Raw genomic sequence first — 144,179 nt, 5'->3', positions numbered from 1 at the left:
TAAGTGTGGTTTGGGTCGGGAGTACAGCAATTAATGTATTCCAGTAAGGCCCTACCACTCTCATTATCAAATATAACATAACACACCTATGTTAATCTGCTAGTAATTCGTTTTTAGTCACCGCCGTGTATCAGTTTTAGATGTTCCCCATTTACAGCTATTTATCATGTTTAAGTGTGTCTCCATTTGCTGTTGAACCTCAAATTTAGGTGCTTTCTCTCTCTGCTCTAGCATCTCCAATATAGGTGTTTCCCCCACTGTATAAGTGTGCCAAATTTAGTTGAGCCTCCATTTTCTGTTGAATCTGACATTTAGGTGTTTTCTTCCACTGCTTGAGCATCACAAATTTAGGTGTGTCTCTATTTGCTCCTGAATCTCAAATGTAGGCGTTTTCTCCGTCTGCTCTAGCATCTCAAATCTAGGTGTTTCCCCCACTGTACAAGTGTCCCAAATGTAGCGGTGTCTCCATTTGCTGTTTAATCTCAAATGTAGGCACTTTCTCCCACTGATCTAGCATCTAAAATGTAGGTGTGTCTCCATTTGTTGTTGAATCTCCATTTAGGAGTTTTTGCCTCTGTTCTGGCATCCCAAAGTTAGGTCTGTATTCATTTGCTGTTGAATCTCAAATGTAGGCATTTTGTCCCTCTGCTCTAGCATCTCAAATGTAGGTGTTTTCCCCACTGTACAATTGTCCCAAATTTAGATGTGTCTCCATTCGCTGTTGAATCTCAAATGTAGCAATTTTCTCCCATTGCTCTAGCATCTCAAATTTAGGTGTGTCTCCATTTGCTGTTGAATCGCAAATGTAGGTGTTTTCCTCCCACTGGTGTTTTCCCCACTATACAAGTGTCTCTTATTCAAGTGTGTCTCCATTTGCTGTTTAATCTCAAATGTAGGCATTTTCTCCCATTGCTCTAGCATCAAACACTTAAATCGTGGGGGGCTGTACAGCTGTGGCAAGGTTATTTGTTGAGTGTATCCATTTATGTGTCAGAGTCGTTTCTGACTTTTTGCATTGCTGTTGCCAGGGTTGTATCTAGGCCTTTTCTCTTTTACTTACATAATTGAATCTGGGTGTTTATACAGTAGGAGTCCCTTGCTCTGCCACAGTTAAATATGGCTGTTACCAGGGTAGTGCCAAAGTTGATTTATAAATGTGCCCATTGCTGTGCTGAAGTAAATTCTTTGGATTGTCTGTTATTGCCGCTAAAGTACAGCACTATAGTCTATTACTGGTTAATCTACCTCCTGCCCGCCGGGCCATGCTAGCACATGACATACCACTCCCAGCGCCCCTCTCCCCGTTCCTCAACCCAGTCCTCTCATCTCCCTTAGCACCTCCCTCACAGCCGACATATCTCCACTCTAAAGTCCACTCTGGCAGCCCACTAGCATGCCACTCATCACAACCCCCTCATTACCCACCTAGACCTTCCTCCTGTACCCCTACCTAACTGTCCAAACCCTACCCTGACCAACCCTTGCCCACCCCACCCTCCCGCACAGAAATAAGACAGCTTGGGCAGCTCTCTGGCATGCAAACACCTCTAACCCCATCTTTACAGCCCACCATGCACCTCGTATTATAAACCTCCCACCCCAGCGAACCCCCTCAACACCACCCATGGCAAATTTGCACCACCCCTCAACTTCCAACTCACTGCCCCACCCCAACAGACACCTAACTCACACTTCCCCTCCCTCAGTGCAGCACACGCCAACCTGGCCAACACTATGCCGTCTACAAACCCACCTACCCTCTGGCACACCCGCGTGCCCCTCAAACACAATGCAATCTGCTCAGACTGGACTGTGAGCAAACTGCCAGATACACACTACTCTCCCCTTCTCCTCCCCAGGTCAGATCCTGCACACCGACTCTACTTCCTGAAGCCTTGCTCTCCCAATCCCAACCCTATCATAGCTCTTTTCACATCTCCCCAAAACACACTTGCCTGATCAATATCATACTAAACTTCTCCCTTCTGAAACTCACACAACACACTCAGATAACAATCCTCCTCTCACCCATATGCACAACAAGCTCCCTCCCCTGATACTTACCTCACAGCAAAACCCTCTTCTTCTTTCCTGTATACTCATCAACGCCATATCGGTCACTAAAAATAAACACAACATTTTTGACCTCATATTGACTGAAAACCCAAACTTCCTATTCATAGCTGAAACTTGGCTCTACGATTATTTCAAACCCATCGCACAAAAAGCGTTTCCTCCTGGCTACTCCCTGTTCATACACAACAAGACCAGCAGAGGGGGGTCCTAGCCATCCTCCATAAACCTCTTGTCAATAATTTCCACTGAGAGCCTTCCATGTGAAACCAAATCCGAATCCTTTCTCGCTAGCTCTTCAGTAACCCAGAGCTTCCTTCTCCTAAGTAGGCCACCAGGCTACGACCAACACTTTGCTGATTCTCTCTGTGACACTCTCTTACCCACACTGATCCAGCACCCTGCACTCACTATGTTAGGAGATTTCAACATCTGGTTTGATGTCTCTGCCAACCCCATGACCCACTTCCTCACTGACAATCTGGAAGCCCTCGGCCTGTCACAATTGATCTCACACCTGACCCACATTGCAGGCAACACTGAAGATGCACTTCTGGCCAAGTTTCCCCACTCACACCTCACCCACTCATCTGGACTGATCACCATGCTGTGCCTTTCTCACTTCATTTCCTTCCACCATCCCCACCACTTCGACCAATCAATCCCTCAACTACCCCAGCCACCCTCACTCTTTGGAATAAAATCATAACCGATCCAGACCTGGCCAATTCCCTACTCCATTCACTTCCAGATCTCTCCCACAAGGTTTGACACCCCTCCAACAATCTCTTTGACCTATGGCTTTGCAAAGCTATGACCACCCTCACACCATCCTGCCAGCCCTCCTGATGATCAACCCCACACCAAAAGTGGCACCCCCCTCCCTCAAAGCACTCAAAACACTCAATCATCACGTAGAGCCTACCTCGAGGACCACCCTACTCCTTCTAACAAAATGGCCCTCGCAAGACTAAACATGGCATACTTGTACAAAATCAAGAAAGCAACAAAAAAAAATTATGGCAACAGAATCGCCAACTCCAAAAATCTATGCAGGGAAATCCACAAAATCCTAGGTGAATTCAATTCCCCCCAGCTGCCTACCTCCCCATCTCTGAACTCTCTGCGATGAACTTCCAACCACTTTCATATCATTGTGCTTGAAAGACACCATACCATAACCACAAAACGGGCTCTGATCGCACCATCTATTATCAGACCCTCAACAAACCCTAACCCTTACTCACCCTCTTTACCCACTTTCACTTCTTTCACCCCTCTTTTCCAGGCTGATTTCAGCAACCTACTGGCACTTAGCTGACCCAGGGGCTCACCTGGAGACCCGTGCCCACCACCCCTCCTAAAAAGATCCTCACCTCAACCTGTGCTGGCAAGGTAGCCCGCTCCATTGTAAATAACTCACTTGCATCAGGAATTTTCCCAGAGGACTTGAAAACCTCTCCTCCTATAAGATTGCTTCTAAAAAAAAACAGCGTCGACACACTCCCTCATCAAGCTATTATCTTTAATGCCTGCTTCATTGCCAAACAAACTGACCATGCAGCATATAAGCAACTTGGCCTTTTCACAGAAGCCAACAGCCTCCACAACCCAGCCAAATCAGGGTTCTGGCCCCTCTGTGGAACAGAAACGGAATCCTCCCTAGCCTCCATCTGGGATGACCTAAAAAGAACTGCTGACTTAGAGGTGTGTGCCGTACTCATCCTTCTGGATCTATCCACAACTTTTGATACAATCTTCCACACAATACAGAAGAATAGGCTCCTCACCCTAGGCATCCAAGACTCTGCCCTGAATTGGATAACCTCCTTTATTCCCAATCACTCACAAATTGTTCTCCTTCCCCCTTTCTCCTCTGCTTCCCACCCAGTCAAAAAAGGGGTGCAGCAAAGAGCATCTCTCTAACTACTCCCATTCAACCTCTACCTAAGCCCACTGTCAGCTCTCATCCCCTCATACAAACGTACCTGCTTCAACCAAGCCGATGATACACAGATCATTTTCAAAATTCCCAAGATCCAAGACTCACCACCTCCCAACCTCACCTCTTGTCTCTCGGACATCAACCAATGGATGACTAAAAACCACATGATCCTCAACCCGATCAATCTGAGATCCTAATATTTGACAAAACTGATCTGATCCCCCACCCTTTCCTGTGGCTGGCTTTCCTTGGAGCCCCACCTGCCCCCTCCACCTCCATCAAAAATTGTGTATGCACCATGGACGTAGTCCTCTCCCTCTCCAAGCATCTCAGCTCTGTATCCAGAACCGGCCATTATCATTTCCCTCCTGGACTACGCCAACTCCCTCTATCTCAGTGTAACTGCACGCCAGCTAAGGAAACTTCAACATACACAAAATGCAGCAGCCAGACTACTCCTTGCCCTTTCACCCCCACTCTCAAAATTCTGCACTGGCTCCCTGTTAACCTAAGAGCAACTTTCAAAGCCATGTGAATCAGACACCAAGCACACCGTAATACAGAACCTGAGTTCCGTCAGAGCAATTACATCCACTACCAGCCTTTCAGAAACTTCAGATCAGGCCCAGCTCTCCTCCTGGCTATTCTGTTGCACCACTCCACCACAGTTGGCAGCCTGGATTTCTCTATTCTAGTGCCCACCACCTGGAACACTCTTCCTCTGTACATCTACCACACCGAAAACTACCCATTCTTCAAAAAAAGCCTCAAAACTTGGCTTTTTACTGCACTATCCTGAAAACCTCATGAATTCCGAATATTTGAACTGTCTCCTCAGGCGGTGCCAGCTGTGAGCATGGTGTCACCGACTTGTCCCAAATACCTGATGGTGCCAGCTGTGTTTGCAGTGGCCCAGACCACACACACCCTCATACACCCATCATGACCCTGCCTTCCCTCAAGCGCCACTAGCTGTTTCACAACACTTACATATGTAATGTCACAGGATTGATGAATGGCTGCACTAGGCATGGAGGGAAATCAGTTAAATCACAACAATAGTAGTAGAAGCACAGTGGTGTGATAGAACCAACACCACTACAACCGCAATCGTACACCCAACCCACCTAGAAGAATCTTGAGTCACAACTCGTGCCCCATGTGGCCATAGGTTTCAGCATAAACTGTTGTTGTGGTTTACTGCTTTTATCACAGCTGCAAAAACCAACAGAAAATGACAAAATACCTGAGTGGGCGCCCTAACATCAAAGGGCAACCAATGTTGCAAGGTACATATAATACACCACTCTACTGCAGGCATGGCTAGCCACACTCATCAGTATACAGCAAGTACAACAACACAAATTCAGCTGTGCTGTTCACATACATCCTTTGCCTACTTACACCTGACTATGCCTCAACACCTCTGACAGCAGGATGCAGCGCAGTCCTACGACAAATTTGGGCATGCTGAACACATAACAAGTCTTTAGCAGTAACTCCACCCATACTCTTCTCAGCACCCATCCACATGCCTGACCACATGGGTTGCTTCTATCTACTGGAACCTGGCCAGCCCTGTTAAGCCTTTGTCGGCAAAATGAACACACGCATCATAATCGTGCTCCAGAACCTCCAACACTATGGACTTTGGTCCACCGAGCGCGTTCCCACGAACAGCGCATTGAGACTATAATAATGGTAAATTTGGCACTATACAAATGACAAGTAAAATAAAATACAAAATATCTAATACACATCAATAACTCAGAGCTTGACTTGCTTTCCCAATTTCAGTACTATCTAGAGCAGCTCGAGTCAGTATTTATGCAGGTTCTCTTACTCCCAATGGGACTTTCAATAACGTATTAGCAAAGTCAGCCCAAATAAGGGTCAATATAATTCGGCTGCTTGGCAAAAGCGAGTGTCGTTCATTTGCACATTAATTCAGACTTCCTATGTATTTTTCTGCTGTTTAATGGCAAAGGGCATATGTCCTGCTGTTTCGCACCATGCATATCAGAGCATCTGCTGACATGCTTTGACTCAAGTACATCTTTTAATAGTAGCCCATATGAACCACAGGGCCACCAGGTCATGAGTCTATTCCTTATGAGTGAAGGCCACACTATTCTAGGTAAACTTAGTTGGCTGTTGAGCTACTGTAAAAGCTATCCGAGGACAGTATCCTATGGGAGCTTTGTGCGATTAAGCAGGCCATGGTTGACAGTGTTTCCTTTATGGTCATGATTAATGAGAGGAAGCCCAAGTTACGTTCAGCCCTTGCAGCTATTGGCAGATGCTGGAACTTGTGATGCTGAGCTCCGGAGTGAAATAAGGTGAAGTGATTTAGCTCTAGCTTTGCCTTCTTCTTAAGTCTCCGCTTAGGCAGGAAGAGATGAAAACCGAATATAACAATACATGGGGGAATAGTACTGTATAGGGCATTGAACTGTGCCCCTATGAATAGCTCACAAGGTGATCCTTTGCCTCAGACATGTGGTCAGCAAGTATAAACCCCGTGCCACAGCCCACTCAGCCCTTCATGATTTTTACTTTAATACATTCAGTAACATTATTTGGGCACTAATTACTATTGCTAAAGTGTTTAGAAATAAGAACATACATTAATATTTAGTTTAAAGCTGACACTGATCACTCAGAGTTTCACCTGTCCATTTTCAGGATCCTGCCCTGGACTGGGTCTTTGGATTGCTTAATGTAGGCCTTCTCGGCAGCTTAAGCACGGCTTGCGAATCTTGGCGAGGTTTTCTTGCATACGTGCATGGTGTTTGGAGTTGCCAGGGTTCTAGCCTTTAAGTTTGTTTCTGAGATATTTTGAAATCATGTGGGGAGTACATTTCAGATGACGAAGAGCACCTTAATTCACATGCACTCACACTATAATTGTTGTGGGACTCCCTCACCACCATAAATATATGGTTTAAAGGGTGTTCTACCACTCTAAGGGGCAATTTTAGACCTTTTGAAGTAGGAAATAGAATGCTTTGCCAGTCTACATAAAAAGGCATTGGGCCTCATTCCGAGTATGGCGGTAAGGGATAGCGGTAACGAGACCGGTGGCGGTGATCCCTTACCGCCATACTCCGAGTTCCCTTTGCGCCCTCGCCCTTAACGCCTGCTTAAAGTCGAGGGCGGAAAGGGGCCTCCAAGCCAATAACGGTGACCGTAATGAACGGTCACCGTTATTTGCATCTTCTCCATTCCCATTGAGCCCTATGGGGGCTCATTTGGGAATGGGGAAGAGCCTTGGTGAATGGGGAATTACCGCCCCGCCAACCTTGGAATGGGGCGGTAATTCCGCCATCCACCAAGGCGCTGCCGGTCCGGGTACGGCGTCAACCAAGGCGTTAATAGCGCCATTGGTTAGCGCCGTACTCGGAATGAGGCCCATTGTGTTAGCTGAGGTGGGCAATGAAAGTTATTCCTACAAATAACAATTGTACTCTTTTTGGTACCAGGCACTAAGAAGTGATTTCATCTATTAAATAATTTGTAGACCAGAGTGAAGTGTGGGACCTTAACAAGGGCCAAGGGATGTTACCACCTGGGTTATCACCTACTAATGTCCCAAGGGGGGGGGCATTGTTGCTACTAGACCATTATATCCAATGTGGGTAAAATGTTCTGTTTTAAATAAGGAATGACAAAGGAGAAGCATTACAATGTTGAAACAGAAGATTTATGCCAGCCATTAACACCCTGGGAGGGGGCACTGGCCAATCAAAATGCTCGGAACATAGGCTGTATTGTATGGTACAAGCCCATGTTCCAAGCAGCCCGGATAGCCAGCACCCCCTTTGCCTCCCTTCCCAACTCTCTGTACCCTCAAACCTCTTAGCAACCATGTAGTTTCCTACGTGGGTGCTAAAAGTGTGTTTTTTTTTAAAGACAGAAACGTACTTTTGTTGTGTGTCCTGGTGACAACAGTCATCAACAATGAAAACAGACTTTGGGGGTAACAGCACTGTGCGGTGCCGGGCCTCACAGCAAAGTTAAATTGCTTTAAAAAAGTCAACATTAGCACCCGTATAAGTAACTACATGGGTGCTTATAGCAATATTATCCTTGGCATAAGGGCCGACCCTGTTGATAATGGCACTGCCGCCCGTGTTAAGGGAACCTCGCTTTGTTGGGCATTCAACTTGGGCGGCGGGCGGTTACCGACACGGTCGGCCTGCCACCTCATTTAATGTGGCCTCATTATTGGACTCTGCCACTGGATTGTCTGCAATGGAACTTCAAAGACTCCAATGTTCTATTTTTTTTTTTAAAGCGTGATGCGGTGAAATTGCATCCACACACTCTCAACTGATTAGGGTGCGAAAAAGGGCATCACTTTGTGTTTGAATCATAAAAGCTATGAGGTAAAGGGGTTTGGGTCAGAAAAAAACAGCCCACCCTCATCTTGTAGTTAGTAAGGTAGATTGTTATTGTGATTAAATATTCATAAGACATTATAACATTTGTTGCAAAAACACAATACGCACTTTGCCCAACACATTAGGACTGACACAAATATAAAAGTGAAAACAACTCGTAAAATACATATGAATTGTTAAAGGATACATATATGAAATTTACGTTAATTTACACAATCGATTAGCTGCATCAATTTAGCAGTTCTTTTCCTCATTGCTATTGGAAGAAATCATTTCACACTCCAAAACATTCGAAAATCATCGGCCATCATTACTTTCCCCCGCTTGCTCTACAAAGCCTAAAGCACTCTGAGACAAATTCTTTGTCAGTGTGGTTGTTTTGCAAAATGTTGATTTGGTGTGTTCCAAACCTTCTCTTGACTCTTAAATAGAAGTACCAATATTGTTATTGCATCTAGTGGTGTAACAATATTTGGGGAATGAGATGTATGTCCTTAATATCTGTGTGCATCCTGTCCCTAGATGCCCCTTCCTGTATAAATCCAAGCTATGAAGTATGGATTATTTGTTCCATAAGCAATCTTCATTTAGTAGCAACGATTTTGGCTATTTTATATTAGCATTTATGGTTGATATTGGATAGACCTTTTCACCTTGCGAAGGAGTAATGATGGGATAGAACATAATGATGTCTGTGATTAATTATTGATTTATTTTGGGGGTATAGTTAATTTAACCTCAGTTTTTCAAAATTCATAATGCAATAATGAGATTTGGCGAAAAATGTCATATGTCATAAATGTTGGGAGTTAATCATTTCTAAGCTCTTTCTCTCTTAGTATCTCCTTTGATGTTTGTTTTTAGTTGGTGAAATAGTGTGAGTAGCTTTTATAGTTTTCATGAAAGACGTTTGGTAGTTTCATCCTTTGCTGAAAACGTTATTGTATGTATAATCCTGCAGTATATCCGATTAGTATAAACATTTAAAATAGGTAATCCTACATATTTCAGTCAGTTTTGTAAATGAGCATCCATTGGTTAATGTAGCAGTGGGAGTCCCTTGTAACTTCCACCATTTTTTTAGGAGTTCAGTGTGAATTCTCCTGTTGTATTATTATTATTGTTACATGCTTTTGGTGACTCTGCCAAGTTTCCAGTTGTGTTTCTAGATAATTACTATTTCTCACTACTATCTTTTTCTATTTTTAGAGTCAGCATGCAAGAACCTTCCTTTGAAGTAGGCTTATCCAGTGGCCCAGGATATTATTTGGTGTTCAGGAATTCCCTTTTAACTGTGTTTTTACACAAAGATTTACTTGATTAGAAATAGTCTCTGTCCCCATTGTACAAAACCTGGACATCTCACACTACTTTACATTTTATATTACAGGTTTGAGTATTTCATTGGGTTTCTTGTAGTGGGGCACCAATTGGATTACAGATTAAAGGCAATGAAGGACATTGTTATAGTTTGTAAAATAGCTACTGCCGTTAACAACCATAGCAAATATTTTCAAAAAGCCATAATGTATTAATTGATGTGTATTAGTGCAGTTTCTGATGAATACTTTTGTTGATTCTGCTATGCTTCTTGTTAGGCAGAATCACCTGCAGTACCCTTTGGGAACACTACAGGCAATTAGGACTACAAGTGTAAGCACAATTGCACCTTTGGTACAAGCCTGTACTACACAGTAAAATGGTAGCGATGGCTGAGCAGCCAGACTTATCTCAAGAGTTTAAAGTGAGCAGTAGAACAAGTTACACAAAAGACCAACCAATACAGTGATTCTAACAAACACTGATTCAAGGTTTCTTGGTAAAAGAATATACATTCATTTACTCAGTCAGTTAGAAAACATTATACTAGCATAAGCAGCTCAATATCACACACGAATACACCACAAAAATCCAACTGGTAAGTAAATGAACAGGTTTAGCTCCAAAATTAAGTGGGAGGAAAATGGCACTTCAGATATTTAATAAAGGTGGGAAAAGACAAGGTTATAAGAATAGACAGCCCAAATACATTCATAGGCAGGCTAACGGGTTTCAGTTAAATACAACCAGCAATTCTTCTCAATAGGCCTGGGCCAAAGTCAGTGGTTCAGAGTCTTTTGTATAGGATAGCACAGTTCTGGTATATAACGGTTAAGTCTTGCCACAGATTTTTAAATGATTTGGCTAGGCAAAAAGTTTGACTAATGTTAACGGAAGGACAAGCCTTCGTAGTTGAGGAACGTTTCACACACTTTCTCGATGGGCGAAAAGATTTCTGTACCGCGTTTGCACTGTACCTTGTCACTGAAGAAAGCTTTAGCTCAGGCAGTTATTCCTGGCAGTTCGAGCAGACCTTGCTGTTCCTGAGCCTCAGCCATGGGGACAAGAAGGAGGACGTCAGGAGGTTCCTGCACTGCCCAAGAAAGAGGCCAAAAGCTCTAGCAAGACATTGGTTTAAGGTGTGAGTGCCTTAAAGTCCACAAGCTGTTTTCCTTCCCTCAGGCTATCCGGTTTTCAACAGCACTCTGTTGAAAATTCGACCAGATGGGAACGGTGTCCAGGTGGCTTGCGAGTTGGTTGTTCCCACCAAACACAAGGGAAGAAGTTAACCTTGAAGGGCTTCTCTGTCGTTGGAGTTTCAGGCAATTCGGACCTGCAGCAGGGCTTCACCGGTTGTCCAGGAGTTGCAGCAGTCCTCTTCCTTCCTATACTCTTTGGTTCTTTTGTTCCAGTGGTCGACTCTGCTTTTCAAGTCCCAGAGACCTGCTTTTAAACAGTTTTCCCCCATTCATTCAGCCTGGCTGTCACTCACCCAGCAGGGTGGCTGTCCTTGCCGGACAGTCAGCCAGCCAATCACACCAGAGTGCATTCAGGTCTCCTAGGAGGCTAAGCACAGGGAGTTTCGGACACCTCCCTCACATCCTGGCCTCCTCACACACTCAGGCGCCAGAGGAGGGCTTCATCACTGAAGCCCACCAAAGACCAATGAACAAAGGGACCAAACCTGGTTTTGCGTGCAGAGAAAAACACAAAATGGTGAAAAAAGATGACCGGAGTCTGTTTTTACCGATAGGTCTTGGGCGCCATATTGAAAAACATGGCTGACCCGATTTTTAGCGACCGTTGTTAGTGGTCGGAAAAAATCATGGTAGTTTGATCTAAACCACTGCCACCAGCCATTTAAAGTAGGAAAGGGTAAATATTACTGCTACATGAGTGTTCTGACTCAGGGGAAGCTAGGCAACCCCTCTAGCACTCTATAGGAAGATATTGTGTGCTGGGTCAGTAAATTTAAAGAGACTAGTACAGTCTATTTAACTTAACATGCTCTGGGAGACGGTAGTCAGTGCTAGAGAAGGTATTTAAACCTTGGGAAGCCTGAAAGACAACCCTGTACCACTGCACTGAAGGTGCTGTGTGACACACAGAAAATGATCATGCCTATGGAGTTGTTTTAAAACTCCATAACCAAAGAACACAAAAGTGAAACACACATCAAAATACATGAAAGAGTGGGGGAAAAAGGCTCACACTCTTTCCAAGTAAAAAATCAAATCCTAGAAATCCAGCAAAGTTGCTGGGGGTCTAAAAAGGTAAGGGAAATTAGCACATTTTGAGAATTCTACCTAACACTTCTCTTCACCTGCCCCACAGTGTTGTAGTTGGACACTGCTTGGAGTGATCGAACTATTGCGTTATGAAAATTCAATAAATGTTGGACATGCATTAGCAGTGTGACTCTTATTATGGTAGCACAGCTCTGTTCTTCTCTTGCACATTTTGTATAATTCTCTGATCCAGATGCCTGTTGAAACCCCTTAAAAAGTTAATGTTAATTGGAAGCAATCTCCTGAAATAAAATTCCACTAATTCTATTCATTGTTAAGATAGTGTATTTTGATTCTATCAGCAGTTCCTCATAAAGAGTGCTTGATTTGTATTTTGTTTCTATTACTAGTTCCTTATATAGAGTGCTTGGTTTGTAAAGAATTTGTTTTGAAAACACTGGGTCTTTTCACAATATTTGATGTTCATAACTATCTCTTCAAAGGATTCTTCACAATCCTGCTTTGCAGTCCTATACATCGGGTCTCAACCCCATGATAAAACTGCCCTCATTCCTATGATGTTGTCTGCACTCGGTGAATTTTGGGTTTTAACTTCCCATCTCTTCAAGAGTCTATCAGAATGTTTCAGAATCCTGTAAACTAACACTAAGATGAAAAACTGCGTAAGTGTAGTTATTCATCCTTTGTGAGTAAATTCTCCTCATGCAAAACACCAGACCAAATAAAAGCAATATCCAAGTTGGTAGTACTCCTGTTTTGTCTCTTTAGAGTTAAATATGTTAATTTCTCAAATCTTTATTCAATGGAAGTAGTCATAGTGCTTCATTCCAGTCCCTTTTTAATTTACTTTCTTGTAAGGGGTATATTCTCATCTCGATCCAGTAGTACAGTTTTTTTTAAGAGAGTCACAGGGTCTATCCCAAACCAATATAAATCTTGCAGTGTTTTCATTCATAGCAAACAACCTAATGTAAAGTAACAAATCCCATGCATGCCAGAAATGCAATCAACATTTGGTACTTTGTAATTTGTCCAGGCATCCTGGAATGTGAAACAGTGCTGGCAAGGCCAAATTAATAAGAAATAATCATTCCAAATTGATATTTGCCACACATTTCTTTTAAAGGAAACATGGTAATGGTTCAAATGATAACCATTACCAATAGTGTGCACATAGAGGCAGACATTGCCACAGAGACATGGTTTCTGAATTCTTACTTTGTAGAAAGAATTACTGAAGGATCTCAATAAGTATTGACAAGGGAGTTGCAATAGGGATGAGATATCGGAATGGTTTAATGGCAACAAAGGAATCATGATGCTCGCTGCAGTTCAAAAGTACAAGTAATGGACAAGAGGTCTTTTGCATCATTATAATGATTATGATTATTATTTATTATTTGTAATAAGCACTGCACTCCTGTGGGCCTCATAGAGCCAACAGAGAACAAATAAAACAAACAACAAGACAGAAAAAAGAAGGACATGAGAGATCAGAGAAGAGAGAGACAAGCAAGCAAGCAAGAGAGGACCAATCAGAAGAGAACTTAAACAAATAGGTTTCAAGATTATTTGTAAAAGAAAGGTATTATTATTATTAATTTATGGTGGTTTCAGATAAAGGAAAATGCTCCAAACAGTTACCAATCTCTAAAGAAGATATGTGGTTAATGGTGTCTTTGTCAACATGATTGACATCATTCTTCAAATGCATCCCTAAAAACCTACTCACACTAAGCTGCTATATAAAAATCAATTTTACAAAACAGATGTTGCTATAGCCAGCACCAAAAAAGTATCCCACTGAACTCAGAGAAGAATATGACTCCAGAGCAAATTAAAAAAGGTTCTTCAAAGCTACTGAAAGAAGTCTGTCTAACTTGCTTCACTTTTAAGAAATGTTAAGGGCGCCAGGAGAGACAATTCCAAATAGACATCAAAGATTTGCTAATAACATGTGGATTGATCCAATGTGGTCCATTGGCTACTGGCAGAAGGGGTTGCTCTGTGACGCATGAAGAGCTACATTTAATTAGAGTGAGATTAAATCTTATTGGAAAATGTGTGATCAATTCATGAAGAAGGGGCCGATAAATCTCCACAGTGAACTGAGAATTGACAAAATAATTGGAATCATACTCGCAGTATTCCACATCACTGCAGGATTGTAAATATACCTTAAAAGAGATATCTTTGAGCAGAAAAAAGGTTCTAGAAATATCTTAAACAATACTTGATATAATATTGATTGTTTTACACTTAAGCCTTATTCTCTTCACACACTCAGTACTACTATGAACTGGTTCTAGAAATACAAGAAGTAGTTGCCACAACATACATCAATTTTGGGAATGTTATTCCTTTATAGTGCTGCTATCCCACAAAAAGTGGTGTGGTTTTGCGTCGCGTTCAGAGAGGAACATCCTAGTCATTGGAGCATTTTGATGATAGGCACCAATTAACTGATTGTAAAGTTGTATCACATTTTACATCACACAGAAGGTGCTTCCGTTTGAAACATTATTCAGGGATAGTGTTGGCGCAGCAAATAGGTGGCCATTTTCTTTAGAATATGTCTTCTGCCAAGAAGTCGTCACTTGATTGAACTGGCTCTTTGGTTCACTCTTTGAAAAGGTACATGATGAAAATGTATAATCCATTGTTGTGTTAACTTCAAACAAGTTCTAACTTTGATTTCATGAGTATGCTAAAGAAGAGACTGTATACACTTCAATAATAGTGTACGTTTTTGTGTTGGCTGTGGGAATGTGAGCTACCTTTACTAAAGTCCAGCAGTCTCTTTCTAGCATTCTTCCTGAGATGTACTAAATGTCTTCTCTCTGGGGTTTTATTTCTGTATGCTTGTCTTCTGGTGTATTTTTGTTAACATTTTCAAAAATGTTCTTGATATATGCAATGCACATCAGGGCTATCTCTAGAGTCGTTTCCTTGCTTTCCATGGTGAATCAAGTTTCCTTTCTCTGTATTTCATTTATAGAACTTTAATTTTAACTTGTGTGGACCTGTTTTGAGAATTTAAGTGCATATGAACTATTTAACTGCACTAGTGGTTTAGTTGGTATATACTTAATCTGTGTGTCCTGTATCTCATTTTCAATAATGTTTGCTACAACACTGTTAAATCGTATTAATAAAAGAGTCAAATTATAAAGACACGGATCATCATATTAACCAATATTTGCACTGGCTTGCTAGTACAAACGTTTCTGAACAAATTGCTCTCCATAATAACCCTAGTACAGGTATAAAATCACTCAGAACGTGTGAAAATATCTCTGGTACAAGTTCCACTTTTCATAATCTGTCTCTTTAATAATTTGTTTCAAGATGAGCAACTAAATTTAATGAACTTCCATGTATGTCTTCTTAATAAAATATGTTGGTTTTATTGTGCATGATATAATTATGCTTTGGTTTATAATACCCTGTGGCTACTTCTAAATCACAATCCTGTCAGCTATTTTACACAAGTAAGGCCCTAAGTGAATTCTGGCACACTGATGACAAGCAAACCTTAAAAGTCTTTGCTCCATTCACAAGAATGGCAATAACAAGAAAGGCATTTCAAAGAGGTTGTGGTCAGGATGGTAGAAGAATTCATGAGGCTATTAGGCGCTTAAGTCTGTAGTGAGGATTATTTGAACCAAGCAGAACATGATGGTGTGAATTTTAACACCATACATTGACTTCAATAACCATTGCCTGTGCATCATCCCCGTGGAACTTCCACTCAAAATAAACAAGGTGTTGAACTTTGTACTTGTACACTCTAAAAGCTCTCGTGACCCTTACCCACTTCTGTGCAACAACCCACATCAGGGCTATCCATGAGCATTTCTCCCAATTTAAATTCTTTCTTTCTGTGATTACCTCTCTCCTTAGGCTACCTCCCCCATTTGTTTCACAAAAGGTAGCAGGCGCTCCTCTCCAGTGAAAACATGGCATGATAACCTGTTCTGAGGTGAGAGTTTGCAGCACACACTTTTTGCTCACTGTACCTTTCACAGATGGGAAATATCTATTTGCATATCAGTCTTTGTCCCGCCCACATGGGCAGTCCAGCACCGAAATGCTATGGCAATTCCTCTCTGAACAAGAGTACCGACAGCAACCCCATACATGTGTTTCAGCCTTGTTGGGCCTCATCAGTGAGGTTAAGCTGTGCCTCTCTGAGCACACTGAGCTAGGAGACCACGTCTAGTTGCCCCCAGGTAACTTAAGGTGACCAACCCCAAGTTCCTTACACATATTTCACAAAAGGTAGCAGGCGCTCCTCTCCAGAGAGAACATGACATGATAACCTGTTCTGAGGTGAGAGTTTGCAGCACACGCTTTTTGCTCACTGTACCTTTCACAGATGGGAAATATCCATTTGCATATCAGTCTTTGTCCCGCCCACATGGGCAGACCAGCACCAAAATGCTATGGCAATTCCTCTCTGAACAAGAGTACCGACAGCAACCCCATACACGTGTTTCAGCCTTGTTGGGCCTCATCAGTGAGGTGAAGCTGTGCCTCTCTGAGCACAGTGAGCAAGGAGACCACGTCTGGTTGCCCCCAGGTAACTTAGGGTGACCAACCCCAAGTTCCTTACACATATTTCACAAAAGGTAGCAGGCGCTCCTCTCCAGATAGAACATGGCATGATAACCTGTTCTGAGGTGAGAGTTTGCAGCACACGCTTTTTGCTCACTGTACCTTTCACAGATGGGAAATATCCATTTGCATATCAGTCTTTGTCCCGCCCACATGGACAGTCCAGCACCGAAATCACAAAAGGTAGCAGGCGCTCCTCTCCAGAGAGAACATGGCATGATAACCTCCCCCACTTGGTTGAATCTATTTCACGATATTCACTGCCTCACACTCTACTTTAACAAGCTCCCCTCAACCTTACTGTCCCGTGCCTGCTATACTGACTCCTGTTTTTGCTCCTTTGCCATTCCTTCTCCCCACCACTGGAACTCCTGACCACCTAAAATCAATGTCATTCAAAATGAATAGATTATTTATCTTTACAATACAGATTATTTAAAACACTTTCCTTTTTAGAATTCTGTAGCAGTGATACCACAAGGTACCTGAAAATGGTTACTGGGATGGCCAGCATTCTTGCCTGAAAACCTTCACTCTCCAGTGATTTTTTTCCACTTCAGAAAAGGGTAAGGCACCCTACTAACATTTAAACTCTATTTCCCCCATTTACTGGAGAATTAACAACTATTGTTTTGCATCTTTCCTCAGGATTCTTACAGGATTTCCATTAGAAGTCTCTTGCACACACTGAGGCTCATTACACACAATACTATTGAAGGCCATTGACCAGTCTTCAACTGGATATGGCATTATTTCATCATCATTTATTGTTCATAGTTCAAAGCAGTGATTAATCCAGATTGATAAACACTATGGGCCTCATTACGACCCTGGCGCTGACGGAATGAAGGGGGCCGGTGCAGGACCGGCCCCCTTCATTCCGTTAGGGCTGATTATGAGGTTCCCTTTGCAGGACCCAGATCAGACGTCTGTTAAAACCAAACGTCTTTTCTGGGTCCCCCGAGGGGAAGAGGGAGGTAACAACGGGACACTTGTAATGTGCCCGTGTTACCTCCCTCCCCATTCCCATTGAGCCCTATGGGGGCTCGAATGGGAATGGGGAATGGTTCCTGCAAGGAGGACTTACCGGGCTCTCCTATGTCGGAATGACCCGGTAAGTCCCCATTGCAGGAACCCAGTAATGGAGCCCGGTTTGAAGGCAGCCATGGTGCTAATAGCACCATGGCTACCTCCAAACTCGTAAAGAGGCCCTATATATTTTTTGATTTTCTACCAGACATGGAACCTTATCAAACAAACAGGATTTTAGAGGACTCTTTATCAACAGCCAGCACTTTTGAACCATAGAATTAATTATTTGGGTAATCTTTTTTCTTTACTCTAAAATCAAAGAGTGAACATGAATATACATATTCTTTAACATATACCCCCATATCTCTGTAAAGGTTCAGGTGAACAGTCAGAAAATTATGACTAAGTGTTAATCCATTGCCCTTGAATCTGAGATCCTGAATGAACAACTGTCTGTACTAAACAAACTGATCCTTTAAAAAAAAAACTTTTAGTCATCATAACAGATCATAGAGGTCAGTAATACATCGAAATTTAGATCATGATAACTACAGAGTGGTTCGGTAAGGTCTAACATAAGCTCAGTCTTACAATAACGAACAATTATTGGTCAAATTGCGACAATTACACATGATCTAATGGCTATGAGCGTTTATCTGTGATTGAACAAATGTTTAAGTTTAAGAAACATATTGAATGTGGATTTAACAAAAAAAAATTGTGAAATATGATTTCTTTTTCAGAAAAAGTAAGAGATGATTCTCGAAACACGTTGGGCCTTTGAAAATTAAACCATATGTGAAACTTATATTGAACAGTTATTTTGTGTTATCATTGAAGATATTTTGAAAAACAGTTTTTCTGGGAATTGAAAAAATTGAATAATTATTATTGAAAGTGTGAAGGGGACGGGAGTTTCTCTATTAGGAACTTGTTCTTGCCTATACCTGTAGTCAGATTTATGTGTAGTGGTCCCAGAGGGTACTGCATACAAACTTTGCCTAACACACTGCCCTGTGTGTGACCGGCCCGGAGCCTGGTCCTGGAAAAAAACATCTGTCTCCACAAACCTGCCTCTCCACCAGCAGACCCCTTCTAGAGAAATATAGACCTGAAGCCCCCAAACCCCACATTTCTTTGATGTAACAGTTGTAAGACCCCTGCCCATGTGATATACCAGTTCACCCCCATATTGCAAATCCCGTGATGCCATATATTCTTGTTATACTAACAAAAATTAAAACACTCAGGTTTGATCCAACCGTCATTTAACCCATGCATTCTGAAATACTGTGTTAGATAAGGCACCTGGACCCATGTATCTTCGCTCTCCCTGTGGCCCAGGTTAAAAGCCTATGTGATATATATATGCTATGCCTAAGTTTTATGTATTTTACTAAATATTGCATGATTAGAATTGATGAGATGTGCTAGATTAGAGAGAGCAAGAAATATTACTGCATGGACATTGTCTGACCCCGCACCCCTCTCAGATGAGCCCAGCTGACCCGTGAGCTTCAATAAGTTACAAGTCTAGCGCTGACCAATCCTGGAGCAACGCAACTGTATAATATGTATTGACTTGTCCCCTTTGACCAATGAGCAATACTCACTGTATCCCTTATAGTACACGTCATCAATGACGTGTTTTTGTAATATAACGTATATTTTCTGTATCTTGGGCAGAGCGCTCTTGGAGTAGCAGAGTCCTCTGCATGCCCATTTTTACTTTATATAAAGGCTTGTCTTTTACTTCACTCACAATTGGTCCTGGTCTCATTCCCTACTGGGCAGTGTCCATTGGTGTCCCATTATTTGGTTGTTTCATTGTATGAGTGGGGAATGCCAACTTTCATTTGGTGACCCCGACGCAATAGCGTTATTTGGTTCTTTTGGTACGAGACGTCCCCTGGCCACAGCAGCGAGATCCAGGGCGCCCCGTCAAGACCACCCACCTACGGCAAGTCGTACCCTTTAGAAGTACACACATTAGGACAGACGGTTCCATGGGTCCCGGCTTTGCAAATACCCGACTGTACCACTCACCAGAGCCAGGTGTGGCCATTGAGTGTGGGGCGGCACCTTGACAGACCGGGTCCGGAGGCTCTCGGATCAATACGGACACGTTAGTATCAATTGCAAGAGATTCTAAAAGAAGGTGGGGGAAATGGGGAAGGAGTCAGATTAAGGTGTTCAGGGTATATCAGGTGGGGGTAGAAGCGGGGGGTCTTTTTCTTTACTGCTCTTCTTGGCATATGGCCATTAGGGTTTTATAAAGAGGTGATAAGGTGAACATAGATGCAGGAACATAGCTCCACCAGGGGTAGAAGATGGCGTTGTATCGTGCTATCTCGACTAGTGCAAGAGGTTAAATGGTGAAAAAATAAACAAAGTAGGAGTCTTGTATAAGGAGAAGACTCGGAGTAGTATTAGTTTTGCTTTCTTTTCTTGTCTTTTGTTTCTGAGGGAATAAGATCTTTTAGAGGGAGGTCCAGAAGGGACCAGGAAGGGGGGTGGGAGGGAAAGCAGTAAGGCAGGGTTTGTGTCTTAACATTCATGTATCACGTATTGTTTAATGTTGAATGATCTATGTTGTTTATGTCAATTTGTGTGTTAAACGTCAAGTGGCCAATGTCCTGTTTTATTTTGTATTGATGATAATGAAATTTAACGTCACAAGCTGTTTGAAGATTTGAGAAAAAGCATTTCGTAAGAGTGTAGTTATAAAATTGGTGAAAAGCTTCTTGTTGTTTGAAAAACGTTGCACAATAGCTGATTGTCCAAACACGGTCTTAGATTGTTCATACCGGCACGCACACCTCACAGCTCATAATCAGAACACGATGTGGGGCGGGAATGCCACTTATGCATATATGTCAAAGCTTACCAGTGTATAGCGAAAACATTAAAAAGTACCACGAGCAGTGGCAAACAGAAATGAAAGGGGAGGGAATGCCCCAGGTATGGCCAGAAGGCGGGTCATTTGAAAATTAAATATAAAGGTATGCAACTTCAAAACAGGACATTAGTGTTCAATTTGTGGAGATTATTCGTAGAGATACCCCTGAGCAAAAACAAGAGCCAAGGTTCATTACCCCAGGTAATAAGTAACAATGAGCTAGGGGAAGAGAATAAGGAACAGGGAACAGAGCCTACAAAGATATACCCACTACTAACGAAACCCGCAGAGGGATATAGTGACCCCATGTATGTACCAAAGCCAAGTGCACCTCCAAAGCCATCTGCAACAGCCCCTCTCCCTTAAGCACCCCTCCAGTAAGTTTAGAACAATTAACACAGGACTTAGAAACACGATTAACAATGACACAGGCAGAACTGATAAGGCTAAGAGGGATATGTGTACAGAGCACAGCCTTACAGGGGGGTGAGCAAACCCTGCCACCCCGGACACCCAATACCCCAGTAAATATATTGGGGGATGACTGGAAAGTGGGAGACATCCTATTCCTCATTAATAATACCCCCTTCAAAATAATACAAGTAGAGCAAGGAGAGGAGCAGGTGAGCATGGGGCAGTGGAGTATGACATCAGAAAGGGAAGAAGATACTGGAGTGATCTAGACAAAAATGAGGAAGGGGTGGAGCGGGTGAGGTGTCACAACCTAGAGGATCAGCGCCCGGCGAACAGGAGGAAGAGGAAGGGTGGCATCCAGGGAGGTTAAGCAATAGACTGGGGAGGGTGGCAGTAGCATGGAAAAAGGGAACAAAGGTGAGTACGGGAAAAGGGAAGAGCAATTTACAGTTGCCATTAATACACAAGGGAGAAGGGAGACTGCATTATATCCCTTGGGCACAAATGGATAAAGCCAATCTGTTGAAAACATTGCTTCCACTTTCAGGGGAAGTGAGTAAATGGATATATGCCTTTGAGAAAAATACTGCAGGGGTCCCCCTAGCAATTGGTGACATCCAAGGTTTGTTGGTATCTGCAGTAGGTGATCAGGCTAACCGGGTGTGGGTGAAAGTAGGATTTCCTGGAGTCACATTGGATTGTGACCACCATGATGGAGCAACATTTAACACTGTGAGAGCCCAGGTATGGGACGCTCTGATGAATACATTTCCAGACACCCCTGACTTACAATCAGTAATGCAGTGCACCATGGGGGAAGCTGAGGCTGCTGCAAGTTACATTCTCCGGGTGCAGGATATGTGGAGGGCAGAGACGGGCACGGCTTGGGATCAATCCACCTTCCTTTTTTACTTTATAATAAAGAGGGGCCTCCCAAAGGAAGTACAGAAGGCACTCAATAAAAATTCAGGGTTAAAAGCCAAGGGCTGGCCAGAAATACAGAGCGTCATAGTACACCACTGTAGGAGGATCAAAGAAAGGGAAAAAGAGATAGCGCAGAAAAGATTGGCAGATGAAGCAAAGGTTGTACAAACGAAATTGGTGAAGGTTGCAGCAGTAGCTGCTGCCATCCCCACAGAATGGCAGGGAGATGAGGATGAGGGGCCAATAGCAATACAGGCAAGAATGGGAGCAAACTGGGCAGCAAATGGACAGGAACAATGGGCTGGCGAGGAGCAGTATGGAGGGCCACAATGGCAAGGAAGAGCCGGAAGAGGAGGACGAGGTGGGTACAGAGGACCAAGTGGGGGGTATGGAGGTCATAGGCCTAAAGGAGGAGGGCAAAAAGTGTTGGTCAAGTGGTAGGTGGGGGCATTTCTCAAGAGAATGTCGTAGTTTCCCCATGGTACCTTACCAGAGTGAACAGCAGTATGGCCACCCCAACCCAGCAGCCTCTACGGTCTACCAATTGGTGGATTCAGACTTGAAGAACAAATAGACCCCCGGTATGCATACGAGCAAAGAGCACCACTGCAGGGTACACAGTAGCGATTACCACAACAGAATCACATAGTACAAGCACTCAGCAACCCATTTGTCACCGTTTGGAGGAGTAGCAGTGGTGGGAGATAATGTTTTTAACCATCACGAGACAACGAGACATCCTGCATAGGACAGCCCACTGAGAACACTTGTGTGTCCAGTACTGTCAACGACCCTCAGCGCAGACGAGGAACCACTGGTGGGGGTGGGGATAGGAAACAAGCAGTTCATCTTTATGGTGGACTCAGGCGAGGAAAAATTGAGTCTAAAAGAAGGCCGGTTTCCGCTTTTGGACCGGAAAATGGAAACGCAGGGGTTCTCTGGGGCGGTGGTCGAGGTTCCATACATACAGGATTTGGACGTAACAGTGGGGGGAAAAACAGTGCGAGCACCCCCATTGTATTATGAAGACTCGCCAATAAATTTACTGGGAGGGACCTCCTCAGCAAGCTCAATTTGACTATCTCTTTTACGGAGAGAGGAATAGTATGCTCGACACCAGGGATATGTACAATGAGAACAATGTTGCTAATACACACCATGGCCAATGACACAACAGTTCGTGGAGTGCAAATTGACCCAGACATGTTTGTGCAGGGGATACAAGTGTTGGTGAGAGTAGTCCCTGAAATAACACGCCAAGAGCAGCGAGTACCATCGGAATTTGGGTTTCGCCCCATGGTAGCCCCAGAGGTGGTGCCTGGGTCGATAATGTCCATAGATCTACATGGCGTGCAAGTGTCTGCACAGCGAATAGCGGTAATGGGAATGGACACTCATGGGCGTGAGTGGCGGACAGTGTTGTGCATAAATCCCAATCTAGCGCTACGTGACATATCGGATGATGAGCTGTTCACTGACAATGATGGATAAATAATAATGGAGATTTGTATTCCATGCGAGATAATGATCCAACACAGACAGGTCCCAAACCCCCTCATGGCCATTGTCAGTGCACTGCCAACATTTTTCGACAAAGGCATGCAACAGGTACCATCAACAGGTACCATCAATACTATGGACTACTGGTCCCCATGATGTAGGACTCCTGAAAGAAGTGAACCCCATCAAAATAAAGCTCAAACCATGTGCGATACTGGACCGAGTAAAACAGTACCCACTATCAAGAGAAACTGAGGAAGGGATAAAGGAGACGATACATGCCCTACTAGAACAAGGGATCATTGTACCATCAAATTCACCCTGTAATACTTGCATTTATCCAATTAAAAAAGCAAAGGGGGGGCTTGGAAGATGATACAGGATTTGAGACTCCTCAATGACGTCATACAAAAGGAATTTCCACTGGCCCCAAACCCTGCATCCTTTTTGTGTAGCATCCCAAAGTCAGCAACATGCTTCACAGTGGGAGACTTGAAAAACACATTTTTCTCTGTACCACTGGACCCAGAATCACGATATTTGACAGCAGTCACCTTGGGGGGAAAATGATATGAGCATTGTCGGTTGCCCCAGGAATATTGTGAACGCTCAAGTATTTTTGACCAGATTCTACATGAGGACCTTGGGAACATTGAAAAAAAGAACACCAATATTCAGTACGTGCATGACCGACTAATTTGTGGAGAAAATGAGGAAGAGTGTAGAACTGACTCAATCATATTGCTCACTTTTCTAGCCCACAAGGAATAAAAAGTAGACAAACAAAAATGACAGTACTGCTTAACTGAAGTGCTGTACTTGGGACAGCTGATATCAAAAGATGGCAAAAAAATAATACCAGACAGAGCCGCTGCAGTGCGCGCGGCTAGTAAACTCAACACCGTGAAAGAAATGCAGAGATTTCTTGGCGTATGCAATTATTGCCGAGCATGTGAAGAGGGAAAATCGAGACCAAACCCATGCCCCCTCACCCCAGGCGCATATACAGAAGAACAGCAGGAAGAAGAAGGAGCGCACTTATCATTTGAACCAGGCCCCAGCGCACCCAGAGTAGGTAGGGTTTAAAAAGTGGACATGGGGTGGGATAGAGAGAATGGGAGTAATTTGTGAGGGTTGGGTTTGAAAGAAAAGAGGAAATAAATAAATAAATAAATAAATAAATAAATACAAAGAGGGGGGAGAGACAGGTAGCGAATAATTGGTAGCGGATTTCATTAGTACCAGCTTAAAGTGCCTGCAGTTCACTGCGAGGCATGCCCTGAGAAGTGAGAGAGGAGCCATAGAAAAAAAAAAAAGGATTTAAAAACCCTGCGATTATCTTAACTAAGTAACATGGTGCACTTAATTTAGAAACACAGCCACCCTACATGACAAATTTACCACCCTGATGTTTCCCTATTTAGCTTGTCAGTGCCTGATGCCCCACGGGACAAAGGCACGCACTATAAATAGCTTACAACAAAAGCACAGTAAATATAAAGATCCAAAGGCCCATTTGTACACTAGCACCAAAATTGCATATATATGATCCAAGTGTGTAATGAGTATCTTCACATAAATTAAGTGCCTACCCATTTTCTGGGTACATTCCGAATTGTGTAATAATTTACAGGCAGACCGCCATTGAACGCCACCAGGTGGTGACAGGATGGTGCATAGGTGTAGCATTGGCTCCTCCCACTAGGACACTGAATAGTGTGAGAGTAGTGAAGAGAGGTTAGGTCAAGAAATTGAAGAATATGTAAATTCTCAGGTCTCAAGCGCTTCCATTTCATTTCTCGCCAGATATAAGGGACCCAGGGCAGGCCTGAAGACAACGGACAACCAACACCCAATGGCTATGGACTACAGTGGGACATTTTCCCCTCCTGACAGACCTTGTTAGATGTGTGAGGCGTCAAGCCCTACAAAGCGGTGGCCACCCTGGCAACGAGGGAACAACGATCAACAGGGCCAACGCAAGAGATTTTCATGAACTGCAAAATAGCACGAACACTCCCAAGTTAGGGAAACATGGCCATCCTATGGTCCAACGCACACTAGCAACTAGAATAGGGACTGACACACGCATTTCCAAAGTTTAATTGAGTTTTATATTACATTTTGTGCACCTACAGCTGTAACACTGTTTTGTTTCTTCTCTTTTCCCCGCACATGCAGGTTGTTGCGTATGTATGCTGTTAGAAATGAGTAGGAAATGTCCTCTATGTTATCTTCCATTAGAAATTGTGAGGCCTACTGATTAAAACATTGTGAAGCATTCCCCACTCAATTGCCCACCCTATCAAGAACCTCAGACCCCTTAGAGCATGTTTCCCTGAAGTATATTTCCTTGCTTCCATTGAATAAACAGCCCAAGATTTTCCCTACCCATATTGAGAAATTTTGAAAACACGAAATGTCCAGGGGGAGGTTTGATTTTTGCCCTTAGTGATTGTTTAGTTCGCGGAGCTTGAGGTTACTAACAAGTACTAACTATTAACGCCTTTCTTGCGATTTTCAGGCGGGCAACTTTATCATCTCATCAGCTGCAAGGACCCAGCAGCGTAAGTGGTTATGGGCAAGCAAATAAGGACTTTTTCCTTCACGATGGGACTATTAATGATGAACGAAATAATGGGGGTGGTAATTTGAAAATTATTTGTAATAGTGAGCATTACCGCTGTATCCCCTGCTAACATTCCCTAACCTAAGCAGGAAGAGTTACGGCGTCAGTGGGTGAGGAAAAGCTGCTGCTAAAGTAAGGAGAGTTAAGGGCAGACACAAAGGGAGTAAAACATACAGATAACACACATAGCAGAAGTGACCAACAACATGCACACATGTACAAAATTGGTAGGGACACCACTGGAGAGAGCTGTCCTGACTGTTCTTTAACATATGCCGGAAGAGAATTGATTACAACAGAAATTACTACAGCAGAGCACAACGCCCATGTATGACAAGGTGTGAAGAAGATTGCAAGGGAAGACAGCAACATTGAGATTGAAAAAAAAAAAAAAAAAAAGGGGGTAATGCCCTATGGAAGATGATTACATAAAGCAGCTAATTGGAGAACAACTGTATGTGGAAAGTGACCAGAGAGAGAAGAAACAACGAGCAAATGCACAAGTGAGCAAGCTGCAAGAGAAAAAATAAATAAATAAATAATAAAAGAAGAAAGAAAAACAAAAAGAGAAGAAAAAATAAAATAAAAGAGACAAAAATATGATAAGTGCCTAACGGAGTGAGAGAAAAGAGCAAAGATGGTCACTTGGGTGGAGAATGAAGAAGGACGTATACTGTTAAGGTACCAGTGTTATGTTACCAGCACAACAGTGACAAGAAGTGGACAATCATTCTGGATGCGAGAAGGTTCAGAGAAGTTGCGAGATGAGAGCAGGAACATCACTGCTTATGGACTACTATTGAGCACATGCATCCAAAGATCAAGAGAAACTACCACTGAATTGGGGAGGAGAGTGTTCATTGGTGCGCATCAGCATGCCCTTGTTGGTGATGACCAAGGAAGATGTGAAGAGTGACACATTCACCAAGATGGAAACCAACGGAAGAAGAGAAACAGACAGAGAAGTAAAAAGAGGGGGGAATTACTTCTCGAGCGAGACAGAAGAATAATTGGGTGAAGTACCAGCATACTAAAGAATGATCAGCAAAACTGCATCTGAAAAGAGAAAGCAAAGAACTAGCTAGTGCTTGCATGGTAATGGAGGACATCATGACTGCCTGGTTAATTGAAGGTGATAACGGAAGGACTAGTACCAAGCACAGCATCATTGTGCAAGATAGAGATACATTGCAAGAGAACAACAGAAGAAGTTATCAGAATGCAAATAAGAGACATGGTGAAAGGAAGAGCCGGACTAAGATAGCGGTGTGCAACATGGTTCCAACAGTAATAAAGGTGGCCACTCCCTGTGATCAGAGGAAGTACGAAGGGAAGTGAGTGTGGTGGAACACAGAAGGAGAACACTCCTATATGTACTGTTCATCAACAACAATGCAAAAATGATGGACACTTCAAGGAATTGACAAAGATATGCAGACCGGAAGGAGGTGAATGTTGCTTGGTGGTGTGGTCGACAAAGTCGACCAGAGGGGGGACTGAAGAGGGAAAATCGAGACCAAACCCATGCCCCCTCACACCAGGCGCATATACAGAAGAACAGCAGGAAGAACAAGGAGCGCACTTATCATTTGAACCAGGCCCCAGCGCACCCATGGGTGACAAATATGCTGAAACACACCCACTTCACCAACAGTGCAACTTCCATGCTACATTAGAATCAATGCTGCAATATCAGAATCTACAAACACAAAAATCCCTGTTTAAAGGCTTGCAAATGCCTATATGAATTAACATGGTCTAAATGCACAGTGTAAAGCCATGTTTCAGGAAAATTACAGCCAAGTTCATTTCTCTCACTGAACACTGGCTGCAGGAGCCTTCAGTAATGTTCCTCACAAAATCTCCGACCTGCCAAGGCCGCACATTCAAGATAAGATTGCTTTCTGCAGACAGACATTTTTTAATTATCCACAAATGCGAATAAATCACGGCAACCCAGTGTGCTTTTTTTTCTTTCTGGGAAAGAAAGACACTTTCTCAAGGACTCGCACAACATTTGAAACATAAATTGTAACAAGAATGGCGCAGCCCAGCGCCCAGAGCCCAGGTGCGAACTGCTTGTTCAGCTAAGAAGTTATGGGAACAAGGTCATATTGCAACAAGTTAGAATTAGGTAAGGGGGGCAGGAACAGCTAAATCAACCCACTGACGCAAAAAGGTTAATATCCAATTGTCAGTCTCTCTATAAGGGCTACATAGGTAACCTACCACTTAGCAGACAATAGCAGGAGGAGATAGGTTTCTGGGAGCTGATCCAATTTTGTGAGGTCAGCCTGCAGTGTGATTACAAAACTGGCTTGCAAGCCAGCCCCGGGGGAGACGGCGCCTGAACTCTCGATGTGCACGATGCTCTGCGTGTTTTTTTCTTTTTTGCTGCCCAGAAATAAACGCAGTTTGGAACATGCTGCTGCCTGCTTGGGACTCTGTTGCATTTCTGGGGGGCATATGGGAGGTGTTGGGGTCTCCCATAGATGGTGAGGGTATGGCTGCTGGCCCCCACTGCCCAGGTGGGGGTCCAGCTTCTCCCCAACACATGGATACTGGATTATGCAGCATACATAAGGCCCCTTATTGCACGCACTTAAAGAAGCACAAAGAGAAGGCACTACACTAGCATGGACCTCAAAAATCAATGTATCTTTTGACACCATTAATTAATTAATTTCAACAGCGCCAGTTCTAGCTACCCCTGATTATGACTGCGAGTTCTACCTGTTCTCACATTGTGACGGGATACTGATGACAGCAGTACTGACCCAGAAAACGTCACTAGGGATATTAATCAACAAAAGATTAAGAGTTGTGTTAGGTTACAACAAGATACCCTGTGTTCTATAGGTACTTGTACCACCACATAATTACCAGAGGTATTACCCCTGCTGTTGTTTATAGCAGTTTTGGTTGTTTGCTTTTTGCTGTATTAATATTTATGCTTTCCCACTGAAGATATATTGTTTTGCAGATTTTGTTCTGATCAATGTACTGTATGATGTTTGAACATTTGTAAGTTATTTTACATGAAAGGTGTTGATCCTTTAAGAGTGTTGATTTTGTATTATATTTGTTTTTTAGAAATGTGAAAGCATTTTTCTATTAAAATTAGAACATGTGTGTATGGTTATATAGGTTGTGATATTGGTTTATGCAGTGACAGGTTTAATTTTCCATGTACATTGTGCTTGCCTATCAACATCCAAGGTGCAGTATCACCAATATGTCCCATCTCCTTCTCCTAGCAATCGACCTGTCCAAACCCCTTTTTTCTTTTTTTGACAGACTACACTAGCATAGTCCTCAGAAATGAATGTAGCTTTTGACACCCTTAAGGAATTAATTTCAACAGCGCCAGTTCTAGCTACCCCTGATTATGACCGCGAGTTCTAACTGTTATCACATTGTGACGGGATACTGATGACAGCAGTACTGACCCAGAAAATGTCACTAGGACATAAGCCTCTAGCTTACTACAGTGGAACACTTGACGCAGTAATGCAAGGACACTTTGCGTACAAACAGGCTCTTGAAGTCGCCGCGTTCGCCATTGAAAAAAGCGCCACTATTGTAATGGGATGTTCGGTAACATTGTTGAGCATTCACTCTTTGCCATCCTTGAAAGATCAAAATCCACACTAACAACACAGAGAGCCACAGCATATGAAATCACTCTGTCAGGTTCAAACATACACATAGTTCGATGCAAAAAGGTAAACCCAGCAACATTTATTACAGAAGCATGCACTATAGAAGATATGCAAAGCCATGCCTGTGCTACGTACCAAAGGGAAGATGATGCCATGCCCAGAGCAAGTGAAAATCCACTAGAAGAAGGAGAGGTGTATTTTGTAGATGGGTCAGCATCCACAAATCAAGAAACGGGTGAAAAACACGTCGGAACAGCACTGGTGCAATTGGAAGATGGGGAATATGAGGTAATAGTGCAAAAGAGGCTACCCATGCACTTTTCAGCTCAGGCAGCAGAGTTAGTGGCACTAATTGAGGCCTTATCAAAGGTAGGTCGTGCTCGGATTTTTTGTTAATGGCGGGAACGTGTTGCAATCGAGCAGGGATACTTTCAAAGAAAAAAACGAAACACGAACTACCCCTATCTACCGTTTTATATCTTACTCTACATTTTCTTCTGATTCTTTATTCTTGTAACTTTTTGCAGAAAATTAGGTGGACATACACAACCCAAAGATTTAGAAATATATATATATAACATTTATTTGTTTTTTCTCATATTTTCTTCAAAACGTATTGAAAACTATACATTTTAACAAAATAGTTTTAGTGATTTCTGCCAAATAGGTTCCGGTATAAACAGAACTTGAAATAGTCATTTGTGATATATGCCTAACAGTGTGTAATAAGTCGCTGTCTTTGCAAACAAATCTATTCTTGCGAGGAATGTTGGCATAATTGTCAGTGTGACAAGGCAGGATTTTTATGTCAATGCTTTGAGGCCTTACACACAGCGAAAGGGTGTGCAGTAATTATTTACACAGATTCAGCTTACATGACCACAACAGTACACAGAGGACTGTCAAGGTGGGGGAGGAGATAATTCAGAAGGGCAGATGGGTCCCCAGTACAACATGCAGAGTTTTTAAAAGATCTAATAGCAGCATTAACAGAGCCGACAATGGTGGCCCTGGTTAAATTCAAATAACAGTGACGTCATCTCTTTGGGAAATGCGGCAGCAGATGCCGCAGCCAAAGAAGCAGCATATTTGGGAAAAGATGTACAAGGAGAATTCATACTAAAAACACGAATGTGGAAGAGGAAAAGGGTGATGGGTACAATTCAATGGCAATATCGCAAATAATTGACATACAAAAAAGGGCCCCACTTGAGGAACAACAGTTATGGACAAAAAGAGGGTGTACGCTATCATCCACTGATCTCCTTTGGTGACAAAACTGTACTGGAAAAGTAGTAATGCCCATAGAATTATTATAAATAGCATTCCAACAGTTGCATTTCCCCGCGAAGACTGCAAAACAACACATTGCAGCAAATATACAGGAAAACTGGTTCGTACCCGGGCTACAGGAACACATGAAAAATTAACAATAGAATGTACAACGTGGCAGACATACAATTCAGGAATGACATTGAGAACGCTGAGAGGGACATTGCCCTGCCTCATTGGACCATTCCATGAACTGCATATTGATTACGCAGACATGGGAGAGAGATGTAATGGGGCATGGTATCTAATTGTGGTGTTCTGCCCCTTCTCATGCTGGGTGGAAGCAGGAACCTGTGCCCGCCCCGATGCAAAATGCATGGTGAAATTCTTAGTGAAGGAAGTTTTTCCTCAATGGGGAATATGTGATGTCATGCGTTCCGACAATGGGACACATTTTGTAAATGACTTGTTTAAAACAGTGACTACACCTTTGGGCATTAAACATAAACTCTGTTCATTTTACCACCCGCAAGCTAACGGTATTGTGGAAAAAATCAACAGCCTTCTTAAAAGCAGATTGTCAAAATGGTGCCACACCCTAAAGAAAATCTGGGTGTACTGCTTTCCATTGGCACTGTTTGAATTGAGAAACCAGCCTAGCAAATACCACCACTTGTCACCCCATGAGATAGTAACAGGGAGACACATGCTTACCCCCATATCATCCACAAAGAAAGCATCAGATGCACACAGAACAGCTACAATATTGGGTGAGGAGTTCTGGAGTACTTGAGGAAATTGAGTAGAGCCGCAAGGATGATAGCAAAACAAATAGCTCCACCCTTTACATGGGAAAATGAAAGTGACAAAGTAACACTGGCAGGAGACACACCTGGGGAGATTCACAAAAGCGATAAACAAATGTTCCAACTGACAGACCAACAAGAGAAGAAATGCAAACCAATATAGGCAACCTTCTTCTGGCCTTTCCAACTACATGGCTGTCAAACTGCCCTATCCACAAATCCTTGAAACATGTATTGCAACTTGGCCTCTTCCCAACTACCATGTCAACCATGTCACACTCCTTTTTTCATACATGTCTGCCACTCGTTGTAACTGGTTTATCACTATGTGAGCCTTTTGGCCCACAGTTTGTGTAAAAGTTTCCTTGACATCCATACAATAAACATTCTGCTTTGGGCAGCTTCATGACAACCATCAGCTGTAGGCAAGATGGCCAGTGCTAAAAGATAAATGACATGCGGCATAGAACATGGGATAGCAGCTTCCACATTACTTTACTTTAAACCCATTGTCAGAAGGAAAGCAAAATAATATTAAACACTGTGAACTGATACCCCGAACCTTATTAGCTCATCATGTATGAAGCAGAGAAAGAGTAACAGTCATCAGATGACTGGTCTAAAACCGTGAATAGGCAAAATGAAGTATACTTCCAAAATTGAATACCATGTTAAAACGCTGTTGGCTTGTTTAGCTATTCCATTAAAACTGGTGAATGATCACTCACACTTCACAATTTGAACGGCTGGTGCTCATAAATATGAAATACAGTGGTGTATTGATAGAATTGTTTTTAGACTCCAAATCATTTTTAACACTGAATCGTTGTGAAATGTGCCTGTTTGCTATTGGAGTTGGGACAGTCTGTAGTTTAGGAGTGTCACCTAATGCTTGGAATAATGTATACTGCAGCCGCACTAAAGAAACAAAACTCACTTCTCATGTTATAATTATACATGTCTTTTTGCTTAATACTGAAGAGGTTTCTAAGCGCGACCCAGCATTCAAAACTGTGTTGCTCTGCTTCGTCTTGCTTCCAAGATGTGTGAGTTGCCACCAGGGGTGGACTGGCCTACAGAGAACTCTGGAGATTTCCCGGTAGGCCTCTGCATCCTGGGCTCTTTTGTGCGGTATTTGCACATTTTCCCATAGGAAGAGTTGAGCTTGCTGAAAATGTGTAATATGGGGCAACGTTGAACATTATTTCCAGGGCCTCTTTTGGTTCCCATTCGACCTTTGGTTGACACTGAGTTATTCTACCCATCTACACTTAATTTGCCCCACTAAGGACAGACTGTTTCTAACGAGAAAGAATTGTACATCTAATCAAGGAATATTTTACACCACATGAAATTGTGCAGGAGGAAATTGTAAGGGTTTTAGCTTGACCATAACCGACTTTATTAGTATACAAGGCAGAGCATGATTAAAGCAGGCAATCAGCCAGGGTCTTTGATGTAATTCTGACTTATTGGCTACTCAGAGGAAACACGGAGGACGGCTGACTTTTGGATACCGAAGAAATGCCCCCAGCATTTCTGCAAAGAGCAAATCACGCTTTGACTGCTGCAGAAGAATGGGGCATCCCAGTGAGAGTTGTTCTCACTGAATGCTAAAAGTGGACTTGAAAACTACCAACCCAACTGTGGGCCTCATTATAAGCTTGGTGGTATCTCGGCGGTAAATCCGCCGATTTACTGCCAAACAGAATTACTGTTCCCCTTGGACCAAGTGGCGGTAACAGTAATTCTGCCAGTATTAACGCTGGATTACAAGTGGTGGTGGCAGTGTTAGTCCAAAGGTGACGGATTTACCGCAAACTCATAACTGGAGGTGAATCCACCAACATATTGCCAAATTCATAGCTGGGCAGTCGGGTAATGTGGCGGTGCCCACACCACCCAACTTGTAATGAGGCCGTTTATATCACTGGGGTAAGCAAGGCTGACTTTGGTTGTTGACTTGCTGATTATTGAAAGACTCAAATCCTCCATCCAGGGAAATTAAGACAGGGAAAACCAAAAAGGTAGCAAGCCCCTTCCCCTACTGCCAGAGGAATACTAGCAATACCTGCTAGACGAGGTGTGGCTTTGCTGCTGCCGAGTGTCAGTAGCCCAAGAGACGGGATCATCATGAGCCAGGCTCTCCTGGGATCCACGGCGCTGATGCACATTCTGCCCTCGAATTGCACACAGCTGATGCTTGCATGACTGCTCATATTTAAAACAGAGTTCACCATGATGAGCCCCTGCCTCAAGGCCCAGCATGTGCACCTTTTTGAATCTACTTACAGCAAAAGAGGCAGAGTTGACACTGTTTAATCACCCAGCAAACTGGAGAGCTTAGGAGACTGAGAAGTAGACGTCAATCCAGGATACATTGGGTAACCTACCCTCCAACCCTGACCGTAGGCCCAACAGTTTCGGGAGGATAGCTCAGGAGCAACGTGCTCGTCTTGGAAGCCAGACGAAACGCAGCAACACAGGTTTGATCCCGGGGTCTGTGCTTAGAAACCTCTGGGTATTAAGTGTGTTATAAATAACCAATCATAGAGACAGCTAAAGACACAGTACTTCGAGCCCAATATGAAAGATTGCATCGCAAATGTTATGTTTCGATACCCTCTGCATATTTTTGATGTCACTCTGCATTGCAATAATCAGTTATGCGGCCTGTCTATGTTTCTCTTGCAGGTGTGAGTTGCTAGTGTTTTTACTTTCTGCTGCGCTTTAAGTAAAGAGTGCAGTTTTAATTTAGACTTAGCGGACATTCATTTTATTTTGCAATTAGCATAGTGTGATTGTTTTGATGCTTCCTACACTTTCCCATCCCTTAGGAGAATATAGGATGCTCTGGCCACTGGGTCACATGTCTTTCCATCGATTTTTTTGCATCGAGGGATAGTTGCATCGAAACATTTCCATCGAAAAAATGACCAACAAATGCATTTTTTATTTATTTTTTATTTTGTATGGGGGGTCCCCCCAAATACCCGTTTTAAAGACTTAAAAACCTACCCGAAATAAAATGAACACTCTAACCCCCATAAATATGCATTCAATGGATATTTTATTGATGGAAAAAATGTGTTGGATTTTCCTTAGAAGGAAAAGGTTGCATACTGGCGACTGCACCCTAGCAGGAAAGAAGTATGTTTTCTGACATTCTGTTTGCGTCACTGAGGACTCTTAAAATCATTCGGGTACAAGGTGGTAATGGATGGGGGAGCAAACTCGAATGGATGAAATGTACCCAAGTAGGAGAACCGTACCTTTAATTAATTTGAATTTAAGTCGATTGTACTTGAGTCCACGCATAAAAGGTAGATATTTCCAGAGGGATGGGCGTTGATTATGATGATGATGATGGGTTCACCAATTAAGTGTTTAATTTCGGCAAATGATCAGCAGGTATTTGCAAAGCTGGCCTTAGTCTGGCTGGATGGTAAGAATTTGAGAGGTTGCTTGGTGAGGGGACTCATTGGCAGTGTATCTTGATGTCACTGACAACCTACACTTCCAGTCAGTCACTGAGAACCTACACTTCCAGTCAGTGCTGGGTTGGAGCCACTGAGAACCTACACTTCCAGTCAGTGCTTGGTTGGAGTCACTGAGAACCTACACTTCCAGTCAGTGCTGGGTTGGAGTCACTGAGAACCTACACTTCACCATCCCTACCTCCCCTCCCTCTTTCCCCACCACCCTACCCACACTCTCTCTACCTCCACATACCCACCCTACCCCGACTCTCTCTACCTCCACCCACCCATTGTACCACCACTCTCTCTACCCCACCCACTAACCCTACAACCACTCTCTCTACCCCATCCACCCACCCTGCCGCCCTCCTCTTTACCCCCGGCCACACTATCCCCACTCTCTCTACCCTCACCCAAACTAACCTACTCTCTCTACCCCCACCGAACCTACCTTCACTCTCTCTAACCCCACCATCTCTACCCCAGCCCACTCTCTCTACCCCCACCCTATCCCATCTATCCACCCAACACCCACTCCCTCTACCCCCACTTACCCTACCCTCACTCTCTCTACCCCCACCCTACCCGTGCTCTCTCTACCCCACTTACTCTACATCCACTTTCTCTAGCCCTATTCACCCTCACAACCTTCCCTCTCTCTACCCCACCCACCCTGCCCCCACCATGTCTACCCCAACCACCCTTCATGCATCCTCTCTCTCTCTCTACATCATCCACCCACCCTACTTCCACTCTCTCTACCCCATACACCCACTCCATCCCCCACCATCACTACCCCCACCCATCCTACCCCCACCTAAACTAACCCCACTCTCTCTTCCCCCACCCACGATACACCCATTCTCTCTATCCCCACCCACCTGCCCTACCCCCACTCTCTCTAACCACACCCAAATAGACTACATATACCCACCCACCCTAAACCCACACTTCCACCCTACCCACACCCTCTCCCCACACCCACCCTATCCGCACTCTCTCTACACTGACCCACTCTAACCCCACCCTCTCTACCCCATCAACCCTACCCCACTCACTCTAAATGCATCCACCTATCCCAACTGTCTCTAACTCCACCTTACCAACCTACCCCCACTCTCTCTAACCTGACTCTACCACCCTGACCCCATTCTCTCTATGCCCACCCACCATATCCCCACCCTCTCTACCCCGACCAACCATACCTCTACTCTCTCTTCCCCCACCCACCTACCCTACAGCCACACTCTCTTCCCCCACCCACCAACCCTACTACCAGTCTCTCTGCCCCACCCACCCACCCACCTTACCCCAAGTCTCTCTGCCTCCACACACACCCTCCACCTCACTCCCTCTACCCCCAAACACAGACCCAACCCCACTATCTCTACCCCCACCCACCCATTGTACCTCCACTCTCTCCTTACACCATCCATCCGTTAAACGTCCGCTCTCTCTACCTCATCCACCCACCCGACCACACGCTCTCTTCCCCCACCCACTCACCCTAGCCCCACTCTCTCTTACCCCCACTGAAACTACTCCCATTCTCTCTTACCCCACCCAACAAACCCCACTCTCTCCACCCCTACCCACCTGCCCTACCCTCACCCCCTCTACACCCACCCACATAAACTACACCCACCCAGCCATCCTAACCTCACCTGCCCACCCAACCCCCACCCTTTCTACTCCCACCCACCTAAACTACCACCACTCTCTCTACCCACACCCAACTTTCCCCACTCTCTCTACCCCACCCACCTATCCCCACTCTAGCTAACCCCACCCTACCCCCACTATCTCCATGCCCACCCACCTTATGCTAACCCCACTCTCTCTAACCATACCCACCCTACCCCCACTCACTATCTGTAACCCCACCCTTCCACCCTACCCCACTCGCTATACCCACCCACCATATTCCATCCTCTATACCCCCACCCACAATACCCCACTCTCTCTGCCCCACCCACCTCCCTCACCCCACCCTCTCTCCCCCACCCACCCTACCCCGAGTCTCTCTGCAGGCACCCACCCTCCCCACTCCAAGTCTCTCTGCAAACACCCCATGTCTCTCTGCCTCAACACATGCTCCCTACATCCCACTCTCTATACCCCCACCTACCCTATCCCCCTCTCTCTAACCCATCCACCCACCCTACCTCCACTCTCTCTCCCCCATTCACCCACCCTACTGCCACTCTCTCTACCCCGAGCCACACTACACCCACTCTGTCTACCCCAACCCAAACTACCCCACTCTCTCAACCCCAGCCCACCCTACCCTCACTCTCTCTACTCCTGCCCTCTCTACCGCAGCCCACTCTCTCTGCCCCACCCTCTCTACCCCATCCATCCACCCTAACCCCACTCTCTACCACCACCCAACCTACCCCACTCTCTCTACCCCCACCCCACCCCCACTTCTCTACCCCACCCTCTCTACCTCCACTTTCCCTAACCCCACACACCCACATTAACTTCCCTCTCTGTACCCCACCCATCCAACATACCCTCAGTCTCTCTGCCACCACACACACACTGTACATCCCACCCTCTCTGCCCCGACCCACCATACCCCACCATCTCTACCCCACCCACCTACCCTACCCCAACCTGCTCTGCCCAGACCCACCCACCCCACACCCAGTCTTTCTGCCCCCACCCACACACCCTACATCCCACTCTCTCTACCCCTACCCATCATACCCCCTCTCTCTAGCCCTACCCACCCACCCTACCTCCCCTCTCTCTATCCCCACCACCCTACCCACACTCACTCTACCTCCACATACCCACCCTACCACGACTCTCTCTACCTCCACCCACCCATTGTACCGCCACTCTCTCTACCCCACCCACTAACCCTACAACCACTCTCTCTACCCCATCCACCCACCCTACCGCCCTACTCTTTACCCCCAGCCACACTATCCCCACTCTCTCTACCCCACCCAAACTACCCTACTCTCTCTACCCCCACCCAACCTACCCTCACTCTCTCTACCCCCACTCTCTCTACCCCCACCATCTCTACCCCAGCCCCCCACCCTGTCCCATCTATCCACCCAACACCCACTCCCTCTACCCCCACTTACCCTACCCTCACTCGCTCTATCCCCACCCTACCCCACTATCTCTACCCCACTTACTCTACCTCCACTTTCTCTAGCCCTATTCATCCTCACAACCTTCCCTCTCTCTACCCCAACCACCCTGCCCCCACCATGTCTACCCCAACCACCCTTCACGCATCCTCTCTCTCTCTACACCATCCACCCATCCTACTTCCACTCTCTCTACCCCATTCACCCACTCTATCCCCCACCATCACTACCCCCACCCACCCTACCCCCACTCTCTCTACCTCCACTCTCTCTACCCCCACCTAAACTAACCCCACTCTCTCTTCCCCCACCCACGATACACCCATTCTCTCTATCCCCACCCACCTGCCCTACCCCCACTCTCTCTAACCACACCCAAATAGACTACATACACCCACCCACCCTAAACCCACACTTCCACCCTACCCACACCCTCTCCCCACACCCACCCTATCCGCACTCTCTCTACACTGACCCACACTCTAACCCCACCCTCTCTACCCCATCAACCCTACCCCACTCACTCTAAATGCCCCCACCTATCCCAACTGTTTCTAACTCCACCTTATCACCCTACCCCCACTCTCTCTAACCTGACCCTACCACCCTGACCCCATTTTCTCTATGTCCACCCACCATATCCCCACCCTCTCTTCCCCGACCAACCATACCTCCACTCACTTCCCCCACCCACCTACCCTACAGCCACACTCTCTGCCCCCACCCACCTTACCCCAAGTCTCTCTGCCTCCACACACCTTACCCCAAGTCTCTCTACCTCCACACACACCTCCACCCCACTCCCTCTACCCCCACACACAGACCCTACCCCACTATCTCTACACCCACCAACCCATTGTACCTCCACTCACTCTCTACACATCCACCCATTAAACCTCCGCTCTCTCTACCTCATACACCCACTCCACCACACTCTCTCTTCCCCCACCCACTCACCCTAGCCCCACTCTCTCTACCCACACTGAAACTATGTCCATTCTCTCTTACCCCACCCACAAACCCCACTCTCTCCACCCCTACCCACCTGCCCTACCCTCACCCTCTCTACACCCACCCACATAAACTACACCCACCCAGCCACCATAAACCCACCTGCCCACCCAACCCCCACCCTTTCTACTCCCACCCACCTAAACAACCACCACTCACCAACCCACATATCCCCACTCTCTCTAACCCCACCCTACCCCCACTATTTCCATGCTCACCCACCCTATGCTAACCCCACTCTCTCTACGCATACCCAACCTACCCCCACTCACTCTACCTCACCCACCCTACCCTACTCTCTCTAACCCCACCCACCCTATCCCCACTCTCTGTAACCCCACCCTTCCACCCCACCCCACTCGCTATACCCACCCACCATATCCCATCCTCTATACCCCCACCCACCATACCCCACTCTCTTTGCCCCCACCCACCTCCCGCACCCCACCCTCTCTCCCCCACCCACCCTACCCCGAGTCTCTCTGCCCCCACCCACCCTCCCTACTCCAAGTCTCTCTGCAAACACCCCAAGTCTCTCTGCCTCAACACATGCACCCTACATCCCACTCTCTATACCCCTAACTACCCTAACCCCCTCTCTCTAACCCATCCACCCACCCTACCTCCACTCTCTCTCCCCCATTCACCCACCCTACTGCCACCTTCTCTACCCCCAGCCACACTACACCCACTCTCTCTACCTCCAACCAAACACCCCACTCTCTCAACCCCCGGCCACCCTACCCTCACTCTCTCTACTCCTGCCCTCTCTACCCTAGCCCAGTCTCTCTACCCCACCCTCTCTACCCCATCCATCCACCCTAACCCCACTCTCTACCACCACCCACCCTACCCCACTCTCTCTACCCCCACCCCCACTTCTCTACCCCACTCTCTCTACCTCCACTTTACCTAACCCCACACACCCACACTAACTTCCCTCTCTGTACCCCACGCACCCTACCCCAATTGCTCTACCCCAAAATTCCAATCATACCTCCATTTTCTCTCCACACCATCCACCCACCCTACCTCCACTCTCTCTACCCCATCCACCCACCCAACCTCTACTCTCTCTAACCCATCCACCCACCCCATCCCCACTCTCTCTACCACCACCTAAGTCACCCCTAAAGTCAAATGTATTTGATATTGTTACCCAATGTTATTTGTACTATCAATGGCTTGGCCCTGAACTGACTCAATCAAAATTCACAAATGTCTGAATTCCTGTCCTCTATAAATACACATAGTGCACTTTCTCAGAACTCTCCAAGTAAACTACAAAGGTTGTCGGGTCAGGTGCTTCTCAGTGATAGGCCTCCTTCTTCGGAAGACCGCCAATCAGCTACCGATGGAATTGCTGCTGTGCCAGCAACTAACCTCCATAAAATGGTCTGCTAAGCCAATACCCACCCCCTCAATTCAAACTTGCAATTTAACATGCAATTGAGATTGCAGTGCATATTCTACAAGTCAAAAGACATAAACATAAGTTTTGACTTATAATATTAATTATTCAAAAAGTGCAAGGTCCTCAACATGGTTTGGGCGGAGTGCTATAAATGCAGCGGTAAGGTTATTACTGCTGCATTATTGCTTTGCCCAATCCTGAGTTTGGGCGGAAAGTGGGTGGTTACCTCCAGCTTTTTGCTGGAGGTAAAAACCTCCCCTTTCCACCCATTTTCAGCTCTATTAGCACAGTGCTAATTGTGCCAGCGCTAACAGCGCTGTTACCTCCCTATAGAGTCCTATAGACTCTAACAAAAATAGGGAGTAAAAGCCTTACTGCAACTCAGGATCTGGTGCTAATAGCGTCAGACCGAGTTGCGTTAATGCTATTTGCGTTGGTGGCATCCCAGAAGAATTACCGCCGGGATACCGCCATGGCCGTAATTAGGCCTTTGGGCCTTTATGTTTTTAGTGAATTGACATCAGAGATTACAGAGTGCGGGCATATGCTTGCTGTGGAAGTCATGCCGGTTTGGTCACATTACCCTGGTGCTTTGCTCACTACACTGGCTCTGGCTGATAACAGAATCAAGTTGAAAGCATTATGTAGGACATAAAGCCTGTTAATAGCTGGCCCTATATTACTGCTTACTATGTTTCAGAAATGTGTTCCCTCTTAATCTGTAGGGACAGCCTTTGTTTTTATTTTTTGCAATTCCAAAAACACAGTATAAATGTCATGCTGATTGATGACCTTCTCGATCTGCTTAGCCACCATTATGGCATGCAGTGTCTCTGTCATTAAGGAACCTCGAGCGCTAAATGACAGAAAGGTTGATTTCAATGTTCTCGATGCAGTATAACCTGATTGAAAAGTGCCAGGTCATGTGTAATCACTCACAGAACGGGCTCATTATAAGTTGGCCAGTGCTGTAATAACATGCTGGTATTAACGTATACCGGCCCGTTACCGCAACGGCCAACTACAAGTTTGCTGGTAGGGCACCTGAGTTACCTCCTGCTAAGAGCCGGAGGCAAGTCATGTGTCTTTCCGACAAGAATTGCTGGTATGACCAGCGCTCGTAATACCGACAAATACCTGCATGGAGTCCAATGGGTAATATTGCGGGACCGAGTGCCGGTAATGGTAATACAGTTTTCCAATATCCTGGTGGATTTACAGCCAGTATACCAGCCAACTTGTTATGAGGCCAAGTTCGTCTGATCTTAATACATTATTTTCTCACATATTTCATGGCCTGCGGTAGCAAGGGTGTATTTATGGTTAAATTGCTCAACTCATAGGAAGAGCACTTTTTGGCGGCTTATGGCTTTGTTCCCCATGGATGAATCCTCCCCAAACTGCATACAAAGGTAGGAGTGAGGCGCACACTCTAGTTCCCAGATTAGATACCTGTTGCAAGTTACGGTGTTCTTCTCCTCCAATCGCTTTCATGTCTCTCATAATCATCAGGGAGGCAATCTTATCAGGTGTTGCTATTTAGTGTCCATTGTGTTCTCAAATGATTCTGGTAGCTGTAGTTATTCTGGTTAACTGGTTAACATATTCTGGAGAAAAACTGCTCATCCCTACAGCCCAAACCGCTGAATGGATTTTCAGCAAATTTGCGGCAGGATGGGCGGCTTGGTCCTAAAAGCGTGCTTTTGTAAATTTGGTGAAATTCCATCCAGTAGTTTTTTTTAAAAACAGGTAAAATGTAGGTCCAAAAAGATTTGCAATATCTGGCTCTGCTCCGCTGACCCATTTCCCTGTTCAGTCTGTGGACAGTGATCTGATTGGCTCATCGGGCGATGTGAAGTCTGCGGACATCGGGCGGCCCGCTGTTTGGATGGGGGAAAGCGTGAAATGTGTCGGTTTTCTCGAAACAACGCCATGTTGGATTTTCTGACTTTTGCCGGTGTCCACGGACACCGCAGTAGAAAAAAATAAAAAAAACACAACATTGCACTTCCCAAACTCAACAAACACACTATGGGGAGGTGGGGGGTGATGAGGATGGGATGGGATATGGCCATAAGAAGCCAAAAAACAGGTGTTTTTCATCATAAAAGTCTGCAAACGGTCCAGATGTTCACAACTGTGCCTATTCCTTTATAACAGGATTCGTGAAAAGTAGTTCTTTGATGGCTTATAACTTTGGCACCACTCAATGAAACTGCATGACATTTTGGAATTCTATTCTAGGCCTGGTTCCAAAAGGTTTGCCCATTTGATGAATCTACACAAAAGTTGGTGAAATTATTTTCTATCTCGATCTAAATGTGTGTGCAAGGTTTGGTGGGATTCTGTCAAGAGGGGGCAAAATTAGAGGGGGTTCACAAAATATTGTATAGGCTTAGATATGTGCAATTTAACGAATCTACACAAAAGTTTGCAAAAGATCTAGATATAAATGTTTTTGTAAAGTTTGGAGGGATTTTGTCTAGAGGGGGCTAAATTAAAAAGGGGGCCTCAACATTTTTAGATGGCTTATAGCGGTGTTGCTGTTTGACGAAGGTGGACAAATGTTTTCAGAAAGATTATAGATCCAACCTTGTATGTTTGCGTAAAGTCTGAATGGATTTTGTCAAGTGGGGGCTAAGTTATATAACTATTGTATGTGCATACATTTGACACTTTTGAAAAAATACAACATGATTGGGTTTCCAGCAAACACGTGTAAGGAGCATTGGCAAGGACCTTATAGAATGTTTTTGCAAATGTGCCCATGTTTTTTTTTTTGACAAGTGTAGGTACAAAAAATAGTGATATACCTTTGGTGACTGAGGTGTAGTCTGTGGCCATGGGCAGTGGCCAGATTGTCTGGGTCATGGAATAAGGTCATGACCTGGACAATCTGGCTACTGGCAATGACCACGAGGGACAACAAATGGGGTTAAAGTGGCCATGTCCACCTGGAACCGGCTTTGTGGTAAAGTTATTCGAATGTGGGATAGGTTTGAAAGGGAAGAAAAATGTGCTTGTGGTAATATGGTCATAGGGTTCTCTATTTGCCTTCTGCAGGCTGCCATAAAAAGCGTAGAAGGGCCCTGTACGGATCTCCACCTTCCTTTTCCATGGTGGCCATCTTGGGAACCTGGGGTGCTAATGGCCTTCTTGCTCCATTTCCGGGTGCTGCAATGGGGGATAATGGTCCAGAGACCTCATTATCCATCCTCGCTTTCCTTGGGTTGATAGGCTGCCGGTGTGTTATCCACTGTTCCAGTCCCTGGAATGTGGGATGAATGCCACAATATTCCCATTAGCATAACACAAAATGCTAATGGAAATGTTGGAAAATCTTTTTGTACTTTACGGAGAAATGTAATGTAGATGTGTAGATGGAGTCTATGTGTTTTTTTGTTTTAGTTCTATTGTTAAACTGTGAAAGGTGGTTCCTAAAGGAACCTTTCTTTTGTTGTGTTTTGATGTATTTTTATTTTCAGGAGAGCTTAGAACAAAAGGTGGGTAGGGAAATGTGGAAAGAGGCAACAAGCACTAATATGGAGGGCAGGTGGACAGGACAGATGTTGCACGTGTGTCACTTCTAAGATAGGGGCCAGTGTTTCTCATGCTCCTTCATTACAGCTTCAAAAGCACTTCAAAATTGCTTCCCTCTGCAGAATCTTGTGTTCTAGTATATACAGACTGTTGTCTTCGGAAAATATGGATCAGCTGCCTCTTTTATTGCTTGCAAAGTAGCTGGTGGGATTTTGAGTCCCACAGAAGTAGGCTGTGTGGTTACAGTATTGGTTGAGGAAGATGAAGTGGAGGAAGACAGTCTCCTACTTGCTAAGAAAGGAACAACCTTTCTGAGAGCATTGTGGTCATTGGATTTGGTGTGGCAGCACATGGAGGTGGTCCCGTAGGAGTACTGTCCAGGTTGTCCGCGACTGAGCACTCTGTTCATTTCACTTTGGTAGCTTTAGCCTTTGGTACATTCCCAACAGTGGTAAAGAACTGCCACACCCCTGATTCTCTCTGGTTGCTAGAGGTAGGCACTTCCTCTACCTCATCTAATTTGTCATCTTCATTGTCTTTGGAAATTCTGTGCTTTTTTTGTTGTGAAGGTCCTCCAGCTGGTGGTGGCTCTTGGGGAGGAGGGGTGGCAATAACTGATGCCCTTTTTAAGATAAATAGCAGTTTTGCTAAAATTCTTCCAAGTATGTACTGTGTACATGATTGTTAATGGATAATGAGTAAGAATAGGTGTAGGAGCTGTGGAATGGAAGTTTTGAAGTTGAAAGTTCCTTCATCAGTAGAAAGTGCAGTCCCAAACTGTTTTCGAAGCACAGATCCGATTCCGAAGTGCGGGCGCGTTTGCGAACACATCATCATGCCGTGCACGAGCGTATGGTCACGTGGCACTGTCCAGAAGGTCTGCAATGAAGTCAGATGTTCCCGGACATCTATGGATGCAAAATAAGTTGGAAAAGTTGCAAAAAGTGTATAGATGTGTGAAAAATGATGCTAGAAGGTGGGAAATGGCAGAGTTTGTACGGTGAAACTTTGTAAATTGGACAAAAAACTTGATATATTGGGTAAGTATGATATAAATTGTAGGAAAATAGCATGCACTGGCAAAAACCCATAAAATTCACTGAAAAAACGTTCTTAAAGGGACGTTATGGGTAAATTGCACTAATGAAATCCTATGAAATTCAATGAAACAACTTTGTTAAAGGGATGTTATGGTTACAAATAAAACGGAAAACCCCAGAAATTCCCCAATTATAGGTCCCTACAAGGGGTTGTGTTTATATTGTTGGTAACAAGATGTCAGTGGTGATCGGGAGACCTATCAAGAACTACTTAATCTATTAAAGAATGTACTCATCTAAAATCATTGTATTGGAGTGTTGTTAATACAGGAACCTAATCATATATACACATAGGCAATGACTGCAGCATGCACCAGAGAAGTACAATATTTATAATCTTGTAATTTTGGATAGTACAATAATGAATGCTACCCTACCAGAGTTTAGAGCAATGTTAAACATGTAATAACTAGCTAGTCAAGACTTACTACACGTGTGCTAGTACAAACAATACACATGAAGAACTTCAATGCATACAAATCAGAGGCACATACAGGGAAACTTAAGTAAGGAAGAAAGAAACAGCATCATCAGAAAACATTAATAACATTACAGTTTATCTTCATGTACATACATGAATTGTGTGTTTGAGGCCTGCTTATTTTCCTGTGTATATGCACCATGAGCTGAGACCAAACCCTAAGGAAAGTACTTTAAGAACATATGACAAGGTTAACATCTAGTTATATAGCACCTTTTCAATTTTAATATTCTGACTGTCAGTGAACAAAACCACCTGGCCTAGATATGTCAGTGAATAAAAACAAGTGGCTCAGATATGTTATGTCATCAGTGATGTTATCAATGACATTTGTGATGTCATCTTTGATGTCCTGGGTGTTAGTCTTAGTGCACATTGGTGGCGCGAGTTATGATTGCCTAGTTTATCATAAATGGTGAATTTCTGGGGGGTTTTGGTTTTACTTGTGACCATAATGTCCCTTTAACATGTTTTTTCATTGAATTTGGTAGGTTTTTATTAGTGCAATTTAACCACAATGTCCCTTTAACAATGTTTTTTATTGAATTTCATAGGTTTTTATTAGTGCAACTTAACCATAACGTCCCTTTAACAACGTTTTTTCATTGAATTTCATAGGTTTTTATTAGTGTAACTTAAACATAACGTCCCTTTAACAAAGATTTTTCATTGACTATATGATATATATATATATATATATATATATATGTCATTTGTTTTTTGCTATGATTTTAATTAACCCAAGAAAGTAACAACGTTATCAGTTGCTAAATGAAACTATGTATGATTCTTGGAATTCATTTTCAGCGGTAGCATACAAATGTGCTGTTGGTGGGGCATTTCATTATTTTAGTGTTACGCACCCAGGCGGAGTGCAGGCTTGGCTGGTTTCGGGCCCGTATGCCCAAGCCCCGACCCAGGCCATGGTGGGCTCGAGCAAAAGTGTGGGACACCGTGAGAGCTTAGGGCCGTTACTGGTCAATCCAAATCCCCGCTATGGTGTTCAATGCTATTAGCACCCAAGGGCTCTCTTCAGGGTGCTAATTGTGTGAGTGTTTTTCGTAAGCATTCGAGTGCATGATGACAGCACAAACCTAATTCCCTTTGGGAAAAAATATGTCCGCCACACAACGTAGAGAGATGTAAGTCCATGTCTATGTTGCTGGCAATCATTGCAACACAGAGAAGACAGGGAATTAAGGACTGGAGCGGAGGGCTGCGAACAAGTGGGGGAAGGGAAGATGGAGGGGGTGAGGGTAGAGATATTCCCCTTGGGTCAGAGATAAGGAGGAGGAAGCAGAGACTGAGCCTAGAAAGAAAAATGGCCGCACCCGGGCTGTGATGCAGGAGGCTGCACACGAACGCAGGCTTATGCCGTAGGTGCAAGACCACGTTTTAGCCTTCTGATTGCCTGGTGCCACTGCCCTGATTGATACTATGTGGACATCACAGGACTAAGTGCTCGAGGACATGTGTAAAAAAAATGTTTGGATTGTTTCTGCCTGCCGGGTCTTTATCATTACACTTATGTCAAGGCTGGGCCAAAGCATGTCAGGCCATCTTTAAAGTACATCATGGAAATTGCTAGCCGGTAATAATTTATGTTGGCAACATTCTACGGAGTGCACTGTCGAAAGAGCTGTATCCCATACTTCCTGAGGCTTCAGACATTCGTCACTGGAATAATGGTATTTTAAATAAAATAACAGAGGCTGTGCCCATCTTAATTATTGGCCTAAATATCAGGCTACAGCAAACACCTTTTTGCAATAACAGCTGCTTGTTTTAAAACCTTCATAGATTTCCTATGAGGGCTTTTGTAAAGCACACAAAAATGAGTAGAAAACGTATATTACTTTGTACGTAAATCCAGAGACATCTAAATAAGAAGGCAAAAGGGGCCGCTATCTGGCTGCCTGAAACACTGAAATCAGTGCATACCTTTTACATTACATAAATACCACAACCTGTTACTGTGTAGCGCATTGCTATGTTGCCGAGCTTGATCTATGGCTGCTAACAACCAAGGTCTGAAGTGATCAAATAGTTCCTGTAATGACCTCTATGATCACTCTCGTACCTACAGTTCGTGTGCTCAATATAGACTTGTGAATGCGCTCACCCTTCTTTGGGGAATATATTGAGCACGAGAAAAATACAAAGTTGAAATTTATATTGATAAGCTTGAGTGCTGTGATGGTTCACAAGACAGCTCACTGTGTGAATAACTTGTTACCGAGAGATCTTCCTTCATATGCCAGATTACAGTTCCAGATTCCCGGCAAGCCGTGCTGATTATGAGTTTGGCAGTAACAGTAACACATGCCTCATTACGAGGTTGGGGGTAGCCTTGCCGGTAAAACTGGCAAGGCTACCCCCAAACTCGCATCCGGTTCCAGCATCCGCGAATGGTCAATTGCTGTGTTATGCTGACCTTGGCGGACCCGGTAATTGCCCATTGACACGTGCCAGCAATAAGGGACTCCCCATCCCCAGTCGGCCCCATAAGGCTGAATGGGAACGGGGAGCCTGGAGGCACCGGCACCATTCATAACGGTGCCGGTGCATTCGACTTGCTGTGCTCGCGGGACCCGCACTGCCTGACTGGCGGGCTGACAGGCTCCCGCGAGGACAGCTTGTAGTATGGCGGTAAAGTAGCAACAGTGCTGGAAGCACCACTGGTGCTGTTGTTGCTGTACCGCCGTACTTGTAATGATGTAGTATTTGGAAATACTATTAAGCTAAATGATAGGTGATGTACCCACCTGATCAATGTGCTCAAGTTCTCAAATCTTAACTATGTTGCACATGATTTGGGCGTGGTGTGGAAAGATCCCCTAGATTCCATGTAAACTAAGTTAATGAAAGTCGACTCGAATCTTTAATTCGCCAATGCCCAATAGAAATAGTGATTGGTATCAATTGGTAAACAGTTTTTAAATCAAAATCATTTCATTGATAGATCAAGACAAGACAGTTATGTGTTGACACCAAGTGAATTGAATGAGCTGACATGTGTTTCGAGAAAATGTTCTCTTCCTGAGGGCTCTTTGTCTCATTCATCAAACATAATAATTAAAAGATACTATGATTCTTACATAATCATGACACAATTCATGAAAACAAATTGCTTCTGTGATGTTAGTAATGTGATAAAATTATATACACATGTTATTCTCACATTGGTCTAAAGCAGTCTGTTACGGCACATATAAATAGAAATTATTAATAGATAATAATACAAAATACCACGAAAACTGCAATGTGGACCTTTGCCTTTCATCTTTCTGAGGATGATAAATAAGAGCATATAAACTTTATTGATAGTAACACCCATTGTGCTACAAAACAACTTAATTGCACCACAAAACACTAGTTATAAAAAGTAACATAGGATCAGTATGGGTGCATGCTTTGACCTTGATCCCTCCAAACTAGGCCTGTAAAAACTGTGCATCCACCCCACATGAAGAGCATACAGTGTTAATAGGGAGATTGATTAGGTAGCCATATACCATAGCATTTGTATACCATGTTTCTGAACAGATTTACAATGGGCCTCATTATGAGTGTGTTGGTATTCCAGTGGTAAATCTACCAAAATACTGCCAAATAGAATTCCCATTACCACCACTTGGTCCTGTGGATTTACCATGGCAATACAAGTGTTGGTCGGGTGGAGTAAATTGGTAGTAGTTCTGCTGATTTTTGGCAACAAGTTGAAGGATTTAGCTCCAGCTTTTTGCTGGATGTTGATCCTCCACATCACCGCCAAACATAAAATGTTGTGAATGTTTTTCTGTCAAGAGATACTTGGACATGTGTAAAATTAGTGAGTTTTACAGTTATTTTTAGTGCCATCTGTGTTGTATCTTGAAAGCATTAATAGAACATATGGGCCATGTGAATCTATTTATATTGTTGAACAATTTGTCTGAATTATAAAAGGAGCATAACATGACATAATTTGCATTTAGGAGAAGTTGTTGAAATGGAATTGTATCTCAATTTGGTATAGGTATATACATAAATAGTTCATTGGGAATATGGTTTTCAGAAACATGGTTGCAGAGACTGCATTTATGTTTCCAAGTGAATTCAATCTGTAGGAATTTGTTTATAGGGATTTGTTCTCTCTGTATTACTTCTAGTAAATACCTTAGGATTTCTTGTGGATCCACCTGTTTGTTTATGGTGAATATAACAATTCTTGCACAGTGGTCAAATCCCTTTCTGATCCCTGATACACTGTAGATAGTGTCAGAGTTGTAAGTGGCATTTCTGTGCAGGATGGGGAGTTGTAAACAAAGCTCCTCTGAGCCATGTAAATATTTACCACGATTGGTGGCCATTAGAATAGTAGATTGATTGCTACATTTGCTTAGCAATTCACTCCAGTTGTGTTCTTAAATTTAAAAAGACCAGAGGATTGGACCTCTTTTTGATTTAAAGGTGCTGCATTTTTCTTTTTTTTTCGATTGGGAATTATAGTCAGATCTGCAACAGTTTCAGTCTGTACTAGATTTCTTTTTTCAGGTACAGGGCACATTTCCAGATGTGAATTGTACATGGCATGTAGTCTGTTGTATTCTAGGATGCAAGGAATGTCAGCTTTGACTTTGTGTGCATCTACGTTTACTAAGAATAGACCAGTGAGTGTACAAAGATGTGAAAGTGCCACGTAAATCATACTTTCTTTGAAGACTGTGCTGTCAATGTCTACAAGTGCATGGTTGAGAATTCAACCTTCTGACTTGTGTACAGTGACACCATTTGCAAGAGAAAGAGAAGATTGTTTTCTGCATATATACATATCTTTAAAAAGAAGGAAACATGCTGTGGTGTGGGGGATTCTTTTAGTTTGTTCAAGTTTGTCAAACTTGATGATGGCAAACTGGATATTCTTATTGTTTGATATGTCTGAAAGCCAATAAGATTTATCCATTTACAAAACCATGTTCTCTGTTCAGGTTGCTTCTCAGTATCACTCTGCATTTTAGGCAGAACATTCATACTTTTTCCAATCCAGCTTTGTTTTGAGATTGATTTTCCTAACTTATTTAGTTGTTTTGTTGCTTGTTGAAACACAGGGAGTGTCATGCTATGCACTTCAAGTCTGTCTACACAGCTGATGTGAACTATGGGTTGTATATCCTTTTTGAGCATTGTTTCAGTAAATTGGTCACAGTTTGCAAGTGTTGGCATTACACACAGGCATTTTGTTGTGTTCATTTTTTAATCACACCAGAGGCAGATGTGTTTTGTGCATACAGCTCATTTATCAGTCTACTTTTTATGGAGTACTTTGTGTGTTCAGTAAGTACACAATTATAATGCTCTTTAAAATGTGAACATATGTTGGAACTGCATACTGACATATGCTTTGCACAACTTGCCTGTAGCAGAAATGATGCCATAGATTCATGTTGTCTATGCTGCAGAGTGTGGTGCAGCATTCTTTGCGACCTAATGTTTTGAAAATGAGTTGGCCTTTGACTGGTGTTAACTGTAGGGGATCTCCAAAGATATGGGGGCATTACTAAATTGCCAGTCCGGAAATAAAGTTCTGGTAGCAATGTGTACTGCACCTTTTCTGGACCGGCATACTCTGAGTCTGCCGGAAGTGGTAGTGAACTACCGACAGGCATGACTTACCGGTAGTTCAGACTCCTACCGGCAGATAATTCACTGAATCACTGGCACCATTAACACTGGTGCCAGTGAGTCAGTGGTTCCGATCCCATGGAGTGTTTGGACTCCATGAGAATGGGACCTTTCTGTTACTCTGTCATATGTAATATACTGATAATACTGGGATAATGGGTGGCAGAAACAGTAAGCCAAGTTTGCAGGTAAGCCGCTGGTGCTACCAGCGGCTTACCTGCAAACTCATCTTATTTCATCACTAGAGGGACTTTAGTTTGTCACACAATTCTGCATACTTCAGTTGCAGCTCCTGCTCACAATTTGTAATATTCATATTTGTTTTCATGTTCCACTCAGAGGAGTAGTAGTTGGTGTACAGTTACACCTTCTATGTTGTAAGCAGTAGACCTGTGTGGGCTGTTACAACTTTTGAAAGATTGTAATTGTTTTCTCTTTGAATACTTTTCTGATTGTTTTAATTAAAAATATTTTGCCAGAGCCAGCTACACCACTTAGGATCAAGAGCAGAGGTGTGTGATGTTTACAATTGCAAGTTTTTCTTCTATGGTTCAATCCATGTTCCATTTCTTCAGTGACTGATGTGAGCACTGACACATCTTCTTCGTATTGGTTTCATTGATACAAGGTGTTTTCTTCTTCATTCATTGCTATTTCTGCTTCATTTTTCATGAGTGGTTCTCCAAGTGGTTTTCGGCTTTCCTTAAGAGATGGTTGACTCCACTCAGGAGTGTTTTTGTCAAGTTGTTGTTCTATTTCTTCTTCTTGTTGGCATTCAATGTCTAACATTTCTTTTTGTCATTTAAAATTCTCATTTGTTACACTGCTTTCATTTGCTTTGAATTCAGCTTCAAATATGTCATGATCACATACAAATTTGTCTTCTTTTCTCCAAGGTTTGAATGGTTGTAATAGGGCCATGTCTCCATGCTCTATATCTAGAAGGTCATTTCACATGGGTAATTAGACAGTGTTTGGAAAGTCTTACTAGAATTCCTTCACGATTTAATGCTCAATATTTTCCAGCTGGCTCATGTGGCATTGCGTTAATATTGTATGTGTAGTTTTCTGCTATGTGATTCTGAAGCAGTACTTCTGTTTGGATAGTATGTGTCAATCAGAATATTTTTTTCAGATTGCTTGGCTTCTAGGATTTTCTGTAGCAATAGCTTTGCTTTCTTGGTAAGATGAAAGTATTATTTTTATTAGTTTGATTATTAATTGATAAAGCACACGGAACCCTTGAGTATCTGGGTGCATACAAGTACATTTCAGGTTACAGTCATACAGGTAAGTTTCATGGTTACATATAAGGTTACAATCATTATATAGGTTTACAACTTGCAGGAAGGCAATTTAGAGGACATGATTTACGGAAAGTCTAATAGAACATACATAGTAATCTTTACATCAAACCTAATTAGCTTTACATAAATAAATTACATGCATGTAGGCAGAGTTCTGCAGTGAAATGGAGATATAGAATATCCAGCAACACTTAATGAGTCCCTGGTGAAGAGCCAGTTTTTGGTGTTTTTCCTAAAACTGTGAAATGACTGGTCAGTTCTCAAAGCAGTGGGAAGCGAGTTCCACAGTTGGTCGGCCATAATGGGAAAGCTGCTGCCTCCTGCTTTTTTCAGATTTAATCTTGGGACTAAGAGGCAGAAAGAGTTAGCTGACCCTGTTGGGCGTGTAGAAGTTTTTTTGATAAGGTTTTTCATTAAATAGAGTGGGGCTGAGTTATTAAGGCATTTGTAGGGTAGCAAGACAGTTTTTAACTGAATTCTGTCATTAATAGTAAGCAAGTTAATGTTCTGTCTAGCCTCTGAAATATGTTGTCTCCTAGAAATACTGAGGGCAGTTCTAGGGGCATTATTTTTAAGTATTTAGGGACGGATTCGTGGAACAAACGAGCACCGAAAATCCCAGCGCAAGCAGGCGCAAGGAGGCGCAAGCAGAGGAAGGCGCTGTGCTACTTTCCCACTGGTTGTGCGCCAAATCCGTGCATGGTGCACGCTGGCGCTCACGTCTCTAAACAGCGTGCGCTAAGCGCACAGCGAAAGCGCACATAGCGCAGCGCACACAACAAAAGTGGGCAGAACAGTGGGCGTAACACACAGAATGGGTAATAATGTGTGAAAAAGAAGGCGTAACTGGGGAAGTACTGCAGGGAACTACACAGAACGCCCACACGCACACCAACAACCCGTATTCATGGATTTGAATACGGGAAACCCGCGCACAGCAAAAGACGCGCACAGGCGTCAACGCGTCTGCCACACAAAGGCAGGCGGAAGCGTTACCGCGCACAGCATAAAAGTGCACGCAAACAACAAACACATATATACAGCTACGATAAATTCCCCATTTGTCGTAGCACTGATCGTGGGACACCGCAGGAGGAGGAGAATAGCCAGGGCACGCATTTTTTCACCACAGAGAAGCCTTTTTGGGATGCATGATGACCAGGTCTATGGCAGGTATAGGTTTCCACCCCATATCATCCTAGATCTGGTTAGGGAGTGGGAAGTTGACCTAACATCCCCCACCCTCTGCTCCCAAGCATTGAGCCCCTTGGAGAAGGTGCTCAATGTCCTGCATTTTTTGGCCACTGGGTCTTTTCAGTGGACTACTGCCATAGTGGGGGGGGTCTCACAGGCCACGCAGTCACGCTGCCTACACCAGGTATTGGCAATCATGACAGCGCGCCCCTCAGTCCACAGGCACATGCCCAGAACACTTTTACAGGGTGGCAGACTTCCCCAAAGTGCTCGGTGCCATAGATTGCACCCATGTGGCCCTACGTCCACCTAGGGCCACTGAGCACATCTACCGAAACCGCAAGCACTGGCATTCCATCAATGTACAGGTGGTATGCGATGCAAAGGGAATCATCACCTCTGTCTATGCAAATTACCCTGGCTCCACCCATGACAGTTTCATATACAGAATGTCCGCCCTGAGCTGGGCCCTGGAAGCTGGGCAGCATGGCGACACATGGCTCCTAGGTGAGTACAAATGCCTGTGCACATGCATGCATGTCACACACACACACAAATACACAAACCCCAATAAACACAACTATTATCACCTCTCCAGGGGACAGTGCCTACCCTCTGAGCAACCACATGATGACGCCAATCCGGAACCCCACCACACCACCCCAGGTAAGATACAACAGGGCCCATATTGCAACCAGGGCCATAGAGGAGTGCACATTCGGAGTGCTAAAGTCAGGCTTCCGCTCCCTTGCCCGCTCTGGCGGGCAGCTACTCTATGCACCCCCAGTAGTGTGCAGGATCATTGTGGGAGCACGTGTCCGGCACAATGTTGCAACAGGGCAGGGCGTACGGTGGACATGGTGGTGCCCCCACATCCCCAACCACAGGCACAGGCGCTGCCCATGGGAGGGGATAGGGCACGTGGCGAGGAAGCCCGGACCCAGCTTGTGGCCAGATTTTTCACCTAAACTCCCAACCCTGCGGAGTGCACACAGGCCTGGCACATACCAGGTGAAAATCGATGATGACAAAGAGACAGTCAACTGTCACAACCTTACCACCCTGAGATTGTTGTCATGGAATTGCCACATTGTGTGCATCCCTAGCTACTTAAACACAAGCAATCCTGTGTGACCAAAAGGCACACATGCAAGGTGTGAATCACAAAGACCTGCAAAACAGGACATGACTATCACTGGTATGTCACTCAAACCCTCCCAAACCACAACATGACATGGCAAGCAATAGCCATACACCAACACAGTACCAAAAAGGTACACATTGCCATGTGAAAAATGTAAATGGGCATCAGACAATGATGCCTGACATGGAATCAGATGAAATGACTGACCAACAACCTCCCACCCAAATGCATTCCAAAAGTTGTATTTTAAACATGACAATGAATGCCTGTCCACATGCACAATGTGCATTGCAAAATCAACACTGCAGCTACTGTGTGCCTTGTCCACCTCCTGCAACACACTGCTCAGTGCACAGCACAGTGAACAGCCACTGTGTGTGATGCACACCCTGAGCATCACATCTAAGCAACAAACTACATTTAAAAAACAAAATAGGCATGTACAGGATCCACAAATGGTCATAGAACATGTGCTGCAGGGACACAGTGGGCACCAGAAGGCAAACAGAGTGTACATGTGGACATGGAACGGTGGTTGTACATGTAGTGGATCATAGTGCGAGTGTGTGGGTCAGTAGGGACATGCACTCAACATATGGATGTGAAATCAAGTGAACATCAGTGTCCTCTACACATCACATGTGAACATTTACCATGTGTATACCCCAGCATGTCAAATCACAACTATCCCCTCACACCTGAAAGGTAAACACAACACATGAACAGGCACTGATCATCAGAATACATCATGTAAATAGGAAAGCACAATTACAATTTCAGGGTGCCCATCACACTCTAGGGCAAGGCAACATTCAACAACAAAACACCCCCCCTCCCTCACAAATCACCACAACCCACTGAACAACTGCATCTGGGTTATTCATCTGACATCCTTGAATTCCACCTGGCCATAGGATCATCCTTCCCCTTTGTCACCATCTCCCACCTTGTGTGTAAAAAGTTGCCAGCACCCTCAGAGTCCACCTCGATTTGCAAAAGCACAAAATCCAACAGAACTCAAAGCAGGACCACACAGAAGCCAAGCAAATAGCCTGCAGGCATTAAAACAAACCACAACAGCCTCCAGTAGATGACTTGAAGTAGCAGTACGCCACAAAGGCCAAGTACTACCACAATGACGTTAACAACCAAGGTAGCACGGTAAAACAATGTCACAACAGGATCTGAACCATGTCTGGCACATAACATAGAATGACGCACCACAAACGGATGTCTACTGTCACAGCTCCCGTGTACAGGCGCAGGAGTGGCACAAAACAACCACCCCTACTGTGGTCTGGGTGCCTGCAAGGTCTAACTCACACAGGCATCTGAGACCCTGGTGGGGAAGCAGGGTCAGGGATATGCAGTCGGGACAGGCATTGGCATACTGGATAACCAGAATGAGGGGCAGGAGAGGGGAGTAGGATTGACACGTGAAAGTAGGGAATGCACCAAAATGTAGTACACACATTAACACATGCACAATTAGATCAAACTTGTTTACATGCACATAGCACCAAATTACTCAAATGTAAGACAAAGAGAAACTTTGGCCTCCTGCCTGCGCACTCTCAGGTCCGGTAACAGGAGCATTTCAATGCTGCAAACAGAGCCACAGTTAATAATCTGTGCGTGCCCAAAACACACAAACACACCACCAAATATGCCCCAAAGTAACAAAATACACTACAAACAGACAAACTTGTGTGGATGCTTCATACCCATACGTAACATTACCCCTCTGATGGTTCATACACAGTCAATGCAGTAAGTCAGGCACCGGTGGGTGCGTGGCAAATGGAACACCAATGTGTAACGATTCACACAACATGCAATGTTCCCTGTGTAAGCAGACAGATGCATATAGCAAGGTCTCACTTCAGAACAAGTCCTGTACCACCATGACTAAAATAAAGTAGCCAGTGCATGTATCAATTTCTACTTGGAAATGAAATGCACTGCACCTGAGTCTGTCCCTTGCTGTCTGTCCCTGTGAGCTGCTTCATTCCATGTCTCGGAACGCTACATGGCTAATACAAGTGCCTCAATGGACCATGGTGGAGCGGAGGGTATGTGCCACTGCCCCTGCAGATGCCCCAGACAACTTTCACATCAACTAGCCATTAGTCCACTAACACATCTGAGCTGTATTGTGCGCTTCTACACCAATATTTGTCCAAGTTCACCGTCAGTGCTGCTACTAAGCATGCATGTTCAACTGGCCAGGTGGAAGGTTTGCTGTGTTGTGACCCTCTTGTGCTGCTCACCTTGCCTGGAGTCCCTTGAAACACGTCATCGATTTGCAGATGTATGATCGCAATCCCTGTGCCTCTGCCTGCGCACACATGCGCATGTCGTCAGCACCAAACGTGTCCTGATTCCAGCCCTCCAATGGCCCATGTCTGCTGACAAAGGTGGTCTTGAGGCTCATCCCCCTGCAGAAAGCGCATGAAACACATGATTAATGCTTAATATTCATCTGTGTGTGTCTCTTCAGGCATTACATGACTGGACCATGTCAGAGACGTACATCAGAAATCACACCATCAGCCCGTCTTTCACAGCAACAGTGTGGAACACACTATCTACGGCATGATTTGCAACAAGCACATGTTCATTAAAGATAAGAAACATACTACACAATGCATAGCAATGAATGCACACATGAATCATTAAACACCCCATCTAGCAAAAGAAGAACAGTGGACAATTACACCCCAATCATCCCCACTAGGGGTGTTAACACAAGTTCCACAGCAGCAGACATGCCACAGATATGACAGTCCATTGCTCTTGTGTAATAGGCTGTTGCACCGAACCATCCTTGCGAGCCCATGGATAAGGGAAGCAGGAATGGCATATGTGAGTCAAGGACCCCAAGCAGCAAACACATACACAAGACAAGCTTGAAGGGCCCAGCTGGAACAGACAGTGGATGCTTTCAAAAGCCACAAAGCACCACACCGTCACATGAAAGCACAATAGACTAGCAATTTTAAACTATATTAACTAATTACACTAACTATGAAAAACCTACTTTACCTATTTAAACTAACTATCAAACAGAAACTTAACTAACTAAACTAAAAGAAAAATCAAAAATGGCCACATACGACCCAGGGGGGAGGGCACCCAGGAGGGGGGAGGAACAGGGTGCTGCTCAACACCCACATGCGATGATGCTGAGGAAAAAAAAAAACTCCATGGGCTCAACGCCTGCACAGCCCGACCTATGTGGGAGGTAGATTGTCGTCCGAGTCTGGCTCTTCCTGGAAAGGAGGACGTGGCACCGGAGCATGACCACGCCTAGCCGCAGCTTGCCCCTCGTCAGCAGCAGGTCTGCCGGACGGGTGAGCCTGGTTGTGTGTGGTGATGACATGTAGGCCTGCATGCAGAACCTCCCGTGATGCACGTGCTTCCTCTTGCAAGGTAGCACGTGTAACACGGAGTTCCTCCTGCAAGGCCTGGCTTGACAACCGCTGAACCTCCCGGCAAGCATGTAGCTCAGCCGAGATGGTACGCTCAAGCTGTATAAATCTCTCCTCTCCCCGCTCCCTCTGGGACATCCAAAGGACACCCAGAGTGGATTTGAGGAAGCATGCTCCTCCCTCAGGGCCTTCATTTGTGCCCCTACGTGAGCAGCAATTGCTTGACACAGAGAAAACATTTCAGCCTGGCATGCCTTGTCTGAGGCCGCCATGCCCAGGCTGAGCGAGCGGGCCGTGGACCGTGCCGCCTGCTGCTGGAGAAGCACCTGCCTTGTAGGGGGGAGCACAGATTGGGCCACACGCTCCATGCTCTCAGCGATGTTCTCCATTGCTGCCCCCTGCCGTTCAGAATTGGCAGTCATGTCTTGCTCCCACTCAGTATACAGTGGTTGCACGTGGCGACCAAGTTGCTGGGCTTGACCCCTGCGCGACCCAAGGACCGGGTGTCCTTGTTGTGTTGGCAGCGCCCACGGCTGCACGACTACATGCCCCCGTCGACGTGATGTTCCAGACACATCAGTGACTGGTGCGGAGGGTGACCCTGCGTCCCGATCCACCACGGGCAGAGGTTCCAAGACTCCTCAGTGCAGGTGTCGCGGACAGAGGTGTGTCCACATCAGAATCACTCACCCCTGACATATGGACCTGATGCTCATCCAACTCGACGTGGTCGTCAGAGTGCTCTTCAGGGCTGGACTCATAGGCAGCCAGAGACAAGATGGACTGTAGCACTTGGGGGTTTTCGTGGCCTACCACCCCACTACCCCCACTTGTGCTGGGTTGATGTAGTGATAACAACCCTGTGCCTGGCATGACAACACCATCCTCCGGCTCCATTGTGTCATCATCTGAAAAATAGAGAGAAAAAAGGTCACTACACATGTTAGAAGCACACAACACACACACGCACCGACACCAAACACATCAGGCAGACATGTGACACACAAAATAGAACCTGGCATGCATGCTGGGTCAACTTAAAATTGCTTCCGTGATCAGAGCTGTTGAATGGTGGCAGTTTGCATTGAAGTGGGTCGATGCAGTGCAGCAAATATGCATGTCACTCACTACCTACATGTACAAGGACTTCATGGTGTGTGTCAGAAAATGTGAAAGCAGTGCAAGGTCAACTTCAGGCATCACGTGCAATGTGCATTCAATGGGTAGCATATCTACAAGCAAAGCACCCCTCCACCCAAGTGCAAAAGCAGGGATGCCTAGCATGGTATCAAAAGGCTGACCATAGACCTGTGTATTGACAGACAGTTTTGACTAGCATCAACAGCTTCATGTGAGTCAAGTGACAACACTGCAAATGATGATGGGACAGTAAGCAGGACACATGATGAAACCTCTGGAGTCCACCCACGTGTGAAGAAGACACTACACCAGTTTGACAGAGTCATTGTCCATTAAACAGGCTGAGGCCTGTGACCCACACAGATTGTTAGACCATAAACATGTGTGCAACGCAGTATTGAGCCACAGTTGACATGGGAAGGCAGATGAAATGCCATGCATTTTGGGTCATCATGGACTTGTGTAACAGTGATCATCCAATCATGGACACATATGGGCATGCGTGAAATGCACATGGAGCATGAATGGGCACTCATGTCCCTGCGGGGCAACTGACCTCTGCACAGTCCAAGTGAGACACCCTGCATCAAGTACTAAGGATGTACCTCAATGGATATGTCTGGCAGATTGGCCGCTGGATGTTAGAATGTACACAGGAGGCATGACCAGGGAAGTAACCAAGGGCAATGTTGTAGCTGCCTGACTGCCTGCTGCCCACGTGCCCTGCCATTTGCTGCCTGCACGTTAGCCAGGGGTGCAGTTGCTGTGACCACCCATGCTGGAACAGAAGACTCCCGACTGGGATTCCTTCGCTCCACAGCCCAGCCCCAGGACCCAGTTGCCCACTGACTCCTGCCTCTGGGTTGCCATGTCGAGCACAACACCATCTGAGACCCCTGGCAACCCCCAGCAAGAGAGGCAGAGGCCCACCAGCTTCAGTGCCAGGGAAGTTGGTGTCCTGGTGGAGCAAGTCCTGGGGCAGTATGATGCCCTCTTTGGAAGTTTGCGCGCCGACTATGAAGGACAGACCAGGATCTGGATGGACATCGTGACTGCCATCAACACGGAGGGGGTGGCAGTCAGCGACATACATCATGTCAAGAAGCGCTGGGAGGACTTCAGGTCCAGGACCCTCAACAAGGCCCGGCGCCTCTCGAAGGCAGTGGATGCGAAGGGGCGCTGGGGCCAGCTGTCGGACCACCAAATGAGGGTCCTGGAACGCATATGCCCAGCGCTCTAGTTCCAGATCCTTGAGAGGCAGACCCGTCTGGAGTCGAGCGGCAAGTGTACATGCATGGTGATTGGACGCTGTGCGTGTCGTGGTGTGCCAGTAGTGTGCAGGTTGCACATGTGTTTTTGTAGGGCCATGTAGGGATGTGTATGAACATGGGCGTGAGGCTGCCACATGTGAGTCCTCTCAGGTGTGAGACACATTGATGGTGTATGGGTAAGCATGTTGGGCAAATGCAGGTGTGGGAGCACACATGTTTGAATTTCTGTGTATGTACATTGGCATGGTTGTGGCATGGATGGTGGTTCATAATACATGTATCTGCACTGTGTACATGTGCATGTATGTGTATTTGACAAGTGTGCAACTGTGATGCAACATGGATGCATGTGACACTGACATGTGGAATGCTGAATGTCAGATGTGACATGTATGGTGATCTCATCACTGTGACAGTTGGAGGAGATGTGCACATGCATGTCAGTGTGGTGGCGTGTGTACATGTCTAGTGCACTCCCAGTGTTTCATGTGATGTCAGGCTCACCTTTGGCTATACATGCTGTTGTATGTGTATGGATGGTGCTGCCTGGTGCAATATTGCTGTGGAAATGCTCATGTGTGTGAGTTAAAATGACATGTGTGTCGTGGAGTGTGATGCCGTGTCTGAAGTTTGACAATGCCACTCATGTACAACTGTCATGTGTATATCAGTCCAATGTACTGTGCCCTGATGCCTGTGTTTTATCTCTCCCTGTCTGCAGCATCGTCTGATGAAGAGGGCGGAGGGGGTGCTGTGGAGCACAGCGGCAGGGATCGCACTACCAGCCGGAGATGCAAGGCACGGCTCCCCTCCCAGATTGTCATCTCGTCGGGGAGTGAGGAGTCTGGTGCCACGTACCAGGTCGCAGCTGCCAAGGGTAGGTCCAAGAGGCGGAGGTTGGAGGTGGACTCCTCGGCAGCAGAAGGGGCAGCTGAGACCCCACAGGGTCCAACGGAGGGAGATGTCATGGAGTCATCCAGGTTGGTGGGGGGTTTGGTGGAGGAGGAGGGTGTGGAAGGGACACACACACGGGGTCTGGAGGTGGGGATTCCACTGGTGCTAGTAGTGCAGTGCTGGACCAGGGACAGGAGGCGGCACACGGCCGCCGCAGAGGTGCCTGTGTGCAATCCTGTCCCTGATCCTGTCACTGCATCATCTGGCACCAACAGGGACGCCTACGCCAGGCCCGTTTTCAGTGAGGGGATGAGCACACAACTGGCCTTCCTCTCCCTGCGGACGTGGCTATCCAGGACCGTGTTGAGCCTGTCCTGGCCAGGATAGTGTTGCGTCAACGGGGCATGTGAGTTGACGTGCGGTCTTTTCGTGAAGAGACTGCACGTCATCTCGGGTGCCTCTTTGACCGCGTTGACCTGCTGGGACGGGTCACCAGTGCTGGATTCCTCCGTGTGCTGGACCTTCTTGTGACCCCCTCCTCACCTGAACCCCCTAAGCGCCAGTCGTCCTCCATGCCATCTTCCCACCCATGTATCACCTGGGTACCCTGTGGAGCTGCCTCTGACCCTGCGGCCAGGCTGGTGGAGGACACATCCCTGCCACAGTCGGGAGTCGGACGTCCAGCAGGGGTGGCCACCTCAACAACTGCACCCCAGCCGGAGGAGGATGTGTAGGCAGCAAGAGCCAGGGCACAGACAGAGGCACAGCAGGGACTGGAAGTGTCTTCCATGTGGCAGCGGTTAGGCCATGCTATAGATGCGGAGCGGCAGCAGGCAGAAGAGGCACGGCTCACGATGGTCAGGGCGGAGAACCCCATGCGTAGGGCTCTGAGGTGGGCTGAGTGCCTCGAGGCAATTCGCAGGGACCTGGAGGTCCACATGTCATCCTCCCTGCGAACCCTCGGGCCATGGAAGAGGACCGCCTCCGGGACATCGAGCAGGAGTTCGATGATGCCCTCGCCCAGGAAATCAGGAAGTGAGCCGTCGGACTAGCCCGCTGCCATTGTAAATAGTTTTTAGAGTTACGTTTCCTTTTCCTTTTCCTTTTATTTGTGGTCAATGGACAATGCCACACACATTTGTATATAGTTCTATTTTTAGGTAGTTTCTTATGTAGGTTTCATTTGTTTGGTTGGGCTCATGGACCCTTTACATTGTTGGACAATGGATTGATTTGATATGTTTTTTGGATTTTGCACATGGAATTTGTTTTTTTTTTCCTTTTGGACATGAAGCAATGGATTTTCTTTTTTTACATTTCCTTTGGATTTGTGTTGGTGGAGGGAGAGTTTGGACTGTTTTTCTTTCGATTTTTTTTGGATTGGTTATAATTTCCATTCACTGATCTTTTGCACATGCTTTCCATTTCATGTTTGGTATTTTTGTGTGATTTCATTTCATATATTTATTTTTATACATAATACATTTTCATATTTTATTTCCATGTGTGGGATTTGCTCATTAGGTTGATGCATGTGAAAATATGGGTTTACACAATCAATGCCAACCAGTGTACCTGTGTGACGGACATGTGTTGATGTACATAGTTGACTTTTGGTTTGTGTCTTGAAATAGCCATGTCAGTGTGGGGTGGATTGGGAAATCATTGCGTCTCAAGAATGGGGTGGCGTGATGTGGTTTTTTGGTGCAGAAGTGGGCCATGATTGTGCTTCTTTATTTTGTGTAGGGGGGACATGAGTGGGGGCCTGCTGGCAGGTGCCCCTGACTGCTGGGAGGTGGGGGCACAGGGTGACATGAGTGGGGGCCTGCTGGCAGGTGCCCCTGACTGCTGGGGGGTGGGGGCGCAGGGGGACATGAGTGGGACATGAGTGGGGGCCTGCTGGCAGGTGCCTCTGACTGTCGGGGGGTTGGGGTGAGGGGGACATGAGTGGGACACGAGTGGGGGCCTGCTAGCAGGTGCCCCTGACTGCTGGGGGGTGGGGGCGCATGGGGACATGAGTGGGACATGAGTGGGGGCCTGCTGGCAGGTGCCCCTGACTGATGGGGGTGGGGGTGCACCCCACAAGATACACGTACCTGCTCTGACAGCGGAATCGCGTGTGAAAGTTCACGCAAACCCCAGTAATACACATGCCCCACTCGCAAAGGGCCCTTCGCGTGTGAAAATTCCTGCAAACCCCAGTAATACACTCACCCCACTCGCACAGGGCCCTTTCACGTGTAAAACTTCCCGCGAACCCCAGTAATACACGTACCCCACTCGCACAGGGCCCTTCGAGTGTGAAAATTCCTGCGAACCCCAGTAATACATGTACCCCACTCGCACAGGGCCCTTCGCATGTGAAAATTCCCGGGAACACCAGTAATACACGTACCCCACTCGCACAGGGCCCTTTCGCGTGTAAAACTTCCCGCGAACCCCAGTAATATACGTACCCCACTCGCACAAGGACCTTCGCGTGTGAAAATTCCAGCGAACCCCAGAAATACTCATGCCCCACTCGCACAGGGCCAATCGCGTGTAAAACTTCCTGTGAAGTAAAGGTTTAGCGCAGCCCTTTGTGCTGGATTGGGGATTTTGATGGCTTTTCCCTGCGCTAGGGGCGTTCTTGGGGGCATAACTGGCGCTGCTGCAGGGTCGCTGCGCCACTGTGCGCCACGGCTGGTTTTGGTAGCTAAAATCCATGAATATGCTGTGCACGGAAATGGATTTTAGCGCACGCGGCTGGCGCAGACAATCGCACAGGCACACTGTGCGCCAGCCGCTTGCGCCACATGTGCGCTAAATTCTATGAATTACCCCCTTGGAGTTTGTTGATAATGTATTTACTCGCCCATAAGTAAAGGGCATTCCAATAATCGAGTTTGGAGAGAATTTGGAGAGAGTTTTTGGTGATAAAGCTGGACCAAGATTGAGACAGAGAAGGCTTTCACATTTCCCATACAAGGCAGCACCTGTTAAATGATCTAAAGCTTTGTATAACATGCACTCTCTATGTGACTGCATTTTTCTACCAAAGATGTAACATTTTTGAGAACGTTTTGTCATCCCAGATGTCTTTTAGGTGAGTTTTCCAAGCTTTGGTGAAATAGGCTGTGACATATCTTAGAACAGCAGTTGAATTTTCAGCAATGTATTGAATGTCTATGATAGCATTCCGCAAGCGTGCGTTGATAGGATTGTAATCATTGATGTACTTGGATGTTTCATCAATTTTAATGTGATATGTGTTTTTAGTAGATTTGCCTTCACACTTTAACACACCTTTTGAAAGTATTGTTTAAGTTCAAGCTTCTGACCATCTTAATCACTCCTGTCTTCTGCCTATTTTTCTATCTGGTTTCCACCGCATCATTTATACTTTACTATCTGCTTGCTATACTAAGCAGTCTTCTCTTCCTGTCTTAATCAGTCTGTCTGCAGCATTTCATACTGTAGTCCACTCCATTCTTCCCTCCACTCTCTTCCATATTGGCTTTTGTAACTCTGTTCTCGATTGGTTTCATTTTATCTCTATACTCGCACCAATTCAATTTCTTGGGCTAACTCTACTTCCTTCACTTCCCCCTTCAGTGTGGTCCCCTCCTCTTCTCTCTGTAAACTATTCCACTTTCCTCCATGATAATTTCCTTTGGTCTCTCTCATCATTTCTGTGCTGATAAAACATAAATGTTATTTTCATTCTCCTCTGTAACTGATTCTCTCCTTACTTCCCTATCCAGCCACTTGCTTGCCATCCAATCTTGGATGTCAGCCAACTATCTTCATCTTAATCCCACAAAACCGAAGTTCTTTTCTTTCCTTCCTCTTCAATTCCCCCTAGTCCTCCCACGTTATACCCTTTCCTCCTTCTTTGCTATCCCTATCTCAATCAGCTAAACATCTTGGTATTCTCTTTGATTCTTCTGTCGCTTTCTCTTCTCATATCTCTGTCATTGTTTGTTCCTGTCCTATCAACTTTTTCATATCAGGAAAGAACACCACTATCTTTCCTTTCATGCAAGTAAGCTCTTAAATACCTCTCTTGTCTTCTATAGATTAGACTATTGTGCTTCCCTTCTTTTGGGAGTTCCTGCCTATAAGTTTGACCCTTTGCACACTATCCATAATTCTTCTGTCTGTCTGCTTCTTGGTAATTTGATTACTGCTGCTCTGTCCTCATTATTGGCTTCCATTTGAATCTCGTCTTGTATTTCATTTTCTCACACCGTTTTCAAAATGTTACACATACTGGTCCCTACCTATATATCTGCTCTTGTTTCCTTTTATTCTGCCCCTCGTCCACTGTGCTCCCAATTGCAGTTTATTTGTAGGTCCCTTGTCCTCCTTTTGTACATTTAGTTTCAACTCCTTCATCTTTCTTGCACCAAAGCACTGGAACAATCTACCATAATCTAGCAAGTCTATTTCTTCTCTTTCTCTGTTCTGCCGTATATGAAAGACCATTTACTATCTCTTCCTACTACTTTATGTGGCCAGTAACACCATGTATCCATAGTTTTTGTACCGCCTTTTAACTTGTGAAAGTGTTTTGGCAAAAATAAAATGAAATCCAAATACAAATACACTTTGTCTAACATAAGATATGAAACTATTAATTGTACTTTGATACAAACTGGTCTTGGGAATCCAAAACGACAATTGGCAAAGTATTTCCCTTTGTTTCTGAATCAACGTTGGTAGTATTTTCCACATTTATGCTGTTGGAAACATAATATTTGTGTCTGTAGGTCATTATTTATGTCTTCTGAAGGGATGTCAGAGGTAATGTACTTTTCAATGAATTATAAAACAGTGTCATCACCCTCATGGCCAAACCTCGGATCATTTCTTATCCACAAAAGCCTGTGAATGTGTGGCACTCCTCCAGATTGATATTCTTTTCTTCAAAGAAGTGTTCACCTATCCAAGTGATTGACATTTTTCATTACAGATAAGTGTAAAATAGCAGTAAAATGATGGTGAAAGTATCTTAAAACATTTGGAGTACCTGGAGCACTGTGTTTTCCTGTGCTTTTCATGCTTACTCTTTATTTCACTTTGTAGTGCGTAGGTAGTTATGTAAGGCATCACATGCATATTCTGCACATATGAGTCTAACAGACCATGTGAGGGAGCCTAGGTTCCATAGCATGCAGCAAACAGCAGCGTGACATCGGAACCCATATTCTTTTGTACCATGCATATTTGTAATACTTGATTCCAACACGTTCTCTTTTTTTCTTTTATCTTTTGAAGGGTTACAATTTTTAGTGTGTGTGCAACTCCATAACATGGAGTTGCTAGTTAACTTTCAAACAAGAGATGGAAAATGGAATCATATTTTGACAGTAACTTTATCTTTAGAACACATTCTGAGAGAACACTATTCTGAGGCACTGATTTCTATGGTTGTTTCATCATGCCTTCCTCCTTTACCTGTAGGAAAAACTACCGCAAAACAACATGCTTCTAAACTTTGTTCCCATATACTCATTGGAGACCCTTTGGCTTGACGCTTTTGATATGTTTCTTATGCATCTTCTATGGTGTCTCTGGAATTTAGGGTCAACACGTTCAAATTCACCAGTTTCTGGTGGATTTATCTATCGCTATATACATCAAAGGGAAATGTGTGGATATGTGTGTATATCTGCTCGAAATGATCAGCATACTTCCCAACATGCCACAAACCTGAAATTCTGCATGTGAGTAGGTTCCACCGTGTGGACAATGTAAAAAGTATAAAATATAAATGTTTCTAATTTTTGCAGTTTGTAATGCTTGGAAATGTGTGTTATGTTATGTCATGTTGATTTATACCACACAATGCTTCCACCCAGGGGCAGTCTCCAGGCGCTCATGTGGCTCTGCAAGAAAGAGGACAGGGTTGGTTAGTGAGGAAATAGTGATAGGATAGGTCAAGAACCAGGAGATACTGGCGTCTGTGTGTGTTGGCTTGCGGATGGTTGGTTGTGTGCACTGGCCTATTGTGCTCATATAGGTGAGGTCCAATGCCTGGGTTGTTTCTATGTGACTGTGTCTGTATGTTTTATGTGTACATTTTGATGGTATTTCGTGTTGTGTGCACTGGCTTGTTGTATCTCTAGGGGTAAGGTCCAGTGTCCAGGTTTGTTGTTGTAAGCTTGTTTTGGGGGGGTGTTAGTGTATAGGTTGGCTAGCACAGTCAGCATGTATAGTGTTTGGTGGTGTTTTGGAGGGATCAGGAGTGGCATGGTTAGTACATTGACTACTCTCTAAGTTCTTCTATGTGGCTAATCTACACAATTCTATATAGTGGTATGCATGGTTCATTTCACATTCTAAACGTGATGCGTGGCTAATCTTTGCAGATGTAACTAAAAGGGCTGCATGGTTAATCTTCACAGATCTGTCTAGATTTGACACAGGCTAGTCTTCACAGTTTTGTCTAGATGTGACAACATCTGTCTAGATGGGAAGCAGGCTAATATTCACAATTCTGTCGAAATGTGACACAGGCTAATATTCACAATTCTGCCTACATTTGACACAGGCTAATCTTCTATGGTTTGTTTAGAAGTAACAGAGGCTAATCTTTAAAGATTTGTCTAGGTGAGACACAGGCGAATATTCACAAATCTGTCTGGTCTAACTACCGCATTTAGAGACCAGTTCATCTAGATTTGAAAGATCAGTAACAAACAGTACACCTAAGTGTGTTACAAAGCTAGGCAACACAGTTCACCTAGAGTTGGGACGCTAACTCAATGCGTCTATATGAGGGGTGCAGTTGCTATATGAAAGTGGGTACAAGCAGGCTGTCAAAACGTTCAGCATACTTCCAAACATACTACAAAGCTAAAATCAGGCATGTGGGTAGGTTCCATGGTGGAGAAAATGAAAATGGTATACAATATACATTTTTCTAATATTTCTTTTTAATGCTTGGATATGTGTGAAGACAATGTCCAAATTATAGAATGTAGGTTTTTCTAATGTTTTCTTTTTTTTAACCGGTCTGTAATACTTGGATATGTGTGGGTAGGTTCCATAGTGTAGAAAATGTACACATTATAAAATGTACATTTTTGTATTTTTCTTTTTTTAAGTGGTTTGCAATGCTTATGTGTGTGTGTCTGTTCAAAATGTTCATCATACTTCCCAACATGCTACACACCTGATATTTGGCATGTGGGTAAGTTCCATGTTGTAGACAATGTTAAAAGTATAAAATTAAAATGTTTCTATTTTTTTTAAGCATTCTGCAATGCTTACCCCTGCAATATGGCTCTTTGCGCCGTTGTTCTGCCATAGTTCTACATTCATTGTACCTAAAGTTCAGCAGTTCATGAAAACATCAGCAGTTCATTGTCCCTAAACTTTCCACACTATCAACATTCTAGCTGACATTTTTGTAAGTGCATTACGAAACTGCTGTTTTGCTGTGTCCTGCTGGTCGTGCTGCTTGAAAAAAAACAACCTGGGAGATGCCCCGCCCCCTTTACCCAGCAGCCCTCAAATACTGGTGGGTGCACGCATTTGCGCGCGCTTGTTTGCGAAGCTGTGAGTGAAGTTCTGAGCTAACGTCTGAGCAGTTTGCAGTGGAGTCCCCCTGGAAGAAGTGCTATATTATTGAATATTCACCTGGTATGCATGTTCTACACCTTATTTGGACTTTCTTTTGGTACTATGGACTATATGATATGTAACCATATGTATATCTCCTAGATAGCCTATATAAATGTAAACTTATTTTTTAGGGAGAGGCCCCAACCCTTTTACCCAGCAGCCTCAAATACTGGTGGGTACGTGCATTTGTGAAGCTGCTTCGCGATGAGCATATCTGCAGCTGGAGGTGTTGGAGTCTTCGTTTTTCCGATCGCGTGTTACATCTACCTCCTCATATTGATTTTCTTCAGATGCAGTGTAAGTAATTTCTATTAATTTTGTAGTAACAGGTTGCCTGTTTACCTTGTGCCTTCGTTTGGTGGCCCTCTCGAGGTTCGTGCTAGCAGTCTAATAGTTAAATATTTAGTTTGACGTGTATTGGTTAGTTAAGCAAATCACTTCTGTGTGTTGGCCGGATTGAACGCCAGACTTAGGCTGACTGTGTGTAATTAGTATAGTGTCCGTGAAGACAATTGCCACTGTTTGGTGTTTACACGTGTCTCCTGGCACCTCGTTGTAGCACTTTTCTGCTGTCTACCAAATAGCATTTATTTAGGCGGTTAACTTTTAATGCTTGTCTGGCTCGTGTTAATGAACTGGGAGCTGAAGGGCTATAATCACCTTTTCTCGTGTTTATAGTGGTTTTGAGATAGGTGGATGGGTTTACAAGCATTTCTAAAAAGCCTACCTTTTGCCTTGAAACACACCAAGGTTGTGAATTCGGCTGCAAGTTGGTTTCCTCGAACTGTGGTTGTTTGAAACACAGTAGCCCATTTAGGGTGATTTTTCAAGCTATGAGTAATCTATCTAATGCGGAGGCTGAACAGCTGAATGTGCCTCTGGCAGTGCGGGCTTGCTGCAGGGTGTGCACACCTAAGATTATCACCAGAAATTACACATTGCTGAAATCTAAGAAACTCACAACCTTTTTTGCAAAGTCCTCTAAACTGGAGAAAGTTGACGAGGAAATAGCGTCAGAGAACTTGTTTCAGAATTAAGTGAATCTCTGCGCTGTATAGGGTCAAAGTTAATTGATAGAGTGATTACACTACCCCTGTTACTGGGTAATGAAGGGAAGAAGCGAAATGTAGTATCATCCAATCTAACAGATCTGCAGGATGAAATAATAGAGTACTCTACTGAAGTTCAACGAGCTCCACGAGAAGTGCCGCAACGCTCTATTTGTGATTGTGAGATCCTGGTGACAAATGCTGAAGTCCTTTCTTCTCATACCTCGATCATAGTCCATAATAACCTACAGTTGCAGGACTTGATTGAGCTTAATGCATCAAAAAATCGTGATTTAGATTCGAATCTTGATTTAGAAATCGAGTTATCCGATGTAGAGTACATTGGTGACGTTCAAGAGAGCATGTCGACGCCAGGCGTGATGAATATTGAACCTGAAGTATTTTCTGCTGCAAAACAAAATCTAGCAACATTTTGCCTAAAAACTGCGAAATCTAACCCTCTGGATTTTTCAAGTTGCAATGGTTTCAAGTCACTGATTGTTACCAATGACTTTGACATAACGATGAGTAGACCTGTTGATTATGTGTCTGAAACGAGTATGAGTAGTATGGCATCTAATGATATGTTCTGGGCTCTGGATAACCTGTTAACTATGTTGGTGGGTAAATGGGAGAGCCTGGAAAAGAAAATCGATGTCCAGTCAGTATTGCTGATAAAAAGTATTAATCGTACTGACAAAACATTAAAGGATGCTAGTACTGAAACTGAAACCGAATGTAGTAATGAAAATGTATCTATGTTTATTGTTGACGAAGTTGTTGTTTATCATGAAAATGGAAAAATGTCAAATGTCTTGAAGAATTATAAAGGAGTGGAGAGATCTTGTTCTAATGGTAAAAAGAGGAACACTAAAATAATGTTGCAGGCTTTTATGTATGCAAAGATGTTACCTGCACGTAAAGCATTGAATGGTAAGGTGAAATTGGCATACAATACGGGAAAGGATATTGTTCCACCGCCCCTCTGCTCTCTAGGTCTAGGCCCTAATAGTTCTTCTGCACATATACCTAGTATAGATGGGGCAGTTCCAATCGACGTTGCTTTGACTAACGTGCATGCAGTTGGGGCTAACAGCATTTGTTCTTGCCCAAAGTCTGCGATCATTGGCAAATCTTAGGTATTGGAAGGAGTAGGTATACCCGTTAGTACATGCTTGGGTAGTGTTCCATTAAATGGTAAACTTAATCCTTCTAAAACTCGGGCTAATAAACAAAACAATCTCCCGGACATGTGGGCTCTTAATACAGCTAATACCACAATACCTATATCAAACTTGGGACATAAAGTTCAGCAGTCTAACACTATGCATAAAGCACTACAGTTGAAAGCAGTGTTTAGCAAATCAGAGTTAACCCCCTGAATCGTGCAGCTGTCCTGCAGATCTTCGAGTCGATTGTTCCATTGAGAGGAATAAGTACAGTTGATATATGGATTGTAGACCAAATGGAACATACCCCTGAATATATATCAAGTATTTGGTTTACTCTTCCTTCCACTCTAGACTACGTCTTGAGATTTGAAGATAATCTTTTCCGGTTAGGCTATTTATCCGTATTGATTATGCTGCCTTAAGCAAAGATACGCGCTGTAGTTCCTTTTTCAAGAGTAAATGCTAATGCAGCTGTTGCAATGAATGTTCAGAGTGGTACATCTGTATCTAAAGTTGTTCAAAATATAACTAATATTCCGACGCATCAATACGCTATACTAATAGCATCTCTTAGTGTGAATGGTAAACAAAGTAGTAGATATAACAGGAATGATGATTTGAAACAAGATGATACCCTTAATTCAGCAAGATGTGAAGTAAAGAACGCACCATTAGATGGCTATTGACCATGGCTGCCAGCTGCTTTTAAAGTTCATTTTGCATCACAGCCACGATGTTGAGAATGTGATGCTATCTGGGAACACCCGGGTATTCTCCCACATATTTGTGGAAGATGGGCTAACAGTAAATATGGAGTGCTTTATGTTAGTAGCTCTACAAGAGACATGGTTGGTGAAGGCAATTGAATTTGATGGTCGTTGGACCTTACAGCAGGCAGCCTCCAAGGGATTGCGTGGTCGCCTGAAGGGAGGTCTCCTTCTTTCCGCGAAACACCCATGGAAATGAGTAGGCCTCGAGGAGAGTACATCGCACATTCAAGCGGCCTTCCTAACACAAGGAAAATGGAGGCTCCTTGTGATAAACATCTATGATCCTCCGAATAGTTCAGTTACCAAATCGAATATCAAATTGGTAAAGCCATTGATAAAGAGCTATTCAGATATTAGCCCAATGTGGATTATGGGCGACTTTAATGCAAAATAAAAATGAACCACTCCTATTCTGGTGTAAATATTGCATCGGCCCCAGTGAATAAACTGATGAATAATCGTCAGAGTAAACTTTGGTCAATATGGGCTATACGCACAACGTAGGAAAAAGTGCATCTACAATAGACTACTTTTATGCAAATTCAGCTGGCCTACCAATGACAAAGGACATGGGAATTGTCTCTTGGGAAGAGATTGACCACTCTCCCCTGTGTGTCCTAACTATACCATTGTGTCCGGGAACACAATTAGCTAACTATGACAAGAATGGCAGCATTGCCCTTAATACAGCACAAAATCGAATTGTGTGGAACGGCACTAATGTAGAAAGGGAAAGCTTATTGCCCAAAACTTGTTGCCATTATATATAACACAGTTTCAAGGTTCTAATTCTGTGATTCAGGCTTAGACGGTAAGAGATTTTCCTAGTATGTTGAATGAACTTGTTGAGACTTTTCCATCCGAACGCAAGTAAAAACCACCAGGGCAATGTTTTAATCGAGAATTGAACAAAAGATCTAATTATGATAAAAACATTTCCACTGCAAATAAAATTATGCGTCGAGACATAGCTCTGTTACTTTATCGTGTGCTAGGTCTATCTGTAAGTAATGACACCAATTGACAAATAAAATCAATTAAGTATACTTACCGTCATTGGCTGATTGCTTATAAAAGCAGGAGTGAGCTTGAGCAATTTTGTGGAAATATGGCAGGTCATAAGACATTCAAAAGATAGATACCGCCCAATAAATTGTGTTTCTGAACTTGATTTTGAAAAGTACATCCAGTCCACCTCTATAGGCTTATTAGAAGCTAGAGTAGCATTACCGGAGAGTTCTTAGGTGTTTCCAGCAACAATAAATGACATTTATAACATCATTACTTGTCTAAATACCTCTCAAGTAGTGGGATCGGTTGGGGTATGTAATAACCTGCTAAAAGCATCACTGAGGGACTGGGCTTGTGCCTTGATTATTCTCTTTAATGAAATTGGTCGACGAGGTATTCTCCATGAAACTTGGAAGAAAAGCAATATTTTACCTGTCTACAAAAAGGGGGCATGGAATAATCCAGCAAATTATCGTCTTTTAGCAATGCTGGACATACCAGCTAAAACTTTTGCACGTGTCCTCCTAGTGGAATGAAATAATTGGATTCGGAATAGCAAGATTCTCCCGCCAAATCAGACAGGGTTTATACCAAAATATAATACCTCTCATAACATCATGATCTTAACCACCTCAGAAGAATATTCTTGCACACGCCATAAATCTAATCTGTACTGCACGTATATAGACGTCAGTGCAGAATTCATTTTAGAAATAAACTTTGGAGCAAATTTAGCAAATGGAACATTGCCCCCTTCCTCCTTAAAATGTTGATGTTAATATACTGTGCAAATTCGTTTGGATGCCTTGGGTAATCTCTCAAAATCGTTTTCAACACATCTTGGCATCAAACAGGGTTGCATAGTTGCTGCTACATTACTTACAGGCCGATTCATGGAATTAATGTGCGCCGAAAATTCCGGCGCAGAGGTGCCAAAACATGCGATTCGCAGTAAAAGTGTGAAAATCGCAGTGAAACTGGGAAAATCGCAGGGAAACCAGCGCACATCGATTCATGGAAGTCCGTGCGCGAGAAAAATATTGGATGTGCGCTGAAAAAGTGCGCGGCGCATGCCGGCGCACAGGTCATCCAATGGCGTGCGCCACGGCCGCTGCGAAATCGCACATAGCGCAGCGCACATAACAAAAGTAGGCGTAACACGGGGCGTAACACTCGGAATGGGGAACAACGCATGAAAATCTGGGAGTCACGGGGGAAGTACAGGAGGCAAGTGCGTGAAACGCCCACACGCTCGCCCACAACACGTATTCATGGAACCGAATAGGGCAAACCATCGCACGGTCAAAGACGCGCACAGGGCCAAACAAGTCCGCCACAAGAAAGCAGGCGGTAGAGTCCCTGCGCCTGAAATAAATGTGCGCCAAATTGTGCGCTAACAAAAAGCACCTATATACAGCTATGATGAATGATCCATACTGTGGTCCTCTAGGACAAATGAGGTGCAAAGGGGTACTGACAAACACGGACACCCGCTGTGTGAAAAATAGCTTGTGCGTGTATTACAGGGTGCGTGGGAACTTCCACACGCGATTGGCCAGGTTACGTGTATTCCGGGGTGCGCGGGAAGTTTCACACGCGATTTCAGCAGGGTACGTGTATTCCAAGGTGCGTGGGAAGTTTCACACGCAAATTCTCAGGGTACGTGTATTTCGGTGTGCGCGTGAAGTTCCACACGCAATTTCAGCAGGGTACGTGTACTCCGGGTGCGCGTGAAATTCCACACGCGAATCCAGCAGCCTACATGTATTTCGGGGGTGCCGGGGAGTCCTACACGTGACTTGGCCGTGTGGTTCCTCCCAGCTGTCCCCTCTACACCCTCCACGGCCCCTGCAGGCGGCCCACACCACAGGGGACTACCCTGCACCCCTGCACATGTCCCGCAGGCAGCCCATCCACCATGGCCATGCCCCCCAGCCAACCCACATGTCACCTTGCACTACTGCCCACCAACTCATGTCCCCCTGCACCCTCACCCCCCTGCATCCAGGGGCACCCTCCACCAGGCCCCCACTCCTGTCTCCTTGCACCCCCACCCCCCTGCATCCAGGGGCACCCTCCACCAGGACCCACTCATGTCCAACTCATGTCCCCCTGCACACCCACCCCACAGCATCCAGGGGCACCCTCCACCAGGCCCCACTCATGTCCAACTCATGTCCCCCTGCAACCCCACCCCCCAGCACTGTGGGGCACCCTCCACCAGGCCCCCACTCATGTCCAACTCATGTCCCCCTGCACCCCCACCCCACTGCATCCAGGGGCACCCTCCACCAAGCCCCACTCATGTCCAACTCATGTCCCCCTGCACCCCCACCCGCCAGCACTGTGGGTACCCTCCACCAGGCCCCCACTCATGTCCAACTCATGTCCCCCTGCACCCCCACCCCCCTGCATACAGGGGCACCCTCCACCAGGCCCTACTCATGTCCAACTCATGTCTCCCAGCACCCCCACCCGCCACCAGTCAGGGGCACCTGCCAGCAGGCCCCCACTCATGTCCAACTCAATTCTCCCAGCACCCCCACCCCCCACCAGTCAGGGGCACCTGCCAGCAGGCCCCCACTCAGGTCCAATTCATGTCTCCCAGCACCCCCACCCCCCACCAGTCAGGGGCACCTGCCAGCAGACCCCCACTCATGTCCAACTCATGTCACCCTGCACCCCCATCCCCCTGCATCCAGGGGCATCCTCCACCAGGCCCGACTCATGTCCAACAGATATCCCCCTGCACCCCCACCCCCCCAGCACTGTGGGGCACCCCCCACCAGGCCCCCACTCATGTACAACTCATGTCCCCCTGCACCCCCACCCCCCTGCATCCAGGGGCACCCTCCACCAGGCCCCACTCATGTTCAACTCATGTCTCCCAGCACCCCCACCCCCACCAGTCAGGGGCACCTGCCAGCAGGCCCCCAATCATGTCCAACTTATGTCTCCCAGCACCCCCACCCCGCATCAGTCAGGGGCACCTGCCAGCAGGCCCCCACTCATGTCCAACTCATGTCTCCCAGCACCCCCAGCCCCCACCAGTCAGGGGCACCTGCCAGCAGGCCCCCACTCATGTCCAACTCATGTCCCCCTGCACCCCCACCCCCCTGCATCCAGGGGCACCCTCCACCAGGCCCCACTCATGTCCAACTCATGTCCCCCCGCACCCCCACCCCCCAGCACTGTGGGGCACCCTCCATCAGGCCCCCACTCATGTCCAACTCATGTCCCCCTGCACCCCCCACCCCCTGCATCCAAGGGCACCCTCCACCAGGCCCCACTCATGTCCACCTCATGTCTCCCAGCACCCCCACCCCCCACCAGTCAGGGGCACCTGCCAGCAGGCCCCCACTCATGTCCAACAGATGTCTCCCAGCACCCCCACCCCCCACCAGTCAGGGGCACCTGCCAGCAGGCCCCCACTCATGTCCAACTCATGTCTTCCAGCACCCCCACCCCCACCAGTCAGGGGCGCCTGCCAGCAGGCCCCCACTCATGTCCCCCTGCACCCCCACCCCCCTGCATCCAGGGGCACCCTCCACCAGGCCCCCACTCCTGTCCAACTCATGTCCCCCTGCACCCCCACCCCCCAGCATCCAGGGGAACCCTCCACCAGGCCCCCACTCATGTCTCCCTGCACCCCCACACCCCTGCATCCAGAGGCACCCTCCACCAGGCCCCCACTCCTGTCTCCCTGTACCCCCACCCCCCTGCATCCAGGGGCACCCTCCACCAGGCCCCCACTCATGTTTCCCTGCACCCCCACCCCCCTGCATCCAGGGGTACCCTCCACCAGGCCCCCACTCATGTATCCCTGCACCCCCACCCCCCTGCATCCAGGGGCACCCTCCACCAGGCCCCCACTCATGTCCAACTCATGTCCCCCTGCACCCCCACCCCACAGCATCCAGGGGCACCCTCCACCAGGCCCCCACTCCTGTCTCCCTGCACCCCTACCCCCCTGCATCCAGGGGCACCCTCCACCAGGCCCCCACTCATGTATCCCTGCACCCCCACCCCCTAGCATCCAGGGGCACCCTCCACCAGGCCCCCACTCCTGTCTCCCTGCACCCCTACCCCCCTGCATCCAGGGGCACCCTCCACCAGGCCCCACTCATGTCCAACTCATGTCTCCCAGCACCCCCACCCCCCACCAGTCAGGGGCACCTTCCAGCAGGCCCCCACTCATGCCCAACTCATGTCTCCCAGCACCCCCAACCCCCACCAGTCAGGGGCACCTGCCAGCAGGCCCCACTCATGTCCAACTCATGTCTCCCAGCACCCCCACCCCCCACCAGTCAGGGGCACCTGCCAGCAGGCCCCCACTCATGTCCAACTCATGTCCCCCTGCACCCCCACCCCCTGCATCCAGGGGCACCCTCCACCAGGCCCCACTCATGTCCAACTCATGTCCCCCTGAACCCCCACCCCCCAGCACTGTGGGGCACCCTCCACCAGGCCTCCCAGCACCCCCACCCCCCACCAGTCAGGGGCACCTGCCAGCAGGCCCCCACACTTGTCCCCCAGCCAACACGTCATCACAATCTAGATCCCTGGCCCTTATGGGCAGCCTCCACATGCCAAACACCCACCCAAGTATTGCATCCACCCACTTAGAAATGCCAATTACATGATACAACCCCAATGGCAAGTATGTAAATGAAGACATGTCCCTCACATACACACAATGGGTGTCAGTGAATGTCAAAACCCATATCATGACATGCATGAAACCAATGAGATGATACTACACATTGAAGTATGATGAAAAAATATGTATTAAAAGCAACATCAATGGAATCAAAAATAAACAAACGAAAATGGGAATTAAAAACAAAAAGCAGCATGTCCGTAAAATAATGTAAAACCACAAATCATAATCCGGTATTACCCAAATTGTTCGAACACAATTGTTCGAATGACCCAATTGATCGAAAGTCAAGGGTCCGAATTGACCTTTGCACAATTGACCGTATATATATATATATATATATATATATACATATATTACATGGCCACGGTAGTGGCCATGTAGTTATGGTTAAGTTGCTGTTTCGATAGGAAGAGCACTTTTTGGGCGGCTTATAACTTCGCTCTCCCTGGACGGATCCTCACCAAACTTTGCAAAAAAAGTATTTCCGTCACTCTGAATTTTTTTGCAAAGTTTGGTGAGGATTCGTCCAGGGGGGGAAAAGTTATACGGGGGTCCCAAAACTTTTTTTTCCCCATAGACTGAATGGGAAAAAACTTTGTGCACGGCTACAGCCCGAACCGCTGGACGGATTTACACCAAATTTACGGCAGGAGAGACGCCTGGTCCCAAAAGCGTGCTTTTGTAAATTTGGTGTAAATCTGTCCAGTAGTTTTTTAAAAAATGACCAAAATGTAAGGCAAAAAAAATAGTGATATCTGTGTTCGCTTCGCGGACGGACTTCCCTGTTCACTCCGCGGACAGCACCCCGATTGGCCCATGGCCTTGCGTCATGTCCGCGGACATGCAACGTGTTCGCTGATTGGACGGCGAGGGGCGTGGAGTGCGTCAGATTTTCTGTGGCGCCCGCCATCTTGTATTCGCAGTCGACCGCGTACAGCGCAGTGAAACGTGGATAAAAAATTGTATTTAGTGCCGTGTGTTGGTGTGTAAGAGTGTTTGGGGAGGGTGGGGGAGTATGAGATAGGTTCAATGTTTTGATTTTTTATGTGCTAGACGTTTTTGTTGCGTTTGATTTCTCCGCGGAAAACACGGCTGTTCTGACATTTTGTAAATAAACTAAATGGTGGGGTGTTTAGAGGACGGAGTATGTGTCATTTTTGTTCGCAAGGAAGGTAAAAATGAGCTATGAACACTCGCGGTGTACTTAATTGTTCGTAAATACACAAACTGGGGGTGTCCTCAGGACACTGTCCGTATTGTAATCTGTCTAGTTGAATGTGTTCTAAGAACACTTGCAGTGTCCCGAAATGGTTGCAATTACACAAAATGGGGGTGTTCTGAGAACGTTGTTTGTATTGTTCGTTGTCAGGGTGAAAGTGTTTTAAGACCACTCCTTTTGTCCGCTAATAGTACAATTTCCTAGGGGCGTCAACCGACTTTTTGTCCACTAAAGAAACGATAAATCCGGCTGGTGTGCGCCGACATTATGTGATAATCCTATGACTCGCGCTATTGACCTGGCTGACTTGCTTTTGCGACACTAAATCATATCTCCCGCCCCTAAGCCTGACATTATCAAAGCATTCATATTCCCCGCCTCTCTCCGTGACGCACAGGGTGCGTAATCAAACACGCCCAGTTCTCTGCAGTCCTAAGTGACTTTACACAGAACCCGGAAGACAACACATATTATGTCACAATAAAGCACGCCACAATTCGGAATATGAAACAGTGATTTAAAAGCAAACAGCAAGATTGTAAATGTTGTAAAGTACATTTATTTGACATCAAATGTTTAGAGAATATTCAGCAATTTGCATTTGTCTTTGTTGTCGATCCGCAAAAGTTCATGTTGAGGCACGCGATGTTCCTTTGCGGTACAGAGGGTGTTAGATCAGCTTACAACTCAGTGCGCCACAATTCGGAATATGAAACTGTGGTTTAAAAGTAAACAGCAGGATTGTACATTTGGTAAAGTACATTTATTTCACATGAAATGTTTAGTGAATATTCAGCGATTTGCTATTGTCTCTGCTGTCGATCAGCAAAAGTTTATTTGGAGCCACGCGTTGTTCCTTTGCGGTAGATAGGCTGTTGGTTTATGATAAAAGCAGCAAATGGTCGCTCTGATAATCGGAAGGTTGCTCCAACCACGAGCCATTAGACCACCCTATTGGTTCGTATGTTGTTTGTAGCCGCTAGTACTGCGTAAGGGCATATTGGTCCTTGGCGATTGTCCCATAAAATGGTGAGGGTCATGAAGTTGCATATTTGGACCTGCACCTGGCAGTTGAAGACCCCATCCGCTGGAGTCTGTAAATCGTGACATAGGCAAAATGGAGCCACATACCTGTTTTAAAAAACATAAATTAGTCTCACCAGCCGATCTTCATTAAAAATCATCATTTTGTTTATTAGGGCGTGAAACTATTTGCTATCGAAGATAGTGCAACAGAGTATGTTAATAATAAAATAATAATATTTTCCCATTCATATAGCGCTAAGAACCGTGAGGTATCTAAGCGGTGCTTATTATTAACCACGGTGTGTGGTGCTCATTTATCGACCACGGAATGATGAAAGGCTGAGTTTGGCCTTGCCGGGATTCAAACTTGCGTTAGCAAGCTGTGCACGGATGTCAAAGCGAGTGCTGTACTCGCTGTGCCACTTGACAGGCTACAGTGAAGTGGCACATCGAGTAGAGCGCTTGACCGCCTATAGACCGGTTAAATTATTTCTATTAACCCACCCTGTGTCGTCTGCCTTTTTCAGAGCCCTCTAAACGACAGGGGATCAATTCGGCAGTGATAGTGCGCGGTAGAACACATTATGCCACTTTCAATGAACAAGTTCAACTTGAGCGGTCTTTAATGCTACGCTATTGTAATTATATTTGGTATAAAATAATCTAAAGGGTTACTTACAGTACAATTGCAATTTCCATTGTCTACGAGTGGTGCAGTCCCAAAATACGACTCCGCGTGTGCCAACGACCTTTCGCATAGTGATATAATATATAAAAGTGGTTTCGTTTCAGAAATTTCATCTTAATCTTCTCTTACGTTTTAGCAACACTCCTTCAAGAGAAGTCTTTCATCACAATCTCTGTCTGTCAAGGTCAAAACACAATACAACCTTATAGTCCGCTTCGTGAGCCTCTCCGGGGCCCGAGAAAAAAATGGAAGCAGCTGACCTTCACTGTGAACGAGCATAAATTCTTACTTTGCAACATTCTGTGTAAAGCCATCTGTAGAAGTTGTGGAAGCAGCTGACCTTCACTGTGAACGAGCATAAATTCTTACTTTGCAACATTCTGTGTAAAGCCATCTGTAGAAGTTGGTTTTTGCACGCCATGTTTGTATATTGTTTGTGTGATATTAAAAAAAGTTTGTTTAAAGGACGTTATGGTTCTAAGTACAGCCGAAAGATCCCTGAAAATCGCAAGTTATGGTAAGCTATGAAAAATAACTGGCGCCACCACCGTCCACTGCTAAGACTAACACCCAGGACATCAAAGATGACATCGCAAATGTCATTGATGAAATCACTGATGACATCACATGTGTATGTACTTTTCATGGAATTTGTGTACTAGGGATTTTTATTATAATGTTGCGAAAAAAGTGTCAAGGATATTGCAATAAATATCATACCGTTATTAGTGCTTTGAACGATGCATTGATATAAATAGCATTGTATTATGGGATTCTATCTAGTATACTGAGCTACTAATGGAGAAACATAACATTGTGTGCAGAGTACAAGATGAAAGTATAATATTTGTAATGTTAATATGTTGAATAATGAAATAATAATTGTCCTGAAATGTTCGAAAATTCACAAAATGGGGTTGTTCTGAGGACGTTATTCGTATTGTGTGATTGCTTAGCTGTATGCAATGAGAGAATGGCACAGAGAGTAAAGTGGACGCCGTCCGCGGACACCGCGGCTGTTCGTGGACAGGGCGTGCTACATCCGGATTTTTCCAGGAAATCCAACATGGAAAGAAGACTGTACGGATCAGCCAATCAGATGTCGAGGTTGTGGATTTGTGTTGAAAGAGACTGTGTGTGGTGAAGATGGCAGAAGTGGAGAAAGTCAGGGTGTTGGTGCTCGGAGATATGTTTGTGCATGGTTTACAGCAGTACGCTGAATGTAGGCATGTTGCAAAGAACTTTGATGTGAAAGGAGTGGAGGTGGTGTGGAGCAGTGTGCCTGATTGCAATGTACAGGGAATTGTACAAGTTTGTGAGGATATGGCCACGATGAACAGTCTGCATGTGGTAGTTTTGCACTATGGTGCTTTCCATTTGGGCAACGTCAGTGCCCCTACTTTTTTGGCTGATTTGGAACGCTTGGTTCAAGCAGTAATGAAGATCCTTCCAAATGCAAAAGTAATTTTTTCTGGATTACTACCTAGGGCAATATGGGACAATAGTTCAGTTTTTTGTCCTCAGCAAAATATTGCTAGGTGTGTCATGAACCGAGGCATGTGTGCCTTCATGCTTAGAGCTGGTATGTTCTTCTGTAACAATGAGAATATTGATGCCAGTAATGCTGTTAATTTTAAAGAAGATGGCATTTCTTTATCTTTTACGGAAATGCCTTTCTATTTTGGAATGTAAGGGTTGCTTTGGAGAAGGTTATGTGAAGATTTTAGGAGTAAAGTAAGAAAAAAAAACAAGAAAAAAAATACAAAATAACAGGTGTCTGTCAAGCATCTGTAAAAAAAAAAAAACAGCTCTTTTCAGAGCCAACTTCAAAGGGGAAATGGGGCACAATATTTAAATTTACATTCACCACACTCAGATTTTCAATGTGTCCGCGGACATGGCGGTAGTCCGCAGACATGAAAATCACTACGAGGGGGTTAGTATGTTCTATGTTACATGTATATGAAGTCAGGGATATTATGGTTAAGTTGTGCTACTAAAAACCTATGAAATTCAGTGAAAAAACTTTGTTAAAGGGACGTTATGGTTAAGTTGCGCTACTAAAAACCTATGAAATTCAGTAAAAAAAACTTTGTTAAAGGGACGTTATGTTTAAGTTGCGCTACTAAAAACCTATGAAATTCAGTGAAAAAACTTTGTTAAAGGGACGTTATGGCTCAAAGTAAAACCGAAAAACCCCTGAAATTCGGCAGTTATGGTAACATAAGCAACCATAACTCGCGCCACCGTGCACTGCTAACACTAACACCCAGGACATCAAAGATGACATCACAAATGTCATTGAAGACATCACTGATGGCATCACATGGCTGGCTCTCCCTTTTTATCCTTTACTGACATATCGAAGCCACATAGTTTTCTTCAGTAACAGTCAGGAAGTAAAAATTGAAAAGGTACTATATTTGTAGACTTAGGGTCCAGTCACATCATATGAAACATATACATAGCGGAAGATACAGGCTTGAAAGAGAGCAATCCTTTCTGTGCATGAAGATAATCATTATGGTTATCAGCACTTTCTCATAGTTTTATTTTTATTACTCTACCTTCCCTCTATATGCTCATATTTGTATACATTATACTCACTCTCCATAGAGTGAATGGGAAAAAATGTTTGCTCGCGCCTACAGCCCAAACCGCTGGACGGATTTCCATCAAATTTGGACCAGGAGAAGCGGCTTGGTCCCGAAAGAGTGCTTTTGCAAATTTGGTGAAAATCCGTCCAGTAGTTTTTTTTAAAATGACCAAAAAGTAGGTAAAAAAAAATTTGTGATATCTGTGTTCGGTTCGCGGACACACTTCCCTGTTCGCTCCGCAGACAGTGTCCTGATTGGCCAATCGTCTTGCGTGATGTTCGCGGACATGCAATGTGTTCGCTGATTGGACGGCGTGGAGCGTGAAGCGCGTCAGATTTTTCGGTAGCGCCCGCCATCTTGGATTTGCGGACGTCCCCGGACAGCGTGGTGAAACTTTGTTCAAAATGTGTATTTTGTAGAGTGTGTTGGTGTGTAGGAGTGTTTGGGGAGGGTGGGAGTGTATGAGATAGGATGAAAGTTGTGTTTTTTATGTGTTAGACGTTCTTTTTGTGTTCGATTTGTTTGCGGATATCACGGGTGTTCTGAAATGTTCTAAAAAAACTGACTAGGGGGTGTTCTAAGGAGTCAATATGTGTCCGTTTTGTTCGCAAGCAAAGTGAAACTGTTCTAAGAACACTCGCGGTGTCCGGGGAGTGTTCATAGGGGGTGTCCTGAGGACGCTGTCCGTATTGTTCTCTGTCAAGTTGAATGTGTTCTAAGAACACGCGCGGTGTCCTGAAATGTTCGCAAATAAACAAAATGGGGGTGTTCTGAAGACGTTTTTGAGAACACTCCCGTTGTCCTGAAATGTTTGTAGGGGGTGTCCTGAGGACGCTGTCCGTATTGTTCTCTGTCAAGTTGAATGTGTTCTAAGAACACCCGCGGTGTCCTGAAATGTTCGCAAATAAACAAAATGGGGGTGTTCTGAAGACGCTTCTAAGAACACTTGCGTGTCCGGGGAGTGTTCGTAGGGGGTGTCCTGAGGACGCTGTCCGTATTGTTCTCTGTCAAGTTGAATGTGTTCTAAGAACACCCGCGGTGTCCTGAAATGTTTGCAAATAAACAAAATGGGGGTGTTCTGAAGACGCTTCTAAGAACACTTGCGGTGTCCGGGGAGTGTTCGTAGGGGGTGTCTTGAGGACGCTGTCCGTATTGTTCTCTGTCAAGTTGAATGTGTCCTAAGAACACTCGCGGTGTCCTGAAATGTTTGCAAATAAACAAAATGGGGGTGTTCTGAAGACGCTTCTAAGAACACTCGCGGTGTCCAGGGAGTGTTCGTAGGGGGTTTCCTGAGGACGCTGTCCGTATTGTTCTCTGTCAAGTTGAATGTGTCCTAAGAACACTCGCGGTGTACTGAAATGTTCGCAAATAAACAAGATGGTGGTGTTCTGAAGACGCTTCTAAGAACACTCGTGGTGTCCGGGGAGTGTTCGTAGAGGGTGTCCAGCGGACGCTGTCCGTATTGTTCTCTGTCAAGTTGAATGTGTCCTAAGATCACTCGTGGTGTCCTGAAATGTTCGCAAATAAACAAAATGGGGTGTTCTGAAGACGCTTCTAAGAACACTCGCGGTGTCCGGGGAGTGTTCGTAGGGGGTGTCCTGAGGACGCTGTCCGTATTGTTCTTTGTCAAGTTGAATGTGTCCTAAGAACACTCGCGGTGTCCTGAAATGTTCGCAAATAAACAAGATGGTGGTGTTCTGAAGACGCTTCTAAGAACACTCCCGGTGTCCTGGAATGTTCGTAGGGGGTGTCCTGAGGACGCTGTCCGTATTGTTCTCTGTCAAGTTGAATGTGTTCTAAGAACACCCGTGGTGTCCTGAAATGTTCGCAAATAAACAAAATGGGGGTGTTCTGAAGACGCTTCTAAGAACACTTGCGTTGTCCGGGGAGTGTTCGTAGGGGGTGTCCTGAGGACGCTGTCCGTATTGTTCTCTGTCAAGTTGAATGTGTCCTAAGAACACTCGCGGTGTACTGAAATGTTCGCAAATAAACAAGATGGTGGTGTTCTGAAGACGCTTCTAAGAACACTCGTGGTGTCCGGGGAGTGTTCGTAGGGGGTGTCCAGAGGACGCTGTCCGTATTGTTCTCTGTCAAGTTGAATGTGTCCTAAGAACACTCGTCGTGTCCTGAAATGTTCGCAAATAAACAAAATGGGGTGTTCTGAAGACGCTTCTAAGAACACTCGCGGTGTCCGAGGAGTGTTCGTAGGGGGTGTCCTGAGGACGCTGTCCGTATTGTTCTTTGTCAAGTTGAATGTGTCCTAAGAACACTCGCGGTGTCCTGAAATGTTCGCAAATAAACAAGATGGTGGTGTTCTGAAGACGCTTCTAAGAACACTCCCGGTGTCCTGGAATGTTCGTAGGGGGTGTTCTGAGGACGCTGTCCGTATTGTTCTCTGTCAAGTTGAATGTGTTCTAAGAACACCCGTGGTGTCCTGAAATGTTCGCAAATAAACAAAATGGGGGTGTGCTGAAGACGCTTCTAAGAACACTTGCGGTGTCCGGGGAGTGTTCGTAGGGGGTGTCCTGAGGACGCTGTCCGTATTGTTCTCTGTCAAGTTGAATGTGTCCTAAGAACACTCGCGGTGTCCTGAAATGTTCGCAAATAAACAAGATGGTGGTGTTCTGAAGACGCTTCTAAGAACACTCCCGGTGTCCTGGAATGTTCATAGGGGGTGTCCTGAGGACGCTGTCCGTATTGTTCTCTGTCAAGTTGAATGTGTTCTAAGAACACGCGCGGTGTCCTGAAATGTTCACAAATAAACAAAATGGGGGTGTTCTGAAGACGTTTTTGAGAACACTCCCGGTGTCCTGAAATGTTTGTAGGGGGTGTCCTGAGGACGCTGTCCGTATTGTTCTCTGTCAAGTTGAATGTGTTCTAAGAACACCCGTGGTGTCCTGAAATGTTCGCAAATAAACAAAATGGGGGTGTTCTGAAGACGCTTCTAAGAACACTTGCGGTGTCCGGGGAGTGTTCGTAGGGGGTGTCCTGAGGACGCTGTCCGTATTGTTCTCTGTCAAGTTGAATGTGTCCTAAGAACACTCGCCGTGTCCTGAAATGTTCGCAAATAAACAAGATGGTGGTGTTCTGAAGACGCTTCTAAGAACACTCCCGGTGTCCTGGAATGTTCATAGGGGGTGTCCTGAGGACGCTGTCCGTATTGTTCTCTGTCAAGTTGAATGTGTTCTAAGAACACGCGCGGTGTCCTGAAATGTTCGCAAATAAACAAAATGGGGGTGTTCTGAAGACGTTTTTGAGAACACTCCCGGTGTCCTGAAATGTTTGTAGGGGGTGTCCTGAGGACGCTGTCCGTATTGTTCTCTGTCAAGTTGAATGTGTTCTAAGAACACCCGCGGTGTCCTGAAATGTTCGCAAATAAACAAAATGGGGGTGTTCCGAAGACGTTTTTGAGAACACTCCCGGTGTCCTGAAATGTTTGTAGGGGGTGTCCTGAGGACGCTGTCCGTATTGTTCTCTGTCAAGTTGAATGTGTTCTAAGAACACTCGCGGTGTCCTGAAATGTTCACAAATAAACAAAATGGGGGTGTTCTGAAGAGGCTTCTAAGAACACTCGCGGTGTCCGGGGAGCGTTCGTAGGGGGTGTCCTGAGGACGCTGTCCGTATTGTTCTCTGTCAAGTTGAATGTGTCCTAAGAACACTCACGGTGTACTGAAATGTTCGCGAATAAACAAGATGGTGGTGTTCTGAAGACGCTTCTAAGAACACTCGCGGTGTCCGGGGAGTGTTCGTAGGGGGTGTCCTGAGGACGCTGTCCGTATCGTTCTCTGTCAAGTTGAATGTGTCCTAAGAACACTCGTGGTGTCCTGAAATGTTCGCAAATAAACAAAATGGGGGTGTTCTGAAGACGCTTCTAAGAACACTCGCAGTGTCTGGGGAGTGTTCGTAGGGGGTGTCCTGAGGACGCTGTCCGTATTGTTCTTTGTCAAGTTGAATGTGTCCTAAGAACACTTGCGGTGTCCTGAAATGTTTGCAAATAAACAAGATGGTGGTGTTCTGAAGACGCTTCTAAGAACACTCCCGGTGTCCTGGAATGTTCGTAGGGGGTGTCCTGAGGACGCTGTCCGTATTGTTCTCTGTCAAGTTGAATGTGTCCTAAGAACACTCGTGGTGTCCTGAAATGTTCGCAAATAAACAAGATGGTGGTGTTCTGAAGACGCTTTTAAGAACACTCCCGGTGTCCTGGAATGTTCGTAGGGGGTGTCCTGAGGACGCTGTCCGTATTGTTCTCTGACAAGTTAAATGTGTTCTAAGAACACGCGCAGTGTCCTGAAATGTCGCAAATAAACAAGATGGGGGTGTTCTGAAGACGTTTTTGAGAACACTCCCGGTGTCCTGAAATGTTTGTAGGGGGTGTCGTGAGGACGCTGTCCGTATTGTTCTCTGTCAAGTTGAATGTTTTCTAAGAACACCCGCGGTGTCCTGAAATGTTCGCAAATAAACAAAATGGGGGTGTTCTGAAGACGCTTCTAAGAACACTCGCGGTGTCCGGGGAGTGTTCGTAGGGGGTGTCCTGAGGACACTGTCCGTATTGTTCTCTGTCAAGTTGAATGTGTCCTAAGAACACTCGCGGTGTCCTGAAATGTTCGCAAATAAACAAAATGGGGGTGTTCTGAAGACGCTTCTAAGAACACTCGCGGTGTCCGGGGAGTGTTCGTAGGGGGTGTCCTGAGGACGCTGTCCGTATTGTTCTCTGTCAAGTTGAATGTGTCCTAAGAACACTCGCGGTGTACTGAAATGTTCGCAAATAAACAAGATGGTGGTGTTCTGAAGACGCTTCTAAGAACACTCGTGGTGTCAGGGGAGTGTTCGTAGGGGGTGTCCAGAGGACGCTGTCCGTATTGTTCTCTGTCAAGTTGAATGTGTCCTAAGAACACTCGTCGTGTCCTGAAATGTTCGCAAATAAACAAAATGGGGTGTTCTGAAGACGCTTCTAAGAACACTCGCGGTGTCCGGGGAGTGTTCGTAGGGGGTGTCCTGAGGACGCTGTCCGTATTGTTCTTTGTCAAGTTGAATGTGTCCTAAGAACACTCGCGGTGTCCTGAAATGTTCGCAAATAAACAAGATGGTGGTGTTCTGAAGACGCTTCTAAGAACACTCCCGGTGTCCTGGAATGTTCGTAGGGGGTGTCCTGAGGACGCTGTCCGTATTGTTCTCTGTCAAGTTGAATGTGTTCTAAGAACACCCGTGGTGTCCTGAAATGTTCGCAAATAAACAAAATGGGGGTGTGCTGAAGACGCTTCTAAGAACACTTGCGGTGTCCGGGGAGTGTTCGTAGGGGGTGTCCTGAGGACGCTATCCGTATTGTTCTCTGTCAAGTTGAATGTGTCCTAAGAACACTCGCGGTGTCCTGAAATGTTCGCAAATAAACAAGATGGTGGTGTTCTGAAGACGCTTCTAAGAACACTCCCGGTGTCCTGGAATGTTCATAGGGGGTGTCCTGAGGACGCTGTCCGTATTGTTCTCTGTCAAGTTGAATGTGTTCTAAGAACAAGCGCGGTGTCCTGAAATGTTCACAAATAAACAAAATGGGGGTGTTCTGAAGACGTTTTTGAGAACACTCCCGGTGTCCTGAAATGTTTGTAGGGGGTGTCCTGAGGACGCTGTCCGTATTGTTCTCTGTCAAGTTGAATGTGTTCTAAGAACACCCGTGGTGTCCTGAAATGTTCGCAAATAAACAAAATGGGGGTGTTCTGAAGACGCTTCTAAGAACACTTGCGGTGTCCGGGGAGTGTTCGTAGGGGGTGTCCTGAGGACGCTGTCCGTATTGTTCTCTGTCAAGTTGAATGTGTCCTAAGAACACTCGCGGTGTCCTGAAATGTTCGCAAATAAACAAGATGGTGGTGTTCTGAAGACGCTTCTAAGAACACTCCCGGTGTCCTGGAATGTTCATAGGGGGTGTCCTGAGGACGCTGTCCGTATTGTTCTCTGTCAAGTTGAATGTGTTCTAAGAACACGCGCGGTGTCCTGAAATGTTCGCAAATAAACAAAATGGGGGTGTTCTGAAGACGTTTTTGAGAACACTCCCGGTGTCCTGAAATGTTTGTAGGGGGTGTCCTGAGGACGCTGTCCGTATTGTTCTCTGTCAAGTTGAATGTGTTCTAAGAACACCCGCGGTGTCCTGAAATGTTCGCAAATAAACAAAATGGGGGTGTTCTGAAGACGTTTTTGAGAACACTCCCGGTGTCCTGAAATGTTTGTAGGGGGTGTCCTGAGGACGCTGTCCGTATTGTTCTCTGTCAAGTTGAATGTGTTCTAAGAACACTCGCGGTGTCCTGAAATGTTCGCAAATAAACAAAATGGGGGTGTTCTGAAGACGCTTCTAAGAACACTCGCGGTATCCGGGGAGCGTTCGTAGGGGGTGTCCTGAGGACGCTGTCCGTATTGTTCTCTGTCAAGTTGAATGTGTCCTAAGAACACTCACGGTGTACTGAAATGTTCGCGAATAAACAAGATGGTGGTGTTCTGAAGACGCTTCTAAGAACACTCGCGGTGTCCGGGGAGTGTTCGTAGGGGGTGTCCTGAGGACGCTGTCCGTATCGTTCTCTGTCAAGTTGAATGTGTTCTAAGAACACCCGTGGTGTCCTGAAATGTTCGCAAATAAACAAAATGGGGGTGTGCTGAAGACGCTTCTAAGAACACTTGCGGTGTCCGGGGAGTGTTCATAGGGGGTGTCCTGAGGACGCTGTCCGTATTGTTCTCTGTCAAGTTGAATGTGTCCTAAGAACACTCGCGGTGTCCTGAAATGTTCGCAAATAAACCAGATGGTGGTGTTCTGAAGACGCTTCTAAGAACACTCCCGGTGTCCTGGAATGTTCATAGGGGGTGTCCTGTGGACGCTGTCCGTATTGTTCTCTGTCAAGTTGAATGTGTTCTAAGAACAAGCGCGGTGTCCTGAAATGTTCACAAATAAACAAAATGGGGGTGTTCTGAAGACGTTTTTGAGAACACTCCTGGTGTCCTGAAATGTTTGTAGGGGGTGTCCTGAGGACGCTGTCCGTATTGTTCTCTGTCAAGTTGAATGTGTTCTAAGAACACCCGTGGTGTCCTGAAATGTTCGCAAATAAACAAAATGGGGGTGTTCTGAAGACGCTTCTAAGAACACTTGCGGTGTCCGGGGAGTGTTCGTAGGGGGTGTCCTGAGGACGCTGTCCGTATTGTTCTCTGTCAAGTTGAATGTGTCCTAAGAACACTCGCGGTGTCCTGGAATGTTCGCAAATAAACAAGATGGTGGTGTTCTGAAGACGCTTCTAAGAACACTCCCGGTGTCCTGGAATGTTCATAGGGGGTGTCCTGAGGACGCTGTCCGTATTGTTCTCTGTCAAGTTGAATGTGTTCTAAGAACACGCGCGGTGTCCTGAAATGTTCGCAAATAAACAAAATGGGGGTGTTCTGAAGACGTTTTTGAGAACACTCCCGGTGTCCTGAAATGTTTGTAGGGGGTGTCCTGAGGACGCTGTCCGTATTGTTCTCTGTCAAGTTGAATGTGTTCTAAGAACACCCGCGGTATCCTGAAATGTTCGCAAATAAACAAAATGGGGGTGTTCTGAAGACGTTTTTGAGAACACTCCCGGTGTCCTGAAATGTTTGTAGGGGGTGTCCTGAGGACACTGTCCGTATTGTTCTCTGTCAAGTTGAATGTGTTCTAAGAACACTCGCGGTGTCCTGAAATGTTCGCAAATAAACAAAATGGGGGTGTTCTGAAGACGCTTCTAAGAACACTCGCGGTATCCGGGGAGCGTTCGTAGGGGGTGTCCTGAGGACGCTGTCCGTATTGTTCTCTGTCAAGTTGAATGTGTCCTAAGAACACTCACGGTGTACTGAAATGTTCGCGAATAAACAAGATGGTGGTGTTCTGAAGACGCTTCTAAGAACACTCGCGGTGTCCGGGGAGTGTTCGTAGGGGGTGTCCTGAGGACGCTATCCGTATCGTTCTCTGTCAAGTTGAATGTGTCCTAAGAACACTCGTGGTGTCCTGAAATGTTCGCAAATAAACAAAATGGGGGTGTTCTGAAGACGCTTCTAAGAACACTCGCGGTATCCGGGGAGCGTTCGTAGGGGGTGTCCTGAGGACGCTGTCCGTATTGTTCTCTGTCAAGTTGAATGTGTCCTAAGAACACTCACGGTGTACTGAAATGTTCGCGAATAAACAAGATGGTGGTGTTCTGAAGACGCTTCTAAGAACACTCGCGGTGCCCGGGGAGTGTTCGTAGGGGGTGTCCTGAGGACGCTGTCCGTATCGTTCTCTGTCAAGTTGAATGTGTCCTAAGAACACTCGTGGTGTCCTGAAATGTTCGCAAATAAACAAAATGGGGGTGTTCTGAAGACGCTTCTAAGAACACTCGCAGTGTCTGGGGAGTGTTCGTAGGGGGTGTCCTGAGGACGCTGTCCGTATTGTTCTTTGTCAAGTTGAATGTGTCCTAAGAACACTCGCGGTGTCCTGAAATGTTTGCAAATAAACAAGATGGTGGTGTTCTGAAGACGCTTCTAAGAACACTCCCGGTGTCCTGGAATGTTCGTAGGGGGTGTCCTGAAGACGCTGTCCGTATTGTTCTCTGTCAAGTTGAATGTGTTCTAAGAACACCCGTGGTGTCCTGAAATGTTCGCAAATAAACAAAATGGGAGTGTTCTGAAGACGCTTCTAAGAACACTTGCGGTGTCCGGGGAGTGTTCGTAGGGGGTGTCCTGAGGACGCTGTCCGTATTGTTCTCTGTCAAGTTGAATGTGTCCTAAGAACACTCGTGGTGTCCTGAAATGTTCGCAAATAAACAAGATGGTGGTGTTCTGAAGACGCTTTTAAGAACACTCCCGGTGTCCTGGAATGTTCGTAGGGGGTGTCATGAGGACGCTGTCCGTATTGTTCTCTGACAAGTTAAATGTGTTCTAAGAACACGCGCAGTGTCCTGAAATGTCGCAAATAAACAAGATGGGGGTGTTCTGAAGACGTTTTTGAGAACACTCCCGGTGTCCTGAAATGTTTGTAGGGGGTGTCCTGAGGACGCTGTCCGTATTGTTCTCTGTCAAGTTGAATGTTTTCTAAGAACACCCGTGGTGTCCTGAAATGTTCGCAAATAAACAAAATGGGGGTGTTCTGAAGACGCTTCTAAGAACACTTGCGGTGTCCGGGGAGTGTTCGTAGGGGGTGTCCTGAGGACGCTGTCCGTATTGTTCTCTGTCAAGTTGAATGTGTCCTAAGAACACTCGTGGTGTCCTGAAATGTTCGCAAATAAACAAGATGGTGGTGTTCTGAAGACGCTTTTAAGAACACTCCCGGTGTCCTGGAATGTTCGTAGGGGGTGTCCTGAGGACGCTGTCCGTATTGTTCTCTGACAAGTTAAATGTGTTCTAAGAACACGCGCAGTGTCCTAAAATGTCGCAAATAAACAAGATGGGGGTGTTCTGAAGACGTTTTTGAGAACACTCCCGGTGTCCTGAAATGTTTGTAGGGGGTGTCCTGAGGACGCTGTCCGTATTGTTCTCTGTCAAGTTGAATGTTTTCTAAGAACACCCGCGGTGTCCTGAAATGTTCGCAAATAAACAAAATGGGGGTGTTCTGAAGACGCTTCTAAGAACACTCGCGGTGTCCGGGGAGTGTTCGTAGGGGGTGTCCTGAGGACACTGTCCGTATTGTTCTCTGTCAAGTTGAATGTGTCCTAAGAACACTTGCGGTGTCCTGAAATGTTCGCAAATAAACAAAATGGGGGTGTTCTGAAGACGCTTCTAAGAACACTCGCGGTGTCCAGGGAGTGTTCGTAGGGGGTGTCCTGAGGACGCTGTCCGTATTGTTCTCTGTCAAGTTGAATGTGTCCTAAGAACACTCGCGGTGTACTGAAATGTTCGCAAATAAACAAGATGGTGGTGTTCTGAAGACGCTTCTAAGAACACTCCCGGTGTCCTGGAATGTTCATAGGGGGTGTCCTGAGGACGCTGTCCGTATTGTTCTCTGTCAAGTTGAATGTGTTCTAAGAACACGCGCGGTGTCCTGAAATGTTCGCAAATAAACAAAATGGGGGTGTTCTGAAGACGTTTTTGAGAACACTCCCGGTGTCCTGAAATGTTTGTAGGGGGTGTCCTGAGGACGCTGTCCGTATTGTTCTCTGTCAAGTTGAATGTGTTCTAAGAACACCCGCGGTGTCCTGAAATGTTCGCAAATAAACAAAATGGGGGTGTTCTGAAGACGTTTTTGAGAACACTCCCGGTGTCCTGAAATGTTTGTAGGGGGTGTCCTGAGGACGCTGTCCGTATTGTTCTCTGTCAAGTTGAATGTGTTCTAAGAACACTCGCGGTGTCCTGAAATGTTCGCAAATAAACAAAATGGGGGTGTTCTGAAGACGCTTCTAAGAACACTCGCGGTATCCGGGGAGCGTTCGTAGGGGGTGTCCTGAGGACGCTGTCCGTATTGTTCTCTGTCAAGTTGAATGTGTCCTAAGAACACTCACGGTGTACTGAAATGTTCGCGAATAAACAAGATGGTGGTGTTCTGAAGACGCTTCTAAGAACACTCGCGGTGTCCGGGGAGTGTTCGTAGGGGGTGTCCTGAGGACGCTGTCCGTATCGTTCTCTGTCAAGTTGAATGTGTTCTAAGAACACCCGTGGTGTCCTGAAATGTTCGCAAATAAACAAAATGGGGGTGTGCTGAAGACGCTTCTAAGAACACTTGCGGTGTCCGGGGAGTGTTCATAGGGGGTGTCCTGAGGACGCTGTCCGTATTGTTCTCTGTCAAGTTGAATGTGTCCTAAGAACACTCGCGGTGTCCTGAAATGTTCGCAAATAAACCAGATGGTGGTGTTCTGAAGACGCTTCTAAGAACACTCCCGGTGTCCTGGAATGTTCATAGGGGGTGTCCTGTGGACGCTGTCCGTATTGTTCTCTGTCAAGTTGAATGTGTTCTAAGAACAAGCGCGGTGTCCTGAAATGTTCACAAATAAACAAAATGGGGGTGTTCTGAAGACGTTTTTGAGAACACTCCTGGTGTCCTGAAATGTTTGTAGGGGGTGTCCTGAGGACGCTGTCCGTATTGTTCTCTGTCAAGTTGAATGTGTTCTAAGAACACCCGTGGTGTCCTGAAATGTTCGCAAATAAACAAAATGGGGGTGTTCTGAAGACGCTTCTAAGAACACTTGCGGTGTCCGGGGAGTGTTCGTAGGGGGTGTCCTGAGGACGCTGTCCGTATTGTTCTCTGTCAAGTTGAATGTGTCCTAAGAACACTCGCGGTGTCCTGGAATGTTCGCAAATAAACAAGATGGTGGTGTTCTGAAGACGCTTCTAAGAACACTCCCGGTGTCCTGGAATGTTCATAGGGGGTGTCCTGAGGACGCTGTCCGTATTGTTCTCTGTCAAGTTGAATGTGTTCTAAGAACACGCGCGGTGTCCTGAAATGTTCGCAAATAAACAAAATGGGGGTGTTCTGAAGACGTTTTTGAGAACACTCCCGGTGTCCTGAAATGTTTGTAGGGGGTGTCCTGAGGACGCTGTCCGTATTGTTCTCTGTCAAGTTGAATGTGTTCTAAGAACACCCGCGGTATCCTGAAATGTTCGCAAATAAACAAAATGGGGGTGTTCTGAAGACGTTTTTGAGAACACTCCCGGTGTCCTGAAATGTTTGTAGGGGGTGTCCTGAGGACACTGTCCGTATTGTTCTCTGTCAAGTTGAATGTGTTCTAAGAACACTCGCGGTGTCCTGAAATGTTCGCAAATAAACAAAATGGGGGTGTTCTGAAGACGCTTCTAAGAACACTCGCGGTATCCGGGGAGCGTTCGTAGGGGGTGTCCTGAGGACGCTGTCCGTATTGTTCTCTGTCAAGTTGAATGTGTCCTAAGAACACTCACGGTGTACTGAAATGTTCGCGAATAAACAAGATGGTGGTGTTCTGAAGACGCTTCTAAGAACACTCGCGGTGTCCGGGGAGTGTTCGTAGGGGGTGTCCTGAGGACGCTATCCGTATCGTTCTCTGTCAAGTTGAATGTGTCCTAAGAACACTCGTGGTGTCCTGAAATGTTCGCAAATAAACAAAATGGGGGTGTTCTGAAGACGCTTCTAAGAACACTCGCGGTATCCGGGGAGCGTTCGTAGGGGGTGTCCTGAGGACGCTGTCCGTATTGTTCTCTGTCAAGTTGAATGTGTCCTAAGAACACTCACGGTGTACTGAAATGTTCGCGAATAAACAAGATGGTGGTGTTCTGAAGACGCTTCTAAGAACACTCGCGGTGCCCGGGGAGTGTTCGTAGGGGGTGTCCTGAGGACGCTGTCCGTATCGTTCTCTGTCAAGTTGAATGTGTCCTAAGAACACTCGTGGTGTCCTGAAATGTTCGCAAATAAACAAAATGGGGGTGTTCTGAAGACGCTTCTAAGAACACTCGCAGTGTCTGGGGAGTGTTCGTAGGGGGTGTCCTGAGGACGCTGTCCGTATTGTTCTTTGTCAAGTTGAATGTGTCCTAAGAACACTCGCGGTGTCCTGAAATGTTTGCAAATAAACAAGATGGTGGTGTTCTGAAGACGCTTCTAAGAACACTCCCGGTGTCCTGGAATGTTCGTAGGGGGTGTCCTGAAGACGCTGTCCGTATTGTTCTCTGTCAAGTTGAATGTGTTCTAAGAACACCCGTGGTGTCCTGAAATGTTCGCAAATAAACAAAATGGGAGTGTTCTGAAGACGCTTCTAAGAACACTTGCGGTGTCCGGGGAGTGTTCGTAGGGGGTGTCCTGAGGACGCTGTCCGTATTGTTCTCTGTCAAGTTGAATGTGTCCTAAGAACACTCGTGGTGTCCTGAAATGTTCGCAAATAAACAAGATGGTGGTGTTCTGAAGACGCTTTTAAGAACACTCCCGGTGTCCTGGAATGTTCGTAGGGGGTGTCATGAGGACGCTGTCCGTATTGTTCTCTGACAAGTTAAATGTGTTCTAAGAACACGCGCAGTGTCCTGAAATGTCGCAAATAAACAAGATGGGGGTGTTCTGAAGACGTTTTTGAGAACACTCCCGGTGTCCTGAAATGTTTGTAGGGGGTGTCCTGAGGACGCTGTCCGTATTGTTCTCTGTCAAGTTGAATGTTTTCTAAGAACACCCGTGGTGTCCTGAAATGTTCGCAAATAAACAAAATGGGGGTGTTCTGAAGACGCTTCTAAGAACACTTGCGGTGTCCGGGGAGTGTTCGTAGGGGGTGTCCTGAGGACGCTGTCCGTATTGTTCTCTGTCAAGTTGAATGTGTCCTAAGAACACTCGTGGTGTCCTGAAATGTTCGCAAATAAACAAGATGGTGGTGTTCTGAAGACGCTTTTAAGAACACTCCCGGTGTCCTGGAATGTTCGTAGGGGGTGTCCTGAGGACGCTGTCCGTATTGTTCTCTGACAAGTTAAATGTGTTCTAAGAACACGCGCAGTGTCCTAAAATGTCGCAAATAAACAAGATGGGGGTGTTCTGAAGACGTTTTTGAGAACACTCCCGGTGTCCTGAAATGTTTGTAGGGGGTGTCCTGAGGACGCTGTCCGTATTGTTCTCTGTCAAGTTGAATGTTTTCTAAGAACACCCGCGGTGTCCTGAAATGTTCGCAAATAAACAAAATGGGGGTGTTCTGAAGACGCTTCTAAGAACACTCGCGGTGTCCGGGGAGTGTTCGTAGGGGGTGTCCTGAGGACACTGTCCGTATTGTTCTCTGTCAAGTTGAATGTGTCCTAAGAACACTTGCGGTGTCCTGAAATGTTCGCAAATAAACAAAATGGGGGTGTTCTGAAGACGCTTCTAAGAACACTCGCGGTGTCCGGGGAGTGTTCGTAGGGGGTGTCCTGAGGACGCTGTCCGTATTGTTCTCTGTCAAGTTGAATGTGTCCTAAGAACACTCGCGGTGTACTGAAATGTTCTCAAATAAACAAGATGGTGGTGTTCTGAAGACGCTTCTAAGAACACTCGCGGTGTCCGGGGAGTGTTCGTAGGGGGTGTCCTGAGGACGCTGTCCGTATCGTTCTCTGTCAAGTTGAATGTGTCCTAAGAACACTCGTGGTGTCCTGAAATGTTCGCAAATAAACAAAATGGGGGTGTTCTGAAGACGCTTCTAAGAACACTCGCAGTGTCCGGGGAGTGTTCGTAGGGGGTGTCCTGAGGACGCTGTCCGTATTGTTCTTTGTCAAGTTGAATGTGTCCTAAGAACACTCGCGGTGTCCTGAAATGTTCGCAAATTAACAAGATGGTGTTCTTCTGAAGACGCTTCTAAGAACACTCCTGGTGTCCTGGAATGTTCGTAGGGGGTGTCCTGAGGACGCTGTCCGTATTGTTCTCTATCAAGTTGAATGTGTTCTAAGAACACCCGTGGTGTCCTGAAATGTTTGCAAATAAACAAACTGGGGGTGTTCTGAAGATGCTTCTAAGAACACTCGCGGTGTCCGGGGAGTGTTCGTAGGGGGTGTCCCGAGGACGCTGTCCATATTGTTCTCTGTCAAGTTGAATGTGTCCTAAGAACACTTGCGGTGTCCTGAAATGTTCGCAAATAAACAAGATGGTGGTGTTCTGAAGACGCTTCTGAGAACACTTCCGGTGTCCTGGAATGTTCGTAGGGGGTGTCCTGAGGACGCTGTCCGTATTGTTCTCTGTCAAGTTGAATGTGTCCTAAGAACAATCGCGGTGTCCTGAAATGTTCGCAAATAAACAAGATGGGGGTGTTCTGAAGACGTTTTTGAGAACACTCCCGGTGTCCTGGAATTTTCGTAGGGGGTGTCCTTAGGACGCTGTCCGTATTGTTCGTTGTTAAGTTGAAAGTGTTCTAAGAACTATCGCGTTGCTCTGAAATGTTCGTAGGGGGTGTCCTGAAAACGGTGTCCGTATTGTTCGCTGGCAAGTTCAAAGTGTTCTAAGAACACTCACATTGTTCGCGGACATTAAAAGTTTCCCATAGATCATAGTTGAAATGTTTGACTCTATGCATGTGATATGCTGCGGTGGTTGTCACCAGGGTATAGACTCTTGGGTGCATGGCCATTTGGCCATGCAACCAAGACTCTATGCCCTGGCAACAACCGCCGCAGCATATCACATTCATATTTGCTTATAACTTTGGGTGAAAAACAAATGTATAAGGAACAAAGGTATTAGATACTATGGATGTGATATGCTGCTATGGTTGTCCTTATTATTGTATACTTACTGTTTGGTCTAGTAATGGGTGTCCATGTTTTTCTTCTTCATTTCTGTGATAAAAGAAAATAGCATGTTAGTATTAGTATTTTGTAATGACTTATTGCATTGTATAAGCAATATACTTTTATTTTTTTTCGACCCTCATATTTAGTAGAGTACAAATCAGAGTACTGTGCAATTTGCTCAGTTTCTGTATTTGTTGCTAAAATCATTGGGTCTGTGGGAGAAAAAAAATCCATGTTGGATTAAAAAAAAAAACTTTTTCTGTTATGCTACAGTGTATTTGTTTGTTGATTTTCAGTGTTCACTTGTTGTTTCTGGCTAATGCTTTATACTTTGTTTTGTTGTATTTTTTTGGAGCAGTAACAGATTCTTCATTTGTTTTGATATTATAAAATTTTGGAGCAGTTAGATACCAATTGGCGTATTCTAACTGTCTATTCTTTTAATATATTTTAGTGGTTTTGATTTATCTATTTGGATATTGTTAAATTTTGGGACAGTTAGATACCAATTGGCGTATTCTAACTGTGTATTTTTTGGCCTAATTTAGTGGTATTCATTTATCTGATTAGTTGTTGTAGAATCTTTGAGCTGTTAGATAGCTTTTGGAGTATTCTAACAGTTTAGATTATTTTAACACAAATGTATAATTTTGGGACAGTTAGATACCAATTGGCGTATTCTAACTGTGTATTTTTTGGTCTAATTTAGTGGTATTCATTTATCTGATTAGTTGTTGTAGAATCTTTGAGCAGTTAGATAGCTTTTGGAGTATTCTAACAGTTTATATTTTTTTAACACAAATTTATTTAAAGGTTTAAATACAGTTTATTTATCAAATTTTGGTTTTAAGAACATCAAATAAGCGTTTGTAAGATTTGCTGGTAATCTCTGCTTTAGAGTAATGGTACTATCATTACATTCAAACCATCCACATGTGCAGTGTAGTGCCCTGAATTGGTTGTGGCTCCTGCGTGGTAGATTATACCTATTGTTGTGAAGGTTTTCTTACTAAGTGATATTTGACCATGTGTGAATCCAGTCAGTTTGCAGTTGTTTTTGGTACCATCTGCCTTGTGACGTAGAAGCATTAGTATTACGTATTTACTATGTGTTTGTATTACTAACGTGGAGCGATTATCTGAATTGCAGGTAGAGCATAATCTACCATGGTTTGCATTTTGTACAAGTTGCTGAAATGGAATGGATTCACAATTTGGTATTGATATATATATATGAAGCGTTCATTGGGGATTTCCTCTTGTGTCACATTGTTGCAGAGAGTGCATGTATGTTCCACATGTATGAAATCTGAAAGATTTCATTTATAGATATGTTTTTGTTTTCCAGTACTTGTAGTAAGTACATTACAAATTCTTGTGGATCTTCCTGTGAGTTTATAGTGAATTTCACCATTCCAGCACAGTAGTCCAATTGTCGTCTATATGTGTTGTCAGGATTGTTTGCTGCATTTCTGTGAAGTACTAACATTTGCAAACACAATGGGTCTGTACTGTGTAAGTAAATGTTGTCAACAATTGGTGGTAATTGAAATAGAATATTCATTGCTACATTTGCATAGCAACTTACACCAACTATATTTGAGAATTTAAATGGTCCAGGTAGTTCTGTATCTAACTGCTTTTTTTGGAGTTTGTCTTCCTTCTTTAAAGAAGTACCTGGTTTACTTTCTCTAATTGATTCTTTTTTGGTTGTAGTAGTTGATGAAGTATTAGTTTCTTTTACTCTCTTTGGAGGATGTGCAGTGACGTCCTGTTGCATTTCTGTTTGATTTAGTTTTCTTCTACAACGTTTTAGTTTTTGTGGAAAAGAATATGTGTTTAGATGGGGAGTGTATAGTGAGCGACGTCTATTATATTCTAAAATGCAAGGAATATCAGCGTTTACTTTACTTGCATCAAAGTTGATTAGAAATAGACAGTCAAGTGTACGTAAGCGTGATAGTGCTACGTAGCTCATGCCTTCTTTAAAGACTGTGTTACCAATATCTATCATTGCTTTGTCTAGGGTAAGACATTGTGATTTATGAATCGTGACTGCGTATGTAAGAGTTAGAGAAAATTGTTCTCTGCGTACATACATATCTTTGAAGAGAAGGAATCTAGCTGTTGAGCGTCCTATCCGTTTTACTTCTGAAAGTTTGTCAAAGAGTATATTGACAAACTGAATTTTGTTGTCACGTGGGTATGTTTGAAAGCCAACAACTGTACTCAGTGCTCCATTAACTAGTCCTTGGTCCACGTCAAGGTTACGTTTAAGAATTACTCTGCAATTTAAGGATAATTTTAACATCTTTTCTAAGCCTGCTGTGTTTGAGATTGATTTTTCTAAATTATTTAGTCTTGTTGTGGCTTGGTCACACATGGGTAGTGTCATACCATGTACATCTAGTTTGTCTGTGGCGCTAATTTCCATTATTGGTTGCATTTCTTTACTTAACATTATTTCATTGAATTTGAGACAGCTTGCAAGAGTTGGCATTAAGGCCATACAATTGACATTTTTGTGGGCTAATTGTTCCATAACATCTGTAGCACATGCATTATCGCCATAAAGTGCATTAATGTGCCAGGTTTTCAATGTTGCTTCTGCTTCTTTAGAAAGTATACCAACTCTCAACTGAGTGAGATCTGCAGATTGGCGCATGTTTTCTGTTAATTCTCTGTATTGGAAATGTTGCCAAAGGTTGACATTTCCAATGCTGCCAACAGTTTTACGGCAGAGTTTTTGCCCTAATGTTTTAAAAATAGGTTCACCTTTTACTGGTGTTAATTGAAGCAGATCTCCAAAAACAATAATGTGTTTTCCTGCAAAGAGCTCTTCATAGTCTGTTTTGAGTACTTCTTGTAATCTGAGGTGAATCAAAGCTAACATCAGGTTGGAGACCATGCTCATTTAATCTATTAGTAGCATTTTCATTTGTTTCAATACTCTGCGTAATTCCATTGCAGCTTCTGCAGAAAGTTTGTAATAGTCTAATTTGTTCTGGTGTTCTACTGGTAATAGTAGTAATCGGTGTAATGTAACACCACCTATGTTGTAGGCAGCTAAACCTGTGGGGGCAGTGACAACAGCTGACAGTTTGTTGTTTGTCAATTGTTGAAGGAACTTACTAATGATTTTGATAAAGAATGTTTTGCCAGAACCAGCGTCACCACTGACGTACAGTAGTATAGGTTTATAATTAAGGCAGGAACATTCTTTATTTTCATGTTTTACACCATGTGCAATTTGTTTTGTTACTACTTGAAAAATGCTACTTTGCTCATTGTTTAGTTTTGATTGTAGTATAGTTAAGTCTTCCTTATCTTCATACTGACACATGGTGTTTTCTACTTCTATCATAGCTAATTCTGCCTCATTTGTTATTAGTGGTTCTCCCAGTGGTTCTTGGCTTCCTGTTACAGAAGGTTGACTACTGTCAGGAGTATCCTTATCTAGTTGAGCTTGGAGTTCTTCTTCATGTTGCTGTTCATTGTGCAACATTGTTTTGTACTGTGTAAAGTTTACATCAGTTATAGTGCTTTCATTTGCTTTGAAAGCATCCTCATATGAGTCATAGTTAGCTAGTAATTGTTCTTCTTTTCTCCATGGTTTGAAGAGTTGTAGCAGGGACATGTAATATACTTCTTTATGTTGAGGAGTCTTCAATGACAATTTGATATGATTAATTGAATTTGGTTTAGTGAGTTTAACTAAGCTGCCTTCACAGTCTATCACTCTATATTTACCTTTTTTTTTCATCAGGTTTCATATAATTTTTGTAAGCGTAGTTTTGGGCTATTTGGTATAGACACATGTTTTCCAAAGTATTACTTCTGTTTGGGTAGTATGTGTCCAATAAATTGTTTTTTTAAAATGTCTTGGCTGTTGGGATCACGTTTGGCTATTGTTTCTATATCTTCATATGATTTTAGAACTCTTTTTCTAGATTTAGCTGGACCAAGACTTAGCCATACTATATTTTCAGATTTACCATACAATGAAATACCAGTTAAACGATCAGGTGCTTCATAAGATCCACATTCTCTATGGGTGAGCATTTTTATGCCCAAGCTGTATAATTTCTGAGATACTGTTTTATCTGATGACAGGTCATTCCAGAGGTCTTGGAGCTCTGTCTTTTCTGCTTTAGTTAAGTATGCTGTGACATATCGTGCAACTGCAGTAGAATTGTCTGCAATGTACTGCACATCTATGTTTGCATTCAATAAGTGGGCAATGATTGCATTATAATCATTGATATATTTTTCTTCTTCTTTTCTTTTTATGTAATATGTATTTTTAGGTGACTTACCTTTAACACTATGTCTAACTGAAGACATGAGGTTGTTTACTTGACCTGTATTTGTAACTGGTCTGGGGAAACCAAATCGGCATTTGGTGTAGTATTTGCCTTTGTTTTTGTATTTGCGAGGACAATATTTTCCACATTTGTGTCTTTGAAATTGTAAAATTTGTGCACGAAGATCACTATTGGAGGCTTCTGATGAAATTTCACAAGTGACATATTTTTCAATAAATTGTAAAACAGTGGCATCACTGGCTTGACCAAATTTAGGAGCATCTTTAATCCCTAAAAGCATGTGGATATGTGGTGCTCCTCTGGCTTGGTATTCTTTTCTCCAAAAGAAGTGTTGCACTTCTCCAAGGGGAGGAACAGTTTTATTACAAATAAAATGTAGCATAGCAATGAAGCGATGGTAAAAATATCTTGAAACATTAACAGGATCCAAAGAACAAAGTTCTCCAGGTGTTAGAATATCTATGTTTGTTTTGTTTTTATTTGATATGTGTAGGAAATCATGTAAATCTTCCCATGCATATTCTGCACAACTTAATGTAACAAACCAAGTCGGTGGGCCAAGGTTTCTGATCATACAACGTACATCTCCATGACGTCGAAACCAGTACTCTTTAGTACCACGCATATTTGCTAATAGATTTGTAATATTTGATTGTAAAACCTCATACTTTTGTTGCACTTTCTCTAATAATTGTGTAGCTGTCATATTTTGAAAGTGTGATCCTGATTTTAATATGTTTGCTACTCCGTAACATAAAGTTGCTAGTTCACTTTCAAAGAGTAGGTGGAATATGTATTCCACATTTTGTCTAAATCTGGGATCTTCAGAATACATCCGTAATGAGCGATATTTTGAAGCTGATATTTGAATAGGTCTATCATCATACCTTCCTCCTTTGCCAGTAGGAAAGAGTAGAGGAAAAGCATGTGCTTCTATACTTTTTTCCCATATACTGATTGGCGATCCTTTTGTTTGACGCATTTGGTAAGTTTCTAGTACATCTTGTACGGTGTCATTACAGTGCAAAGGATGAATTGTATAATGGTCTAAAGTATTTGATATTTTAGCAGGATCTAGTAGCTCAAATTGACCAGCTTCTTGTGTTTCTTGAATTATTTCAGTTGTATCTTTCAAGTTTTCTTCAATATTAATTTCTTTGTAATATTCATTATTCTCTTTAAGATATTGGAAGGCTTGTCTAACTTTATATAAATCTACCAGCTGTTGCCATATTTTTTTGTCTTTTGTAGGTACTCCATTTACTAATATAATTAAAGATTGCTGCATTGGACGTTGCACTCCTAGAGTATGCACAGTTTCTTTTAGATTGAATGGTAAATAAACTACTTTTCCACGAATGCCTTTTACCAATTCAGAGGGAGGTAATTTTGCTGTTTTTGGTTGAAGGCGTATTATTGCTTGAAATGGGTGTACTGTTTGAATTATGATGCTCTCATATAAATTAAGTTGTTGTAGAGGTTTTGGTACTGGGTATAATTCCAAATTATTTGTGATAGAACGTGAAGGAGTTTGGTTGTTGTCAAGTTTTGTAGTGCAATAACTGCAACGTATTAAGGGCTCAGTTATTTCATATTTGTTTTCTGCTAGAAGGTAGAGAGCTAATTCAAACCATTTAGAATCTTCATTGTCTTCTATTTTGTATGATAGGTCCACAGTTTTTGTGTTACTTTTATTAAAAATTCTACGGCAACATACACATACATGGTTTGGTACTTCAGCTGATGTACTTTTAAACTTTAGTATTTCTTTTTTGTATGTGTTTAGCAAAAGGTTGCCATGTGTAGAATTGTTGCTTAATTGGTTTAAAGCTATTTCATTCTGTAAATGGCTTTCACTTCCAAAATATTTTTTCTGGATATAGTGAATTTCTTCAAGTAGGTCTTTTGCTGTACCATGTAGAAGGATGTTATTTAACTTTGCTAGTGCTAAAGCAGGGCTTTTAGCATAGTACAGTTTATAGACTAGATTTCTTATAGTTGAATGATGTGTTGATATCCTTTTGATATCATGGAAAGTGGTTTTACAAGTAGGTCCTGTAATGCAGGCCAATGAATGTCCTTGTAGTCCTGTGTACTTGCGCACTGGACAGGTATCTATATTTTGCAGTAATTTAATTTTGATTTTGTCTTTGCTTTTTACATATTTATTGAGGATTTGGCGTAAAGATTTGAAACATTGTTTGGGAATGTTACACATTGACGTGCATGGCCATTTGTACACTAGACGTTCTGATTCAGTTGAATGGAGGGGTAATTCTAAGTTTTCAGGGCATATTTTTGTAAGGAGTACTTCTTGTTCCATTATGGTATTATTCACTTTTTCATAACCTCGACCACTGCTATTTATGGCAATTATATTTGTTTGCTTTTGTTTGTACGCTTCTTCATTAAAATATGGTTCTGTGCTCGTAGTGTGATTCCATTCACCTCCGAAGATACTTAAGAAGTTCTTTCTGTTGACATTTCGCTTATTGAGAAGACTTTTTTGTAATTTAGTTATTAGTTTTGTTAGTGGTTTCATTTTGTTTAACAGTAAAATAAATACATTTCTTTTGAGAAGAATTGCACTGTCCATCAATGCTTCTAAGATTAATTCCCTACGATAGGTTTTAAGCTTTGAACCTGATTTCTCTCCTGTTTTTATAAGATTTTGAAGGACTTTGTGACAGTATATTTTGGCTAAAATACTTTTCTTGGTATGCTTACTTTGCACTATATTAAAATTTGAAGAAGTAGTTTTATCTGTACTGATAGCTGATTTTCTGTTAATTGTTTGTTTTACATTTTGATAGAGGAAGCGAAGTTGTTGTACTTGAAACATCTTGTGTTTCACTAAATGATTGTATAAGCTGTTTTGTTTCAACTTTTTTTTACAAATTCTGCTAGAGATGGATGCTTATGTTGGACACCTTTATTTTCATTTGCTCTACTTTTGCGTTGCTTTCTACGGATTTGTCTTTTGGTAGGCATTCTTTAGGGTCTGTTGAAAAAAATAAAGAAGATATGGTTTGGGGTGTTCTGGAATGTATGTGTGCTGTGTGTATGAGTGTTTGAGTAAGATGATAAAGATGTATGTAATGGTGTGTGATTGTGCATTGGGAACTAAAACTAGTAGGGATAGGTATTCTTAAATTTATGTGTTACTAAACTGGGGTTCAGATGACAAAAAAAAGTAAGCTAGTGGTGTGGAAAAGTACAAATAGTAAATCTAATGTATACAATTAAAACAGTTGTTTGTTCTATAATATGAAAATTGTAGTGGTTCAGTTGGCTAATTTGTGTGTCCAAAAATAGAAATTTGTGGGCCATTCTGGCTGTAAATCGCTGTTTAAGACATGGACATTTTTGGACAAAATGGTACAAAATCTCTATTTTAAGAAACCAAAATAGCTTGTATTAATGTTATAGTATATTTGATTAATAATACAAATATTATGGTGATATTTTACTTACTTTTTTTTTAAATTAACAGGTAACTTCTTAGTTTTTCTTTCTTCTTCGAATTCGGCTGCTTCTTTCCAGGAAACTGGTCTTCACTGCAATTGTAAAAGCTTCAAATTAGTAACTTTGTTTGTATATAGCACTGTTATTAATTTAGATATTGATTTTTTTAATTGAAATCCTCAGTGCCTTCTGTAAAACCATTAAACTAATTTATTTACATAAGATACATTGCATCAGTTCAGTACATATGATATGTTCTTAATGAACAAATTGTATTGAATGACTAACTGTAGCAAAAAAATATATCTTTACTATGTCTTGTGAAATTTATAATATATTAGTGAATACCACTATTTCTGTAAGTAAACTGTTCTAGGTAATAGCGCCTCAATGTCATGTCTAATTTAAAGTAATTAAGTAAATAAATAAATAAAAACAAATAATATGAAATTGTATAAGTATTTCTATAACGATTTAAACATAGATTGTGTTTGCATGCAATTTTGTTTGAATATATGTAGTCTATATATTTAATTTAAAAAATGTTAGTTTAACATGATTTGAGTGTGTGTGTATAAAGAAAGTAAAAAGTATAAAGGTTTATAAGTGATAGTTGATTTTAGGAAATTGAAAAAAGTACAGTAAATTCATTTTACAGATTTTACAAGGTAAAAGTCTGTTTGAAAATGTGTTCATCTACTATACAGAAAATATGCATACCTGAAGTTTGTGTTCATGCATATGGATATGCATGGAGCTGCAAGTAGAAATCTTGAAGACTTGTACAGTATTTCTGGTAGATGCTGCTTGCCAATGATATGACACTTGTACTCAGAGAGATTCAGAGTACATTTGCAGTGCTGATCTATGATGATGCAGTTAGATGTAGAGGTCTTGAATGTGATTGGTGCATGGTCATGTGATTTTTGAGGTACATCCAATGAGGGAATGGCAGAGAGAGTGTAGTGGAAATGGTAGAAGGGCTGTTCATGTTACGATATATGTCCGCGGACATGGCGGTAGTTCGCGGACATCGGGAGTTACATCCGGGGATTTTTGGGTTCAGAAGTCATGCAAATGAGAATAAGCACTGAAAGGGATTGGTCAGGAAAGTTTGGTGGGTGTGTTGTGCCAGGAGAGATTTTCTCAGATACTCTTTTTGCTGAGAGAACAAAAGATAGCTATGGCTGTGTGTTTCAGAAAACAGATTGTTTGGATTTTAGGAGATTTGTGGATACATTGGTTGAAGGTGCATGCAGAAAGCTGTGGAGTAGCTGTAGATCTTGGATTTCCACATGTGGAAGTACACTGGCATGGAGTACGTGGAATGAAGTGGTTGGACTTGCTACCTCTCTTTGCTACTTTGGATACAGAGCAACATCCAGACATAATTGTAATTCATTGTGGAGGGAACAGTTTAGGACATGTGACTGGAATTTTTTTGCAATTTGCTATGAAAGAAGGGTTTAGGAAGGTTATGGACATGTTTCCTAATTCTCAAGTGATATTTTCACGGATTGCGCAGAGACAAATGTGGCTTTGTTCTTCTTCATTTGGTCCACAAATGGAAAAAGCAAGGCACAATGTTAATAAGGCTGTTTGTGGCTTTCTAAGAGATTTTGGCATGTCTTCTTTTCACAATGAAAATATTATGTTTTGTAGTACATACATTTTTCGCAGAGATGGAGTCCATCTTACTTATGCTGGCAATCAGATTTTTCTGAGAAATGTACAAAATGCATTGTGACATTTTTTGGAATTACAACAAAGATTTTGAAGTAGATGTTAAGCATTTACAATTTTTGACTTACAAACACCACCCAAAGGCTCTTTTCAGAGCCACCACTTCTTTCCAGAGAAAATTACAATGTTTGTGATGGAGTAGCAACCCAATTTTTTTAATGTTTGCGAACTGTCCGTGGACTTCTAAAAAATACAAAGAGCCCTGCTTCATTTATTTTCACTTCTATTTTTTAACTGGGAAAGGCGGCTCTGAAAAGAGCCTTATTTTTTTTTGATTTTTGTAATTTTGTATTTTTTTTGGCTTTTCAGACACGACACACTAGGAGAGGAGGGTAAGGGAGGGTAAAGGGGGCGACACCAACCACAGGGATAAGAAAGGGCGAGCTGAGAGAGGAAGATGTAGAGAGGGTTTTATTTGGGTAGTGAGCAGGTCTTCTCGTGCTCAGAGACGATAGTCTCAAAAGCACTCTGAAGTCGCTCCCCCCTGCAGAGTACTGTGTCACAGTACATACATACAACTGTGACCCTCGAAAGGTAAGGGTCATCAGCATTCTGTATGGCCTGTGAGGCAGCTTGAGAAAGGCGCTGTCCCACAGAGGTGGTCCTTGTGGTGACAGGATCAGAAACAGAGGATGAAGTAGAGGAAATCAACCTGCTACGTTTGTGATGTCATCTTTGATGTCCTGGGTGTTAGTCTTAGCAATGCACGGTGGTGGCGCGAGTTATGGTTGCTTAGCTTACCATAACTGGGGAATTTCAAGGGTTTTTCGGTTTTACTTGGAACCATAACGTCCCTTTAACAAAGTTTTTTCACTGATTTTCATAGGTTTTTAGTTGCGCAACTTAACCATAACGTCCCTTTAACAAAGTTTTTTTCACTGAATATATATATATATATATATAGGGGGTTGCGGGGGGTTTTCCCCCGCAGATATGTAATAACAATTGACCTTCACAATTCGGTCAATTGTGCAAAGGTCAATTGTGATTCGAACAATTGTAGTTCGAACAATTCGTATACATCCCATAATCCAAAGGAAAGGTGTCCAAAGTCACATTTAACAAAAGTAAATCCAGTGGAAAATTAAAACCAAAAACCATTGCTCCATGGGTAAAATAAAAAAAAATAAAAAAAAATCCAACAGCCAACTATATACAGATAAACAATCCAGGGTCCATGATCCCAACAGAAGAAATGAAACCTATCTAATAACACTACCTAATAAAAAAAACTATATACAAAAATTTGGTCCATTGTCCAAAAGGTCCAAAAAATATAAAAAAGCAAAGGAAACCTAACACTAACTACAGAACTATTTACAAGGGCAGCGGGCCAGTCCGACGGCTCACTTTGGGATGTTCTGGGCCAGGGCATCATCAAACTCCTGCTCGGAGGCTGTCCTCCTCCATGGCCCCGAGGGTCCCAGGGCCAACGACATGTTCACCTCCAACTCCCTGCGGATTGCCTCGAGGCACTCGGCCCGCCTCAGGGCCCTCCGCATGGAGTTCTCCGCCGTGACCATCGTGAGCCGTGCCTCTTCCGCCCGCTGCCGCTCCGCATCTATGGCGTGGGCCAACCGCTGCCACACGGAAGACACTTCCCGTCCTGGGTCCTCCTGCCCTCCGGCCGATGCCTGCCCCTCAGATGTCGAAGGCCCCGAGCTATCATGGCTCCCACCTCGTTGCTGCTGTGCCTGTGCCCGTGCCCTGGCTCCTGCTGCCTGCACATCCTCCACCGGCTGGGGTGCAGTCGTTGATGTGGCCACCCCTGCTGGACGTCCGACTCCCGACTGTGGCAGGGATGCCTCCTCCACCAGCCTGGCCGCACCGTCAGAGGCAGCTCCACAGGGCACCCAGGTGACAAATGGGTGGGAAGATGGCACGGAGGACAACTGGCGCATAGGGTGTTCAGTTGAGGAGGGGGTCGGAGCAAGCTGCAGCAAACGGAGGAATCCGGCCTGGGTGACCTGTCCCAGCAGGCCGACGCGGTCAACGAGCCATTCGAGATGACATGCAGTCTCCTCATGAAAAGACTGCAGGTCACCTCGCATGGCCCGTTGACGCAACGCTACATCAGTCAGGACAGGCTCAACCCGTACCTGGATAGCGACGTCCGCATGCAGAGGAAGGCCAGTTGATGTGAGCTCATCCCCTGCCTGAAAACGGGTCTGGACGTAGGCATCCCTGCTGGTGCAAGATGAAACAGTGACAGGATCAGGGACAGGATTGCACACAGGCACCTCCGCGGCAGCCTGTGCTGCCTCCTGTCCCTGGTCCTGCACTGCACCACTAGCACCAGTGGAATCCCCACCTCCAGACCCCATCTCTGTCGCTTGCACGGCCTCCTCCTCCACCAAACCCCCCACCAACCTGGATGACTCCGTGCCATTTTCCCCCGTTGGGCCCTGTGGGGTCCCAGCTGCCCCTTCTGCTGCCGAGGAGCCCACCTCCAACCTCCGCCTATTGGACCTCCGCCCGGCAGCTGCGGCCTGGGACGCGGCACCGGACTCCTCACTCCCCCACGAGAACACAACCTGGGAGGGGATCCGGGCCTTGCGTCTCCGGCTGGCGGTGCGATCCCCGCCGCTGTGCTCCACAGCACCTTCTCCGCCCTCTTCATCAGTTGACACTGCAGACAGGGAGAAATAAAACACAGGCATCAGGGCACTGTACAATGGACACATACACAGATGACAGTTGTACATGAGTGGCATTGGCAAACCTCAGACATGGCATCACAATCGTCAACACACATGTCATTTCAACTCGCACACATGAGCCATACCACAGCCATATCGCAACAGCCAGAACCATCCATACACATACAACAGCATGAGCAGGCAAAGGTGAGCCAGACATCACATGCAACACAGGGAGTGCACTACACATGCACACACACCACCACACTTGCATGCATGTGTACACCTCTGCCAACTGTCGCAGTGTTCCGATTGGCATCCATGTCACATCTGCCAATCAGGCTTCCACATCCCGCTGTCACATGCATCCATGTTGCATCAATGTTGCACCCTTGTCAAATACACACACATGCACATGTACACAGTGCTGATACATGCAGCTGAAAACAACATCCATACGTGACATCACGAACATGCCTACTTACATACACATTCATCCAAACATGTGTGCCCACACAACTGCATTTGGCATGCAAGCCTACACACACAAGCACCATCCATGCCTCACACATGACAGCCCTCGCATGTGTTAGCCTCACGGCCCTGTACACCCCACCCATACTTGGCCCCATAAAAACACATGTGCAACCTGCACACTACTGGCACATCACCACACGCCCAGCTCACAATCATGATGCATGTACACTTACCGCTCGACTCCAGACGAGTCTGCCTCTCAAGGACCTGGACGTGGAGCGCTGGGGATATGCGTTCCAGGACCCTCATCTGATCGTCCGACAAGTGGCCCCGGCGCCCCTTAGCATCCGCTGCCTTCAAGAGGCCCCGGGCCTTGTTGAGGGTCCTGGACCTCAAGTCCTCCCAGCGCTTCTTGACATGATGGAATAGTCAGACTACCACCCCCTCTGCGCTGATGGCAGTCACGATGTCCGTCCAGATCCGAGTCCGTTCTTCCTTGTCGGCGCGCAAACTTCCGAAGAGGGCATCATACTGCCCCAGGACTTGCTCCACCAGGACACCAACTTCGGTGGCAGTGAAGCTGGTGCCCCTCTGCCTCTCTGGCCGGGGGCTGCCACTGGTGCCAGATGTTGCAGTGCCCGACATCGCAACCCCAGAGGCAGGAGTGTGTGGGCAACTGGGTCCTGGGGCTGGTCTGTGGAGCGATGGAATCCCAGTCGGGAGTCTTCGGTTCCAGCAGGGGTGGTCACAGCAACAGCACCCCTGGCTGATGTGCAGGCAGCAAATGGCAGGGCACGTGGGCAGCAGGCAATCAGGCAGCAGCAGATGGCAGGTGGGAGCGTGCTCGGGGCTCTGGGGGGGCAGTAATTCGGCCTTCTGGGCAGGAGCGTGTCTTCTGTGTGCTTACGCGTGGCCAGCTTGATACGGAGTGATTTGGCACGTGAAAATCCAGCACGTCTGCGTGTAATTCGAGGAAAGGGCCTTAGCACATAAGCGCGTCAGCACACGTATGTGAATTCATTGGCCCAAAGGCCACCAGCGCGTACGCGCATCTGTGTCGTACGTGCGCGGGCGTTTGCCTGTACACGGGTGCATGCTACACGTCCAATGACAGAACGTCAGACTGTTAGCTTGTATGATTGGAGGATGCGGCCTTAGCGCGTACACGCGGAAGTGATGCTGGACGTGTGGGCATGTTTAAAAGGTACGTCTAGAAAGCCATTTCCTTGTACGTGCTTTTCGTAGAGAGCAAGTGGGTGAAATCTGTACTTCTTGTCGGTTCACATGCGATTTACTTCACGGCGTTCCAAGTTCGTACTCCCTGTTACCTCCGACAGCTTTTTATCTTCTTGTCTTTTTCCTCAAACAGCGTTCACTTCTCCTGTTGTCCTGTCTCCTCAGACAGCGTACAATTCTTCTTTTGGGAGGGGTGTTGCCAACGCGTATTTTTCATGCGATATTTCCTGGCAGACGGTGAGTCGTGCATGTATTTGACATCTGTGCTTGCCCCGTGTGTTGCCTACCCCTTCAGAGGTCAGTCTAGGCTACGTGTGACACGCATACGTTCATTTTTGTGTTTCTGGGTGCCACAGCGTAGTGCAGGTTTATTTTTCCACGCACGTGGTCAAGGAGGGGTTGCGTGCACATTATCTCCCTTTTTCGGGGTGCCTCTGCGTTGCGTGACCCGTCATCTTCCCCCAGGGGTCACATACAGCCTTGCTAGAGCACTAGGGTATGAATTCAATCTAGTACCCTACCCCTTTGACCCCCAATTGCCCAGGACAATAGTTTACTGCAACTCCCTTACGCACAACAACATCAGTGCCATGGTTGGGAGGCGAGCATGCGGTAAGGGTGGCAAAGGTGGGCGAGCCACAAGAGGTGGCCGTGGTGGATACGGTAGGGGACGTGGCTGTGACTTGCAGGGTGCCCCTAGCCCCCCATGTGTGGGTGACCAGTCAGGGACACCCATGCCCCCCCCTGGTTGAGGGTAACGTGGCTGACACCATCCCTGCTCAGCCCTTGTTGGACCAGCCCATTGTGGCACCAGACCTGGCACAGGGTGACTCCATGGCTGACTTCCAGGTCAGCAGGTCTAGGCCACATGTGGCGGTGCATGTTGGTGTCACCAGCCCACGTGGATCAGGGGCAGCTATGTCATCTGCTGCCCCGAGTAGGCAGGGTGGGGAGGCTGCAGGGGCAGCTGCGGCTCCATCCACCCCAGCTCTGAGTCTCCCAGCCAGGACAGTGTCGGTCCTAGTCCATCCTGCTGACGTTCCCCCTGACTACATCACACTTCAGCTAATGCCTGCACCAAGTCTCATGGTGAGTGTTCATTCCCACACTCCTAGTCCACAGTCCACCAGGGCTCCTGCCCCTAGTGTCCAGAGCGGCGTAGGACACTCAGTATCACCACCACCTTCCAAGCGGAAGAGGAAGAGTGCTCGTCCAGTACAGGCTGATGCCCCAGACACGGCTACACAGTCCGGCTCACCAAGGAAGCCCAGCTTCAATCAGGCCGAACTTGATGCACTTGTGGAGTATGTGTCCGCACATGACAGCGAAAAGGTGATTACTGCAGGATGAAAGACCACACCGGCACAACATCAGGCACACTGGCAGACCATCGCGGACCTCATAAGTGTCCTTGGATTCGTGAGGCGCACAGCTAATGATTGCTACAAGCGCTGGAATGACCTGAAGCGCAGGGCAAAGAAAAAGCTGGCCTCAAGTCATGCCGCAACTCTAGTGACTGGAGGTGGGTCTACAGCAGAGGACATAGAACTTACTCCACATGAGTATGTTTCTGGGACCTACGTCACGGAGGAACAGATCCAAGGCGTGGGAGACCTGCCAGATTACGAGGCATTGTCCGGTGAGTGCACAGGCATGTGTGTGTCATCCATGTGCATGGTGTGTGTGTGAGTGCTTCTGATTGAGTGCCAGGTGAGGGGGTGTGTGCCTGAGTGGTTTGGGTCACCCATGTGCTTCATCCAATACATTCTGCGCACCAGGATTTGGGTGTTGCAGTATCCCTTCTGGCAACAGTAGACATTCAGCCCAACCTCATGCCAGTTGCCCTTGAAGTGTCATCTTGCCACAACATAGTTGCATATTATTCTGTGTTCATTCAGGCTGATTGTCTGCATTCCACCACTTTCACTAGGCATTTCTCAGTCCTATTGTCACATGTGTGACATGGCTAGGGTACATGCCATCTGTGTGATGGCATGTGTCATGTATGTGTATTGGACATGCCAATCACAGGCCAATGTGTGATGGCACTGCTAGCCAGCATGCAGCAAATGCGTTGGTCTTCCATCTTGGTGTCATCAATGTGTGCCATTTGCCTCCCCTTCATACGCAGTGACAGTGCATGCATGGGAGGGTTATAGTCATGTGGGACATGTGTCAATGAAGTACTGTTTCTGTTGCTTCTCAGCCCTAATTGTGTGCATGGTGCTAATGCCTGTTCCCATTTCTTTTCTTTCATGTCTTTGCAGGGGATGACGCACTTGATACTGCTGGGGTTGTGGAGATGGTGCAGACCCAGGAGGGGTCTCAGGTCCGACTGGGCACCAGTGAGGGACGTGGTGTGGTGGTGGGTGTGAACCCACACTTGCTGCAGACCATCATCTCAAGAGGTGTCTCTGGGTTCACCTCCCCCGAGCTCTATTCAGGTGTCGATTCGGATGATGAGACCTATGTGCCGTCGCAGGTAAGTGTTTCTGGGAGGGATTCTGTACTGTCCAACCCACCTGCACCAGGGGTAGAACACTCAATGGGGATGTCAGTGTTGGTAGGTCCGCCTTTGGTGGTTACGGATGCAGGGTCACACTCCGCTACATCTGATCCTGTTCCTGGGCCAGCAGATCAGAGGGGGAATGCAGTCCTGCAGCCTCAGGCAGTGGCGGCACAGCAAGGCGCAGTTTGCCTTGCCCCAGACAGGTGTGGTGCCCGCCGACTCGGTGGCCGTACGCCACTTGGCAATAACGCATGGGAGCAATCCATATACGGTATGGCAAACCAACAGGCAGCATCAACTGAGATGATGGCTCAGGCCATGGATAGGGTGGCCACTTCCATTGTCCCCCAAGAAAGGCTGATTGAACAACTACAGCAGGCAACAGACTCCATTTGCCAGTCACACAGGGAGGACATGTTGGCGTCCAACAGGGACAGGCGGGCGGCACTGGAAACTCTGCGGGAAGCCATTTCTATTGAGTCCCAAGGCCACAGGGAAGCCCTGAGGGTGGAACTCCGTCAGCTCAGGGTAACTCTGGTTGAGCTTGAGGCTTCAGCTAACAGGAGGACAGAGCAGCAGCTGGAGCGCGTCACACGTACGCTTTCAGCTAAAATGCAGGGAACTAGGGAGGAGGTCCGGGCATCCCGTGAGTTGTTGCATGGGGACCTCCGCACGATTATCCTCCAGAACCAGACCTTCCACACCCGCATGCTTGCTGCCATGGAGGACCATACTAGGGCTTTGCGTGGGCTGCCTCCCATAGGGCCACCACCTCCTGATGCAGCTGCAGAGGGTGAGGAGAGCGACAGCAGCGATTCTCCCACAATAGGGTAGCCGTGCAGGCCATGAGCGCATGGAGGTGTTTTTTTTTAGCAAGATCCACACAGGTGGGTTTTGGTGTGCACCCTGTCCTCGGACCTCCTGGGTGGCCTCCCCCACCCTCCCTGACCCATTCATGGCCATTTTTGATTTTTGATTTTTGATTTTTTGGGCAGTGTGTTGCCTTGTGTGGCTCCCGTGGGCATACGCTGTATTGTGGCTGGGCACATGCAGGCTTGTCCTGAATTTGGGTCAGATGCTTGGGTTTGTGTGACACACACCCCTCCTGCTTCCTGTTTCCATGGGCTTGCAAAGGGTGTGCCCAAGTGACATTGACTTACACAGTGACGTTGGACTCCCATTTGATGTGTGGGCAGTCTGCAGTCAATACTGTGTATACATTCCTAGTGCATATTGTTGTTGTATTGTACACTGCATGGTGTATTGAAATGTGCCTCCTCATCCATCTCATCCTCCTAATTTGCAGGTACGTTTTTCATGTCTTCACAAGGAGGTCTACTTTGGAAATGGAGTCCATGTTGTAAGCAGTGCACCTACACTTTTGCGTGGCGCTAACACTGTACAGTTGGAAGTGTTCCAAGTGCTGGCATTATCAAGTAGTGAGGCTACCAATTTTTAAAGTCCGTACTGTCATGTTTATGGTCGGTTGGAGGTTGTGTAGGTGATTAGTATTATTGGTAAATATTTGGTAATGTGTGTTGTTGGTCCTGCATTACTGTGAGCATTTCATGTGTGGCCAGTTTCCATTAGGGACACTGTAGTTGGTGACACTTGTGTCATGTTATGGGGATTAATTTGTTTGCTCTCACATAGCATGACATGCCATGGTGTGTTGTGTTGTGGTGCCAGGAAGGGGTTGGGTGACATGGCACTGTTCTCATGTTGTATTTTGCAAGTGGGTATTCATTTTTGCAGCAATGAAGTGTGTCTTTTGATTACACTGCATTGGTGGTGTTTGTGTAGGTAGGGATGCACACATTGTGACACTTCCAGGTGAAAAATCTCAGGCTGCTATGGTTCTGACAGTTGACTGTCCCTTAATTCATCAGAATTGTCAGATTGAGTCATCATTGATTGTCAGATGGTATGTGCCAGGGCTGTGTGTACTCCACAGGGGTGTGATTTCTATGTGAAGTAATTAGCCACCAGCTGCATACGGGCTGCCTCACCCCTGCCCTTTCCCCTCCCATGCGCAGCGGGCGTGCATGTGGTTGGGGATGTGGGGGCACCACCATGTCCACAGCCAGGCCCCGGCGTGTGTCAACATTGTGCAGGACACATGCTGCCACTATGATCCTGCACACTACTGGGGGAGCGTATAACAGCTGCCTGCCAGAACGGTCAAGGGAGCGAAAGCGTGAATTGAGCACTCCGAATGTGCGCTTCACTATGCCCCGGGTTGCAATATGGGCTGTGTTGTATCTTACCTCGGGAGGCGTGATGGGGTTCCGAATCGGCGTCATCATGTGGGTGCTCAGAGGGTAGGCACTGTCCCCTGGGGAGGTGGTGATGGGGATCATTAGTAGGGTAGTGACATTACTCTGTATCTGTCATGCATGCATGTGCTGTGGCATTTATACTCACCAAGCAGCCATGCATCGCCATGCCGCCCAGCTTCCATGTCCCGGTTTAAGGTTGACATCCTGTAAATGAAGCTGTCGTGGGTGGACCCTGGATAGTTGGCATATACTGAGGTGATGATTCCCTTGGCATCACATACTACCTGGACGTTGATGGAATGCCAGTGCTTGCGGATCGTAAAGATGTGCTCAGATGCCCTGGGGGGACGTAGAGCCACATGGGTGCACTCAATGGCACCTAGCACTTTGGGGAATTGGGCTACCCTGTAGAAATCCTGGCTGACAGCCTGCCTTTCTGCAGGTGTTCTGGGCAGGTATATGTGCCTGCGGACTGATGGGCGTGCAGTGATGATGGCCAACACCTGGTATAGGCACCGTGATTGCGTGGCCTGTGACACCCCCCCCCCCACTATGGCACTTGTCCGCTGAAATGATCCAGTATCCAAGAAGTGCAGTACATTGAGGACCTTCTCCAGGGGGCTGAGTGCTTGGGAGCACAGGGTAGGTGATGTGAGGTCATCCTCCCACTTACTGACCAGGTCGAGTATTATGTGTGGTGGAAACCTGTACCTCCCATACACCTGGTCATCAGGCATACCAAATAGGCTGTTTCTGGGTGTGAAGATTCTGGCCCTGACTATCCTCCTCCTCCTCCTGCGGTATCCCACGGCCACTGCTGCTAGGAATGGTATATTCATCCTTGCGTCTGAGCTTGTTTGTTGTTTGCGCACTCTTTTATGCTGCGCGGGACGTGCACCGTGTTTCCGGATTGGACCTTTTTTTTGGGTTCGTTGTAGGCGACCGTGTAAATCTTCCCGCCCACCCCAGGAATACACGTGACACGCTCTCCCAGGCCCAGTCGAAAGTAAACATTCCCGCCCACCCCAGGACTACACATACCCCACTCTCACAGGCCCAGTCGCGTGTGGAAGTTCACGCGACACACATAATACACGTACCCTGCTGATATCGCGTGTGGAAGTTCACTCGGACCCATAATACACGTACCCCGATGAAATCGCGTGTAAGACTACCCGTGCACCCCTGAAATACACGTACCCAGGCAAATCGCACTGCTGGTGGGTGGGGGGGTGGGATACATGAGTGGGGGCCTGGTGGAGGGTGCCCCTGGATGCAGGGGGTTGGGGGTGCAGGGGGACATGAGTTGGACATGAGTGGGGCCTGGTGGAGGGTGCCCCTGGATGCTGTGGGGTGGGGGTGCAGGGGGACATGAGTTGGACATGAGCGGGGGCCTGGTGGAGGGTGCCCCTGGATGCAGGGGGGTGGGGGTGCAGGGAGACAGGAGTGGGGGCCTGATGGAGGGTGGCCCTGGATGCAGGGGGGTGAGGGTGCAGGGAGACAGGAGTGGGGGCCTGGTGGAGGGTGCCTCTGAATGCAGGGGGTGGGGGTGCAGGGAGACAGGAGTGGGGGCCTGGTGGAGGGTGCCCCTGGATGCAGGGGGGTGGGGGTGCAGGGAGACAGGAGTGGGGGCCTGGTGGAGGGTGCCCCTGAATGCAGGGGGTGGGGGTGCAGGGAGACAGGAGTGGGGGCCTGGTGGAGGGTGCCCCTGGATGCAGGGGGGTGGGGGTGCAGGGAGACAGGAGTGGGGGCCTGGTGGAGGGTGCCCCTGGATGCAGGGGGTGGGGGTGCATTGATACATGAGTGGGGGCCTGGTGGAGGTTGCCCCTGGATGCAGGGGGGTGGGGGTGCAGGGAGACAGGAGTGGGGGCCTGGTGGAGGGTGCCCCTGGATGCAGGGGGGTGAGGGTGGAGGGAGACAGGAGTGGGGGCCTGGTGGAGGGTGCCCCTGGATGCAGGGGGTGGGGGTGCAGGGAGACAGTAGTGGGGCCTGGTGGAGGGTGCCCCTGAATGCAGGGGGGTGGGGGTGCAGGGACACAGGAGTGGGGGCCTGGTGGAGGGTGCCCCTGGATGCAGGGGGGTGGGGGTGCAGGGAGACAGGAGTGGGGGCCTGGTGGAGAGTGCCCCTGGATGCTGGGGGGTGGGGGTGCAGGGGGACATGAGTTGGACAGGAGTGGGGGCCTGGTGGATGGTGCCCCTGAATGCAGGGGGTGGGGGTGCAGGGAGACAGGATTGGGGGCCTGGTCGAGGGTGCCCCTGGATGCAGGGGGGTGGGGGTGCAGGGAGACAGGAGTGGGGGCCTGGTGAAGGGTGCCCCTGGATGCAGGGGGGTGGGGGTGCATTGATACATGAGTGGGGGCCTGGCGGAGGTTGCCCCTGGATGCAGGGGGTGGGGGTGCAGGGAGACAGGAGTGGGGGCCTGGTGGAGGGTGCCCCTGGATGCAGGGGGGTGAGGGTGGAGGGAGACAGGAGTGGGGGCCTGGTGGAGGGTGCCCCTGGATGCAGGGGGTGGGGGTGCAGGGAGACAGGAGTGGGGCCTGGTGGAGGGTGCCCCTGAATGCAGGGGGGTGGGGGTGCAGGGACACAGGAGTGGGGGCCTGGTGGAGGGTGCCCCTGGATGCAGGGGGGTGCAGGGAGACAGGAGTGGGGGCCTGGTGGAGATTGCCCCTGGATGCTGGGGGGTGGGGGTGCAGGGGGACATGAGTTGGACAGGAGTGGGGGCCTGGTGGAGGGTGCCCCTGGATGCAGGGGGTGGGGGTGCAGGGGGACTTGAGTTGGACATGAGTGGGGGCCTGCTGGCAGGTGCCCCTGACTGGTGGGGGTGGGGGTGCTGGGAGACATGAGTTGGACATGAGTGGTGGCCTGCTGGCAGGTGCCCCTGACTGGTGGGGGGTTGGGGTGCTGGGAGACATGAGTTGGACATGAGTGGAGGCCTGCTGGCAGGTGCCCCTGACTGGTGGGGGTGCTGGGAGACATGAGTTGGACATGAGTGGGGCCTGGTGGAGGGTGTCCCTGGATGCAGGGGGGTGGGGGTGCAGGGGGACATGAGTTTGACATGAGTGGGGGCCTGGTGGAGGGTGCCCCACAGTGCTGGGGGGTGGGGGTGCAGGGGGACATGAGTTGGACATGAGTCGGGCCTTCTGGCAGGTGCCCCTGACTGGTGGGGGGTGGGGGTGCTGGGAGACATGAGTTGGACATGAGTGGGGTCCTGCTGGCAGGTGCCCCTGACTGGTGTTGGTGTGGGGGTGCTGGGAGACATGAGTTGGACATGAGTGGGGGCCTGCTGGCAGGTGCCCCTGACTGGTGGGGGGTGGGGGTGCTGGGAGACATGAGTTGGACATGAGTGGGGCCTGGTGGAGGGTGCCCCTGGATGCAGGGGGGTGGGGGTGCAGGGGGACATGAGTTGGACATGAGTGGGGGCCTGGTGGAGGGTGTCCCACAGTGCTGGGGGTGGGGGTTCAGGGGGACATGAGTTGGACATGAGTGGGGCCTGGTGGAGGATGCCCCTGGATGCAGGGGGATGGGGGTGCAGGGGGACATGAGTTGGACATGAGTAGGGGCCTGCTGGCAGGTGCCCCTGACTGGTGGGGGGTGGGGGTGCTGGGAGACATGAGTTAGACATGAGTGGGGGCTTGCTGGCAGGTGCCCCTGACTGGTGGGGGGTGGGGGTGCTGGGAGAAATGAGTTAGACATGAGTGGGGGCCTGCTGGCAGGTTCCCCTGACTGGTGGGGGGTGGGGGTGCTGGGAGACATGAGTTGGACATGAGTGGGGGCCTGCTGGCAGGTGGCCCTGACGGGTGGGGGGTTGGGGTGCTGGGAGACATGAGTTGGACATGAGTGGGGCCTGGTGGAGGGTGCCTCTGGATGCAGGGGGGTGGGGGTGTGTGGACATGAGTTGGACATGAGTGGGGGCCTGGTGAAGGGTGCCCTACAGTGCTGGGGGGTGGGGGTGCAGGGGGACATGAGTTGGACATGAGTGGGGCCTCGTGGAGGGTGCCCCTGGATGCAGGGGGGTGGGGGTGCAGGGGGACATGAGTTGGACATGAGTGGGGGCCTGGTGGAGGGTACCCCACAGTGCTGGGTGGTGGGGGTGCAGGGGGACATGAGTTGGACATGAGTGGAGCCTGGTGGAGGGTGCCCCTGGATGCAGGGGGGTGGGGGTGCAGGGGGACATGAGTTGGACATGAGTGGGGGCCTGGTGGAGGGTGCCCCACAGTGCTGGGGGGTGGAGGTGCAGGGGGACATGAGTTGGACATGAGTGGGGCCTGTTGGAGGGTGCCCCTGGATGCAGGGGGTTGGGGGTGCAGGGGGACATGAGTTGGACATGAGTCCGGGCCTGGTGGAGGGTGCCCCACATTGCTGGGGGTTGGGGGTGCAGGGGGACATGAGTTGGACATGAGTGGGGGCCTGGTGGAGGGTGCCCCACAGTGCTGGGGGGTGGGGGTGCTGGGAGACATGCGTTGGTGGGCAGTGGTGCACGGTGACATGTGGGTTGGCTGGGGGGCATGGCCATGGTGGATGGGTCCCTGCGGGACATGTGCAGGGTAGTCCCCTGTGGTGTGGGCCGCCTGCAGGGGCCGTGGAGGGTGTAGAGTGAACAGCTGGGAGGACCCACACGGACGATTCACGTGTAGGACTCCCCGGCACCCCCGGAATACACGTAGGCTGCTGGATTCGCGTGTGGAACTTCCCGCGCACCTTGGAATACACGTACCCTGCTGAAATCGCATGTGAAACTTTACGCGCAACCAGAAATACACGCACCATGAACAATCGCGTGTGGAATTTCCCGCGCACCTTGGAATACACGTACCCTGCTGAAATCGCATGTGGAACTTCCCGCGCACCCCGAAATACACGTACACAGGGCAATCGCATGTGGAACTTCCCGCGCACCCCGAAATACACGTACCCAGCGCAATTGCGTGTGGAACTTCCCGCGCACCCCGAAATACATGCAGCCAGGGCAATCGCGTGTGGAACTTCCCGCGCACCCCGAAATACACATACCCAGGGCAATCGCGTGTGGAACTTCCCACGCACCCTGAAATACACGTACCCAGGGCAATCGCGTGTGGAACTTCCCGCGCACCCCGAAATACACATACCCAGGGCAATCGCGTGTGGAACTTCCCACGCACCCTGAAATACACGTACCCCGGGCAATCGCGTGTGGAACTTCCCAAGCAACCCCGAAATACACATACCCAGGGCAATCGCGTGTGGAACTTCCCAAGCAACCCCGAAACACATGTACCCAGGGCAATCGCGTGTGGAACTTCCTGCGAACCCGTAATACATGTACCCTGCTGATATCGCGTGTGGAAGTTCACGCGGACCCATAATACACGTACCCTGATGAATTTGCGTGTCAGACTACACGCGCACCCCTGAAATACACGTACCCAGGCGAATTGCACTGCTGGGGGGTGGGGGGGGAAGTAGACAGGAGTGGGGGCCTGGTGGAGGGTGCCCCTGGATGCTGGGGGGTGAGGGTGCAGGGAGACAGGAGTGGGGGCCTGGTGGAGGGTGCCCCTGGATGCTGGGGGGTGGGGGTGCAGGGGGACATGAGTTGGACATGTGTGGGGGCCTGGTGGAGGGTGGCCCTGAATGCAGGGGGGTGGGGGTGCAGGGGGACATGAGTTGGACATGAGTGGGGCCTGGTGGAGGGTGCCCTGCACTGCAGGGGGTGGGGGTGCTGGGAGACATGAGTGGGGGCCTGGTGGAGGGTGCACCACAGTGCTGGGGGGTGGGGGTGCAGGGGGACATGAGTTGGACATGAGTGGGGCCTGGTGGAGGGTGCCCTGCACTGCAGGGGGGTGGGGGTGCTGGGAGACATGAGTGGGGGCCTGGTGGAGGGTGCCCCACAGTGCTGGGGGGGTGAGGGTGCTGGGAGACATGCGTTGTTGATCAGTGGTGCAAGGTGACATGTGGGTTGGCTGGGGGGCATGCCCATGGTGGATGGGCTGCCTGCGGGACATGAGCGGGGGTGCAGGGTAGTCCCCTGTGGTGTGGGCTGCCTGCAGGGGCCGTGGAGGGTGTAGAGGGAACACCTGGGAGGACCCACACATCCAATTCACGTGTAGTACTCCCCGCGCACCCCCGAAATACACATGCCCTGATGGAATCGCGTGTGATACTTCCCGCGCACCCCGGAAATACACGTACCCTGCTGAATTTGCGTGTGATACTTCCCGCGCACCCCTGGAATACACGTGCCCTGATGGATTTGCGTTTATTAATTCACGCGCACCCCTGATGTACACGTACCCAGGACAATCGCATGTGCAACTTCCCGCGAACCAATGAAATACACGTTCCCCGCTTGGCGTTTGCTGTTTGGCAGCCCTGTGAACTGGTCCAGGGTTAGCGCAGACATTTGCGATGAATTGGGAATTTTGATGACTTTTCCTTGCGCGAGGGCGTTCTTGGGGGCGTAACTGGCACTGCTGCAGGGTCGCTGCGCCACTCTGCGCCACGGCTGGTTTTGGAGGCTAAAATCCATGAATAGCCACTTTTGTGCGAAATTCTATGAATTACCCTGTTAATCTTTATTTAGCAGATCTCCCAGATTATAAGACAAGTTCCATAAACTATCCCGCAAAAGTAGGAGCTTTTACTTTTATTGGCTGGCTTATGCGGATGATTTGCTTTTATTGGACCATACACCACATGGTCTGCAAACATTGTTAAATGCCCTTGGCAATTTTGCTAAAGATAATAATTTAAAGGTAAATAATGACAAAAGCAAACTCATGATGTTTGCTAAGAACTGTACAAAACATCAAAAGAAATATGTTTGGTCTCTCGAGGGTAAGAAACTAGAACAAGGAGAGACTTACAAATATTTAGGGCTGATTGTGGATGCTCGTTTGACTCGGAAATCACATTGGACTGAGCTAAAATGTAAATGCCTATTGGTAACAAGAGCCATTAGTAGTTTTATTGGCAAGACCATGGGTATCTCTATTGAAACAATATTACTTCTATATAATTCCAGAGTCAGATCCATCATACTCTATGGTGTGTGGTGTGTACATTTGGGGTTATAAATATCTTCCCCAATTGCAAATATTAGAAGCAATGATATTGCAGAAACTGTTGTGTCTCCCTCCACAAGTGTCAATAGAATACCTGTTCTTGGAATTTGATCTGAAGAGTATCACTGCTCATGTCAACTTTAGAATCTCAATGAGCTATGAGAAAATGCTACTGCTTGATAATAACACCATTGGAATCCCTTTATTGGCTGCATTTAAGGCCGTGGATAATGCCTATTGGTAAAGTCTGAATAGACAATGTTTATTGTCTGAAGATAGGATGTATGGGAAAGCTGATGGGTTCCCACAAAATATGGAAGGGGAAGTATGTCATCACGAACTCTAGATGTCCCGTAGGAAGTTTTAAAACTTGGTTAAAAAAGCAGAATAATGAAGGCAGCCTTGAAGCGAATATTGTAAAGTTAGCAACTCTTAAATACAGTAGTCTATGAATCGTAAATTCTTACCGTCATGCATCAAAGCCTATCCGGCCCCTGAAGGTATTTATCAGTACCTACTTATGAAATTTAATCGTTGTGAAAATTGGGAGCAAAGAGGTACAATTTATTAAGTTTCAAGATCTATTAGGTGGTGTCGCCTTTGTGGCAATTTGATACCGGAAACTGTGAAGCATTTACTTGTAGAATGTAAGAGCCTGAGTAGACTCAGAGAATCGTATTTAAAATCATATGATAATCAGTTAAACTGCGATGAAACTTCAAAATGTTGGGATCTTTTCATGGAGGGACAGGACATGAATTTTATATACTATTTTACATTATTTTATTGGAAATGTGTAGAGATTTTAAAGCAATTAAGTGAAGGTGCCCTGTAATAAGCATTATCATAATTAGAATGTATTAAGGAACATTTACTGCATTGCTGTCAAATGTGCAATATGGCAGCTCATTGTTTTTATGTTGTTAATGTATGATGTTTTATCCATTTTAACATGCGTTTTAATGATGTGATTGTTTATCTTTTATGTGTAATCTTTTAATTTTCATGATCTAATGTTTGATATTGTATATACAAAACCTATCGGTTACAAGTATATTAAATAAATTAAAAAAAAATAATAAGTGGCACTCACTTTTGAAGTCATGCAGTAGACAGAAAATGGTGCTTTTGTAGTAATGTGGGTGACAGGAAATGGTACATGTCTTGTCAATAGCGTCCCCAATGATATTGGACCTCATTATAAGTTTGCCGGTCCGATAAAAACAATGCCGGTAAGCTACCGGCACCTTTGTTACCAGACCAGCAAACTACGAGGTATGCGGGTGGGCGCCCTCCCGCCCGTCAGGTCTGACCTGGCGGTTGGAACGGCACCCGCCCACAGACACTGACGGTTGCACCAGCACAATTCAGAATGTTGCCAGTGCTACCATCCTCCCCATTCCCATTGAGTCCCATGGGAATGAGACTCAAATGCGAATGGGGAGTAACATATTCTGGCACCCAGCAATGGGGAATTGCCAGGTCTGCCGAGGCTGAAATGCCCCGGTGGATCCCCAATGCCGGGTGCCAGGAAAAAAATGACTTGTTTTTACTGGCACGCCTACCGCCGGACTCATAATGAGGCCCATTGTCCATCACATCGTGGCAAATCGCTCATAATAATTACAGAACTTAATTTCCCACAGAAGATGATGAATGCATGCCACCTCAACAGTACGAAGCTTACATGCTTCAGCCGTACACGTACAGGTGCAGCACTTCAAGCTTACACACTACAACACTAGGAATTACAATGCGAAGCATGGCACCTGCTAGTCTTCATATATTTGAATTGTTTCTTTTAAATTGTCTTCTTTGATATATGTCTTTGACATATTCATTATTTTGTTTGAGATACTCTAGGGCTTTAACTTTCTTTAAGTCAGCTAATTGTTTCCAAATTTGTATGTCTTTTGTTGGAACACTATAAATTATTATGATTAAAGATTGATTTTCATGGTCATCCTACTCCTATTGTTTCAACATGTTCCTTAAGGTTTATGTTTATGTTTATTGAATTTATATAGCGCTTTAAGCCAAAGCCTTTTACAATATAACAACAGATACAAAGTGAGAGAACATATTTACAAACATGAACAGGTCATAAAACAATTAGTAGAACTATTTACAAGGGGGGGGATAGGGTAGAGGAGGGGGTAGGTGAAGGAATGACGGTGTAGGATTTGAGGTACAGGGGGGAGGGAGGAGGGGAGGGGAAGGGAAGGGGGAGTGGTCTGGTGTCCTTGTTGTCTTTAAGTAGTATTTGTTACTAATTTAAGGTTGGAGGGGGAGGAGAGAGGATGGGGGGAGGAGGTTGGCATGGGTAGGAGAGGAGGGGTAGGGAAGGGAAGGGAAGTCAGGGCGGAGTTTAGAAGATGAGCTTTCAGGGAGTGGCGGAAGGATGAGTAAGTAGTGGTGGAGTGGATGGAGAGCGGGAGGGAGTTCACGTGTAGGGGGGCCAAGAGTTGGAAGGAGCGGAAGCGTGAGGAGGCACATGGAGCTGGGGGTACAGTGAGGAGGTAGAGGTTTGCTGAGCGGAGAGAATGGGAGGGGGCGTAAAATGAGAGCAGGGAGGAAAGGTAGGGGGGGCACCAGGTCATGGAGAGATTTAAAGACAAGACAGAGGAATTGAAATTCCAGTTGTGAGAGGAAGGGAAACCAGCCAAGTTGAGAGAGAGAGGAAGAAATAGAGTCTCAAGGGCCGAGGAGGCATAGAGTATGGATAGAGGAGTGGTAGATGGATTTTAGGGGAGTTAGGTGAGAGACAGGGAGTCCAAAGAGGAGAGAGGAGCAGTAGAAGAGGCAGGAGAAAATGAGGGAGGAGATTAGGAGTTTGGAAGCATGGAATGTGAGAGAGGTGCAGATCTTGCGGATGTTATAGAGGTGGTACCGACAAGCTCGAAAGGTTAGAGAGATGCGGTTGGAGAAGGAGAGAGAGGAGTTGAGGTGGAGGCCCAGATTGCGGGCATGGGAAGATATGGGGAGGTTGGAAGGTGGAAAGTGGATTAAGGGAGGGGGAGATGGGGAGAGAGTATTAGGAGGGAAGAAAATCACCTCAGTCTTGTCAGTGTTTAGGGAAAGAAAGTGGGATGACATCCAATCTTTTATGGCCGTGAGGCAGGAAGAAAGAGTGAGGTGGAGGTCAGATGTGAAGGAAGAGAAGGAAAGAAAGAGTTGGGTGTCATCAGCATAGAAGTGGTGGGAAATGCCGAAAGAAGAAATGACTGGAGAGAGAAGGGAGGTATAGAGAGAGAAAAGAAAGGGTCACAACACGGAACCCTGAGGGATGCCATAGTTGAGGGGGAGGCTGGAGGAGGTGCGGCCACCCCAGGAGGCAGTGAAGGATTGTTTGGAGAGGTAAGAGGTGAGCCAGGAGAGAACAGAGTCTTTCAAGCTGAAGGAGGACACAGTGCTAAGAAGTAAGGGGTGATCTACTGTATCAAAAGCTACAGAAGATGAAGGAAGAAGAGAATTGAAGATTGCTTAGCGTAGCGAGCAGTGAGGAGAGAGTTGAGGACATAGGTGAGGGTTGTCTCAGTGGAGTGTTTAGGGCGGAATCCAGATTGAGAGGCAGGGAGGAAGGAGTGGGATGAGATAAAAGCAGAAAGTTGAGAGTAGGCAAGGCACCCAACGAGCTTGGAAATAAAGGGGAGAAGGGAGATTGGCCGGAAGTTGGAGGCAACGAGAGGGTTATCAGAACGTTTCTTCAGGATAGGGATTATGGTAGCATGTTTGAAAGCTGATGGAAAGGTGTAATGGTAAATATACTATCTTGCTTCTTGCTACAAATGCTTTAAGTAATTGTGATGGAAGCAATTTGTATTATAGCTTGGAAACAGTGTACTGTTTGAACTGTAATACGCTCATATAGAGTATTCCTTTGGAGATGATTTGAAAATTGAAATATTTCGAAGTTATTGATAGCTTGAAATGGAAACTGGTCATCATTAAACTTAATCTTGTAGTATGTGCAAAGTATTAAGGGATGTATTAGGTTGTATTTATTCTCTGCTCTTAGATGCACACTAGACAGGAGTCCATGTTTTGTAAAATTTAGATTTTACTTTTGTCTTTCATTTTAATGCATTGCTTGAGAAACTGTATTAAATATTTGAATGACTGTTGATGCCTGTTGCATATTGAGCCACACGTCCATTTGTAGACTGCATGAGATGAGTGGATATGAGGAACAGTTGGTTGAAGATTTATATGGGAAGATTTTTCAATTAGGGTTTCTTTTGTCATAATGCTATCTCCTGCTAGTTCATAGTTTTCTATAAATTGTTTTAGTGGAGGGTGAGTATATAACTTTCCCTTCTTCTACTTGCTTGATCTTTTCTTTGTTTTTTTTTTTAGTACAATTTTCCTGAAGTCCAACTAAGGGCTTTGTAAAACCATTCAACTGAGGCAGTACAAGACTCCACTCCTACTATATGGCTGTACAACCAGAGTTCATTGAAGCATACACAGAGCAGCCAGGCTTATCTTAGGAGGGAGAGAGGGCGTTAGAATCAGTACAAAGGTAATGTAATAAAAATGGTCCAAAGAAAAACTGAAACACTATGTATTGCAAAAATAAATGGTTTATTTAAATACAAGTAGGCACAGAAAAATATTGGTTGGAATAAGTACTATCACATTAGATATAACCCCAATTATAAAAACACAACACTATGCTTAAAGGTGCACATACCAAAGCATATAACCTTATTTGGAACACCTAACAGTAGTTCTAGGGAAGTCAAAATCAATAGTTACTTTTGGATTACTTAGAGTTATACAAGGGTAGTAGACCCTAACAGTTGTACTGTGATGCTCAACAAGAAATCACATAGTAGGTCAACTGGAAAATAACATTTTCAGAATAGTGGAACACTTATTCCAGGAACAGTATAAACCAATAGGTCTGATTCAGAATAACACAGTTATTCTAGGGGAGCTGGATCTTGGGGTGTAATATTCAATTACAGTTACTTTTCAGTTCACAGACTAAGGGAAGCAATAAATCTAATTTATTTTAGGATAACACAGTTATATGCAAGGTAAGTAAACAATGTTGATGGATTATTCAATTACAGTTGCTTTTCAGTTCACAGACTAAGGGGAGCAATAACTTGTTAATGTATGTTTGGATGGCACACAGTTATGCAAGGTAGGTAAAACCTCTATATACTTGTGTAAGAAGCTACCAGCAACCTTAAAGTAAGTATGGCCGAGGCAGACTTATTCTGGGCAGGCTAACAGCAAGTCAGAGGAAGCCAGATCTGATGGGGGACACTCATACAATCATCCTAACAGGAATATTAAAGTGAAGCCAGCAGCATTACTTTTGGGAAGAGGGGAACCCAATTCACAGGTGAGTTAGGTTAACCTTCTATCTGGTGAGTAAGTTAACCTTCTATCTGGTTTCTGTTTCAATGATGAGGAAGTTTCCAAGGAAAGTAAGACTTTGAGAATACTTGTTTGAGAAGGCACCCCACTGATTCAAGGTAAGTAAATCCTATATATGCTTTTCAGAATGGCAGAAAATAAGGTAAGTAATAACTTTTTGTAACTATTCACTCTGAGAGTTTAAAGTTACCAACAAACTGTTTTACAAGTACACTTTTTAAAATATCTAGCCTTTCCCAATTCCAGCACATGAGTTCTCCCAGAGGCAGAAGAGGGACTCTAGTAGTCTAGGAGCCAGCAGTAGGCAGGGTGAGATAGGGCTCAGTTGCAGGCAAAGTCAGAGTTCCTGAGGAAGACTGGGCAAATAAGTAAGTAGTTCACTTTGAAAGTTAGTTATGGTCCAGGGACTTTGGAGAAGACACCCTAAGAGGATTACAGCAGTGGGACTGGGTGAACTGGACAAGAGACCTCCCAATTACAGTAGCACCTCAAGGATACACTGGGATCACAAGAGACTCAATGTAAGCAAATACCCCAGCCAACAGAGTACCTCAGCACAGAAGAAGTGTTGCAGCAGAAAGACTTCAGGATATGCATCCAAATAAATGGTCGATGGATTTCTATTACCCACTTATTATGAGCCCCACCTATTTGGGTCCTCACGTGTCAATTTATATTGTTTGCCATTTGAAACCCTTGTAAGCCTTGCATATCCTTTTTGCTGTGCCCTGTTACCTCCGGGTCCGGTGCGCATTAGAAATTCAAGAAACAAAAAAACAAACAAACAAACAAAAAAACAAACAAACAAACAAACAAACAAACAAACAGGACTTTGGAAATACCTTTTCAGCAGGGATCATGGAAGAAGGTTCCAGGCAAGATTTACCTCATGGCTGGCTGTGGCCTTGTGGATTTGATGCCTTTTTTTAGGAGCCAGGAAGAACACTGAATATTTCTGGTCGGATTCTCATCGTTTTCAAGGTACAGCAGTTTGATGATGGGAATTTTCGGATGATACTCATGTCTCTGGAGGGTCAGCATGATGCCCACATAGTTTCAGCAAGATTTGAATTTCAGAAGACTGTGCACCACACAATAGCTTGAGGTTCCTGGGTATTGGAGTATTGCAGCCCTGCAAGGTCGCAGCATGACGTGGGATGGCTCAAAATACAGGTTCTCCTGGTGTAGTGGGTCTTACTAGGCTCTGGATTGGGGACATTGTTTCTGTAGTCTCCAGGTTGACTGGAAAGGCTACAGCAGGCTTGGATACACATCAGGCTCTCTGGTCACTAGAAATTGTCTCAGCTGTGTTTCCGTCATCTTTTTCTTCAGTTTTGGTTGCAGCGGTTGACTTGTCAGCAGCTTCCAGGTTCAGAAAATTTATCAGGAACTACAGCACAACCTCTGCATTCTCTCCACATATTTTACAGAAAGTGGCAGTCTGGCTGTCCAGTCAGGACAGCCAGCCCACCACTGGGAGTTGTTCCCTTTCAGGCAGGGTGGAAGACAAAGGGCTGCAGATTTATGGACTCCCAGGCACTCTGGAGCCTGGGCGGTGAATCCACATGATTCCCGCCAAAGACAAACAAAGACTGAGTTGGTTCCCACCTTGAATGGCAGGGGAAGAACTCAGAAACAGCAAGCACATAAGAAATGGCGAAAAAAGAAGGAGCCCACTATTTTAGATTCAGGCTGAATTAAAGCATGCGAGTAAATAAAGTCTAAACGTCATAAAGGTAAAACCACTGGCAACAGCCATTCATGTTAAACTTACAATTGTACAACATTTTACCAGATAAGTGAGAAAGGGTATACATGGTATCTCCCCAGCACTCCACATAAGGTGGGGTGTGCTGGCTCACTATATAAAATGTAAAGGGGGATGAAAATCCCTCTTTACTACTTAGGAACTGTAGTTCACCAAAGTACATGAAAGAGAAATGAACAGGGGAGCCTATAGGGCAACCCAGTCTGAGCCCAAAAGTTATAGGAAACTATAACTTCAATGATACACTATGGAGAGACATAAACAGGTCACCCATAAAAAGAGTATAAGACTAGTTGAGAGGAGAGAAAGAGTACCCCTCACCTAAGGACAAGTTAAATTAGTTACCTAGTCAAAGTTCTGGGGTTGACACAGGTCAGTTATTCATCATTGGTATGAAAATCATACCTACCAGTTTTCTGCAGTGTTGAGTTTTAGTTTGCATTTTTAGTATCTGTTTGAGAAAAGAAAGTGTGTACTTTAGTGTTGAAGGAAGGATGTGTGGGTAATAATTAAAATTGGGGAATAGGAAGAGAGGTGTTGGGGTAATGATATGAATTACAATTGGGAAATGGGATGTGGCAGAGGGATTTATAGGTATAAGGAACTGTGGATTAAACATTTTTTAGAGTAAGAGGTTGTAGACTTGTGCTTTACTGGGATGAGGAAAAGGGGTATGGGAATAGTGATATGGGTTTAAATTGGGTACTAGGATGAGGAAGAGGTGTGTTAAGGTGATGGCATGGATTATAATTCGGAACTGGTATGAGGAAGAAAGCTGCATAGGTAATGGGAGCAGTGGGCAAAAGCATTTGTAGAACAGGAGGTTGTCTGCTGGTGTACTGGGATGAGTGAGAGGGGTGTGGAGATAATCATATTGATTACAATTGGGAAGAGGCATTCGAAAGGGGATGTATATGTAATTGGAGCTGTGGGCTAAAATAGTTGTAGAGTAAGAGGTTGGAGACGGTTTGATGGGACGAGGAAGATGTAACAAAGAGTACATTATGCATGGATAGTTTTGTGGTGTGAAAGCAGTTTTAAAATAATACAGAGTATAATTATGTTATCAACATTGTAATCACATATATATTACAACAATATACGTACTTTTTATAAATGGAACATCTTTCTTTGTCCGCTAGGTTTCTTTGGTAATCTTTTTTTACAAAATGTAAAAGAAAGAATGCTTGCAACTTTCCAAAATTTCAAAAAGTGTTTAATTCATGTATATCCTTATATAATAGGGATGAGTGCTGCAGGCAATTATGTGAAAATGAGGAATGCAACAGAGAGATTTCAATTGGTTTACCTATATTGTCAATCCATGGTTTTAGGTAATTGTACTGGATGCCACAGGCCTTTCATAAAGATTCATTAGGTTTACAGTGGTGGGATGACATCACCTGTCTACTGTCTCACCAATCCTGACAGTACTACTATAAGTATATCTTTAGATTTGCCATATTTCACATGGATATATATATATATATATATATGTATATATATATATATATATATCTGGTTGGATTTAGGCTTCAGATTCCTGGAAGTGAACATGAGAAGATTAGGATTCTAGGACATTCTTCAACTACATTATTGCTAATGTTGGTGACTAGACGATTGTTGTCTATATAATTTCTATATAATTTCTAAAGCTCACACATTATCTCTTAAAGAAAATAATTATACATGAATTCTGGAAAAAGAGCAAGAGCATTCTTTATGCATTTCTATTTATGAGTATAAGAGACCTTATATCACAAGTATAAATGCGTGTTGTTTTAGTGATGAAACTGTGTAAGGAAGTTAATGATGACATCTAATGTTTTTTTTATCTGTTGAACATTTTTAATATGCAAAGAGAGACAAAAAAGAAGTCAGACACACACATGCCATGCATAATCCAGTAAATAAAATACGGTATAATGAACATTCTAATAAATAATTTCCCAGCACTCCACCACTTACAATTGCAGCTCGTCGACTGCATCTGGGGCTATTATGTACTCTCGTAAATAATCTGAGATCTACCATATAATACTATCCATATAATACTGACTGGGGACTGCATTAGGCATAACAGAACCCAAGTCCTCCCTGTCCTCTAGGACATCATAGCTGTCATGGTCATGAAGTCAGGGGCACAGGCATGCAGGGGTCACATGCACAGGAGACCTGGGTGGACACTGTACTGGTGCCTTTGGCGTCAGGCTCATGAACAAAAGTAAACAAGAACATCCATTTAACACAAAAATACTTTTATTATGGACATAGCACTTCAGATGCATTGACCTTGAACATTCCATCCATTAAGCAGGATGCATTAACCTTGAACATTCCATCCATTAAGCAGCCCCGAATGTATTCTTGGGTGTGGCTGCTAATGGATTGCCTTTGCACGTGCTCAATCTCTAGGAGTGGCAGGGTGTGGCTGGTAAACCGGCCCTAATGGGCGTGCCCACGATCTCAGCTATATAAACTGCCCCGATCCTCAAGACAGACGCTTCGCGTTATTCTGCACTTGCAAGCAGCGTAACGCTCACTATCGCCTGAGGTCAGACTTACCTTTGAAGATCCTGCTTCCTGGACATCCTGCTACCGGCCAGCATACTTACCAACTGGGGGAAGCTGTTCTTACCTGTACAAGAACATCTCTTCGGAGAACCAAGTATTCATCTTGACACTTTCCGGATTGCCGAAATCTTCATCTTGGCACCACAGCACAACATGCTCCATCGTCGACAGCAGCGCCTCCAAGAAAAAACAGAAGACAAGGTTACACATCGAAAAAACAGTCCGTTTAAGGTTGTGCTTCGCCATACTTCGCACTTTCCCTTAAACCATCACTTACCAGCTGCAGTGAGGCCATGTTTCCATTGTGCCCCAATGCCTCCGCAGAGATCAGGTGAGCGTAACATAGCCCACCAATCTTTAACCTTACATTAATCCTAGCCTTAACATGAACATGAACACTTGGCCCAAGTACATACCCTGGAGCCTATAGACGAAAGAAATATACTAGCGCTAACACCACCGTACCTGCCAGTCCTATTCATTTTACATAGTAGGCCTGTTTAGGAATAAGAGCGAAGATGTAAAGATGCAGATAGGAAGGAAGAAAGCATAAAGTATGGAGGTTGCAGGATACCACCCCCTGAGAAGACGATGGAGCAAGAGGGAAAGGGAAAGAAGAAACAAGTAGCATTGCTAATCTTCCAGTAGTTCTGCTGCAACATTGAAGTTCCGATTGAAGGTTCCCAGCTTTGCACAATTTTACACAATTATATGGAGCATTTATCAAACACCCAATCCGTCTAGAAATAAAACAGAAACAGAACATGAAGAGGCAGACAGCTCCACCAATGGTCCACATTCACCCATGTCATCATCCTACAACACCCCTGCCCACTGCCCTGCATCTCACTTTGGCAAGTCCACAGTACAGTTGTACCACTAGATGGCTCCTGGTTGAAGCGGTTCATAAAGTCTTCCAGAAGGGACCAAGCTTCCAGTTTTGTGACACTCCCTGCACTCTTCCTCATGAGGAAGGCCTACATACATTTCATATATGCCACTGAGTTCCACCACCTAGCCTTGGACAGTGCCCACAAGTCCTTCCAGTTCGCTGTTATTGTCTACAAGGCAGCCACTATCAAGGCATCAAACATGTGCTTCTTTGCTTCGCTACCCCCAACTTGAGGGTGAGTACTGCCACATATTATGGCCACCAGGGACAGTTGCACTTGTAGCCTGCACATCTCCAGGAACAAAGGACATATATCCTTCCAGTAGGTGTACGCAAACTCACAATCATACAGCATGTGGCCCAATGTATCCATACCATACCCCCTTTGCATGACGAATATAAAGCAGCCTGCTCCCTTGAATGTGGTCTCCCCAGCCACGACTCAGTGAAAATGCCCTGTTGTACAGCATATATCGTGTTTGAGTAACAGAAGCCGATAGTGAGGTGTGCCTAATTTTCAGCCATATGTCCAGACACTGGGCCTCATTACAAGTGAGGCGGTAAGGGGTTAACAGAGCTGGTAAAGGTGTCGGTGCGTTAACCCCAAACCGCCTCATTACGAGGTTCCCTCACGGGACCCGCTCTGAACGTCTGGTCAGACCAGACGTCCTTTGCGGGTCCTGCAAGGGAACCAGCATGCTGACAACGGGCCTGTCATTAACGGGCCCATTGTTAGCATGTTCCCAATTCCCATTGAGCCCTATGGGGGCTCAAATGGGAATAGGGATGGTCCAGGTCTGTGGTCCCTGAATGGGGAAATACCGGGCCCTCCAAAGTCGGAATGGCCCGGTATTTCCCCATTCAGGGACCACAGACCCGGACCTGAGTTTGGAGGCAGCAGGCCTTTATTAAGGGCATGGCTGCCTCCAAACTCGTAATGAGGCCCCCCTGTCCACTGGGAAGTCCTAGCCACATTTCCCCATCCAGGCCTTTTTTGTAACCCACCCTTGTGCAACTCATATCAGTCCTGCACTCCTGTAACGAGAGGATGCCCCCCTCAGACTATAGTTGGTCAACATAAAGGATTCCAGCCGCTGCCTACTCAGACCAGAAGACTGCCTTTGCCTCCACCTTTATCTCATCATTGTACCAACGCGGCTGCCGGTCTATCCATTTGTGAGCTCCTCCCCCAGCTTTGAGCCATGTCTGAAGGACATTACCCATATAAACCATGGCAGACAGCTCCCAAACTAGTGCTTTACCCAAAATGTATGGTATCTCCGTAGAGCTGTACAGGGGCACTAGATCAGACTCTATCTCAGGCCATCTCTGCTCATTGTAGTGGAATGTGTCTGTGAACCACTGCAACCGGCTCTGAATCGTGAATGCATCTTGATGTTGGCAAAACCTTGGGAAATTCACCCCACCTTGGCCCGATGCAGCGAAAGCTGAGTGAGTGAAATTCTAGGCTCCTTACTACCCCATACAAATTGAGTGACCTGTCCATTAAGAATTTTAAAGAATTGGGGCGGCCATCATAGTGGCAGCATGGAAAGGGTATACATGATGACCGGTGCCACAGACATCTTCACTGTTTCCATTATACCCTACCATGATAGGCGAAGTGGGGTACACTTCGAGATCAGGGAATCCATCCTGCAGATAACATTGTCTGCATTAACCCTCACTGTATCTCTGATGTCTGCCCTACACCTGACCTCCAAATACTTAATCCCCTGCAGTTGCCACAAAAAATCAATCAGCCCCCTTATAGCTTGTTCTAAAACACAAATTATTCATCAGCATTATCTCAGTCTTATCCGCATTTAGTTTGTGCCCGGACATTTCTGAATAAGCGCAATCTCCTGCATAAATGGCGGCAGCAAACTATCTGGGTCTTCTATAAGGGCCAGTATATTATTGGCATTTGGCGCCACTTTAATCCTAGGGCTGCCCACCCCCATGCCCCGAATGGCTGCTCTGTCTCTAATGCATTGAAGCACGGGTTCCAGTCAAAGGATGAACAAGAGGGGTGAAAGCAGGAACACTTGCTTCATCCCTCAACTAAGAGAAAAGAATGGAGCAAGCGTACCGTTCACAGAAACTGCTGCCCTACGATGCTGGTAGAGGGCATATTAGGGGTGTAAATTGTGCATCAAAACCATGCCATTTCAGAGCCTCCATCAGGAGGGGCCATCCCACATGTGTCACCCTTCTTTTTTCCAGGTCCCCTCACTCCACTCAATTGCATTATCCTTCCCTAACCTTCTCCCATTACCCCCTTTCACTCATCACTTTGTGTTACTCACAATCATTTCTGAGTGTGTCTTGCGGCATTGTTGCTGTAATCTTGTGAGATTTATGCAGGCTTCCCCTGATAAACTGAGAATGTTCTACCTGTAACTGGCTCCCTAACCCACCCACAAATTCCCAACTTCACATTGTGTCTTCTTTCCCACTCCCGACCTCTAGTTTGATGTGATTGCTAGTGCTATTGCTATTGATAGTTATATAGTGCTAATGGCCAGGCCATCACAGCACTGTTCTACAAAACAATCAGTGTTCCCATAGGAGTGACTACATAAACAGACACATGTTTAGTCTATTTCTGATGTTGAGAACGTTATTAGACTCTGTAAGGTCATAGGGGATTACTTCCAAAGTTTGATGGCATCCTTTTTCCTCCTCCAAATAGCGTTTTGAGTTCTTTTGTGTCCCGCTTCTCCCGGTTAGATCGCGGGAATCACTTGCATCAACCAAATAACAATGGTGGCTTTTAATTTCTGAAAATCCTCTCAGCCTCTCTGCTGCAAAGCAGCACAGCTGATATAAAGGTTGTATGGAATGTGGGGTGCACCATGTCTCTGTCGAATATTTTAAAAACTATTGGATAGATTTATTCCTAACCAGTCAAGGAAATTAAGTCAATGCTTTGGGCCCGGATCTTATTTGGTCTGAAAGTGCCCGGCGGTGTTAGCGCTACAGCTGTTCAAACACTGCACTTTTTCCCTATGGGAAAATGAATGGTAGTAGGCTAAATACTGTATGTTTATGTCTTTTTATTAACTTTTTTATTTGTTTACCAATTGTTCCCAAAATTTCCAATTCGAAGGGGCTCTTGATAAACATTTGGTTTAGAAAATGTCATCCAAATCCATCCAGTAAGTCAAAAGTTATTAGCCTCTATCAGACTCTCTGCTGTAAAGCAACAAGACCGATATAAAGGTTTTAAGGAGTAGGTGGTTCTCCGTTCTCTTTTGAATATATTAAAAATGACAGGATGGATTTAACCCAAACCAGTGAAGAAAATTAAGTCAACACTTTGCACCCAAATTGTTTCTTATGTGGTCCAAATCAGTCAAGCGGTTTTCACTCTATGGTTGTTCAAAGTTTACTATATGGAAAATTAATGGAATTGGGCTGAAAATTGTGTTTTTATCATGTGTTTGTTTTTTAATAACCTTTTCCTTTTCTAACACATTATTCCTCAGATGTCCAGTTTGGTGGGGTGCTTGAGAAACATTTTCTTTAGACAATGTCATCAAAATCCATCCAGCAATTCAAAGGTTATTAGCCTCGCTCATCCTCTCTGCTGCAAAACACCACTGTTAATATGAAGGTGTTAAGGAGTAGAGGGCACCCCCTTCTTTGTTGAATATTTTAAATGCTACTGGATGGATTTACCCCCAAACCAGTCCAGCGAATGATGCCAACACTTTGTGCCCAAGTTATTTCTTATTTGGTTCAAATGTGCCCAGCGGCTTTTGTACTATGGCTGTTCAAAAACTGCACTTATTCAGTATGGAAACACGAATGAGAGTTGGCTACAAACTGTTTTTATGTCAACTTAAAAACATTTGAATGTTTTATGAATTGTTCCCAAAATATCTAGCATGGAGGGGCCCTTGACAAATGTTCAGTTGAGAAAATGTCATCCAAATACATCCAGCAAGTCAACGATTATTAGACTCTCTCAGCCTTCCCTTCTGCAAAGAACCAATACCAACATGGAGGTTTTAAGGATCAGGAGGCACCCGGTTCTGTTGAGTATTTTAAAAACACCTGGATGGATTTATCCAATACAAATCAAAGAAATTAAGTTAATGCATTGTACCCAAATTGTTTCTTAATTGGTCCAAAACTGCCAAACGGTCTTTACGCTATGGCTGTTCTAAATATTTTCTAACACATTATTCCCAAAATGTGCAGTTTGGTGGGGCTCTTGAGAAATTTTCTGTTTCGAAAAAAAAAATCTAGGTGCATCCAGAAAGACAAAAATGAATAGCCTTGCTCATCCTCTGTCCTGCAAAACACCAAGGCTGATATAAAGGTTTTACGGAGTGGGGGCACCCCTTCTTCGTCAAATATTTTAAATACTGCTGGATGGATATACCACAAATCAATAACAGTAATGAAGTCAATGCTTTTTCCCCAAATTGTTTCTTATTTGATCCAAATCTGCCCAGTGGTTTTCGTGCTAAGGCTGTTCAAAAGCTGCAGTTTTTCTCTATCGGGAAATGAATGGGCTGAAAAAGATGGTGTCTTGTTTTCTTAATAACTTGTTCATTTTGTAACACACCGTTCCTCTTTAATGTAGTCTTGGGGGGCCATTGACACACCCTGCGTTTTGAAAATTTCATCCAAATCCATCCAGCAATTCAAAAGGTATTAGCAATAGAATTTCGGGGGGAAATGGCTGCTTTTTTATTTCTGAAAGCCCTCTCAGTCTCTCTGCTGCAAAGCACCATGGGAAAACTTTTGCTATCATGTTGAGAGAAGGGACCTCTTTCCGTCAAATATATTAATAACTACTGGACGGAAAACCCCCGACCCCTCCCAGAAATCAAGTAAACACTTTGTGCCCATGTTGTTTCTTATTTCGTCCAGTGACCACCCTGTAGTTAAGGTGAGTCATACTTAAGAAAACAAAAAAAGCACTTTATCCCTAGTCCCCATTTATTTTCCCATAGACAAAAAAGGTCAAATTGTACTCCAGTGCACAACCAAAGTCGCTGGGTGAATTTGGACCAGGTATGAAACAACTTGGACACAAAGGGTTGACTCGCAATCCTTTTGTGGTTTTGGGTTATTCCGTCCAGTAATTTCTAAAATATTTGATGGAGAAGGTGATGCCCCCTTCTCCAAAAAAAAGCTTTAACTACCAGGGTACGGTGAGATTCCAGCTGTTTTTTAAATGAAACAGCCGCCATTTTATTTATTTCTCGATGTGAGAGATACCCGCAGTTCTACCCCAGGTTATACCCCAGGTTATCGGAAAATAAATGCAGATAAAAGTCATTTGCAGGTCACAAACCATGCAAATGCCATCAGGCTGGAGTTGTAGGGGGAGGTAAGAGGACACCAAGTGAAATTTGGGAGTTGGAGGGGAGCTAGGGACCAAGTTTTCAACATGAGGCTCAAACAGTTTTCACATACCTTCGGGTATAACCTTTGGTATAACCGCGGCTACCTAACATTTCAAATGAAACTGCATCACAGAAACAATGAGTGTTGTGGAAATAATGTGAGAGGGCAGGGGCAGTGAGGAGGCCATCAGGGGAGTCGGGGGAGCAGGCACACATGAGGGGGCACTTGGTGAGGGGCTGGGAGGGCAGGGGAGGAATTTGTTTATTTAGCTGATTTTCCCGTTAACTGCGGGTATAATGACTACAAATAACCAAGGGTATAACCAAGGGTATCTGTAGTTTATTACAATGAAACCACAGTTACAGAAGAAAGTATATAAAACAAATATATATTTGTACAGCTGCAGTGATGTCAAAGGAAGGCCATGGCCACTGGCTATGGCCAAAGGACATGGATAGTGGTGCTCAAAAATATACAGTGGGCAAGTCTGAAGGCCGAAGGCCATGGACAGTGGCGCTGAAATTGTACAGTGGGCACGGCAAAAGGTCATGACCAATTGCGGAAAAAAATATACAGGTACATTAAAGAATACTCTAGTATAACAAAACCCTTGAAATTCAAGGAAAGAAATTTAGTTGAATTGCAGTTAGGGTCAGTAAACTTAACGCAACAAAACCCTTGACATTCAGCACATTGGGAAACCCAGGACCGGCTTAACTCGGCACATTCCCATTGCAAAGTCCAAGAGCACATTTATTTTTTTAGAGGAGGTATTTACAATTTCATACAAAATGGATTTATGGGTATATGACATTATGCAGTAGATCTTCAGGAACACGCTGAGTCAAGTCAGTCCTCGGTTTCCCAATGTGCTGAATTTCAAGGGTTTTGTTGTCTTAAGTTTACTCACCTTAACTGAACTTCAACACATATATATATATATATATATACATATATATATATATATATACTTTAATTAAACACATATTCTGCAATGATAACTAAATAGAAAACACTGCAAAACCTAATACCTGGAGAAATAACTCTGCAAGCTAGCAAGATGCAGCACTCTGCGTACTGAGACAGGGAGAAAAGGCAATAAAAAGCACAATGTTCTTTGAAAAGGGTATGTTCTTGTAGCAAAGGGGATTAAAGTGAACTAACTCTAAAAAGAGCTGTCTCTTTTGTCCCAAAAATGAACCAGGGGCAGTTATTTGGGAAAAATACATTTGCTCTGTCTTGGAAGTTCGATAACAGTGAACCAGGCTTCTTACCACTGTGCTGGCAGGTCAATTCCGGCTTGAATGCAGCAGTCCCGTCCCAGGGCCCGAACCCCTGCCCAGACAGCAGGTATGCATGCACCAACATATGAGGCCATCCCCACCATCATCAGGCAACGCCAACTTCTATGGTGCTGGTGTTCCGTGGCACAGAAAGCTGTGCATTTGTAAAGGTTTCATTCTTGCGCCGCAGCGTGTGTGTGCCCGTTCCCCCTCCCTGCATTGTATTGCTTTGTGTTCTGCTGCATTCTTCCTTCTTCTAAGTTTACATTTGTCGACTGCTTTGTTTTTTGTATATTGTTCTGTGTTCTGCTGTGCTCCACCCTCCTCTAGGTCCTCTTTGTAATGACTGCTCTGTTCCTGATGCCCTGGTAACCTGATTGGCTTACCTTACTGCCTTGTTTTCTGCCTGCTCTTCCATCTGAGCTCTTGTCTACTTAGTCAATTGTCTACTATCGTCTTGTCTATTTCTGTCTCGTCTGCTTGCACCCCTACTTGTATCCTCCCCTAGTGTCTCCCCCCCACCTTTCTGCTCTCCTCTTCCACCACCTACTCTGTGGTGCTCTCTGTTTTTCCTATCTTTTCAAACTGCTTCTCTATCGACTATCCTGCTCTCCTCACTAAGTATGGTAGGAAGAATTTCAAAAAGAATATCCTGGTCTCCAACCCAGGCCTCCCTATCACTGACACCTATACTGGTGCCACGTTCAGTTCTTCCTTTATCATTCCCTAGCCAGACCTATAGACTCTTCATATGGTCTCTGTGCTTTCTCCTTTCTCTTCTTCTCCCATTAATGGTGGCACCAGTGGGAGGCCCTCCTGGCCCCCTTCCACTTCTCTAAGGTCATTATTAATGTTTACCTGAATGGCACTGTCTTGGTCCAAGTCCCTCAGGCCAACCTTCTCCTCTTTGATAGACGCTTCCTGCGCCTCATCAATTTCCTTTCTTCTCCTGCTGTCCCTTCTCTCCCTTCTTTTGCTTCCTTGCCTCCCCCTCTGCTTCCTCCTTGGCTACCTTGCCCTGTCCTCCTTCCTCTTCTGCCCCCCCCTCGGGCTCATTCTACACCTCGCTGGGCTTACCTCTGATTTGTGCCCCTCCCCGGAAGTCTTTCAAGGTTGGCAACCATCTCCATATTGCCACTCTCAACTCTGCCTCAGCTGTCAAACACTCCTCTGACATCTGCTGCCTCCTGGAAGAACTTCATCTAGATATCCTCAGTCTCATCGAGACATGCTTCACGGCCAGCTCTGTCACAAGCTTTGATACTCTCCTCCCTGATGGCTACAAGATCCTCTCCACACCCAGATCCAACAGTTCCCAGAGGGGGTGTAGCCTTGATCTTCCCGGAGTGGATTGTTGCCTCTGTCATTCCTATGCAGGCCTACTCCTCTTTTGAATGCCTTGTCTGCAGGCTCTCTCTCCCTCTTCTGGCCACTCTCTTTCCATGGCTACAATCTATCAGCCAACTGGTCAGATCACCGCCTTCCTCTGAGTAGGCGGCCCTCTCCTCCTCCCTCCTGGCCTCGACCACTCAACTTGGAGACTTTAACATCCACCTGGATGCTTCCTGTCCCTCCTCTTGACTCTTTTGCAACCTCTGCGACTCTCTCTCTTTCTACTCTCCCCTCTGACCCGACTCACTCTGCAGGGCAGACTCTGGATGTTTTGATCTCCTCGGACCTCCCACTCTCTATACCCCTCACCACTCCTCTGTCCTTTAGTGAACATGTTATCCTTTCTTCCCACCTCTCCCTCTCTACCCATGAGGCCAAGCCAACTCCAGCACTGCCACCTACCTTCTTGGTCATCCGACCCATGAAGCGTGTGTCAGTTGATGCTTTCGCCGCCACTTTCTCTACCCCTCCTCCTCCTCTGGCTGACTAGCATCCTGACACAGCCCTTTCCATGCTCCACTCTTCTATCTCTGATACTCATGATGTTCTTGTCCCTGTCTGAGGATCCGCCTGAAGCCCAATGCCAAGTGCAACTCCTGGTATGACTCTGACCTTGTCACACTTAAACGCAAGTGCAGGTTGGCTGAGAGGAAATGGCTAGCTTCTTGTGGATCATCTGACAAACTGGCCTGCTGCCTGCTCCAAAGGCAATACCGGCTCTCTCTCTGCACTAAGAAGAGAGCCCACATCCAAACCTGCATCTGTGCAGCATCTAACAACTCATCCGAACTCTTTAAAATCTGCAAGGAGCTGGCCAACCCTGCTGCAGTCTCTACCTCTCCTGTGATTTGATTTGAAGCATTTGTTAACGCGCACACAACGAACTAAACCGAATCCTGGTGCAGATAGACAAATGACTAGA

This window comes from Ambystoma mexicanum, chromosome 3p (assembly GCF_040938575.1).
Source record: "Ambystoma mexicanum isolate Mex_15411 chromosome 3p, UKY_AmexF1_1, whole genome shotgun sequence".
In the NCBI taxonomy this organism is placed as follows: domain Eukaryota; kingdom Metazoa; phylum Chordata; class Amphibia; order Caudata; family Ambystomatidae; genus Ambystoma; species Ambystoma mexicanum.
The sequence above is the reverse complement of the archived record's forward strand: the minus strand, read 5'-3'. Positions refer to the sequence as shown.